The sequence below is a fragment of the Adiantum capillus-veneris genome, chromosome 12 (genome assembly GCF_014529385.1).
Source record: "Adiantum capillus-veneris isolate H3 chromosome 12, ASM1452938v2, whole genome shotgun sequence".
In the NCBI taxonomy this organism is placed as follows: domain Eukaryota; kingdom Viridiplantae; phylum Streptophyta; class Polypodiopsida; order Polypodiales; family Pteridaceae; genus Adiantum; species Adiantum capillus-veneris.
The window spans coordinates 60,973,009-61,117,187 of NC_140942.1; positions in this window are offsets into that span (position 1 = coordinate 60,973,009).

The following is a 144,179-nucleotide window of genomic DNA, read 5'->3' on the forward strand; positions in this document are numbered from 1 at the left end:
AGGAGAAACTTGGGGTACACTTGTGTTGTCATTGATTGCATTGAAAGAGGAAGTGGGTTCTGTGGATTCTTTAGATTCATTAGAGTCAAGCTTAGGACATGTTATTTTTATGTGACCCTTAATGTGACAATGAAAACAACGACCTTCCTTAAAGTAAGTGCTTTGCTCTTCCGACGTGATGTATCCTCCTAAAATTCCTTGTGCTACCTTTTCATCTAGAGTGAGCTTAGGTTTAGAAATTGTATTAGCCTTACCCTTAGGTTCATTGGAAGAGTTCTTTTCTGGGAGACTGTTGGAAGATTGGTTAGAAGAGTTACCGTTCTTACCATTCTTACGGTTCTTACCATTCTGAGGGTTCTGAGAAGTCTAAGAGGTACTTGTGGAAGTCTTGTTCTCCTTAGGCTTTTCCTTGTTGTGCTTCATCTCCGGTGGGAAAGAATGGCTAGTATGAAAAACGCTAGGATGATTTGCTGTTCTAATGTTGTCGGGAATCTGCAACTACAAAAACGCCAGGGACTGATCTTGTCCAAAAACGCTAAGCCTTGCGAGAGCAAAAACTCCAGGTCTGCTGATGGAGTGAGTCTTGTTGAGAAGTTGCCAGTTGAGCAAAGATGCTCCTGCTGCCTCTTCTGCCAGAAAGTGCTAGCACTAGGTTTTTATTTATACAAACTTAGAAAAATTACCCTACCTACTTTCCAACAAAAGTCACTTAAAAATAATAAGTGAAAAATGTCAAAAATAGGAAAAATAGGTCTATGCACTTAAAAATACTCTTGATGGGATCTGATGGTCATGCTGTGTGCAACCAGAGGATATGCAGCTAATCTAAGTGTCTAGATATGCACGGTCTGCGAACAGACTCACAAAAGTGCGAGATCACTTCCTATTCTAGACTGACTTGACTGAACTGAACCCTGATCATGCTGTAGCTTGTCCACGCACACATAGGGTTGGATGTGTCACGTGACATCCCCTCCTTTTCAAAGTGATGTACAGGTACTGAATTGTATGGCGTCGAGGGAGTTCGCCAATAACATCCAGAATCCTAGAAAGGACTCTTCACTTGCCCACTCTGATGTGTGGGTCGTGCGGTACTCGAACTTCATAAAGGTCTGCCACGCTTGCTTCTTTGGGCCGCGCCAAAAGCGACACAAATTCTTCTGAGTCTCCTTCAATGCTTCCACTTCTTATATGGACATAGGTCCACCTTCTTCAAGAATCTGTGAGGCTGAAAATTCCTGAAATCACTTCCAACACAAAACCATGAACATACCTATTATATGTAAAGTGATTGGAAAAATTCTTGTCTTCCTAAAAGACTGTGCATGCAATGTAGATGAACAAATAGACGGAGTGCCAAACTGTTCACCACACACACACAAACAGTGAGATTGAATCTTTCTCTTTTGATCTAAAGCAATCAACTGTGGCAATTTAGAGCGGAAATGCCCATGCTTGGTGCTCATACTTTCATGTGCTCTTTCTACGACTGTGTCATGCCAAGGAAGAGACATGGAATATGACGTCCTTGAATGCATACTTTTCAGCTTTTCATGAGAAATCCGCATACATCCGTGCTCATTCATGAGTGGAACTTGCTCAACGTACAATATGTCATGCCTAGGAAAAGGGCTCAGATAAATACGCTTACTAAATTACAGGAAACAATCACGAATGAAACACGTACAATGCGTGCTGACTAATCATACGAACACATAGTACTTCCTGGGAGGGTTCTTGAGACCTAGGCTAGAGAGCCAAGATCAGTTCGTCGTGTTTGATCAAATCTGCGTTGGGAGGTGCTGTGGATCTCGACTTGAAAGCCAAGATCGATTCTTCGTGATTGATCAAATCTGCAACGAGGTTAGATGCGCTAGAAAAAGCATCAACTAAACCATCATCCTTGTAAACAATCACGTCATCTTCATGCAAATCATCATGCTTGTCAGTGTCATCCAAATCATCATGCTCATCATTATCATGCTTATCATCATGCAAATCTTGTGTGTCACGCTTGGGAGAAGAAGAGACTAAGAGAGTCTCCTTTTCCTGATTCTGTGCAAACTGTGTCTGCACAATAGAAAAAAGTCGCCACAACTCAAGTCATGTGTTGGTCACCCTACTTACGGAAGGGAGAGCCTTCCGGTCCTTTAATGAGAGAGTGCAAGTGATCACAAATAAGTGAATGGACACTGTGAATGGAAGTGAATGAGACTGAGAGATAGAGAAGAGAATACGACACCAAACTGTTGTCAACCCTCCCCCCAAGGCCCCACTGTCTATGGCAAGATCAGTCTACTTATGATTGCACAAATCTCTACAATGCTTGGACTCAATGTAAAGGTGCAACGGAATGAATGTTTGAACTTTGCTAAAGATGAGTGTACTGAACGGTGCTCAAGGGTTCCTTTTACTTATGGAAGGGAGAGCCTTCCATTCCTTTAGTGAGAGGAACCCTTGAGCACAGTTCGGAGCACTCATCTTGAGCAAAGTTCAAACATTCATTCCGCTGCACCTTACATTGGTATCAGAGCTTTGGAAGTGTTTTGTATCACTCAGGAAAGAACCACAAGAACCACATATTTATTTGCTTATTGCGGTCACACGTAACCCAAGTCCTCGTGGGCATGTCGATTCCTAATCGGGTTTTTGAAGAGTGACAAGAAACCCAAGACAAAAGGGCTTGTCCAGCCTCCCCTTGTGCCTCTTTTATTCATTGAGTGCGGACCATGCACTTAGCGGCCGGCCAATTGACGTGAGGTGGGAAAAAGCAACCTTGGTGTGAGCGCAAGGCCGCCAAGGGGTGCGCCCGCGAAAAAGAGCAAAACTCGGGTGAAGAGAAGATCCTTCTCTAACACAAATTGCAAGTGAAAGAAGAACCTCAAGAACCTCAAGACCCTCAAGAACCCCAAGAACTAAGACCCCCAATAACCTAATTTCCTTGTGAACTTAAGAACCCAAGACCACAAGAACCCACGACTTCAATAGATGGTCATCACTCGAAGCGGAATGGATACTTCACTTGGAGGTGATGAGCATGAGAGAGGCGAAGAAGAATTTTTCCCATCAGAAGATTTTTTCGACCCTCCCCCTTCCCCATCTACGCCAAGGATTGTACTAACTCCTATGGAGGAGTTGAAGCAGTTGTTTATGGAAAGAAAGTTAGAACGTGAAGAAAGAAAAGCAGAAAGAAAGGCCTACGAAGAAAGCATGGAAGCCATAGATCCTGACTACGAAAAAAGCGTGGCAGCCATAGAGGGTAAGTACGACTTGGAAGCCAAATAAAGTCAAGCCAAATTGGATCGCGAGAACAAAGAAAGACAAGCAACATTTGATCGCGAGAACAAAGCAAGACAAGCAATGAACGACTGACACATGAAAGAGATGTTGCGACTCTTTTATCAAGTTCAGGCACAGATGCAAGAGATTCGGGGAAAGGAGACTCTCTCAGTCTCTTCTTCTCCAAAGCATGACACACAGAATTTGCATGATGATTTGAATGATAATTATGAGCATGATGATTTGGATAGCAATGACAAGCATGATGATTTGCATGATCAAGATTGTGATTTCTCACGAGCATGATGATTTGCATGAATATAATGTGATTGTTCACAAGGATGATGTGTTAGTAGATACTTTCTCTAGTGAAGCTAATTTCATTGCAAATTTGATCAATCACGAAAAACCGATTTTGGCTCTATGTGTTCACATGATTAGTCAACACGCATTGTTCGAGTGTTTCATTTGTGATCGTTTCCTATATTTTAGTCAGTGTCTTTATGTAATCCCTTTTCCTAGGCATGACATATTGTACGTTGAGCACATTTCAGTCATGAATGAGCACGAATGTGTGCGGATTGTTCATGAAAAGCTAAAAAGTATGTATGTAAGGAAGTCACATTCCATGTCTCTTCCTTGGCATGACACAGTCGTAGAACGAGCACAAGAAAGTATGAGCACCAAGCACGGACATTTCCGTTGTGAATTGCCACAGTTGATTGCTTTAGATCCGCAGAGAAAGATTCCATCTCATGGTTTGCGTATGTGTGATGAACGGTTTAGCACTCCGTCTCTTTCATCGTCTACATTGCATGCACAGTCTTTGAGGAAGACAAGATTTTTTCCACTAACTTTATATGGAATGGGTATGTTCATGTTTTTGTGTTGAAAGTGGTTTTAGGAATTTTCAGCCGTGGAGATTCTTGAAGACGGAAGAAGCGTGACTCTAGACAAAGTTGAAGCATCGAAAGAGCCACAGAAGACTGTGTTGCTTTCGGCGTGGCCCAAAGAAGAAGGCATTGCCGACCTTTATGAAGTTCAAGTACCACACGACCCACACATCAGAGTCCTTTCCAGGATTTCAGATGCTATTGGCAATCTCTGTTGACGCCATACAGTTCGGTACCAGTACCTCACTTTGAAAAGGAGGGGATGTCACGTGTCACATCCAACCTTATGTGTCCTTGGACAAGCTACAACATGACCAGGGTTTAGCTCAATCAGTTCAATCTAGAATAGGAAGTGGTCTGGCACTTTTGTGAGTCTGTTCGTAGACCTTGCATGTCCAGACACTTAGATTAGATGCATATCCTCTGGTTGCTCACAACATAACCATCTGATTCTAGTCAAATCCCATCAGTAGCATTTTTACAGTGCATTGGCCTATATTCCCTATTTTTGACATTTTTCACTTATTATTTTTAAGTAACTTTTGTTGGAAAGTAGGTAGGGCAATTTTGCTAAAATTGTATAAATAAAAACCTAGCGCTAACACTTTCTGGCAGAAGAGGCAGCAAGAGCACCTTGCTCGACAGACAACTTCTTAGCAAGACCAAACCCCGCGACAACTCTGTCGTTTTCTCTCACCGGAATGGCCTAGCGGTTTTGCACCAGATTAGCCAGCGTTTTTTCACTTGCAGGTTCCGGCGATAGTAGAACATCATATCAGCGTAGCGTTTTGCATTTGCAGGACAACCGACAACAATAGAGAAGAATTCAGCCCAAGCGTTTTTGCATCTGCAGGACAACTCAGCATTTTTGCAGATCATCGTGACAGATTCAGCCCTAGGACTAGCGTTTTCAGTTTTCAGCCCTTAACACTCGTAGAAGGTCCCGAACCTCGCAGATCTCACCTTCCCGCAGCAGATCCTCGTCTCACGGTCAGATCCCACGAAGAGTTGTGGTTCTTTCTTCCATAAGAATAAAAGAAACCTTGAGCACAGTACGGCGCACTCATCTTGAGCAAAGTTCAGCATTCATCCTGCTGCACCTTACGTTGGTATCAGAGCTTTGGCAATGTTCTGTATCACTCAAGGAAAGAACCACAAGAACCACTGAATTTTTTTGCTTGTTAAGGTCGCACGTAACCCAAGATCTCTTGGGAGTGTCGATTCCTAATCGTGTTTTTGAAGAGTGACAGGAAACCCAAGAAAAAAGGGCTTGCCCAGCCTCCCCTTGTGGCTCTTTTCACTCATTGAGAGCGGACCGTGCACTTAGCGGCCGGCCAATCGACGTGAGGTGGGAAAAAGCAACCTTGGTGTGAGCGCAAGGCCGCCAAGGGATGCGTCCGCGGAAAAGAGTAGAACTCGAGTGAAGAGAAGATCCTTCTCGAGCACAGATTGCAAGCGAAATAAGAACCTCAAGAACTCAAGACCCCCAAGAACCCCAAGATCCAAGACCCACAAGAACCCAAGCTCCTGGTGAACTTAAGAACCCACAAGAACCCACGACTTCAGAATGGTCAGCACTCGAAGCGGAATGGATACTTCGCTTGGAGGTGATGAGTATGAGAGAGGCGAAGAAGAATTTTCCCCAAAACCCACCAGGAGGTTTTTCCGACCCTTCCCCATCTACGCCAAGGATTGCACTAACTCCTATGGAGGCTTTCGATAAGAGGATGATGAAGAGGAAGTTAGAAAGAGAAGAAAGAATAGCAGCCATAGAGCACAAATACCAAGCAAGAATGGCTGCCATACCCCATGAGAGCGAGCAAGCATGCTTGGAAGCCAAAGAAAGACAAGACAAATTTGATCGGCGAGAACAACGAAAGACAAGCAGAATATGACCGCGAGAACAAAGCAAGACAAGAGAAGAGCGATCAACACATGAAAGCGTTGTGGCGACTTTTTTCTCAAGTGCAGCTGCACTTTGCACAGAATCAGAAAAAGGAGACTCTCTCAGTCTCTACTTCTCCAAAGCAAGACACACATGATTTACATGACGATTTGAATGATCAACAATGAAAAAGAATGACTATGGGAAAGAATGGCAGAAATTGATTGTCAGTACCAAGCTACAGCATGACTAGGGTTCAGTCAGCCAAGTCAATCTAGCTTAGGAAGTGTTCTGGCACTTTTGTGAGTCTGTTTGCAGAGCGTGCATGCCCAAGCACTTGAGTAGATGCATATTCTCTGGTTGCATTGTTGAGTTGGGGGGCTCTGATACCATTGTAAGATGCAACGAAATGAATGTTTGCAATTTGCTCAAGATGAGTGCTCCAAACTGTGCTCAAGGTTCCTTTTTGTTCTTATGGAAGGAAGAACATTCCGTTCTTAATGAGAGTGTACAATGAACACAAACAAAGTGAATGGACACTGTGCGTGAAAGTGTATGAGACTGAGAGATAGAGAGAGAATACGACACTATAAATGTAAAACCCCTCCTTTGAAGGTCCCACTCTCTATGGTGAGAGCGGTCTACTTATGATTGCGCAAATCTCTACAATGCTTGGACTTTTCGACGATGTACGACGATGAGTATGAGGACGAGATAGGTTGATAACTGAAATTGCTAAGGGCTGAAATCGGCAAATCTTTATCTGCTGAATTCTGACTCTATGTCGATGGCGACGATGCGACGATGATGTGCTAAAAACGCAAATGTTGAAATATGCGCTTTTTGGGCTGAAACTGTAAACTCAAGTAGGCCTTATTGGGACCCTCCTCTCAGGTACGACTCTCTCTTGGTTTGCTCTCTTACTTGAAAAAGAATCTCCTCTCCTTCATGAATTTGAAGCTTTTGTGCAAGAGTTCTCTGCAACCTTCAGGGATATTGATAGAGCAAGGGTTGCTGAAACCAAACTTATAAATCTCTACCAAGGATCAAGACCTGCATCCGTCTATGCATCCGAATTTCAACAGCTCACTTCTGATCTGACTTGGCATGAGAAATATTTCATTAGCCAATTTTGGTGGGGATTAAAGGATGATGTAGAAGATCTTTTATTGACTATGCCGTTCACACACTAAGCGAGTTCATCTCTCAAGCAATAGAATGTGATAGTCGACTATTTGAGAGGAGACAAAAGAGGCCTCTTGGGGCACCATTGCGACCCCAAACAAAAGTGACACATAATTGGCTACACACCTCAACAGGACCATGAATCAAACATTGAGCCCATGCAAATTGATTTAGCACGGTTTCAACCTCTCTCAGCCCAGGAGAAGCAAAGGCGACGCATTAATGGCTTATGTATCTATTGCGGAGAGCAGGGACACATAGTTCAACTGTGTCCACGGAAGAGAAGGATGAAGGCTCATGGTGCAATGGCCTCAACGTGTTCGGAAAACATGGACATCCAACCCCAATAGAGACCGACCGGTTGGACAAAAGACAAGCAAAAAAGGTATCTTTCTTCCCGCTGATTCCACTTCAAGTTTTATGCTGCCAGTCAAGATCCATATGCCAGATAGGCACATGGATTGTGAAGCATTAAGTAGATTCAAGTGCAACGGCATGCTTCATGGACAAAGAATTTTCAAAAGAACAAGGCATACCACTTGTGGAGAAGTCTAATCCAACAACTGTAGAAGTCATTGATGGTCGTCCCCTTGTTGGGTTCAAGCCCTTTTGGGTCAGCTCGTGGAAAAAGCCTCTTATAGGCATGCAGTAGAGACTCAGTTAAGGTTGAGTTTGCATGGCCTTTTTGTGGCTTTATATACATTGTAAGCTCTCAATCAAAAATATAGTGTATGATTTGTTTTTTCTACTGTGTCGAGTTTCTCTCTCTCTCTCTCTCTCTTTTTTGCTGCACCATGCCATGGTAGTCCTTTGGCTTCATCCTTCCTAGCCGCAGTCCTAACAACTGGTATCAGAGCCTTGGCAGCCTCAGATCGACCTAGCTTTCGAGAACCGTCGCCTGTAGAAGCAAGGAGAAGCTTGACGCTAGCAAGGCAAGATAGGCAGGCAAGGACTACAGCCCAAGGTGCTCCATGCAAGGCAGTTTGCAGTGCTAACGACGTCACGCTACAGGGCCTCCTAATTTCCCATCTGCACGATTTCTCAGCCCGTCAAGAGCATTGCAGAGGGCGCCGCCTTGAGGTTGAAGAAGGCCATGAACATCAGCGCCATCATCAACACTTTCAATTCCGCCTCGTCTGATCAGGTTGTTATCAGCTACGCTGGAGCAAAGCGTTTTCAGCGCTGTTGTCTGAGCTACAGTATTGTGATTTTCACGTTGAAAACAAAATTTTGGTCTTGAACTTTCTATCCAAGCTGTTATTCACACATAGTGTGTTGATTCACACCCCATAGCCGCAGTCCGGGCATATCGGTCAAAAGAGAGTGGCTATCGGCAAAAGAAGCTCTGTGCATCGAGCATTTTGAACGGCCATCATATGGCAAGGAAAGCAAGTATGCACTTTCCTACAACATTTCAGCGTCTTAATTTACATGCAGCACCTCTCTCGAACGCGTATGCCAAGTATACCAGTTTAGTGGTTCAGATACAGCTAGCAATGCGGCAATGATGCAGACCATGATGATTTTCTTCAAAGCACTCGGCATATGAACAGATGCAACACATGGAATCTGCTTCGAGACTATAGTACAAGTTTTTCTTTTCACCAACTATTTCTTACCAGTTTAGTGTCATAGTTTTGTCAGCTTTTGTTTATTGTCAAAACCGTCATAAACTTTCAATCAAAGTCTCCGTTTACATTATTTGTTGTCAGTCATTGTCATGTCCCTTTCGTACCTGTTATAGACAGTGCCACATAGATAAGTGATAAGACCTCCCAATTTTTGTCAGTTCTCAGCCTATTTTTTACCGCTTCTCGTGAGGTTATTAGGTAAACCTTAAACCCAAGGTTTGGTAGTGAACCAAAAACTCCATCTATTGGTAGCTAATTTTTTGACACACACCCTATTTGTTCAAGGGGGGTTTTATCATAGCACCAGGTTATGGATACACAAGAAATCCTTGGGTGTGAGAAAACCTAAAACTCATAGTTGATGAGTACACCAAAAACGAGAGGTATCATGAGTTGCTTGTCCAGTTCGGGCTTGAGGGGGGGAATGTTGGGTTTAAGCCATTTTCGGTCAGCCATGGGAAAAGCCTCTTATAGGCATGCAGTAGAGACTGAGTTAAGGTTAAGTTTGCATGGCCTTTTTGTAGCGTTATATACATTGTAATCTCTCAATCAAAAATATAGCGTGTGATTTGTTTTTTCTAATGTCTCGAGTTTCTCTCTCTCTCTCTCTCTCTCTCTCTCTCTCTCTCTCTCTCTCTCTCTCTCTCTCTTTTCTGCTGCACCACGCCATGGTAGTCCTTCGGCTTCATCCTCCCTAGCCGCAGTCCTAACACCCCTCGCTTCAGGGGATGTCAGGTATAAAAATTATGGAGGCATTGCCACGTCAATATCAAGATTACAATGATGTTTTTGAGAAGAAGAGTGCAGACCTCTTACCGGAGCATCGACCCTATGAGTGTGCTATAGAGCTTCAGGAGGGAACCCAACCCCTTTTTGGCCCAATATACAAGCTATCTCAAGATGAATTGGTAAAATTACAAAAAAATATTGATGAGAATCTTGCTAAGGGGTTCATACAACATTCAAAGTCCCTAGTAGGAGCTCCAATACTCTTTGTAAAAAAGAAGGACGGAACTCTCTGGATGTACGTGAATTATAGGGGCCTGAACAAGATCGCCATCAAGAATCGCTACCCCCTTCCCTTGATCCCAGAGCTTCTTGAGTGCCTTGGCAACGCAAGAATATTTACAAAAATAGTCCTTTGTGGTGCTTACAACCTAGTCAGAATCAAAAAGGTGATGAATGGAAGACAACCCTTCGGACAACGTATGGCCACTTTGAATATACCGTCATACCATTTGGTCTCACAAATGCCACAGCTGCTTTTTAACATTTAATGAACGATATCTTTTGGGAGTATTTGGATTATTTTGTGGTAATATATTTGGATGATATCTTGATGTTTTCCAAGGATCAAGAAGAGCATGAGGACCATGTACAATTAGTGCTTGAAAAGCTTCGTGCATCAGGGTTCTATGCAAAGTTGGAGAAGTGCTCTTTCCATCAATCTAAGGTGGAACAGGCTTGGTTATGTAATTTCTAACAAGGGAATCTCCATGGATCCAAAGAAGGTTCAAACCATCCTTGATTGGGAGACACCCACCTTGGTAAGAGATGTTCAATGTTTCCTTGGATTTGCAAATTTTTATCGTATCTTTATACATGGATACTCCAAGGTGGTTACAACACTCACAAGGTTGACATGCCATACTAAGTGACTCAGAGGCCGCGAAAGCATTTCAGACTCTCAAGCAAGCTTTCATGATTGCACACATTCTTATTCACGCAGATCCTACAAAGCCTTTCATCCTAGAAACAGACGCTTTAGATTTTACCCTTGGCGCTATTCTATCCCAAGTAGGAGAGATGGTCGAGTACATCCAGTGGCTTTTCATTCCTGCAAGTTCTTAGCTGCAGAAATCAATTATGAAATCCATGACAAAGAACTTTTAGCAATCATCGACTCCTTCGACACTTGGCATTGTCAGGAGTTTTTTGGAGCAAGGGATTGCGCATATGTACATACACATGCATGGTGCATCGAATAAAGGATTGCCCATTTTCCAAAGCCAGGTGGTTACGTGGGGCCTACATGTGTACAAGTAGAGCAAGGTGTACATAGTTTATCATTTTTCACTATCACCAGTACTAGTGTGTTTTTTTTATAATAATGAGAAGTTGGTAGCGCGTAAAACTTATCGAGGAAGCTATCCGCGGGCCGACGACATGACGTAAGCAGGTGCATCAGATGGCATCTAGTGGCGTCTAGAGGTCAAATGGGGTCAATAGTTGCACGTGGATGAGTACGGACACAACGTGGATGTTTTCTTGTGATAATTATGCAAAAAGGTCATCATGAGGACCTTTTTTTGGGGCCACTTCATGTGGTGGTGAGATGCATTATTGAAAAAAGCTGAGTGCCAGGTGTGCAAATGATGCAAAAGGGTGATAACTATGCACTGCGAGGTCAGGTTTTGGCCTGTTCGGGGTCCGTTTGAGGTCAACTAAAAGTCCAAGGGTTCCCAAGTAATAAAGCTAAGTGTGGGAACTAAAAATTTTGGCCGTAAACTGCTCATCCGAGGTCGGATTTGAGCACTTTGACATTGTAGACTGGGGTTTTGGGCCGTTCCGGACGCGATGGAGCTGTCCATTTTTCCAAATTCCTCACTATTTTTTTGCTATTTTGGTTGTGTAAGTTTCTCCTATGAGCGAAGCTTCTGCTCCAGTTTGTGATTGTATCTGGCTTATTTACTCATACTATGTGAGCTATTTGCCACATTGGTGTTGGTCCAAGCTCATTTGTATCTAAATATCAGAAGTTCTCCTCTTTTGCGCCGAGTTTTTTGGGTGTGTGTGTGTGTGTGTGTGTGTGGAGTGGGCAAGTGGATAGTCTCTCTCCTCTCACTCCATCGGTGTGTTCCCTGTCTCGGCAAGGTGGGTTGTGTAAGCCGAGTGGTGCCATATAGTGTGTGTGTATATCATTCCAAGAGTGTGTGTCGGGTCATTATAGAGGCGTTCTGTGTGTTTCAATCCCGCTCACAGCGTCACCTACTTGAAGGAGCTCCTCATAAGATCACTATCTATACAGATCACAAGAATTTGGAATACTTTATGGCATCCCATGTCTTGAATTGTCGCCAAGCCAGGTGGAGTGGTATCCTATCAAGGTTTGATTTTCTTATCTCTTATAGACCTGGCTGTCAACAAGGTAAGCCAAATGCCTTATCAAGAAGATCCTACCTTGCACCTCGAGAAGGCGACGCAGCATTTGATCAACAAGAGTCAATGATTTTGAAACCTGAGTAGCTTAAGATAAACGCCACCATGAGCCAAGATCCTGAAGATTCTACCTTTCTTTCTAAGGTGAAGATGCAAATTGCCAAAGACCCACTTGCTCAGAATATTAGACAACAACTACAAGGATAAGAGGTTAATGAGGACTTTCAAGAAATTGATGGACTAATTTACTATAAGGGTCTTCTCTATATTCCGCCAGGACCAACACGCTTGGAGGTACTTCAACAAAGGCATGATCTTCCATCAGCAGGGAATTTTGGGGTTAATAAGACAATTGAGCTTCTCTCTCGTGGCTTTTGGTGGCCTCAAATGTGGAAACTTGTCAAGGAGTATGTAGGCACTTGTGACACTTGCAATAGATCAAAGCCCCCTCGTCATGGGTTACTCCATCCCTTGCCCATTCCAAGAAAACCATGGTCATCCATCTCCATGGATTTCATTGTAGAGCTACCCCTGTCACACAAGAATTTGACTCTATTTTAGTAGTCGTGGATTGGTTTACAAAAATGGCACACTTCATTCCAACCACTAAAACCATCACCGGCAAAGGTAGGGCCAAACTCTTTCTACAACATATCTATCGTTATCATGGATTACTTGATGACATAGTTTCTGATCGAGGCCCATAATTCATCTCTAGCTTTTGGGAAATCTTATTCAAGTTACTCGGAGTACAAATCGACCTCTCCTCAGCCAATCAGCCACAAAGTGATGGACAAACAGAGAGAGTAAATCAAGTTTTGGAACAGTATCTCCTTTGTACTATCAATTATCACCAGAATAATTGGGTCGAGCTTCTACCGCTAGCAAAATTCTCCTATGATAACAGTTTTCATGCCTCCACCCGTCACACTCCATTCTTTGCTAATTATGGTCAACATCCCAAACACGATATCCACAGATACCATCAAGTCAAGAATCCAGCTGCTATTCATCTTACAAAACAATTATCTACAATTCACAAAGAACTTACAATTCATATCAAAGAATCTCAATCCAAGTATAAGGAAAGTGCAGATTTCCATCAAAGAACGAGATAAAGTGTGGCTCCTTCGGGGTGATCTGCGTTCATCTCGACCCTGTCAAAAGCTTGATTATCAAAGGCTTGGCCTGTTTAAAATTTTCCGTCAAGTCAATCTAGTCACCTATCGACTCCAATTGCCCTCATCCATGAAAATCCATCCGGTCTTTCATGCCTCAGTCCTAGAACCTTGTCACACATCTAAGATCCCAAGAAGATCCCTACAACCACCTCCTCCGGTTGAGATTTAAGGACATGACGGATATGAGGTCAAGAAAGTCCTAGATTCTCGAGTTTCATGTGGCAGGTTACAGTACTTGGTGCATTGGAAAGGCTATGATGTCAGTAAAAGAATCTGGGAACTAGCACATAATCTCAACATGTATCTTTCAAAGTCCAAGAGTTCCATCAACAGCATCTATGGAAACTCCAATCAAGGAACACCACTGCTCCTCGTGGAACTCGTCGCTAGAGGAGGGGGTAATGTCATGGATGCTTGAGATTCAGTCGCTGCCTGCATCATCACCTGTGATATCGCCTACATCATCACTAGAAGGCTCTAGAAGGATCTAGAAGATTCTAGAAGGTTTTAAAAGTATCAAGGAGATTCTAGAAGTTTCTAGAAGCATGGAGAAGATTCCGAAAGAATCTAGAAGTTTCTGGAAAGCTCTTGAAAGTTGAAAAAGGATCTAGAAGGTTCTAGAAAAACTAGAAGGATGAAGAAGTTTCTAGAAGCTTGGAGAAGATTCCAAAAGAATCTAGAAGTTTTTGGAAAGCTCTAGAAAGTTGAAGAAGGATCCAGAAGGTTCTAGAAGAACTAGAAGGATCAAGAACGTTCTAGAAGATTCTAACATCCTCAAGAAGAACCTAGAAAGTCCTAACCTCTTCAAGTAACCTCCTCAAGCACTAGTATAAATAGGGGTCTTGGGCCACAAGCCCCTCAGTATTTCCAGCACCAGTTGTGAGGCTCCCATGAGGAAGTCCCTCTTCTAGTTATTATGTTTAAGTGTTATCCTTGCAATCAAGACTTGTCTTGTACTCAAGTCATGTAATCTAAATCTTGTATCTAGCTCTCTTAATAAAGTATTAAGTCTTATAATCAATATTAAGCTTATCATCAAGTCCAAGTTCTTGTACAGTGTGAGTGCTTCCTCTTGCTCTCTTCTAGATCTATACGTGCTCATAACAAAAGATATAGAAATGTTAAAGAACATAGAGTGTGCAATAAAAAAAGTATCAAATGCAATACCATGAATGCTTTGTAATGGTGGGAGATGTCCCATAAATGCTGTCAGGCATCATGGCACCTTCATTGCAGAGGAGCACCAAAAGTTCATGCAATGGTGTGTACCACATATCTTTAATAGTGTGCCACGCATTGACCAGAAACATGCTGGAATGATTTTGGTTGACTTATCACATGCCCTTTATAACTACATTTGCCTTCATGGATGGTCAAGAGAGAGCATCAATGCTACTAGGAAACTATTTTCACCATGGAGAATTATCATGGAGGGGAAAGAGGGTGAGAACGTTTCACCACTTGAGCATGTTGCAGGTATCTATTGGATTGAGCTATGTTGGTTTTGCAATGCAAAAAAGAATAGACGTGTCTTCTATGTTCTTGTCATGTCCCTTTGTAATTTACTCTTGCATGTTTTACTTGTAGGTTGTGAAGAAATACTTGATGATATTATACTGCATGGTAGTCATGATGGAGCTTGGTGCTACCGATTTGAGCAAAATATGTTCGGATTTGTGGAGATACCAACGAACAATAGATTTAATGAGTTGACATACACTAACTATCATATTGAATCTTGCTATCTAGAACTCTACAACAACTAGAGATAAAAAAGGATGGCATATCTCCTATCAAACGTATGCTCTCACACATACACAAGAACCTTCTACTACCACAAGGATTCTTGAGAGAGAGCATGGATGTCACTATTTTTGAGGAATGGCATGCAAGATGTTTAGTACTACCACCTCAAAAGATCTAGAAAAATTGATACACGAGAAGGTGCACAGACTACACCCAAATTTTTGTCTGGAGGTGGTTATCGAAAAGGCTATTGCTCTCAGTCCTTTGAAGAAAAATATAAAGTGTTGCACCCTTGGAAGTTCTCAAGCTTGCAAACCTATTGGCGTAGTGGTCATCTTCAACGACAATCCATTTATTACACAAGAATCTACTTACATGATGAAAAATATGAATATGGTGACAATGTGATTATCAATATAAATAATACTCCAAACCGAAGTCTTGAGCGCATGATGAGGGCCGTGTGCACCGTTGAGGATTTTGTATCATATGAGTACAAAATGGGAACATTCAACTCTTTGTAGTTGGATAGTTTATGAATGGAGGTTGTGGAATAGAAGGTTTGGAAGATTACAAGGGAACATGGATGAAAATAATATATAATAGAATATTTATGCATCGAAAGTTGTGTCTAATCCCAACAAGTCGTATCTTGCATAAGTGTTTTTTCTTACCTTTGAAACCTACTAAGAAACAAGTGATCTATGAAATGAGTCACATTATTTTTAGAAAGCGTTTGCTACAGTCTCCCGGCTACCCAGGATGTGCTCGATTGTGGATGGAAAAGGGGGATGTAGTTTTAACTATAAGTCACTCTCTTGATGTTGGTCCTTCCTCTAGAATTGTTGTAGTGATCGTTGTCGATAAAAAACAATGTGCTATCAAAATTGGGATCTTAAAGAAGGAACCATTCTTGGGAGTTTCAAAAAGAAGATAACTTTTGTCACGAGTGGAACATATGTTTAAAAGTGTTGCAAGGATGGTCTCCAGTGTCTAGTGTTGGACGGGAGGACGATATTTTTACTTGTTGGCTTTCGGGAGACGAAATGGTTTCTTTTGAAGAAGATTTATAAAGAGATTTGGATAATGAATTGTACCTTTTTGTAGAATGTTGTAGACTTATTTGGATGTACATGGTAGAACTTAATTAAAAAAATTTATACTCGGCTTAATCTTATAAATATGGTCCTCTGTATTGCAATATTTCATTCACATTTATGTCTATCTTCATTTTCACGTGATCTCATATTATTAAGTGTATGAAAAATGATAGAAACATGTGTGAAACCATGACGAATTTTTTTTTAAAAAAGAATTCTTTGCTTTTAAATGAAAATGTGTGATACATCATTCAAAGCTTTGCATTCCTACTATTTTTGAAGCTGGTTCTCTAGCTTGATTTGCTTTCCATCTTTAAAATTTGTATGTCAAAAGTGCACCTTTGAGAGTGGCCTTGTAATAGCTAAAACATATCTTATAGTAAATATAGCGTGTTTTACAGGCTAAAAATTTTAAGGCTTCAATCTTACTACCAATTCTACACTTCTAAAACATGTATCATATTCTTCGTACTTGCCATTTAAATTTAAAAGGTAAAGAAATGTCAAATTCTAGTTCATTATTTTCATTGCACTTCCACACAAAGGCCACAACCACTGACAATATTATTGTAGATGCTTAACCACATTAGTCCATCTCTACTTTTCCACCACACCCACCATCAATTTCAACTATTGATATGTAGAGAGAAAGAGAGAGAGGAGACAAGAGACACATCATGTACGCTCCCAAAGACTGATAGAGAGAAAGAGAGAGACGGCACAAGAGATACACCATGTACGCTCCCAAAGACTTATTCATATTGAGGACATGATACAAATATATAAGTGAGACCGAGTTGAGTAGAGTGAGCCATATATAGCTCCAACACCCCCAGTCAAACAAAGGTCTCTAGCTTTGGATGAAAAAACCCTTGGGGAGTTCAAGGGAAAAACCCAAGCCCCTATACAATGTGAAAATATGAACCAATAATGATGATGTGAAAGTAAATTGTGTATCTATGTACAAATATACAAGTGACTCAGAGATCACAGTGTGCAAGTGTGGATTGTGCATAGTGCATTGCACCTATAGGATTACAATGTCATATATACAAAGCTATCACAATAGCAGAGAAGCTAATCTAAAAAGAGTGAGGCCTAAGAAACTCCGAGCTCCAAGCACAAGAGGATGAAACGTGACTCGTTGAGGCCTTTGGTAAGAATGTATGTAATCATCTGGTCACTTGGATAGTGTTCATTCATTATGGTGCCTTTACGTACTTCATGCCTGACATAATGATAATGGACAACAATGTGCTTTGACTTATTATGTTGAACATAGTCTTTTGCAAGACTAATAGCACTCTAGTTGTCACAATATAAGGGTGTGCTAGAAAGAGGAGAGTGACCAATATCAAACAGGATTTGTTGAAGCCAGATTAGCTCATGAGCTGCAAGTAATGCCGCAACATATTCTGACTCAGTCGTAGAAAATGCAATACATAGTTGTTTCTTGATGGTCCAAGAAACAAGAGAACCATTTATAAAGAAGCAATTCCACTAGTAGGTCTCATAGATAAATGTGAGCTTTTCCAGTTTGCATCTGTGTAACCCAAAAGAGAAAGAGATTGCATGGAATTCTATGTCAATTATCATCGATAGACCAAACAAAAATTTATAGTGCCTTTTAAGTATTTTAGTACATGCTTTGCTGCAGACCAATGCGTAAGAGAAGGACGTGAAAGATGTTGTCCAAGATAATTCGCAACAAAAAAACTATCAGTACAATTGTTCATGCCAACAAACTGAAGACATACAATTAAGTTAGCATAAGCTTGATTTGTGACAAGTTGACCGCCACTATCAAAAGTTTTCTTTGTAGAACACACAAAACAAGGAGTGTTGGCCAAATGTGCTGATTCTATACCAAATTTTTGAATAGTATCTGCAATAAACTTTGATTGTCGTGGTTCCTTTGGATCTAAATACCAAGACACAAGTGAATCTCTGTCAGATTCACCATATCAAATGCAGAAGACGATAACTTTTTGACTTGCTGAAGAAATCCCAAATCCTTGGAAACAAGGATGGTATCATCCACATAAAGAGCAAGAATCACAAAACTGCTACCTTGGCACTTATAAGTTAGGGTCAGAAGAGCAAGAGATGAATGTTTTGGAGGTGAGAAAAAGATCATATTTTGTATATCAGGCTCGTGAAGCTTGTTTGAGACCATATAGTGCCTTGTGGAGTTGAGCAACAAGGTCTTCTTTACCTGGAATAACAAACCCTTCTGAATATTCCATATAAATTTCCTTCCAAGTCACCATTAAGAAAAGTAATTCTCACATCCATTTGATGAGCTTTTAAATCAAATTGAATAGCAAATGCCAATAAAACTTGAACACTTGTAATGCGAACAACTGGTGAAAAGGTCTCTTGATAATCAAAACCAGCAACTTGGGAGTAACCTTTTGCAACTAAACGTGCTTTGAACTTGTCAAAAGATCCATCTGCTTTTACCTTTGTCTTATACACCCACTTACACTTAATAGTTGTACGACCAAGAGGTAATTAAGTTAGTATCCATGTATCTTTAGAGATAAGAGAATTGTACTCTTCTTCCATAGCCTCTTGCCATTGATCCTTTTGTGGTGAGGAGATAGCTTCATTATAAGTAACAAGAGCTTCAGAAGTAGAGAAAGTATTATCAACAATATTGTCATTATAAACATGACACAAGCCATACTCAAAATCAATAGGCAGATCATCAAAAATATCAATATCATCATTGGAAATTCGGAATGGATGGTTGTGAAGAGGTCCAAAGAAGCTCTACAAGAAGATTTTCATCATCTGCAAGAAATAGAAAATCTTGAAGCAATGATTTAGTATCATCATAATCATCCATGGACCATGAGCCTCCCATGAGCTGTTCGTTAAAAGTAGCATCACGATTCACAATTACTTTCTTGGAGGAAGGGTACTCATAGAATTTGTAGCCTTTGGAAGTGTCAGAATATCCAATAAAAATAACTTTAAGACTAGGAATATCAAGCTTTGTTTGGGTTTCTTTGGGAACATGAATATAAGTAATATATCCAAAGGTTCGAAAATGAGACACAGAAGGAATGTCATATGTCCATGCTGCGATGGGTATCTTACCAGAGGGTGGAGTATTAGGAAGATGATTATGAATAAATACTGCTGCCAAAGTAGCTTCAACCTAGAAAACACGAGATAACCCAAAATGAGTCAGCATACATCTTACAGCATTGAGAATAGTGCGATTCTTTTGTTCAGCAATGCCATTTTGTTGAGGTGAATATGAAATAGTGTGTTCATGGTGAATTCCACTGTCAGCACAGTAGCTCACAAACTCTTGAGAAACATATTTGCCTCCATTGTCACTACGAAGCTTCTTGAGGCGACGACCAATTTGAAGTTCCGCAGCCTTGTGGAATTGTTTGAAAACAGATAAGGCCTCAAATTTTTATCTAAATAGAAATACAGCCGTATATTGTGAGAAACCATCAATGAAGATAATGAAGTAGCGATATTGTGATCTTGAAGAAGGTAGAGGTACACATATATCAGTATGAACAAGATCCAATATGTCATGAGAATGAGTTGTATTTAAAAGAGGAAAGGGGTTACGATTATGTTTTCCAAGAGCATAAAACTCACAAATTTCCATCTGGGGATGAGCTTTAAGATCCATGCCATGAACAAGATCACGATACTGAAGATCAAGGAGTTTTGAGAAATCAGCATGAACAAATTGGTGATGCCATACTTTGCAATCATGATCACCAGGAGCAATGAAAACATTTGCTACAGCATCATTGAGAGAGAGTTCAAACAAGTTACCCTCTCCAAGAGCAGTGGCTATAGTTTGTCCATATTTCTCAATTCGGCATTTGGTATGGTCAAATCCAACAAAGAGACCAAGATCGACAAGTCTAGTAACTAAAAAAAGATTACTTGAAGATCTGGTACATGTAATACTCCTCGCAATATTCACAATATTCACAAGAAGAAGAAAAATCTCTAGATAAACATGGGTTATTTAGTGGTAATATTGTGTTCTTCATGATACTGACATGCCCAACAATCATCCTCAATATGGCCATTTTTGTTGCAGTGAGAACATTGCTTATTAAGGAATTTGAGTCGAGAGTAAATATTACCACGATGGCCACCTCTATGGTTTTCTCGTTGAAATGGACGCCTTCAAGCATAAAAAGCATGTTCTATCTGTTGTAACTCATTCTCCTCTTGTGAAATCATAGCTGTATCATGACCAGCATTATGTCATTTTTGACGTTGAGAGTATTCAATTAACGACATGCATGCTTAGTCAAAAACAAGACCATCTTTATTAGAAAGAATGGTAACAATGTTATCATAAAAAGAGTCCTTCACCATGTCAAGGAGAACTGTAATCAGTTGTTTTTGTGGAACAGGATCATTGGCAGCATCAAGTTGATTAATAATGGATTTGAAAGACTCAATATGTCCTGCTATGATAGTACCAACTTCATATTGTAATTTGTTAAGCAAACCTCTCAAATAAAGTATTTATGTAGCAGATTTCTTTTGAAAGTTTGCAATAAGGTACTTCCATACCTCGTGGGAAGTAGATAGTTCATAGACATCAAGCAAAAGGGAATTAGTAAGAGCAAAAAGAATATACTGACGAGCTGCTTCATCACATCGTTGCCAATCCGTATACGCAACATGCCAATCTTCGAATACTGGTCCTTTAGTGATAAGCACGTTGTCATGATCCGTATCAACAGGTTGAGGCGGACATACACAATTTCCAAGGATAATATCAAAGAGTTCATCACCTTCAAGAATTTACAACATCTTTGGTTTCCAGCCTGAAAATCCTTGGCCTTGGAAAGGAGGAACAAAACGTTGGCCAAAAGGAAAACCGTTGACGAGAATAGTCATAGCCATATCTGGTTGTGAGAAGGCGTATGAGATAAGATCGTAGAATCTACACACCATATATGGTGAAGGCTACAATTGAGGACGAGAAAAATATGACAATTGTGTACTATCAATGATAAATGCAAGAAGGATGCTCAATAAATGTCAAAATATGTGATCGGTGTCACCCAAAAACTTAAACAGGGAAAAGGAGACGTTAATAATAAAAGAGTCCTCAAAATAGAGTGACATGAGACGCGACATGAGACTCAAGATTGATGGCTGCAATTTAAATAGAAAAAAGATAAATTTTCTTGAAAAAGTTGACGCCAAAATTAGAAAAACTATCGTGGATGCTTCACGAAGACCCACAAGGACGAAACCTACGACAAGCTCGATTGTAGTAAAACAACATAACTTTCTGCTGCGAACTCCGAGTGATGCAAACCTACAGCTCAAATCAAATATCTCAAGGTGATGAACAAGTTTTGGATGAAAAGTGCCATAGCGCTACGCTGCATTGCACTTTTTCCCGTTTCTTCAAATTTTGAGTAGAAGACCCCAAAAATTGTGACGAAGTTCAAGATGTCAAAAGACAAATCAACAAGAAAACGTAATCAACGATTCATTATATAGATTAGCAATAAAAACCACACAAAATACTAATCATATTCTTCTTAACACAAAACAATCACAATTAACAAGAATCAATCATAAAGAATAAGATTTGTAGTAATTCTGAATCTTACATACAAATCACATACACATACTCTAATTTGTGACCATGAATTGAATCATCGCGTGGACGTTACCACTCTGATACCATGTTGAGATGTAGAGAGAAAGAGAGAGACAAGACAAGAGACACACCATGTACGCTCTCAAAGACTTATTCATATTAAGGACAAGATACAAATATATAGGTGAGACCAAGTTGATTAGAGTGAGCCATATATAGCTCCAACATCAACTTGGTTATTTATTGGCACCCTCAATGTAGAGCTCTTTTTTCTTAGTAAAGCTTTGAGCTGGTTGTGAATTAAGCTAATCAGGCTTTAAAAGATCAATCCCCTTCCCCCCTCCCTCTCTCTCCGATCTCCCCCTTGGATCGCACACCCACTCCCAATTATGTTTTCTAAAGAGGGCTTCCTTTTATTGTCAATATTTTATTGGTAGAAATGTTTTCTATATGGATCTTTATACTTTTGTAAAAAGGATAAATTTACCATACTGAAAAATCTATTTTCATAGAAATATTTATCAATTAGAACTATGGTGTAAAAGATAGGCACTAGAACTACATGTAAGAATGTTTTTCATTGTGAAAAGCTTGCACTAAGTAACTTGGAACAACAATGTGCAAATAATTCATTATAGTAACTTGAAAGTAGAAATAATTTTGATGTATGAAATAGAGAATAACACTTAAAGATTCTTTCTTTTTTACTTACGATTGTGATGCATTTTTTTAGTACTACAAAATGGGGGTGTGACAATAATTAACATGTGAAAAATAGAAGATTCAGATCATAAATTGTACTTTGATAGTGAGAAAATTTTTATTCACACATTAAAGTGTGAATGTCAGAATTGACACCATGTTTTTCTAGGTGAGAAAAAGTCTAAAACTTGTTGTGGGCCCATCATCAACGGAGCTTACACCGCCTGGCAAATCAATATGAATGACTTCAACGTCAACTTTGATGCTTCCATGTTGAAAGCTCAATACAACTTTTGAAAGATGTTAGCATCGATTTTTACAGGAATTAACGAGACGACCTTGACTCGTGCACGCAAGATAACCTTGTTCTGCAGCATGAGCTAGTGTTCAACAGTAATATTCGCTACATCTTCTACCAACGTAACTTCGACCTTGCATATTTGATCAAGGCCGTATCAAGGGAGCATTTGCCAAGCACTCTCGTGGAATTAAAGGAGATTGTGGAAATCTATTTTGGTACCGTTCATGATATTTGACTTGTGTAGCTCAAGCACTTTGGAACTCGTTTTGGGCTTCGGTAATTTTGTGATCAATTGCAAGTCCTGCCCATATGCGGCCAAGCCCAATATCAAGCAGGCTCTAAAATCCGTTTGAAGTCTGCAGCTTACCATAGAATCAAAGAGAGACATATTCAAGGTCATCTATCCCTCAATGTCGTCCCAAGCCAAGTGTTTAATTGATCAATATATGGCTATCCTCTTGAACCTTCAACAACAGGTTCATCTCGTGCACACTCGGTATATAGCCAGCTTCTTTCCCACCATGATCAATAGTTGTTCAACAACAAAATTTTCTACGTCTGTTCCTGAGGTGGCCATATCAAGGGAGCATCCTAAGTTTGGTTTGAGCACGTGGGAACTCATTTTGTGCTTTAGGTATTTTGTGAAAAAAAACTCAAAGTTTGGTGCACTGCTGAACCTTATCAAGCATGCTCTAAGAGCCTTATAATGTCCTCAACTTATCATACAATCAAAGACATCCCATTGACAACTTTTGTAAATATCCCAAACCCAATTCCTACATTGATTATGTAGCTATCATGTTGAGTTGCTCATCAAGGTCATGTGTGTACAGAACTCCCTTAGTCCCATCGATGTACCCTTAATCTTCAAGTCACGAGCTCCTCTCGTAGAGTCTATAGTTTCCCTAATTCATAAGAGGACGGTACCCTGAATATTCTTATCATAACAGAATGTAATTTATGGGTGTGCATGAAACTCATCTATAACACTGTGAAGAGCCCTAAATATAAAATTCTAGCTTCACTAGGGCTTATGCGCCAACACAATCACACAACTTTGTGAAAGAGGTCTTAATTATTGATTTTATCGACTCATGACATATCACATTTGTGCATCAATACTATGTAGCATAATTTTGAGTCCCAATCTTTAGCTTTCCTCTTCCTCCAAGATTTTGGCTCAACCATAAGCGACCATTAGGCTGCACAATAAGCTTTGGATCTGAATACATTCTATAATTAAGTATCCTTCAATCTTGCATCCTGGCCTCTACATGGCTTAAAATTCACTGTGCAAGCTCTTTTTTCCTTTTGATCAAAACATATCATCAGCTCATTTTAACAAACACAATTTCCTTCAAGTCGGCGTTCATTCGTGCATGCTAGAAGGTCAACATCAACATCCTCTACATCTGCTACCAAGGCAATTTCAATCTCACATATTTGATCAAGGCCCTACAAGGGGAGCGTTTGCTTATTACTCTCTTGGAATTCAAGGAGATTGTGGATATCTATTTTGGTATCGTTCATGATCTTTGACTTTGCAATTTAAGTACTTTGGAACTCATTTTCGGCTTCAAAAACTTTGTGATCAAGTGCAAGTCCGGCCCATATGCGGCCAAGTCCACTATTATCAAGCAGGCTCTTAAAGTAGTTTGACATATGCAGCCTATCATCAAATCAAAGAGAGACATATTCAAGATCACCGTCCACAATGATCGACATCTCCTCTCAACGTCCTTACTAGCAAAGTGCTTAACTGATCATATGGCTATCAGGTGGGGTTCTTCTTGAATCTTTAGCAATAGGTCCATCTCATGCGTGCTTGGTATGGTACCCCTTTTTCCAACTATCAGTTGCCATTTAACAACAAAACATGCTACAGTATCGAGAAATTTGCGGTCTTGCCAGGAACGCACCGGGCTTATGGCTGTGAGAGTTTGTGAGAGAACTCCAAAAAACTATATGAAGGGGTTAAACCATAGATGCCATGAAGACTAGGGTTTGGAAAGCAGTGCAATCAAAGAAGCCCCACTCTTTCTCTCTTGCACTCACACACACATAGAAAGAACACAAAAGAGAATGTCAAAATAACACAAAGATGAAAACATCAAGGCTATGGTCATATCGTATCATGGGTAGTATGAAAGGGTTAATAGATGAGTTAATGGCATTCAATCTTGGCTGACCAAATAGGCTACGAATTGTTCTTTGGAATTGTAGTTTTGTGCTTACCATAATATATATATTTTGTCTAGTGATTGGGATTAATTGTGTGTACAAAACCTCTTGGTTCATAGCAAGATAACTACGCTTACGTCAAAAGAAAAGTTATAGTCTATGAGAGGTAGTATAATGGGATCCGGTGATAGAAGTATTTCATTGAGCCTTTCTGGGCCAAAGAGAAACACTATACGTTGTTGAAAGTGTATTTTACGGCTAATCCATACGTTAATTCTAATAGATTGTACAGAGTGAAAGCGATAGAAATTATCATCATGTGGATTATTCATCTAGGATAACTCTAGTATGTGTAAAATGTAGATATGAGAGAAGAGAAGGGAAGAGAAGAGAAGAGAGTTTCCCTCCCAAGCCCTATTCTTGCCCGTAGGCAATAAGGATACTGCGGGGAGAGATGTACCTGTAGCAAGAAGAACCTAAAATTTGTAGAGAGGATAAATTACTAAGAGTGAGAGAGATAGATTTGGTTAAGGAGATGATATTAGATATATATATATGTTGGATTAGAGATGAAAAAGAAAACAACAAGAAATCAAGAAAACATCAATGTAGAACACATCTTACTTGACAAACCCTTTAGCACCATTATTGATGGAGAGAGAAGAAGAGGGAAGAACTCCACTTTGATTGATGCGCCAAGTGCAAGACCTTCTTTGATTAGAGTTGATCTTCCAAGGATAGCGTACAAGAATGGCTAGTCCTCCTCTAGAAGAAAGTGTAGGCTTGGGCTTATGTTAATGGCTAAGTACAATTAGGCATTACTACTCACTCCCTCAAGAATTCCTCTCATCAATGGCTTGAATGCTTGAGTTCTTTTCAAGGAAGAAGAGGTCCCCTTTTATAGGTGAAGGGAAACCCCAAGGGTTTACACAAGAAGAGAAGAGCCAGTGTGAACAAGAATTGGAAAAGCTAGAAATGAGCTGTCCCTGCATGATGTGGGCAGACTGGGGTCCAGTATTTTGATTATATCTCCTCAATCGTGGCTCCAAATAAAAAAGTAAAAATATGGACAGAAAATTCAGCTCATTAGCTACAATTTTGCATTTTAAAATCGTTTACCAATTCGGATTGGAACCTTGTGTAAAAAAATCATCAAAATAGGGTCCATTTTTGGCAGCAAAAGTCTTCCTGTGGTCCCCTTAGCCTAGACTTTCATTTGATTCCAAAGGACACCTCATGCCATATGAAAGCATGACATTGCTCCTTGACAAAGTTTTGTAATCATGCTTGCAATAATGCATTAAAATAAGTGTATCTTTGAAATCATGCCACCTAGTGTCCCACTAGGATTTGATTCCCTCCTAGTAGCTATTTAAAAATAAATATAAGAAAAATACATAGAATATATATATTGGAGTTTACCCTAGATATAGGATCTAGCTAAGGTGTGAGATGATAATGAGATAGTAGAAATAAAGAATCAATGCTTTTTGCCCCAAGTTAAAGAGGTGGAGCTATTGACGCTTTTTCCATAGTATTTTCTGATGGTAAAGTAAGAATAGGTTACCCTTGAGATAAATAATAGGATGAGATAGAAAGCATATTATTATACTTAAATATGCATATGTACATTATAGAAAATATAACTATGTATCTAAAAAGTTACAAGATAACTCTTGTAGAATGCGTTCCCACTATATACGTGTCACAGCACGACAACGGCTGATCTCAAGGCGGCTTCCTCCTAGCATATACTATTAAAGCCATACCAGAAGAGCATTCCACCAAGCACTCAATTTCAATTCATGGAGATTGTGGGAGCTACATTTTGTTGGAGCACCTGAGAGCTCATTTTGTGCTTAAGGTATTTTGATGTGTGATCAACTTCTTTAAGAGTATAATCACTACCAAATAGAAAAGAGAAAGTTGTAAGTAGATATTTCATGCCATCACCATCTATACTAGAACATGTACCTCCTATTGATTTCTTGTCAAATAAGGCATCTTGACTCATACTTAGTTTTGACAAGACTTAGAGGAAACTTTGTCGTTGAATTTGTACTCCTAGTCCATAGCCATTTATTTGATAAATAAAACACATAAAAAAACATCCTTCATATGTTCTGGTAATAGACTAAAACTATGTGCAAATTAAAATGTTCTAAGTAGAGTAGACACCAACAATGTATTCTTCACTCAAGTGCTGAGACCTTCTTTATATAGGCATTGAATGTTCCAATCTCTAAGCAAAATTTTTTCAAAACTTTTACTTGGAATTATCAAATATCGACAAAACATCGAAGACAAACCAATTTGCCAATTACAAAGGGCATGAAATTTTTAGACATCTTCTCACATCTCCAAAATCACACATCAAAAGGATAGTCAAGAGGAATATGATTTGTATTTTGCCTTTCAAACAAGCACTATCATGATGTATTGAATATTTATGCTTCAAATATAGGTTTTCTCTTTGGAAATGCGTATACACTCAACATCACAAGCTATCTACATTTGTGCATCAACACTCTACAACAAGATTTTTCTTTACCTTTTTCATAAGTTTCTCTTGAATGTTTAGAATTAGGGTAATGTAGGACTTTGAACATCAAGTTCATTTTGTGCACAATCAATAGCATTCTTGCCCAACATGAACTGCTGTTCAATTGAAAAATTTGTTATGTCTATTATTGAGGTGACTTCCATCTTGCATATTTCCAAGGACTCACTTTGAATTCAAGAAAATTGTGGAGACTAAATTGGTCCCATCTATGGCATTAGAATTTTGCTACTTGAGCACTTTGGAACTCATACTAGGCTTTAGGAATCTTGTGATAAACTTTTCCAGTGCATCAAATCCTATCACACAAGCTCTGAGAGCCTTGTGGCATCCTCAGCTTATCATACAATCAAAGAGAGATGTCTAGATCATCACAATGAAGAAAAAGAATTTTAAGTTCTTATATAGCTATCATGATGAGTTCATCTTGAAGTTTTAGCATTGATGTCATGTGTGTGTAGTTGTACCTATACTATTTTTTCAATATAATTGATAAGCTAATTAGTGATAAGTTAGTATTGAATCATATATAGTATGTTGGATCCATGATGAGGACTTGTTAACAAAAGATGTAATGATCCAGTTGGGGCGGTCATGCACGCAGAGCTCCGTATATCACATGCCCAAGAGAAACTTGTTATTATTGATCCTTTCGAGGATTTCGGGCCATAGAATCTAGGGTTCAGTTCTACTTTGGGATGTTTTTCCACTCTTTTCAAACATCATTTTTCTAATCTAAGCTAGATGAGATCATTTTCTTTAAAAGTTGGAGGCATTCTTTTTTGCTAGCTTGTGTTGTGTATCTTTTTCGTGCTCTTTTAATGTAGTCAATGGCTTCTTGGAAGGTGTTTGTGTGGTCTATTTTTTGTGCTCTTTTAATATGGTCAATGGCTTCTTGGAAGGTGTTTGTGTGATCTATTTTTTGTGCTCTTTTAATGTGGTCAATGGCTTCTTGGAAGGTGTTTGTGTGGTCTCTTTTTCTAGCTTGTGTTGTGTATCTTTTTTGTGCTCTTTTAACATAGTCAATGGCTTCTTGGAAGGTGTTTGTGTGGTCTCTTGCTAAAGTGTCTATTGTTGAGGCATCAATGCTAGTAGTAGATATAGGGATAGGAAGTCTTTTACAATAGACAATTTCAAAGGGTGCTCAGTTTGTGGCCAAGTGGGTTGTGTTACTATAAGCAAATCTTAGCATGGAGAGGTGATGGTCCCAATACGTGGTATTTTCAATCATGTATGATCCAATAAATCTATGATGGTGCTATTTGTTGATTCTATTTGGCCATTACTTTCAGGGTGAAAGACAGATGCAAAGTCCATTGTAGATCATAGATTTGTGGCTAATGCAATCCATAAGTGATTACAAAAGAGTCCATCTTAATGAGGAAGGATGAATTTGAGAAAGCTATGGTTAGGGAAGATGAGTTTAAAGAAGAATTTTCCAGCCAACGGTGCGAACTGGGTCTTCTTGCAAGGTACAAAATATGCTTTCTTGTTGAAACATATAATTGTAGTTAAGATCATATTGTTTTGAGAGGAGGTAGTGGATATTCAATGTAATCTTCTTTCAATTGCTAGACTTATCGATCTTGGTCTCTTTGTTGGATTCGATCATACCAAATGCCGAATTGAGAAAGATGGACATACTATAGCCACTTCTCTTAGAAATGGTAATTTGTTTGAACTCTCTCTCAATGATGTTGTAGCAAATGTTATCACTGCTCTAAGTGATCATTATTGCAAAGTATGGCATCACCGTTTTGTTCATGCCAATTTCTCAAAACTCCTTAATCTTCGACGTCATGATGTTGTTCATGGCATGGTTTTTAGAGCTCATCCCTATATGGGAATTTGTGAGTTTTGTGCTCTTGGGAAACATAATCGTAAACCCTTTCCTCTCTCAAATACAGCTCATTCTCATGACATATTGGATCATGTTCATACTGATAAATGTGGACCTCTACCTTCTTTGAGATCACAATATCTCTACTTCATTACCTTCATTGATGATTTCTCACGGTATATGACTGTATTTCTACTTATACAAAAAAATTGAGGCCTTATCTGTTTTCAAACAATTCCACAAGGCTGCGGAACTTCAAACTGGTCGTTGGCTCAAGAAGCTTTGTAGTGACAATGGAGGAGAATATGTTTCTTGAGAGTTTGTGAGTTACTATGTTGACAATGAAATTCATCATGAACACACTATTCCATATTCACCTTAACAGAACGGCATTTTTGAACGAAAGAATCACACTATTCTCAATGTTGTAAGATGTATGATAATTCATTCTAGATTCTCATGTTTTTTGGGCAAAAGCTACTTTGACAACAATATTTACTTAAAATCATCTTCCTACTACTGCACCCTCTAGTAAGATACCCATCACAACATGGACAGGTGACATTCCTTATGTATCTCATTTTTAAACCTTTGGATGTATTGCTTATATCCATGTTCCCAAAGAAACACAAACAAAGCTTGATTCTTCCGGTCTTAAACTTCCAAAGGCTAAAAATTATATGGACCTTCCTCCAAAAAAGTAATTGTGAATCGTGATACTACTTTTAACAAACAGCTTATGGGATGCTCATGGTCCATGGATGATTTTGATGATACTTAATCATTGTTTCAGACTTTTCATTTCTTGCAGATGATGAAACTCCTCCTATAGAGCATCTTTCCTCCTCAGAACCATCCATTCCAGATGTTGTCAATGATGATATTGATATTTTTGCTGATTTGACTATTGATTTTGAACATGGTTCAAGTCATGTTTATGATGACGATATTGATAATTCTTTCTCCACTTTTGAGGATCGTGTTACTTATAATGAAGGTATCTCTTCACCACAAAAGGATCAATTGGAAAGAGGCTATGGAAGCAAAGTATGATTCTCTTATCTCTAAAGGTACATGGATACCAATTGAACTACCTCCTCCTCGTAGAACTATTGTGTAAGTGGGTGTGTAAGACAAAGGTAAAAGGGGATGGATCTTTTGACAAGTTCAAGGCACGTTTAGTTGCAAAAGGTTACTCCCAAGTTGCTGGTGTTGATTATCAAGAGACATTTTCACCAATTTTTTACCATTACAAGTGTTGGAGGTTTATTGGCATTTGTTGTTCAATTTGATTTAGAAGCTCATCAAATAGATGTGAGACCTGATTTTCTTAATGGTGACTTGGAAGAGGAAATTTATATGGAACAGCCAGAAGGGTTTGTTATTCTAGGTAAAGAAGACCTTGTTGCTCAACACCATAAGTCACTGTATGTTCCAAGGTAGCAGTCTTGTGATTCTTGCTTTTTATGTGCCAATGATTTGGGATTTCTTCAGCAAGTGAAAAAGTATTGTCTTTTGCAGTTGATATGTGGATTTTGGAGAAATTCACTTGTGTCTTGGCATTCTCAAATTCAATGAAACCATACAAAAGGTATTTTATTCCTTTGACAATCAACGTTTATTGCAGATACTATTCAAAAATTTGGTACGAAATCTGCACATTCGGCCCAGACACCTTGTCTTGCAAGTTCTACGAAGAACACTTCTGATAGTGGTGGTCAACTTGTCACATATCAACCTTATGCTAATTTGATTGGATGTCATCAATTAGCTGGCATAAACAATCTTCTTGATATTTTGTTTGTTGCTAATTATCTTGGATAACATTTTGCACGTGCTTCTCTTAAGCATTGGTTTGCAAGAAAGCGTGCATTGAAATACTTAAAGGCACTTAAGATTTTGGTTTGATCTATTGAGACAACAATTGACATCGCATTTTATGCAATCTCTTTCTCTTTTGGGTTACACAGATGCAGACTGGGCAAGCTCACATTTATCTATGCAATCTACTAGTGGAAATTTAATCTTGCAATTTCTACGATTGAGTCAGAATATGTTGCGACATCACTTGTAGCTCATGAGTTGATCTGGCTTCGACAAATGCTGGTTGATACTGGCCACTCTCCTCTTTCTATCACACCCTTGCAGTGTGATAATCAAAGTGCTAGTAGTCTTGCAAAAGACTATGTTGAACATAATAAGTCAAAGCACATTGATGTCCAATATCATTATGTCAAGTATAAAGTACGCAAAGGCACCATAATGGTTGAACACTGTCCAAGTGACTAGATGATTGTAGACATTCTTACCAAAGGACTCAACGAGTCACATTTCATCCTCTTGTGCTCGGACCTTGGAGTTGCTTCGGCCTCACTCTTTATAGATTGGCTTCTCGGCTATTGTGATAGATTTGTACATATGACATTGTAGTCCCATAAGTACCATGCACTATGCACACTCCACACTTGCACACTCTGATCTTTGAGTCACTTGTATATTTATACATAGAAAAATAATTCACTTTCACATCATCATCATTGATTCATATTTTCACATTGTATAGGGGCTTGGATGTTTTCCTTGAACTCGCCAAGGGTTTTTTCATCCAAAGTGAGAGACGTTTGTTTGAGTGGGAGTGTTGAAGCTATATATGGCTCACTCTACTCGACTTGGTCTCACCTATATATTTGCATCTTATCCTCAATATGAATTAGTTTTTGAGCTGGGATTTCTCTTTTAGTTTAAGATTTTACGTTGCAGATTTGATTTTTTCGTTTGTTCATTTTCAACATTTCAATTTTGTAACTTTGGGGGGCCATATGACACTGTTACCCTCACTAGGCTCATCACACTAGTAAAATTCCTTTATTATACTTAAGTTAAAGGTCAATAGGGACTAAGAACACTAGAAAGCCCTTGTACATAGCACACAATGATTCTTAGATCAGATCAAGAACTTAAAGTAACCATTGATTATTAGGAAGGCATTTTCCATGGTATTAATAGAAGATCTCTAACGCCTGACTTGGTCAAACTAGCTTAATCAGATTGCTTGATTCTTTATTGGCTACCTTATTTATATATGCAACACGAAGCTAGATATTTAGTTTACAATCTCACAGGTCAACAGATTTATGCATAGCCCAGGGTCTAAGCATTGGTAGGTAGTCAATAGGATTTTTTGCTACTTGAGTGGCACTTTGCATCTTGGATTGTTTTATCCGAAGGGGGGATCATTGCCGCCAGATTTACATGCTTTTTTGGACTCAAATTGGGCTGGTTGCTATATGACACGCGAGTGTCCACATGTGGTTTTTGTTTCATGCTTGCAATTCTTGTATTTCATAGTTGAGAAAGAAGGAGCCTAATGTGAACGTTTCCAATGATGAAGCTGAGAACATGGCAGTCTTCACAGCTATGGCTGAGTGTGTATGGCTCAGACGCCTTATGGATGATTTGAGTGTTGGACAAGACATTGCCAACATCATCTACACTGGCAATTAGAGCATAGTGGTAGTTGCGAGGAACCCAATTTTTCATGCTCCCACAAATCACATTGACGTGCATTACCACTTTGTCAAGGAGAGGATCTCAACAGGAGAGATGAGCTTGGCTTATTTGCTAACAGAGGACAACCTTGTAGATCTTTTCACAAATGCATTGTATCGAAAGAAGTTTGAAGATTTACTCAAAGCTTTGGGTTTGCTCCTCTTTGTGGATGATCGTGTCCTCATGGCATGGCACTTCCCTTTACTCTTCAAGTCTCATCCACCATTGCTGCATCACTCCGAGGGGGAATTTGTTACCATATACATGTGGTAGAGATGTGTGTGAACACACTAGAACCTCCACGGTATTTTTTTCCTCTTTAAGAGGTTGTTTCCTCCGTGCATTGTATATACACCCATCGCTCTAGGGCTATGTATCTTTCCATTGCACACTAAGTAGCAACTCTCTATTGTGTGCCTTGAGGTTCCTTCGTCTTCTCCAAGCTGTATGCATTTACCTGCAACATTATTCCAACAATATGCTACAAATTGGGTGTGCCATTGGAAGTAATTTCTGATAGAGGGACGGGATTTAGAGAACGACTATTTGATTTCCTGTGCAAACATCTTAATACACAGCACAAGTACAGTTCTCCTTATTATCCACAATGCAATGGTCTCAATGCAAGGTTCAATGGAGAGTTGGTGATAATCTTGATAAATATGACTCAGACACAAACTATGTCATACATTTTTTGGATGCTCATAAAGCCAATAGATCATGACAAAAAGCTTGCTAACTAGCCTCATGTATATATGTGTACATAGTGCTTCGAGTCTTGGGAGTACCCATGTAAAAATTCATGTAAAAAGGTTTGGTTTTTCTGCGCTTGTTTACTGCAGATTTTGGTTGGTTGAGTCCCCAAAAGATGGTTTCCAATAAGTATTTTCAGTCTTGCTTTATAGCTTGTGAATCGGACTTATACATCATGAGATATGTGCATCCGAAGTGGGCGGTCTTGACTTAGAAAGTGGTTGTAGTTGCATGCGACAAAGGCAACTGAGCCAACTTGATGATATAAATTAGAAATTCTAAGATTTTAAATTTTTATAATAGCCGAAGTGATAGGCTCCTAGCGGTGCTTTATGGTGTCGCATTTGGTGGTCGGAGTGATGCACCATGCTCCTGAGAAGTTGGTCCCGAAAGGAGGTTGAGTGGATAATTTTCTATGGGGAGAGAAGGGAGTTGGAGAATTCTAGGAGGAATGTTCCATGTGGGAATGGGATAATCCCACATAGGGGAGATTGGGTTAAAAGAAAGGGGTATAAGAGGCGGAGTGGATACTCATTTGGGGTGTATCAAAGGAGATAAGAGCTCTCTCAAGCCTTGGCTATGGGGGATCGTGGACATTTGGGGGATAAGGGGGCACATTTCTTACTTCACACTAGCTTCCCAGGTGCCTGGTCTCCTTTTTGCCCCCCTGGACACAAGCCCCACCCCTTCCACTGGGCCAAAAGTCACGGACTCCCCATTTCCTACCCAAATGAGGCAAAAAATGAACCAATTAAATGGATCCTTTGAAGAAGGCCTTGTCGACTGAGGAGATAGAAAAGATCTCTTGGGATAAAAGATAAAAAAGGCCCCATTTTATAGCTGCAACACCTACAAACTTTCCAAAGAGCTCATTTTTTAGCGAGAGAGAGTACACCCCCAGCTTCGAATGGCTTTATCTCTCTTATCTCTTATTTGTTTCTAGCATATGGATGCTCTACTGACATCTACTGAAGACGAGATACATCTTTATGTCCTTGGTTTCTCCTAATTCCAAATGTGATTCATCTTAGAAGGCAATAGAACAGTCCTTCTTTTCGATGATGTGACTCGTGCAAGGCTATAGAGGCACTCTTTTTTCTTGTTGTTTGCACCCTATCAACGTCACATTAAGGAAGCCCAGAAAAAGTAAAAAGTGTATTATGACAAGCATAGGAGGCCACTATCCTTTGACGTAGGAGATCTCGTTTTCTTAAAGGTTGTTCCCAAGCATACTAATGTGATTCTTGGTAAGGATAGGCGAGTGTCTCCTAGGTTTGCTGGTCCTTTTAAGGTGTTAAAAAGGGTTGGGTCACTTGCTTATAAACTTGAATTGCTTGCGCATGTGAAAGTACATCCAATTTCCATCTGGTTTTTCATGTAAGTTTGTTGAATAAGTATGTGGCTAATCCTCGGCATGTTTTGCAGGAGAGATATAATCTTCGAGATGACGGATCATTGAAAATAGAACAAGAACAATTCTTGATCGTAGAGTTAAGCAACTTAGGAGTCTCTTGTTGATGTTTTGGTTAAGTGGGATATGTATCCCGTAGAAGATGCCTACTGGGTTTATTTAGATGGTTTGCATGCTGATACCCCTTCTTCCCACTCTGAGGACAAAGTTAATTTTGACAAGGGGAGAATGTAATAGGACTAACTTTGCAAAAATTCTGATGTATATTTTGTTTGGAGAAAAGTTTGTTTTATTTTATTTTGATCGTTTTTGTGAAGTTTCAATGTTTGACCCGGGACACCTCTCGAGAGCTAGTTTTGAGGGTGCTAAGGTCAAAATTTGAAAAAGTTTTGTATGTACGAATTATATTCCTCAATTCGAGGAAAAATATTGCCTCTTTGAGTTACTTCAGATTCCTTCATTTTGATGCTCGTTTTAGCCCATAGATTAAGAAAAAAGTGAGAAAATACTGTTTTACGTTGTTTTTTTAGAATTTGACAACTTGCAGGAAACTTTTTGACCAAACTCAGTAGGATATGGATTTTTTGCTGCACCAGGACTATTGAAGAACTTGAGAGATGGACAAATTCATATGAGACGGCCTCGGGAAGCTTATGACCTGTTGGGAGCTACGGGTCGTTGAAAATGGTCGAGAATTGTGGACTTTATAAAAAATAAAAAAAATAATTTTATAAAAGTTTTTGAATTGGCTAACTCACGTGTGTGTGATGTGTTTTGGCGGTTCTTATGCATTTGTGTGCAAGACGCCTCTTTTCGAGCCTATATTGGGCCGCTTTGTTAAGGACGAGAGCTGAGGTAAAAAATAGCCACTTTTCGTGAAGAAGATAGCCCCCATACTTAGAAAGAGGCTATTCGACTTTGATGGCGTTTTGTTCACATACACAAGAGTTTTGAGTTGATCATTGTTCTTTTCCAAAGTGAAGCTTTCATTGCTGGAGTTTTGTTCTTTTTGAGTTTGTTTTTAGCTTCAAATCTTTTGTGACTTGCTCAACATTAGTGCGAACTCTCACAGGTAGAGGCCTGCCGCTTTCTTAGCCACAATGCGCACTTCTTGGAAACGTAGCAAATCTTATTGTTGACAAACACGGGATGGTGGGCAAGAAGGGGACCGTACCAAGAATGCAAGAGATGAACCTGTTGTTGAAGGCTCAAGAGGAACTTGACGTGATAGCTATATGATCAATTAAGCACTTGGCTTGGGATGACATTGAGGGGAGCTATCGATCATTGTTGACAGTGATCTTGAATTTGTCTCTCTCTAATTCTATGGCTAGTTTTCGACATCAAACAACTTCAAGAGACTTCTTGAGAATACTGAGCTTGCCGCATATGGGCCGCAGACTTGCAATTGATCACAAAACTTTTGAAGCCCAAAACGAGTTCCAAAGTGCTTGAGCTGCACAAGTTGAATATCATGACGGTACCGAAATAGATCTCCACAATCTCCTTGAATTCTAAGAGTGTGCTTGGAAAACCGAAGCATGAAAAAATTATATAAAGAGTTGTGATTATCACTGACGCTCTATTAATTGATAAGAGTTGTGATGTGTTTTGGCAGTTCTTATGCGTTTGTGTGCCTTGATCAAATATGCAAGACCGAAGCCGCCTCGGTAGCATATGTAGTGAATGTCATTGTGAAACACAAGCTAATAATAGATAAGAAGGCTACCAAGCATGCATGAGTCCACACCATCTCATTCATTGGCTTAAAATAGAAAAATGACATCTGTATAGAGTGGAAAAACATCCCAAAGTAGAATTGACCCCTAGATTCTATGGCCCATTCAAAATCCTTGAAATGATCAATGATAACAAGTTTCTCTTGGATATGTATTATACAGAGCTTTGCACGCATGACCACCCAAAATGGATCATTAAGTCTTTTGTAAACAAGTCCTCATCATGGATCATCCATACTATATATGATTCAATACTAACTTATCACCAATTAGCGTATCAATTATATGAAAAAATTGTGTAGATAACAACTACACACACATGAAATAGATGCTAAAAGTTCAAGATGAACGCGACATGATAGCCATATAGGCACCTAAAATTCTTTTTCTTCATTATGATGATCTAGATACCTCTCTTTGATGGTATGGTAAGCTGAGGATGACACAAGGCTCTCACAACTTGTGTGATCTGTGATAAACTTGTTGGGGTATAAAGCCCAATGTGGTCGCCCAGGTAAGTGGGCGGGCCGCCAGGTATGTACACATATTCTTTTGTTAAAACCTAATAAGAACTCACTATGCTCTACACATTACAGTAGAGCGAGTTCACCATATCTTCGTGCTCTTCTTCTCGCACTCTCTCTCGCGTCGCACTTCCGCTCGTACTCCTTCAACTGGTATCAGAGCTCAGATCGAGGCTCGGGGCAGCACTGCAAGAGGCTAGAGTCACCAGCTTAGATTGGAGTGAAATCCGACAGGCGAAGACACGGCCCCAAATCCTGTGGGAGTGGCCAAAGGGCTCGGTGTTCTCAGAATTTCATTCAAAGGTCATCTCGGCCACCGTTCAGCTTCGACAAAGGTCTGCGCAGGCCATTTTTGACTACGTGGTCTCGGCGCGTGCAGATCCGACTCTGCAAATTTGGGGTTTTCGGCCTACGACTGCAGGTGCTGAGGATATCGACACTCCCAGAGTGTTGATTTGTGGCTGTCTACACATCAAAGGACGGCTCACAGTTCTTGGAGGCGTGTCACATACGAAACGGGCGCATCTACACACAGACTGTAGGCGACATCCACTAGTTCATCAGGTAGCTTGTGTTTGTTGCTTGATATTCCAGATTTCATCCTGACATTGCAGGTACTTCCACATGGGATGTATTGTCAGAGATGATGTATGTTTGTTGAGGGTTTGCTGGCTGTGAGTCACGCAGCAAACAACCGCCGCAGCGGTTACAGCATATAGTGGGAAATTTGTGGATGTATGACTTTGTGGGAAGTCTATGTACTGTCAGATTTACTGCAGCCTTTGCTGAGGGTCGAGTGAGTTTTTATTGAGCTGGGGAATTCTCGAATGCTGAGATCCTTTCGGTGATACAGGTCTTGGAGCGATCCCTCGAGCACCCTTAGATAGGAAGCTAGGATGTATTGACTGTGAGTTAGACACTTGGGATTGCATAGTTGCTTTACTGCCGTTGAGGCATTGTCACAGTCTATGCTTACAGGACAATGACAGGATAGTGAGAGACAGTACAGGTGCAGGACAGGATTACCCGCAGCTTACAGTGTCAGAGAGACAGTGTTTTTTGAGCTGTTTTTTGAGTACACCTGAGCCATTTTACAAAGGAGACTCTGCCAAAATTTATGCAGAATCTGAAGCTTTCTTGGTTCATTTGACAGGTTGATATTGGTTCAGAGGTCAGTTTACAGGGGAAACTCTGCCGAATTTTTCCCAGGAAAGTAAACCACTGTGAAGCGTAGCTATGGCTGGATCACAGGACACTGCTCTTTACAATATCAATAAGCTGGATGGAACGAATTTCCCATTGTGGAAGAAGCAGATTTGGCACGTGTTGGTACAAAAGAAGCAGATAAAACCTATAAAGCTCAAGGGGATAAAACCAGAAGATATGGACGAAGATGAATGGAGCGAAATGGATGAATTGGCACTTTCTACCATTATGCTGACTTTGGCAGAAAGCGTTTACTTCAATGTAGCAGACGAGATGTCGGCTTATCAAGCATGGTTAAAGCTGAGTGATCTTTATGAGAAGCAGAGTGCAGCTTCATAGGTATACTGGCTTAAGAAGCTTGTTGACTTGAAGATGAAAGAAGGGACACCTATGTCCAATCATCTGAATGAATTCAACACAATCTACAGTCCGTTGTCAGCTCAAGGTGTCAAGTTTGATGAACCTGTTAGAGCTATGTTCCTGTTGATCACATTGCCGGAAAGTTGGGACACTTTTCGCACAGCTTTGAGTAATTCTGCACCTCCAGATGGTTTGAACATAGCAGGTGTAGAAGGAAGTCTGCTTACTGAAGAAACCAATAGAAAGACAATGGACAAAGGCAAAGGAACAACCTTAGTTGTCAGGGGAAGGACCAAAGAAAAGTACAAAGGTGGAAAGAGGAATCAGTCTCGTAGCAAGTCCGGCAGTGCTAAAGGCAAGAGTGACATAGAATGCTACCATTGTGGCAAGAAGGGTCACATGAAAAGAGACTGCAGAGAATGGAAAGCAGAAAAAGGCAAAGAGAAAGCTGAAGACCATTGTGAGAAGAACAAGTCCTCAGTGAAGATTCAAGAAATAAATGTGACAAACACTGTTGCAGAGGATGACAGTCTAGTGTCAGGAGACATCTACTTCTTGAAGAATACAATGGACTCAGCTCTTCTTATAGCATCTGATGGAAATGCACTGAGTGATTGGATTATAGTCTCAGGGGCATCACTTCATGTGTCTCCAAACAAGGAGTGGTTTACTTCTTATGTGACCACTAAAGATCATGTTCGGCTAGGCAATGGGCAGACATGTGAGATCTTACGTGTTGGAGATGTTCAATTGAAGTTTCAGAATGGCTCTTCTTTCACACTGAAGAATGTGAGACATGTTCCCGCAATTACAAAGAGCTTGATCAGCACAGGTTTACTTGATGATGCTGGCTACGTCACCACTTTTGGACAGAACATGTGGAAGGAAGGGAATGGAAATCTTGTCTCGTTCTGGTTATTTGCCTAGCTTTTCATTTAATGATTTTGAATTCTGTGAACATTGTCTGTATGGTAAGCAAACACAGCAGCCACATAAGCATAGAAGCAATAGAAGAGATACACAGTTGGCACTTGTTCATAGTGATTTGTTTGGACCTATGCCTAACCTATCTCTAGGGGGAGCTTGGGGAGCTTCTTACTTTATGACATTTATAGATGATTACTCGAGGAAAGTATGGGTTTACTTTCTCAAGCACAAGGATGAAGCATTGAGTGTTTTCAAAACGGTTGTGACACTTGTGGAGAATCAGAGTGGCAAGAAGCTTAAATGCTTACGCACTGACAATGGTGGAGAGTGTGTTTCAAAGGCCTTTCAGGACTTTTGTGAGTCAAAAGGTATAAAACGTGAACTTACTGCTCCTTACAATCCTCCTCAAAATGGTGTTGCTGAGAGGATGAATAGGACCATACAAGAGAAGTTCAGAAGTATGTTGTCTAATGCACAACTGTCAAATGGGTTTTGGGCTGAAGCTGTATCAACAGCTGTTCATCTTGTAAATAGATCTCCTAGCAAGGTTTTGCAGAAGGATTCAGTGCCAGAGATGGTATGGTCAGGCAAAATGCCCTCATACAAGCATCTCAGAGTCTTTGGCTGTGAGGCATATACTCACGTTCCAAAGGAATTTAGGAACAAACTTGAGCCAAAGAGTAGAAAGTGCATCTTTCTAGGCTATGGTAATTCTGGTGAGATGGGGTACAGACTTTGGGATCCCGAATCCAGAAAGGTTGTCCACAGCAATGATGTTCACTTTAATGAATCCAAATATCATTCTAAACCAGAGAGAATTGGGGAGATTAGAAGAGTTGTCTTCCAAGAAGATGGACCTGCACGTGCAAGACAAAATGTCAGGGCTCAAGAGGAGCAAGGACAGGATAGAGTGGAACCACAGGCTGTGGCTGAGCCTGAGCCACCTATTGTGCGTAGATCTGGACGTGTCACGCGGCCTCCTGATAGGTTTGTTCCATCTATGAACTATGTCATGTTGACTGATTGCAATGAGCCTTCATGTTACAAGGAAGCAGTGCAAATGAAGGACTCCGGGAATTGGCAATTGGCCATGTAGTCAGAGATGACAGCTCTGCATAAAAACAAGTCTTGGAAGCTAGTTAAATTACCACAGGGCAAAAAGGCTCTACCTTGTAAATGGGTTTACAGGTATAAGATCACCGCTCATGATAGTCAGCCAAAGTACAAAGCAAGGCTTGTTGCCAAGGGCTTTAAGCAAGAACAAGGCATTGACTTTGATGAAGTCTTCTCTCCGGTGGTCAAGATGACTACATTGAGATGCTTTCTTGCATTAGTTTCCATATTAGATTTGGTGTTGCACCAAATGGATGTCAAGACAGCATTCTTGCATGGTGATTTAGATGTGGAAATTTACATGCAGCAGCCAGAAGGGTTTGTTGAGAAAGGCAAGGAAGATTGGGTATGCCAGCTGTTAAAGAGTCTTTATGGCTTAAAACAATCACCGAGGGCATGGTACCATAAATTTCACTAGTTTATGCTTTCTCAAGGCTACAAACGTAGTGAGTTTGATCACTGTCTATATACAAAGAAGGCTAAGGATGGTAGTTGGTTGATCCCTATTTTGTATGTGGATGACATGTTGATTGCTGGCAAGCACTTGGAAGAAATTTTAGCTTTGAAGTCAAAGATGGCAAAATCGTTTGACATGAAAGACATGGGTGAGGCAATTCATATACTTGGTATGCGCATTGAGAGAGACAGATCAAAGAAGTTGATTTGGTTATCTCAAATAGAGATATATTGACAAGGTTTTGCAACGTTTCAATATGGAGAAGGGAAAGGCACTGAGTGTTCCATTGCCACCATATGTGAAACTTAGCAAACAAGATTGTCCTGTGTCTGAGGAAGAACGGGCTGAAATGGATAAGATTCTATATGCGTCTGCGGTGGGTAGTTTGATGTATGCAATGATTGCTATTCGCCCAGACATTGCATTTGCAGCGGGAGTACTAAGTCGATACATGTCAAACCCAGGCAAGAAACATTGGGAGGCAGTGAAAGGAATATTGAGATACCTGAAAGCTACAAAGAGTATGCGTATATGCTATGGGAGTCAGGAGCTAAGTGTAAAGGGTTTTACAGACTCAGATTATGTAGGTGACTTAGACAACCGAAGGTCTACGTCAGGGTATGTCTTTACATTGGCTGGTGGAGCAGTATCATGGCGTTCTAGATTACAAGATTGTGTTACTTAGTCTACTACAGAGGCTGAATATGTTGCAGCATCAGAGGCATGCAAAGAATCAATTTGGCTTAATCGACTAGTAACAGATTTGGGAATCAAAGAAGAGATGCTTGTGTTATATTGTGATAGTCAAAGTGCTATACAATTGGCTCGCAATCCAGTTTATCACTCAAAGACAAAGCATGTGGATGTGAAGTATCATTTCATCAGGGAAATGCTCAAGGATAAGCAACTTCAGCTTGTCAAAGTTCACACCACAGAAAATGTTGTTGATCTACTTACAAAAGGACTTCCCTCAGAGAGCTTTGCGCATTTTCGCAAGCAGTTAGGTGTAGGGTAGTACATCACTTCTCTACATCTCTTGTATATTAGCTTGTATAGTAGCTTCTCTCACACTTAAAGTACCACATTGGACTTTAAGTGGGAGGTTGTTGGGGTATAAAGCCCAATGTGGTCGCCCAGGTAAGTGGGCGGGCCACCAGGTATGTACACATATTCTTTTGTTAAAACCTAATAAGAACTCACTATGCTCTACACATTACACTAGAGCGAGTTCACCATATCGTCGTGCTCTTCTTCTCGCACTCTCTCTCGCGTCGCACTTCCGCTCGTACTCCTTCAAAACTTAAATTCCAATGCAAAAAATCCAAAGTCCTAAAGTCGAGTATGAGTACCAAAGTGCTCAAGTAGCATAAGTCTAATGCCATAGACGGGACCCATTTTAGTCTCCACAACTTTCTTGAATTCAAAGTGAGTCCTTGGCAAATGCTCCTATGGTACAACCTTAATAGTAAATGTGAGATGGAAGTCACCTCAGTAATAAGCATAAATTTTTTTTCTATTCAACATCAGCTCATGTTGGGCAAGAATGCTATCGATTGTGCACAAAATGAACTTGATGCTCAAAGTCCTAGATCAATCTAATGCTAAACATTCAAGAGAAACTTATGAAAAAGGTAAAGGAAAATTCTATTGTAAAGTGTTGATGCACAAAGGAAGAGAGCTTGCAATGTTGAGTGTATATGCATTTCCAAAGAGAAAACCTATATTTGGTGCATAAATATGCAATACTTCATGATAGTGCTTCTCTACAAGGGGAAATACAAATCACTTTCAACTTGATTATCCTTTTGATGTGTAAGTTTGGAGATATGAGAAGATGACTAAAAATTTTATGTCCTTTTGTAATTGGCAAATTGGTTTGTTCTTCAATGTTTTGTCTATGTTTGATACTTCCAAGTAAAAGTTTTGGCAAAATTTCATTTAGAGATTGAAACATGCAATGCCAATGTCAAGAAGGTCTCGGCACTTGAGTGAAGAATACATTGCTGGTGTCTATTCTACTTAGAAAATTGGTATTTGCACACATTATAGTCCATTACCAGAACATATGAAGGAAATGTTTTGATGTGCTTTATTGATAAAATAAATTGCGATGGACTAGGCTTACGAACTCAATGACAAAGATTCTTATAAGTATTGTCAAAACTAAGTGTGAGTCAAGATTCCTTATTTGAAAAGAAATCAATAGGAGGTACATGTTCTAGTATAGATGGTGATGACATGAAATCTCTACTTACAACTTTCTCTTTTCTATTTGGTAGTGATTCTACTCTTGAGAAGTTGAACACACGTCAAAACACCTAGAGCACAAAATCTGTTCTTAGGTACTCCAACAAAATGTAGTCCTCAAAATCTCCGTGAACTCAAAGTGAGTTCTTGGCACGTGCTTTCTTGATATGGACTTACTAGTATATGCTAGAAGGAAGCCACCTAGAGAACATACGTTACAAATTTTGTTATTGAATAGTAGCTCATGGTGGGCAAGAGGGGTATCGTACCAAGCACGCATGATTGCTAAAGGTTCAAGAAGGACCCCACTTGATAGCCATATGATAAATTAAGCACTTGGCTAGGATGGACATTGAGAGGAGTTGTCGATCATTGCAGATGGTGATCTTAAATATGTCTCTCTTTGATTGGATGGTAGGCTGCTGTCGTCAAATGACTTTAAGAGCATAATGTCTACGTTGGCTACATGTAAAGATCACTTCATTCTTGCCAACATGAAGCAGGATGTAATTCAATTCATTCTTGAATGTTTAATATGTCAAATTATAATTAGATGTTGTTAGCGTGTAAACGAGAAGGAAAACGAATGCCCCTATAGCCTTTCATGAGCTACACCGTCGGAATGAAGAACTATTGCACGACCAAAAACACCTGTGGTGGTAACCACTTGTAGAGATTTATAAAAAACCCTCCAAGCATGGAACACACTCAAAATTAGGAGAAACAAAGGACATCATGAAAAATCTTGTCTCATGAATATGCCCATAGAGTATCCATAGGCAAAAAACAGAGAAGAAACAAAGAAGTTATGGCTGCTCGAACATGGAGGTGTCCTTTTTCTTGCTAAAAAATGAACTCTCTGGAAGTTATGCAGGTCTACAGAGAATTGAAGATCTTAAAAAGGGGGATTTCTTTTTTCTCTTATTCCATAGGATTTTCTCTTACCTCTTAGCCGACATGATTGGTTCAACCTTGGCTTTCTTTGGGTGAAAAATGAGCTCTCAGTGACCTTTCGACCAAGGAATGAGGTGGGGGCAAGTGTCCGGGGACCAAAAAAGTGTCCAGGTGCCTCCGCAGGTAGTGGGAACTCAAAAAATGCACCATCTCCCTCCCCATGAGCCCATGAGCCCCCATAGCCAAGCCTTGAGAGATCTCCTCTCACCTTTGATACACCATAATGGGCACCCAAAGTACCCTATATACCCCCACTTTCCCCTTTCTTTTTCTCATGTGGGATTACTCCCATTCCACATGGAAACTCTCCGCAAGCTCCCCAACTTTCCCAAAAATTTCCATCTTCTCACAAAGTATGAGAGGACTTCTCAGACAATTTTCCTCGAGGCATGCCTTGCTACTCCAGTCACCGAATGACGCGTCGTAAAACACGGCTCAAATCCCATCACCTCAGCTGTGTCCAAAATGTAAAAATTTGGCATTTCTAATATTAGATCCCCAAGTTGGCCGAGTTGCCCTTGCCGCACCTGTTCTAAGGTGAGACCGCCCGTTTTGAATGCTCATAATTAATGATGTACAAGTGAGATTCACAAGCTATAAAGCATGGCTGAAAATAATTATTAAAAACCATGTTTTGGAGTCTCAAACAACTCAAAACATCAGCATTCAAGCTTGGAAAATCACACCTTTCTACATGGATTTCTACAAGGCCACTTCCAAAACTTGCAGGACTATGTACACATATATACATGAAGCTAGTGGGCAAGCTTTTTGGCATGACTAAGTGACTTCATGCTTATCCAACGAATGCTTGACATAGCTTGTCAACCCCCCCTTACCTACTTGATCGTTCATGACAAGCAAAGGTTCCTAGGGTGAATAACAGTTGCTTCTCATCCCCAGAAACCTCACTTACATTCTCAAATGTCTCCACATTGTCTTCCTCTATTGATAGCATCTCATATGTCACAATTTTCATCAAACATGCCAATTATCTCTTTAGTCTATATCCATTAACACGATATTTATGTTGTGCACCGCTCAAATCAGCTAGTTGATACGTGCCATTATCAAACTTCTTAACGACAGTAAAAGGACCTTCCAATTTAATTTGAAACTTCTTTTGAAAGGTATTGTCCAGCTTACTATTGTATCGCAACAACAAACACCCTTTTCAATTTTCTTGTCCTCCACACATTCATTGGCTTTTAATTGAGCCTTCTTCGATACTTTCTCATAGTAGCTTAAAGATAATACTCTGTCCAACTGCAAACATTGTAAATTCAATATGCTTTTCTGCCAAGCATTTGTTTGCTCTTCATCTCCCAATGACAATAACTTGAGTGCAGGAATATCCATCTCAATTGGCAATAAAGCTTCCGTGCCATAAACCAAGTGATAAGGACAAAATCATGTGCTCATTTTGATAGCAGTTTTGTAGGCCCATAATGCACATGGAAACTTTGAATCCCAAGTTTTCTCATGTGTCTGGGCCATCTTTGTCAAGATCTTTACCAACTCTCCATTGAATCTCTCATTGAGACCATTGCATTGTGGATAATAAGGAGAACTGTACATGTGCTATATTTTGAGCTTTTTGCATAAGAAATCAAACATCTCTCCTCTAAATCTTGGTCCTCTATCAAAAAGTAGCTCTAGGGGCACACCAAATTTACAGCATATATGCTCATAAATAAATTTCCCCATCTCCTTATTGGTAATTTGCTTGATAGCCTTGGATTCTGCCCATCGTGAGAAATAATCTACTACTGTCAAAACGTAAGCATTTCTTTTGCTAGTCATCGGTAAGGGTCCAATAGCATCAAGACCCCATTTTTCAAACACATCAAAAGCTAGAATTTTTTGTTGCAATTTGGGCTTTAAAATTCTCTTTCTCATATTTTGGCAAGGCAAACACAACTTGCACCAATGATTAAAATCCCACTGAATGCTTGGACATACATAGCCCTCTTGCAAAATCTTATGGAACATGATCTTCATGGCAAAATGGCCTCCACAAGATCCCTCATGATTTTATTCCAAAATCTTGTAGATATCCTGTTTCTAGGGCACACGATGCAAAACCAAATCACTTCCTTTCATGTAAAGCACATCATAAAGAATCTTGTATTTCCTGGATTTTCTTATAAATGCATACTTTTTGGAGGACGGTAAACCTTCAGGTAGGATACCTGTTAACAGAAAATCCATCTCCTTTGATAAGACTTCTCTTCCATGATATGAAGGGGAATTTTCCTTTAGTACAAACACACAAGTAATCATTTCTTGGGTAGCATCATAAGCTGCTTCACTTTGAGACCTCTCAATATGCTGCAAACTCCATGCTTCAAACTTTTTGAGCAATGATTTCACTATGAAGCATAAATTCTTTAGTTTGGGATTCTTATTCTTCCATACTCCCAATACTTGTTTTATGACCAATTAACAAGGATTCTTTTGTAAGCGTCTAATTCTCAAACTGTAAGCAAATGTGCAAACCACCTTCAAGGGCCATTTACTCTGCTTCATTGTTACTCTTTGTATCAAGTTTTAGCCCTTGTTTTCTTACAAGCTTCCCTTGTGCATTATATATGACAATGCCTCCTGAAGCAGCATCACAACTTCTTAAATAAGAACCATATTCAAAGTATAACAATGAAGCATTAGAGATGGCAAGAGTCTCGAATTGTTTTTCCACACCACCTCATCTTTAACCAAACCAGGAGTGTATTTATAAGTGAGAAGACCTACCAGGGTAGCCCAAGTACTTTCCTCCACCAAAAAAGTGAACTGAAACTCTTGAAGCTCATAACCCATTTCATCACTGTTTTTGTCATATTTGAATTATTGAACAGCTGGGGAAGTAATGAATAATTGGTGAGAAAGGTGAATGAACTTTGCAGCAAGTAGTGTCTAAATCCTCTGCAAGCATAAAAAATACTGGTCATTACCAATTCAATTTATAAAAAATCTCTTTCATGAGGAGTCTTCACTCTGCTAGCATAATGAATAGGCTTCATATACTGAGATTCTTTTCCTTTTTGCAACAACATGGCCCCAATGGCATCATCTCCCACTGATGGGTTAACATAAAACTCCTTTTTTCCAGTCAAGATCTTGCATAATAGATAACGTACTCAAAACCTCTTTAACTTTGTTAAGAACATCATCACAATCACGAGACCATTCAAAGTGATCATTCTTAACTGTTTGTTGCAATGGATACAATCGCTATGATGCCAAAAGTATGAAACAAGATAGATATTTAACCTTTTCTATGAAAGTGGCCATATGTTTGGTATGTTTTGGAGATGACAGTAACTTTCTCCGGATCTACTTCAATCCCATTTTCTAAAATCACATGCCCAAGAAGATTCACTCGTGGTTGTTCCAAATGAAATTTCTTAGGATTGAGCTGACCACTGCATTCATCATACCTTGCAAAATTCATTTCAAGATTTTGAACATGCTCTTTCCTTGAACTGTATACAAAAAAATCATCTCCCTTTGACAAACTTCCCAAAGGACGGGGTAAGGACCCAATACACTTTCCTTTCAAAATCTCCAAGCCCATTTGTCAACCCAAAAGGAAGGCAACAAAATCATAAACAACCCCATGGCGTGATAAAACTAGCCTTTTTCTGGTCTTCAGGAGCAAGGATAAGCTGAAAATATCGTATGAATAACCATCACAGGAACTGTATCTTTCAAAACCAGCCACTGCATCTAGAATTTGATCAATGAAAGGCAAAGGGTAAGGATCTTTCTTGGTCACTGCATTCAATGGCTTGTTATCAACACAAACTCTCCAACGCCCATCTTTCTTCGAAGTGACCACTACAGGGCTCACCCATTCAACATTATCAAATTGCACAATGAACCTTGTATCCAGTAGTTTATCCACTTCTTCTTTTAAAGCATTCATATGTTCCTTACCCATCCTTCTTAATTTGTGTCCTATTGGCTTTGCCCCTTCAACTAGCTCAATCTTCACAGGATCCCCAACAAAACCCCTTATTTCCTGGTATTAAGTATTTGGAAACCTGTCCAAAATTGCTACGTACTCCCTTCTTTCTCCTTGCGCCAAATCAGTACTACTTCAACATATTTTGAATCAACTCTTTCTTCACTAGCAATTCCTGTTTTGGTTGCATCAACTCTTCCTGTTTCTCTAAACAGTTTGAAGCATTTGTATTCCTTGATAATTGTAGCACTTCACTAACTTCTCTCTGTTCCTCATCCAACAACAAAAATGACATTTCATCCTCATCATCAAAACTTGAAGGAGTGCTACTTTTTGAGTATTCAGAACTATCATCACTAGTAGTTTCAAATTCATCATTCTCACTCACATTTTCAAGTGCCATAGGTTGTTTGGTTCATATCAAACACTCTCTTTTCACCCTTCTTGCCATACACATAGATTGCACATTTGCCCCAATCTTGCACGGCACCAGCAACTCTCAACCAAGGTCGTCCTAAAATGAGAGGAAAAGATCCTAGACCAGCTGGCATAACATGAAAGTTTACTACGTTAAAGACTTCAACTTCCAAATTCTTAATCATCCCCAAATATTTCACCTTGGCATGGTTTGCTAGTCAAATCCAAAACCCAGAGCTTCTGCATTTAATGAGACCCATTCTCTTGACAAATGAGTGTGTGATCACACAAACTTGAGCACCTCCATCAATGTAGGCTTCTCCCATGCCCACACCTTTGTGCCAAGCATTCACCACAGGACAAATGTCAAGTAACACTCCCACAGACAACACTATGACTTGTCCAAGCTTTGGCTCTTTCTCTGGATTCATTAACGACTTCCACTGCCTTTTCAGTTTGGGAAACATATTCATCAACTGTCCAAAAGTACAATCTACTTTCCTCCCAATCAGGTCTTCCTTTAAATTGTAAGCTATTTGGCCTTCTCCCAAAGGAAAATCTACCCCTTCAATTTGTCTACGAGTTTTTATCTTCCTCTTGGATTTTGCATCTTCACCCTCCTTGTTCTTCCCTTTCTTTCTGTTAGGCCCTGGCCCAGCATAGCCTTCCCTCTCTCTTTCGCCCACTGGCAGCACATCTGCTTCTTTCTTTTCAACCCGCACAATACCCACATGACCACTAGAGGTCGAGACTTGATTTTTGTTCTCATCACCTTGATCTCCCCGTATATCCAATGCATAATCATTAGACCTGTTGGGAATCTGCTGGGGAAGTAGAAACATATCACCTCCCATCCTTGTTGGCTTTGAACAATAAGTGCTGATGTGATCGAGCTTGTCGCAATTATAACAAGTAGGAATGAGCCTCCTGTGCAGCTTAAAAACACCTTGTCCACGGCCCCGCATTAGTATTAGGCCGAGCTTCACATGCTTGAGCCATCCCTCTACCACGACCGCGATTACGATCGCCTCCACCTCCAAGAACACTAAGTCTCAATTCTTGCATCATGGTCATCATGTCTTGCATATTTCACTGTAACTGTTCAGTATTAACAGCCCATTGAACAGGTTGGCCTCTAGTCTCTGCTTGATTTTCCTCCTTTTGGCCACCATTATTTTGCACAGGGACGGATTTCCCATACTCATTAAGTCTTTGAGCCTTCCATTCTTTCTCTTTGGCAATAACGATTGCCTCTTCCAAGGTGGTGGGCCTTTTCAGCTAAAATTTGAACTTCAGACTTTCTTTTAAGTTTGCTACAAAACGGTCTTTCTTTAACATGGATGGAGGGATCCCATTTCCCAAAGCCCGAGCCCATTTGTCCCATAAATGGGTGAACTGCATGACAAAATCATCAACACTCTGATTACCCTTTTGAGTGTACCCCAAAATTTCATTCCAAACTTCATCAGGTACTTCAATGGATCTATACTATGCCACGAAAGCTTGGTTTACACAATTGCAGTCCAAAACTACCCCTCGAGTTTGTGCTTGCACCAACTCTTCATGATTGTGTAACCAAACTTTTGCTTCATCCTTTAAACTATATTGCAGCAGCCCCAACAATATAGCTTGGTCTAGTATATTTCGTAGAAAGAAATTGACTTCCAATTTTGCAATAAAATTATGTGCATTCTCATTAGGCAATTCATGAAAATGTGGGGATTCGTCCGCCATGTTTGAATTCCACAAAAAACACTTACATGTGACATCGAAAGCTCAAGGGATGACGATGGATCGCTCCAGTACCTAATCCACCTCACACTGGGTAACCCGGCCCCCAGTGCTTGGCTTCACAAAACCTCATGACCCTCCAAAGGCTGCAATCCAATTCTACGACCGCCTCATGTGTTGTTCACAATTTGCACATATATAGGCGGTTGTCCTTAAGGACCCACATCCCTTTTACGTTCACTATCTGCAGAATAGACATATTTCACAAGAATAGGAGCATGGGAGCCCTTGCTCCTCCGTGGGGGCACCAAAGCGATGTTAGCGTGAAAACAAGAAGGAAAATGAATGCCCCTATAGGCTTGCAGAACCTACACCATCGGAACCAAGAACTATTGCACGACCAAAAACACCTGTGGTATTCACCTGTAGAGATTTATGAAAAACCCTCCAAGCATGGAACACACTCAAAATGAGGAGAAACAAAGGACATCATGAAAAATTTGTCCTGTGAAGATGTATTAGAGTATCCATAGGCAAAAAACAGAGAAGAAATGAAGAACTTATGGCCACTCGAACATGGAGGTGTCCTTTTTCTTGCTCAAAAAAGAGCTCTTTGGAAGTTCTGCAGGTCTGCAAAGAATTGCAGCTCTTAAAAAGGGAGATTTTTTTGGCTCTTATGCCAAAGGATTTTCTCTCTCCTCTTAGCCGACATGTTTCTCTTTGTAGGCCCCTTTTGATTGGTTCGATTTAGGTCTTTTTTGGGTGAAAAATGAGCTGTTGGTGACCTTTTGACCAAGAAATGAGGTGGGGGCAAGTGTCCGGGGACCAAAAAAGTGACGAGGCGCCTGTCCAGGCAGTGGGAGCTCAAACAATGCACCATCTCCCTCCCCATGAGCCCCCATAGCCAAGCCTTGAGAGAGCACCTCTCACCTTTGATACAACATAATGGGCACCCAAAGTACCCTATATACCCCCCACTTTCCCCTTTCCTCTTCTCATGTGGGATTGCTTCCATGCCACATGGCAACTCTCCCCAAGCTTCCCAACTTCCCCAAAAATTCCGAGGTTCTCCCAAAGCATGAAAGGACTTATTAGACAAACACAAAAACCTTCCAAGAAGCCATCGACTGCATTAAAAGAGCACAAAAAGATACACAACACAAGCTAGCAAAAAAGAAGGCACGCGCTTTGAATGCTCATAAGTCATGATGTGCAAGTCCGATTCACAAGCTACAAAAGCACGACTGAAAATACTTATTACAAACCATGTTTTGGAGTCTTGAACAACCCAAAACCTCAGCATTCAAGCTTGGATAAATCACACCTTTGTACATGGATATTTACAAGGCCACGTCCAAAACTTGCAGGGCTATGTACACCTATATACATGAGGCTAGTGGGACGCTTTTTGGCATGACTTAGTGACTTCACGCTTATCCAAGAAATACCTGACAACGTCATCACGGTAAGTCATATGGTATTTTAATGCCCTTATCCATTCCTAGCGGACTACCCACTACCTCCTCTCAAAACAATATGATCTGAATTATAGCTATTTGTTTAAACAAGCAAGCGTATTTTGTACCTTGCAAGAAGACCCACTTTGCATCGTTGACTGCAAAAGTCTTCTTTAAAATCATCTTCCCTAACCATACCTTTCTCAAAGTCATCCTTTCTGATTAAGATGGACTCTTTTGTAATCACTTAACGGTTGCATTAGCCACAAATCTATGATCTACAATTGACTTGGCATCTGTCTTTCACCGTAAAAGTAATTGCCAAATAGAAGCAACAAATAGCACCATAATAAATTTATTGGATTATACACGATTGAAAATACCACGTATTGGGACCATCATCTCTCCATGCTAAGATTTTCTTACAATAACACAACGCCTTCGCCACAAACTGAGCACCCTTTGTAATTGTCTATGGTAAGGAACTTCCTATCCCTATATCTACTATTAGCATTGATGCCCCAACAATAGACACTTTAGCAACAGACCACAAAAACACCTTCCAAGAAGCCATCGACTACATTAAAGGAGCACGAAAAAGATACAGAACACAAGCTGGCAAAAAAGAAGGCCTCTACTTTTTAAAGATAATGATCTCATCTAGCTTAGATTAGAAAAATGATGTTTGAAAAGAGTGGAAAACATCCCAAAGTAGTACTAAACCCTAGATTCTATGGCCCATTGAAAATCCTTGAAAGGATCAATAACAAGTTTCTCTTGGGCATGTGATATACAAAGCTTTGCGTGCAAGACCGCTTAAACTGAATCTTTTGTAAACAAGTCCTCAATTAAGGATCAAACATACTATATATGAATAAATACTAATTGATCACTAATTATATTTTTAATTATATTTAATAAATCATATAGATAAAAACTATACACACATGCCATCAATGCTAAAACTTCAAAACTCAACTGGTCATGATAGCTATAAAAGCACTTAAAATTATTTTTCTTCATTGTGGTGATCCATATATCTCTCTTTGATTGTAGCCGGATAACCTGAGGATGTCACAAGGCTCTCAGAGCTTGTGTGATAGGATTTGTTGCACTAGAGTTTAGGTTTATCACAAGATTCCTAAAGCCAAGTATGAATTCCAAAGTGCTCAAGTACTAGAAGTCTAATGCCATAGTAGACGGGACCAATTTTAGTCTCCATAATTTTCCTGAATTCAAAGTGAGTCCTTGGAAAATGCTCCTCTGATATAACATTAATAGTATATGCAAGATGGAAGTCACCTCAGTAATAGATATAAGAATTTTTTTAGCTCATGATGGGCAAGAGGGGTACCATACCAAGCACACATGATATGAACCTATTGCTAAAGGTTCGAAGAACCCAACATGATACCCATATGATCAATTAAGCACTTAGCTAGGAAGGAAGTTGAGAGGAGCTTTCGACCATTGTGGACGATGATCTTGAATACTTTGATTTGATGATAGGCTGCGGATGAGCTTGCTTGATAATAGAGTACTTGGCCACATATGGGTCGGAATTGCAATTGATCACAAAATTTTTGAAGCCCAAACTGATTTTTGGAGTTCTTGAACTGTACAAGTGAAATATAATGAATGATACCAACATAGATATCCACAATCTCCTTTAATTCCAAGAGAGCTCTAAGCAAACTCTCCCCTGGTACATCCTTGTAGTTTCCTTGGTGGTAGATGTAGCGGATGTTGTTGTTGAACTTTGAGGATGCCCAAGTGATCTTCAACTTCTAAAATCAAGACCTTTGGCAAGGAACACATCCAAGTGGCATAGGCATCAACACATTGGTGAGACCTCTATATATCTCTAGTACATCATGACTCTTGTAATACTTTGCATTCACTGCTCTAGTAGTAGCATTGATCAAGCTACATAAGGTATAGTTGGATACAAGAAAACATTATGCTTCACATATTTCTATACTTAGTTTCATTCAATGTTTTGTTGCATCTTTCTATAAGAGAAAACTTTATGCTTCACATATTTCTATACCTAGTTTCATTCTCTGTTTTTTGTGCATCTATTGCCCGTGCAAAAGCTTCTCCAAGCTTAGGGCTATTAGCAACTATATCTACTTGTGTCACCAATAGATTTTGGAGGCTATGGGTTGTAGGATTCTATCATCAATGAATCATCTATGATGATAGGATGGCGTGCGCAATACCCATTACTTTATAAACCAACTCTAAACCTCCTATTGAACCAATCAAAATTGTTTTCAATTCATGTGTGTCTACTTTGAGCCAAGTTCCAACAACCTTGGTTGAGAGATCCAACAACCTTACATATGCTAGTTAGTCAGGTGGTGGCTTAATGTAACTTGATTTCAATTCAAGTCTACATGGACTAAATTATCCAACTGGTTCAACATTTCGACCCACCTTATCGTTTTGTGTGTGGGCCTCTACCATATTCAATGATGGAGCTCTACTATGCAATTTAACTCTTTTCCAATGTGGTTTCTATTTTGTTGGGGGTCATGTTAAAGGACAAGAGTCCCAAGAGGGTCTTATGTGGTAAAGGGAGTTTGGTATCAGCAATGTAAGGGAAATCCCCATGAATGTAAGTTGTTGTAGACAAAGACAAAAGTGTACACGCATTCTTGTGTTGTGAGAGCTATCAAGTTTTCCATGGACAAAATTGAACATGGTTTGTTTAAGGTGTCCCATGACGTATATGAATCTATTTAAAATAGCATCCTTGCTAGTATGTTATTGTTAGAGAACCCCTAATTTATGTGATGTGCTCTATTTCTTGTGTTTTGTTATCAAATACAAGTGTGCAATGAATTTTTTAATGATGTTCTTCTGCTTTAGCTAAAACTTTGACAAATGCCCCATGAGGTCCTTTGTAATGGTAGAATCTATTTTGTGTACCTCAACTTGGTCCAAGTTTAAGCAATAGGAATTATTGACTAAAGAATAGCGAACATATCAAAAGCTACATGTCCCATTGCAATCTACACAACTAGTTGCTCACAAAGCTTTCCAAGGTCGATCGTGAATAAGCTAGATTATGGTTGAAGGAACTTGGAGAGAGTAGGCTACTATTTTATCATGTTGCAATACAGTTTATAACAAAAAGATCGGATGGTGCTACCCATAGTGTTAGAGCTAAATATGAGCTAGATATAGCCATAACCCATTTATTAGAATCTACAATTATTCTCAAAGGCTACCCTCTAATGTGTAGGAAAATTACGTGCCACCTATTAAGACCTATTTAGGAATTTTGGGAAGTATTCAAGTCCTATTTCTTAGAACGCTATTAAAAATCTTAGTATTTTTGTTTAGTTTGAGCTATCATCTATTGACGGTTACACTCTACATTTCATAAATTACCCCTTAACATAGATATAAAGGGATATGTGTATTTAAATACATACTTATATGCGTCTACTACAATGACGTCAAAAACATGAGGGAAGCATGGCACTATACTCAATTTTCATTATACAACATTCTTCATGTGAAAAACGTTCTTTGAATCAATAGCTCAAAATTGAGACATTAACATTAGAGAATTGGCTATACCAACAATCATGAAAAGAATCTGCAATAATCAAAAACAAATTTTAGAATTGAAGGGACCTCAAAATAGTGTGGTGTTTACAAACACCGAGATAGAAAATAAAATCCAATTCACATATTTACATGGATCCAAGTATTTTACAACTCATCCTTGGAAATGATACCATGTCAAGAGGCTCAATGACTATAAATACATCATTTACATTGCGTTTTCTCATGTATTGCTCCAATACATGCATGGTTTGTCTATCACAATCTTCTTCATTTATCAACGTATTGCAAGTATACTCTCGTTTTTCCCTTGCATAGATCCAACCAAGTAGCCATGGAGTGATTGTTCTCTCCATAAAACTTTCAAGCTCTTCTATTTATTAATTACACATCTTTGGAGAAATCAAGTAGGATCCGGGCATATTCCACATTACACTGTAAAGGGCCTCGTCAAAAATCAAGGTATTATTTCCATTCAAATCATGAAAAATTCTCCATGCTACATCCAAGTTCCTGTGGTATACAAATTGATATCCAATTAGAGATCTGTCTTTTGGCATGCTGCCTGTCCTGGTATGACATTATATTTTTTGATGGTGTTGTGGAAAGCATAACTCAAGAATATGACAAGTCCTTTGCAATTTATTACTGCTCCAAATCCACACCTCAAACCATTGCATGAAAAAATCAAGGAAAGTAAATGCATCTATGCGAATAAAATTCCATACATTTGTACTCTCTTCAAAAAGATGCATATGTTTTCCCCAATCTAGGCATACATCGCCATGTTGCATTTCAATGGTCTTAAGTAAAACACCATTGAGTTCAAGGATTAATACTCTTCTTTGTTTTTGTATAATCTAAGGGTGGTCTGCTAGTGAAATGACCACGACCATACCCCAAGCTATTAGCGTAAGTAATAGCATGGTAATCACTCAAAGTTTTTGTTTTGTGAGAAAATTTTAACAAGCTCAGTTGGTTTGAAGATAATAGTGGCACATCAAACTTGGATGCCAACATAGCTGGATCCTTGCTTCACGAGTTTACTACTTTCTTGCCCCTAATTTTTGCTTTTGGCCACCAATATTTTGCAGAGGGACGGCTTTCCCATACTCATTAAGTCTCTGAGCCTTCCATTCTTTCTCTCTGGCAATAGCGACTGCCTCGTCCAAGGTGGTGGGAAATTTCAGCTCAACTTTGAACTTCAGACTTTCTTTTAAGTTTGCCACAAAATGGTCCTTCTTTAACATGGATGGAGGGATCTCATTTCCCAAAGCCCGAGCCCATTTATCCCATAAATGGGTGAACTGCATGACAAATTCATCAACACTTTGATTACCCTTTTGAGTGTACCCCAAAATTTCATGCCAAACGTCATCAGGTACTTCAATGGATCTATACTATGCGAGGAAAGATTGATTTACAAGATTGCAGTCCAAAACTATCCCTGGAGTTTGTACTTGCACCAACTCTTCATAATTGTGTAACCAAACGTTTGCTTCATCCTCTAAACTATATTGCAACAGCCACAACAATATAGCTTGGTCTAGTATATTTTGCAGAAAGCAATTGACTTCCAAGTTCTCAATAAAATTATGTGCATTCTCATTAGGCAGTTCATGAAACTGTAGGAATTCGTCCGCCATGTTTGATTTCCACAAAAACACTTACATGTGACGTCGAAAGCTCAAGGGATGTCGATGGATCGCTCCAGCACCTAATCCACCTAACACTAGGTAACCCGGCCCCCAGTGCTTGGCTTCACAAAACCTCAAGACCCTCCAAAGGATAAAATCCAATTATACGACCGCCTCAAGTGTTGTCCACAATTTGCACATACATAGGCGGTTGTCCATAAGGACCCACATCCCTTTTACATTCACTATCTGCAGAATAGACATATTTCACAAGAATTGGAGCATGGGAGCCCTTGCTCCTCCGTGGGGGCACCAAAGCAAAGTTAGCATGAAAATGAGAAGGAAAATGAATGCCCCTATAGCCTTGCACAACCTACACCGTCGGAACAAAAAACTATTGCACGACCAAAAACACATGTGGTAATCACCCGTAGAGATTTATGGAAAACCCTTCAAGGATGGAACACACTCAAATTTAGGAGAAACAAAGGACATCATGAAAAAGTTATCTTGTGGAGATGTTTGTAGAGTATCCATAGGCAAGAAACAGAGAAGAAATAAAGAAGTTATGGCCGCTCGAACATGGAGGTGTCCTTTTTCTTGCTAAAAAATGAGCCCTCTTGAAGTTGTGCAGGGTTGCAAAGAATTGCAGCTCTCAAAAAGGGAGTTTTTTTGTTGCTTATGCTAAAGGATTTTCTCTCTCCTCTTAGCGGACATGATTCTCTTTGTAGGCCTCTTTTGATTGGTTTGATTTTGGTCTTTTTTAGGTGGAAAATGAGATGTTGGTGTCCTTTTGACCAAGGAATGAGGTGGGGGCAAGTGTCCGGGGACTAAAAAAGTGACCAGGTGCCTGTTGAGGTAGTTGGAGCTCAGAAAATGCACCATCTCCCTCCCCATGAGCCCATGAGCCCCCATGGCCAAGCCTTGAGAGAGCTCCTCTCACCTTTGATACAACATAATGGGCACCCAAAGTACCCTATATACCCCACACTTTCCCCTTTCCTCTTCTCATGTGGGATTACTTCCATGCCATATGGCAACTCTCCCCAAGATTCCCAACTTCCCCTTTTCTACATGGATATTTACAAGGCCACTTCCAAAACTTGTAGGGCTTTGTACGCATATATACACGAGGCTAGTGGGAAGATTTTTGGCATGACTTAGTGAATTCATGCTTATCCAAGAAATACCTGACAACGTCATCACGATAAGTCATATGGTATTTGAATGCCCCTATCCATTCCTAGCGGTCTCTGGGAGAAAATTTCAATATACTTCATCATAGGACTACCCACTAGCTCTCAAAACAATATGATCTGAATTACAACTATTTGTTTAAACAATCAAGCATATTTTGTACCTTGCAAGAAGACCCACTTTGCATCACTGACTCTTCTTTAAAATCATCTTCCCTAACCATACGTTTCTCAAAGTCATCCTTTCTGATTAAGATGGACTCTTTTGTAATCACTTATGCGTTGCATTCGCCAGAAATCTATGATCTACAATTGACTTCACATCTGTCTTTCACCGTAAAAGTAATTGCCAAATAGAAGCAACAAATGGCACCATCATAGATTTATTGGATTATACACGATTGAAAATACCACGTATTGGGACCATCATCTCTCCATGCTAAGATTTTCTTACAATAACACAACGCCTTTGCCACAAACTGAGCACCCTTTGAAATTGTCTATGGTAAGGAACTTCCTATCCCTATATCTACTATTAGCATTGATGCTCCAACAATAGAGACTTTAGCAAGAGACCACAAAAACACCTTCCAAGAAGCCATCGACTACATTAAAAGAGTACAAAAAAGATACAGAACACAAGCTGGCAAAAAAGAAGGCCTCTACCTTTTAAAGGTAATGATCTCATCTAGCGTAGATTAGAAGAATGATGTTTGAAAAGAGTGGAAAACATCCCAAAGAGAGTACAAAAAAGATACAGAACACAAGCTGGAAAAAAAGAAGGCCTCTACCTTTTAAAGATAATGATCTCATCTAGCGTAGATTAGAAGAATGATGTTTGAAAAGAGTGGAGAACATCCCAAAGAAGTACTAAACCCTAGATTCTATGGCCCATTGAAAATCCTTGAAAGGATCAATAATAACAAGTTTCTCTTGGGCATGTTATATACAAAGCTTTGCGTGCAAGACCACTTAAACTGGATCATTAAATCTTTTGTAAACAAGTCCTCAATTAAGGATCAAACATACTATATATGAATAAATACTAATTGATCACTAGTTATATTATTAATTATATTTAAAAATTCATATAGATAACAACTATACACACATGCCATCAATGCTAAAACTTCAAAACTCAACTGGTCAATGATAGCCATATAAGCACTTGAAATTATTTTTCTTCATTGTGGTGATTTATATATCTCTCTTTGATTGTAGGATAACCTGAGGATGCCACAATGCTCTTAGAGCTTGTGTGATAGGATTTGTTGCACTGGACTTTAAGTTTATCACAAGATTCCTAAAGCCCAATATGAATTCCAAAGTGCTCAAGTAGTAGAAGTTTAATGCCATAGTAGACGGGACCAATTTCAGTCTCCACAATTTTCCTGAATTCAAAGTGAGTCCTTGGAAAATGCTCCTCTAATATAACCTTAATAGTACATGCAAGATGGAAGTCACCTCAGTAATAGATATAGCAATTTTATTAGCTCATGTTGGGCAAGAATGGTATTGATTGTACACAAAATGAACTTGATCTTCAAAGTCCTAGATTACCCTAATTCTAAACATTAAAGACAAACTTATGAAAAAGGTAAAGGAAAATCCATTTGTAGAGTGTTAATACACAAATGTAGACAGCTTACAATGTTGAGTGTATATGCATTCCTAGACAGAAACCTATATTTGAAGCATAAATATGCAATACATCATGATAGTTCTTGTTTGAAAGGAGAAATACAAATCACATTCCTCTTGACTATCCTTTTGATGTGTGATTTTGGAGATGTGTAAAAATTTCATGCCCTTTGTAATTGGCTCGTTCTTTGATGTTTTTGTCTATATTTGATACTTCCAAGTAGAAGTCTTGGCAAAATTTTGTTTAGAGATTGGAACATTCAATGCCTATGTAAAGAAGGTCTCAGCACTTGAGTGAATAATACACTGTTCATGTCTACTCCACTTAGAAAATAAATGGCTAGGATTACAAATTCAATGACAAATATTCTTCTAATTCTTGTCAAAACTAAGTATGAGTCAAGATGCCTTATTTAGGAGGTACATGTTCTAGTATAGATGGTGATGACATGAAGTCACTACTTACAACTTTCTCTTTTCTATTTGGTAGTGATTCTACTCTTGCAGAAGTTGAACGCACATCAAAATACCTTAAGAAAAAATGATCTCTCAGGAGAATCCAACAAAATGTACTCCCCATGAACTCAAGTCAGTGCTTGGCTGCATGCTCTCCAAATATGGACTTAATAGTTTATGCTAGAAGGAAGCCGCCTTGAGATCAGACGTAGCAAATTTTGTTGTTGAATAGCAGCTGATGATGGGCAAGAGGGGTACCATACCAAGCACGCATGCTATGAACCTATTGCTAAAGGTTCAAGAAGAACCCAACGTGATATCCATATGATCAATTAAGCACTTGGCTGGGAAGGAAGTTGAGAGAAGCTTTCGATCATTGTGGACGATGATCTTGAATATGTCTCTCTTTGTTTTGATGATAGGCTGCGGATGAGCTTGCTTGATAATAGAGTACTTGGCCACATATGGGTTGGAATTGCAATTGATTACAAAATTTTTGAAGCCCAAAATGAGTTTTGGAGTTCTTGAACTGCACAAGTTGAATATCATGAACGATACCAAAATAGATATCCACAATCTCCTTTAATTCCAAGAGAGCTCTAAGCAAACTCTCCCCTGGTACATCCTTGATCAAATATGCAATTTTGAAGTCACCTTGGTAGTAGATGTAGCGGATGTTGTTGTTGAACTTTGAGCATGCACAAGTGAACTTCAACTTATAACATCAAGACCTTTGGCAAGGAAAAGATCCGAGTGGCATTGGCATCAACACATTGGTGATACCTCTATCTCTTCAAGTACATCATGACTCTTGTAATACTTTGCATTCATTGCTCTAGTAGTAGCATTGATCAAGCTACATAAGGTATAGTTGGATACAAGAAAACGTTATGCTTCACATATTTCTATACTTAGTTTCATTCAATGTTTTGCTGCATCTTTCTATACCCATTAATTTATAAACCAACTCTAACCATCCTACTAAGACAATTTTTTTTTTTTTCAATTCATGTGTGTCTACTTGGAGCAAAGTTCGAACAACCTTGGTTGGGAGATCCAACAACCTTACATATGCTAGATAGTTAGGTGGAGGCGTAATGTCATTTGATTTCATTTCAAGTCTACATGGACTAAATAATCCAACTGGTTCAACATTTTGATCCACCTTATCCTTTTGTGTGTGGGCCTCTACCATATTCAATTAACTCTTTTCCGATGCGGTTTCTATCTTCTTGGGGTCATGTTAAAGGACAAGAGTCCCAAGAGGGTCTTATGTGGTAAAGGGAGTTTGGTATCAGCAACGTAAGGGAAATCCCACTAAATGTAAGTGTAGACAAAGACAAAAGTGTACATGCATTCCTGCCTTGTGATAGCTATCAAGTTTTCCATGGACAAAATTGGACATGGTTTGTTTAAGGTGTCCCATGACGTATTATGAATCTATTTAAAATAGAATCCTTGTTAGTATGTTATTGTTAGAGAACCCCTAATTTATGTGATGTGCTCTATTTCTTGTGTTTTCTTATCAAGCACAAGTGTGCAATGATTTTTTTAATGATGTTCTTCTGCTTTAGCTAAAACTTTGACAAATGCTGCATGAGGTCCTTTGTAATGGTAGAATCTATTTTGTGTACCTCAACTTGGTCCAAGTTTAAGCAGTAAGAATTGTTGACTAAAGAATAGCGAACATATCGAAAGCTACCTGTCCCATTGCAATATACAACAAACTAGTTGCTTACAAAGCTTTCCCAAGGTAGATCCTGAATAAGCTAGATTATGGTTGAAGGAATCTAACTTGGAGAGAGTAGGCTACTATCTTATCATTTTGCAATACAGTTTATAACAAAAAGATCGGACAGTGCTACCCATAGTGTCAGAGCTAAATATGAGCTAGATATAGCCAAAATCCATTTATTAGAATCTACACTTATTCTCAAAGGCTACCCTATCTCATGTGTAGGAAAATCACAGGCCACCTATTAAGACCTATTTAGGAATTTTGGGATTTATTCAAGTCCTATTTCTTAGAACGCTATTAAAAATCTTAGTATTTTTGTTTAGTTTGAGCTATCATCTATTAACGATTACACTCTACGCTTCATATTATCAACATATTAGAGAGTTGAGACTTTAGATACAATTTGGGGGTCACCAATTTCTTGAAGATTTGGTCATATGGACAAATCTCAAATATTCTTTAAGGACAAAGCCATCCACAAGGTAGTAATTGAAAAGATATTCCAAGACACCCTCTCAAAAATCTAGCTAAGATTTGGCCATGTGGTAAAATCTTAAGTTTGTTTTGAAAGTGGGAATTGCGAAATTCACAAATATACTAATATGGTGTTTATAACCCTTAACACATATATAAAGGGATATGTGTATTTAAATACATACTTATAAGCATCAACTACCATGACATAAAAAACATGAGGGAAGCATGGCACTATACTCAATTTTCATTATACAACATTCTTCATGTGAAAAAAGTTCTTTGAATCAATAGCTCAAATTTGAGACATTAACATTAAAGAATTGGCTATACCAACACTCATGAAAAGAAGTTACAATAATTTTTAAAAAAAATTAGAATTGAAGGGACCTCAAAATAGTGTGGTGTTTAGAAACACCACAATAGAAAATAAATCCAATTCACATATTTACATGTATCCAAGTATTTTGCATCTCATCCTTGGAAATGATACCATGTCAAGAGGCTCAATGACTATAACTACATCATTAAACATTGCGTTTTCTCATGTATTGCTCCAATACATACAAGGTTTCTCTATCATAAGCTGCTTCATTTACCAACGTATTGCAAGTATACTCTCGCTTTTCCCTTGCATAAATCCAACCAAGTAACCATGCAGTGATTGTTCTCTCTAAAAAACTTTCAAGCTCTTCTATTGATTGATTCCACATCTTTGGAGAAATCAAGTAGGTTCCGAGAATATTCCACATTACACTGGAAAGGGCATCGTGAAAAATCAAGTTATTATTTCCACTCAAATCATGAAAAATTCTCCATGCTACATCCAAGTTGTTGTGGTATACAAATCAATATCCAATTAGAAGATCTATCTTTTAACATGCTGCCTGTCCTGCTATGATATTATATTTTTTATGGTGTTGTGGAAAGCATAACTCAAGAATACAACGGGTCGATTGCAATCTATTACTGCTCCAAATCCACACCTCAAACCATTGCATGAAAAAATGAAGGAAAATGAATGCATCTATGCGAATAAAATTCCAGACATTTGTACTCTCTTCAACAAGATGCATATGTTTTCCCCAATCTGGGCGTACATCACCATGTTGCATTTCAATGGTCTTAAGTAAAACACCATTGAGTTCAAGGATCAATACTCTTCTTTGTTTTCGTATAGTATCTGAGGGTGGTGGAATTAGTTTCCTTCTAGGCCTATGAGTCCTCAATGACATGTGCCACCTCAATAGTAAATGCTCTGTACATTCAAAATCAAAACTATATGCTTTAGAATATCCTGTTGAAAAAGAAGGCATAATGATCAATGGAAGAGATATTATTTTCAATTAACACATTGTGCACTAGCATTATTTATTTTATCCATGATATACATAGACTTAAACCTTGATAAGACAACAAAAGAAAATAGTTTTCTTCAATACATAGAAGAAATCTTGTACAAAGAGCTCCAATCACAAAGATAAAAGAGAGACTTCTTTTGCAAGGTTGAGTAACATTTAGTTTTTGATGAAATATAAAAGTGTACATATTTGGTTCATGTTCAAATAATTGGACCCAACACATTGTTTTGGCCGGAATACTAGAACCCAACACATTGTATTGGCCGGAATACTAGAACCCAAAACATTGTTTTGGTCAAAATCTTCTTAACAGATTTCCACCAGTCTAGATGTATGTGAACATTCCATGTGATTGAGTCAACGCACACACCAAGCCCTTACTGGTTGTTTTCTTCCACCTGCAATAACAAATATGCTAGATTAGATAACAATTTGATTTTAATTTTTATATTTTTTGATAAATCTAAAGTGAGTCCCACCCATAAGCTTAAGTAGGCCTCTTGTAGCTTTGATATGTATGCTTTTGCTGCAACTCCGCTAGTGAAATGACCACGACCACACCCCAAGCTATTAGAATAAGTAATAGCATGTTGATCACTCAAATTTTTTGTTTTGTGAGACAATTTTAAGAAGTTCAGCTGTTTGAAGATAATAGTGGCACACCAAACTTGGATGCCAACATAGCTAGATCCTTGCTTAAGGAGTTTATTAATTTCTTGCCCCTAATCTCTTGAACATAACTTAGATTTTTATTGCACAATGGTAGGTGTGAAGATGCACAAGATGAGCTTTCCACTTTGATCTCAATTGTTGTCAAGCTCTTCCCTTAGAACTTGGGCATTGAACATGCGCCATTCTTCCATTATGTATTGAAACTTTGTAAATAGGTCATGAACCTCTGTGATTGGACATTGTCCTAGCCGATTGAGTGAAATAACAGATTGAATGTCATCTGTACTATTTAGATTTTAAAGGTATGGTAGAAGTTCATTGCAAAGAAGATAGTCAGGCCCCCTTGAAAACTTTCAGGATATAAGCAATTATCTTTTGGGTTAATACATCTCTTGAAAGGGATATCATCAATGAGCAATGTATTCTTTGTACTGCATAAATTCTTGCATTGATACCAAACCCTCAACAAAGGCTTTAACATAGCCTCAACCTTAGTCTTATCTGGTCTATACACTTTTCAAAGATTATGGATGTAGCAATCTTCTTGTCCCCATACCATAAAGAATTGATATTTTTTTATGTGCATGCTTTTCAAGAGTGTTCACATAAGAACATTATTTTGTAGCATGGTGGACCAAACAACAACATGAAAGTACTGAGATATCTCATCTAAAAATTCAAAACAACGCAGATGAACAACAATTGTGGTGTGACCAAGGTTAATTTTGACACAATATGTACATGGATGCCTCTTGTCTTCTTTGCTCGATCAGTAAAACTCCATTAAGATAAAAAATGAGTGCATGTTTCTTCATGATGATTTCTTGAGCAATATTTTTTGCATACGATACAAAAAAATGATAACAATTTAAGGTTTTGCACTTATAAATCTCAGAACAAGGGACCATATATTTGCAACATACAATTGAAAATTTCACACACTTATTTATGTATCATACTCCCATACTCATCTATAATGATGTCTCCTAAAAGTGATTTCATTTCTCTATTGATGTGGGAAGACTGAAAGACTACTTTATCTCCATCTCTCTCAAAATAATATAAGCTTCCAAGTGACCTAAGTTTTCATGCATCAAGACGTAACTCCTCAATGTTGATGTATACTTGTGGCACACTGGATCCTTGATTTTGAATGTCAATTTCACTTGCAAAGACAGCATAATAGAATTTTGTATTATCTTACAAAAAGGGCCATATCTATACTAATCACATTGGAAAAATAAGTACCTTTTTTTTCTCACCAACTTCAATCCCTTGCTCCCTTTCTTGAATGCTTTGGAATTTGTTTATATTTGGTGTCGCTTTTCCTGTCCCTTTGTCAAATTTCTCTTGTACGTCCTTGGTTGCAAGAGTAGCTTGGAGCTCTTCATTGGCTTAACCCTTCTCACTACCCTGTGCATCCTCATCTCTTTGAGGCATGTTGTTAGTGTCGTGTGAAGGTTTTGGAGAATTTTGCACAACAAAATCACTTTGATGCTCTACCACCACCATCGCCTCTTCAATATTCCTAATGTTTCTTTCATGAATTTGGATCTCTCCAGTGGCAGGTAGCATGTTATCGCTCCCTTTAGTTGTGCCATTTGAAGTTTTTTGAGAGGTTTGTTCTACAAGATCACCTTTCTGAAACTGGGTCTCTCCAACAATGGTGGGTAGCACTTGTGCTTCTTGAGATATGTTATCTTTGTCTTCTATTTTGTTGTCTTCGTCTGAAAGATGAAAAGAGCTATTTCTACCTATTTAGAAAATAGTCTAGTGGATTATCAATAACCATAGAATCCATTTCATTTCCATCCATCTAACCAGACGTATTGAATACATTAACACAAAAATGCTCACCTAGAATGATACCTAAATCACATTTGAAAGTGAAGCTCAATCTTAAGCTCTAGACTAAGGCTTAAGTCTCAAAGTTTAGGCTTTTGTTTCAAGCCTAAAACTTAAGTCTCAAAGTTTATGCTTATGTTTCAAGTTTAAAATGTAAGTCCTAAGCGCTATTTAGTCTTTGTCATTCAATATGTGAAAACCTTTTATATTATGTGCACTTAAGACCTATTTATAAAACCCCTTATTGATGTATTTTTCAAGGTATGATCCATTATTCTTCATAATCTATAAGTATTTTGTTATATGTAACATTATTTTGCTACAATGCTCAGGAGATTGGACTCACATAGTAGTGCTACACTTACATATGAAGGCAAGGCTCGGACTTAAGTTCGATCCTACAAAATAAATTTCAATTTTTTGTTAGAGATTACACTTTTTGTTAGACATAAAAGTGTCCCAAGACATAAAAGTGTCCCATTACCAACCTAGTGTTAACATATGTAATTGCTACAACAGGATATGAATTTTTGAACTTCACTTGGAGCTATTGAGGTAGGATTCTATGACAAGGACTTTTGTCGTTGAAACTCATACACACGATATGTGATGCTTACATAACATGCTACCTATTTCACATTTGGAGGTGAGACTCACTTAAGTTTATGCCTAAGGCTTAAGTCTTAACCTTAGGCTTATGATTCAAGTGTAAGGTTTAAGTCTCAAGCCTTTTCTAGTCTCAACGCATTCACTATGTATCGAATTATCATATTGTGTACATCTAGGACCTATTCAGAAGACTTCTTAACTATGAATTTTTCAAGATATGATCCCTTTTACTTCATAATCCATAAGTATTGTTATTTGGAAGATTCTATTACTACAATGCTCTTGAGATTATCGTAACATGGTAGTGCTCATGAGCTTGGCCTCACATGGTAGTGCTACACTAACATGTGGATCGGGAGGCAAGGCTCAAACTTAAGTTCGAGCCTACAAACTAAATTTCAATGCCTTGTTAGGTACAAAGACATTATGAGTTTCACGTAACATATGCAGGTGCTACACTAGGATATGGAATTTCACGTCTCACTTAGAACAACTCAGCTATGACTTTTGTGAAAGAAGTTCATACACTAGTGCTTCACGAGCTCTCCTTGTTAGGCTTGGACTTAAGTTTGATCCTCATTATTGTTTGGTTATGCTATTATTGTCTCACCAAAACCAAAATTTCTTACTCTTAATACACATATGTATGTTAGCTATGATCTAAAAATTGGCACTTTAAATAAAAAACATGTGGTTTTTGTGATGGCTCAAACTCAAGTTTGATCCCAGCATGATTTTTTAATGGTAGATGTGTATAGATATCACTCAATCAACAACGATTAAATGTAGTTAAAATGACATACTTTTAGAGAAAGACACAAGATAGTATTAAGAAAATAGTGTTTAAAGGACCTAAATTATCACAATTGATCAATTCAATACATTATCCTGACTTTTTACACTTTAGGAGTCTGTTGGTACATGATAATGGCATGCATCATTAAACCTAGTATCAAAAATACTCTAAGAAGCATTCACACATTTTTCATCAGCTACAATGTCTTGAGGGGCTCTATCATCCTCTTGTGCATCCTCATTGCCTGCATCATCATCCTCATTATCTTCAGCATTCTCTTTTGCACACTCAACATCCACAACTAGACCCATTTCTCCAACATTGTCTCCCCCCCTTGATGGTCAAAATTTGTAGCTTCTTGAGCTTCACTATCACTATGTTGTCTTATACATTATCATTGTCTTCATTTCCATCAACATCCTCTCCACTGCTTTGTTTCTCCTCGATGTCAAGATTGTTAAGGTCTTGTTTTTTTGTATCATCCAGCTCCTGTTTGTCTCGCGAGTGATGCTTGAATTGCACCACAACACTCGTTCAAGGACGGATTGCTCTCCAAAATACTAGAGCATTGAGATTCTAACTCCATTGATTCAAAATCAACTTCACATAGAGCAATTACGCTTCTCTTCTTCGACAATATTTTCTCCAACACAGCTCCACCGCAAACAATTTATAAAACATAGCTTTGCTCAGGACAAAACCCTGTGATAAGGCCATCAATGAAGTTTCTATCAGAAATTCATGATCCTTGCCACAAGAGCCTGAGAAGAAGACTCTTTTTTTGTATGAACCTTGCCAATATCCTCAAACCTATCAACCTTGCCAGCAAAAAGAGAAAACATTGCAGTGTCCACAGCTCCATCTATCCATGAGTCATCTCTTGTTTCTTGGATATTTCCATATTCAATATGGACCGTAGTTGATTGGCTAGAAGCCCCGTCAACAAGCATTAAGATATTGTTGAGATTGTTGACGAGGGAGACAAGAGACTAGAGGGAAAGAGAGAGAAAGGGAGAGAGAAGGCTCCACAATTGCAAACCTGAAGAGTGTATCTACTGATCACAACGAGATGCGTTTATATAGAGGGGACCAGGGTGCTATATATAGAGATACTATATATAGCTTAACACCCTCACTCAACTGAAGGTCCCTAACTATGGATGAAAAAACCCTTGAGGGCTCAAGGGAAAAACCCACCGCTCTATATATACACACCGTTATATTAAAATAATTTAAGTATACAATTACAATGTTCAAAGGAGCTACATCACTCTTGTTTTAATATGTTCCCTTTCAAGGGTCTTTAACAACCCTATATATATAGTTAAATTGATGCAAATTCTTTAATATCTTTCGAAACCTTCAATATCTTTGAGAAGCTTCAATATCTACAACTTGACGTGAATTCTATCCTATAAACAACATCAACTCAAAAAAATATCGAGGCGTGCAGGTTAGAAATAACCACATCACATTATCCTTAGAGGCGGTTCGCGATGCCTCTCAAGAGACGAATTAGAAACAAATGTAATGCCAATGCCGAAACAAAATGAACAATATGATGGGGCCCGAATCAATTCAATTTGCGTAATCATCATGGTGTCACATACCATGGTATCAACGACAAATGTAATCATCATGGTGTCATTTACCATGGCATCATGGAACTTTCCATGGCATCAACGATAAAATGTAATCATCATGATGTCACGTACCATGGCATCAACGACAAAATGTAATCATCATGGTGTCACATACCACGGCATCATGGAACTTTCCATTGCATAAACAACAAACGTAATGTACCATGTCTTGACAAATCATTATGGCAATTGAAGAATGTAGCCATGCAACGTAAAACATACCATGTAGCATTAATAAATAAGAAAATTGACATCAAGAGATGAGAAATATTATCGTCATGGCATCAACAACAAACATATCATACCATGTCTTTAGCACCATTCTCATCAGCTAGATGATCAGATTTAAGGAGAATGAAAAGTCAACATGGTCTCATAAATAATGACCATGGCATCAAGACATCATCAATAGAATAAGAAGTGATTAGTAAAGGTTACCCTTAACCGTCTTCAAAACACGCTACGACACACCAACATTTTTCTTTTCTTGGAAACTCATCAAAGAGTCAAGAAGTTTGCTACTAGTACCACAAGGAAATAGAATACTATGGAGCACTTTCTTGGCTCAGAATAATGCAGCTGAGCTTCAAAATATTGACACTAGTTGTGTACGACCAGCAGCACTAGACAGGCTCAATGGAGGCAACACATCTCCTCCTAGGATGGGGGATGGTGCAATGTGGCTCCTATTTGCTGCTGCAAACTTCCAGTTTTTGCGGTCAACTTCTCTGCAAATCACAAACTTGAAAAGATGGTGAGTACCAAAAGACAAGAAAAACCTTCTCTCCTCCTCTATGGGCAAAGTTTTCTTGATAACTTTGATGCCTCGCGTGGATGATCAAAGTGACTGATGTCAATATGTCGATCATGCTTAGAAAGGGGCATAACAAACTGATCAATGACCAGGCAACAATAACTCTGCATGTGATTGAGCGGTCAGAGTCCTTATGACGCACTGCTGCTTTACACAGTTGTAGGTGCGCATGCTTTTGTCGGCTTGTTCACCTACGAGAGAAGTGTCAGCTCATGCTTCTTTTTGGATTATAGGGGCACTATTGTCGTGCACCACCCTAAATATAGTAGGCAGATAGAAATAACCAGACGAATACAGTACGATATGAAATAGTAGCACTCTAACCTACCTCAACCCAAAATAGGGCCAATTGTCAAAAACAGCGGCGCACACTTAAAATAGATTGAGGTTGGGCCCCAATTTTTACTCTAATTTCTTCAAGTGCCCATGAACTAGAACCAAACAAAGCTACGCCTGTAATAGATAATCAGTACCCCAGCTAGCCTCCATGCATGATGGTATACTTGCTTGGAAGTATAGGCATTAGCGTTGTTTTGATCCTACAAAAAACCTAGTTAAGTGTGCACGCCGGCCTCAGGCAGACCTTGAGCAATAAGAAAACCTAATTATAAGTTGTACGCTCAAGAAAGTAAGCAATTAAAGCTGGTAATCAAACGTAATCAGCATGGGAGGTGGAAGAGAGAGCATGCGTTCTTGGGCCTGCCAAATCAGGCGTCACCTCTTGCTTGCTTTCCTTGTCCACGCTTCTGACGGATCAGCTTTGACGATCCCTGTAGCACAGAAAAAGGTGCTCGTTTCTTTTTTCCATGATTCTTGACGCTTCTTGTAGTGCTCCATGCTGTCGGCTTAGACATCCTTTTACATATACCTTCTTTACTGAACCGTCGTCTCTCATGGGTGTTTTTTGTCAAGAAGCTCACGTCTACTTTTTAGTTTTTAGATCCTTGCATGAAGTTGAAGCTCCGATACCATGTTGACGAGGGGAACGAGAGATGAGACGGAAAGAGAGAGAAAGGTAGAGAGACAACTTCACAATTGCAAACCCCAAGAGTGGTATGTACTGATCACATGAGATGCATTTATATAGAGGGGACCAGGGTGCTATATATAGTAGAGATACTATATATAGCTCAACATAAATCAATGAAACACACTAGCACATATTCATATTGTGCATTCAATGTGTTTAGATTGAATGCCAAATTTGCAAAAAAATCTATGAGAGTTGTTCTTTAGAACCATGAACATCCAAGACAACCAATTGAAATGGTACATGTTTTGTATTGCAAAAGTATTTGCTCTTTCCCATATCAAAGCCCACCCACTTGATTCCCCATGGAATCAACTCATCTTGAAGCATTATGCCCATATTAGCTCTATAAAGATAATTGAGGAGAGTTACTACAATTTTTGGAAGTGAGGGCGGAGTCTTCTTTGCTCTGTTGAGGGATTCCTTGACATAGTACTGGCTATATCTCGTCATTTGATTAGACTCATGCTCTCCTAGCTTGTACTTCTCACAAACTTGCTCCCAAGATAAATTTTTCCTTGTCAAGTCAAAGAAGAATGATATTATTTCTTCTTTCAGCACTCAATTTGTTTTTAGCTTCCAAGCCATCTCATCCATGTCCATTCTATGAGGGGGATGTTTGCCCTCCTTTAGCAAGATAGTTTTGTTCAGGATTGCATTTTGTAGTTCAAGAACTTCTCTACTCTCGAGGCCTAAAATGCACCTTAACAATGTAGGTGTCAGCGTTGCTGTGCCAGGTGCTTGTCAAATCTGACCACCCTTCATAGTTAAAAATTTAGGATTTTTGTCAAAATCTTCGTTGATCGTTTCTCCCTTTGTATCGGCCTCACTTTTCATGTCATCATAGATAAGCCTTTCTGAATCCATGATTGTCTCAATCATTTCATTGATCTCGTGCTTAAGCATTGCCTTGTTGAGACGATGGTCTCCATGATCACCCTCCGAGCTATCAGAGGCTGCATCTTGTGGCCTCATGTATGCTGCTTGACCAAAGTGCCTGCGAACACGTCTATTGGTTTGCAAGATTGTTGCCTGTTGGCCAGCGTTAGAGTCTGATGAGTTGTAATTAGCAACAACTTGATCTATAATAGAAGTGTCAAACTCGCCAAATTCACGAACGTGCTGCAAAGAAACTCATCTTGTCCGTCGCACAACATGTTTGTATTGATTACAATGACATAAGATCCTTGTTGAGAGATAGGTGTTTTGGTTGGACTACCCCACATTGTCATCACTACTCATAATGAATGTAAAAAAATTATAACACCTGGACATAAATTAAATCTTCTCTTATATATATATATATATATATATATATATATATCAGATCACACTGTAAACTACCTCACATTCTCTAGTCATGTCCAATCCCCGCACACCTCTGTCTAGAGGTGCATGGAGATCAGAACCACCGGGTTATAATATTGTCTTTGTTGGTCAATGCCTATATTTGTGGGTACGAGAAATCTACACACCCACGTCTATACGAAAATGCATGTAGTGGACAAAACCCCTTTGCCTCTTCTTTACATGTAGCAATTCACAGCAGCTTAACATCTCTTCACAACAGCTCCTTTACACTTGTTCAAGGGACATGCCCTAAAAGCTCTAATACATAAGTACAGGTAGCATGTATAAGATTACTCCAAGTGTCCGCATCCATGGGGAGGAAGAGAGAGATCACCATTCGCCTAACTCTAAATTTAAACCGTAATCTTAAAGGTAAACTAGATCTAACCTTAAATCTAACCTAATTTTAAATCTAACATAGATCTAATCTTAAATCTAACCTAAACCTAAATCTAACGTAAACCTAAACCTAATCTAATCTTAAGTCTAACCTAATCTTACATCTTAATCTTAAATATAACATAAGTCTAGATCTAATATAATTTTAAATCTGACATAAACTTAAATCTAATCTAATCTTAAATCTAACCTAAACCTAAATGTAATCTTACCTAAATCAAATTTAAATATAATCTAACTTAAATATTAACCTAATCTTAAATCTAGCATAAACCTAAATCTAACCTAATCTTAAATCTAACATAATCTTAAGTCTAACCTAACCTTAAATCTAACATAAACGTAAATCTAACCTAATCTTAAATCTAACTTATATATAACCCAACCCTAAATCTAAATATAACATTTTATTTCATATTTTCTCTACTTTTTTTATTTACCTGTGTGTGTGTGTGTGTGTGTGTGTTCTAACTCTCTCTCTCTCTCTCTCTCTCTCTCTCTCTCTCTCTCTCTCTCTCTCTTCCTCTCTCAATGTGTGCGAGTATCCATTCTTTGTTTATGCATGTGTGTACATTTCAATGTGTGTGTGTGTGTGTATGTGTTGTTTGTTTACGCATGTATCTACTCTCTCTCTCTCTCTCTCTCTCTCTCTCTCTTTCTCTCTCTCTCCCTCCCTTGAAGACACAATGTGTGTGTGTGTGTGTGTGTGTGTGAGAGAGAGAGAGAGAGAGAGAGAGAGAGAAAGATCCTGGAAAGGGAACATGAGAGGGAGGAGAGGGAAGGAGCATACATGGCTCTCCTTCCTCTCCTCGCGCGTGTGTGTGTGTGTGGAGGGGGGGGGAGAGAGAGAGAGAGAGAGAGAGAGAGAGAGAGAGAGAGAGAGACGCGGGCGTATACCTATTTCGCTAGAGAGTTGAAACTCAAATCTGAGATTTGAGTTTTTGGCGCTCTCGATTTATTTTTTTACCCCTATGGGCATCGCTATTTGGCAAATATAGCGACGACCATAGCAACGCTCTAAATTTACAGATTTGAGCGTCACACTCCTAGAGTTGCTAGTATGAAGAAACTCTTGTAGTGTACAATTACTCGCTAGTGCTACAATAGCTTATTCAGTTGAGGCTCAAACTTAAGCTCGAGCCTCAAAGTGTTTTCCTTTTCTTTTGGTATCCATAAGGATGTCATGAAGCTAGACATGTATCGTAGTGCTATACTGACATATGTAGGCAGGGTGTGTACTTAAGTGTAAGCCTGTTCCCATTGTTTTCCACAAGGATGTTTTTCTATGCCCTTGGTAGCTACAAGGATTTCACAAGGCTAACCTTTCACCCTAGTGCTACAGTACAAAATACTCAAACTTGAGCTTGAGCCTAAAGATATTTCTCCATGTCCTTGATAGCCACAAGGATGTCATGAGGTTGTGCCCTTGCATGGCTACATTGCAAGCAAGGCTCTTGCCATTGGTAGCTACAAGGATGTGAGGAGGATAGGCTTGTATAGTAGTGCTTTGCTATACAAGCATAGAAAGTTAAGGCTCGCACTTAAGTTCGAGCCTAAATGTGTTATTCCATGCCTTTGGTAGTATCCTCAACGATGTCATGCGGGTAGCATTGCACACTAGCATAGAAATGAATGGCTCTAACTTAAGAACGGATAAAACTTAAGTTTGAGCCTCTTGCCATTGGTAGCCAAGGATCTGATGAGGCTACCTTCGAGCCCTCGTGGTACATTGGCACATTAAGTTTGATCCTAGAGCTATTATTCTCTGGCCATGGTTAAGTCTCAAGCACTTGCATGAGGCAGCACTATCATGCTAAAATATCCACAATAAGCTCATGAGGACACACTAGAGTGGAATATGCTAATGCTTTGATAGCATTATAAGGTGAGATTTAAGCTACATCACTTTATTGTTCTAGTTTCTCAATAAAGAAAGAAGGCACAGAAAACGAGCTAAATATCAAAAGCAAAGAATCTACGTCAAGTGGAAATGTCACACTTAGTACCCAACCAAGTAAGTGTTGTTATCTCTCTTTTTCTTTAAGTGGTTACTGATTAAGTACTTAATTAGATCTTTAAAAAAAGTTAATTAGATTACTTATTGATTAAGTACTCTAATTAGAGAATAGTCACTTACTTTCAATTTATTGTTGGGGTATAAAGCCCAATGTGGTCGCCCAGGTAAGTGGGCGGGCCGCCAGGTATGTACACATATTCTTTTGTAAAAACCTAATAAGAACTCACTATGCTCTACACATTACAGTAGAGCGAGTTCACCATATCATCGTGCTCTTCTTCTCTCTCTTGCGTCGCACTTCCGCTAGTACTCCTTCAACTGGTATCAGAGCTCAGATCGAGGCTCGGGGCAGCACTGCAGGAGGCTAGAGTCACCAACTCAGATTGGAGTGAAATTCGACAGGCAAAGACACGGACCCAAATCTTGTGGGAGAACCCTTAGGGCTCGGTGTGCTCATAATTTCATTCTGAGGTCATCTCGGTCACCGTTCGGCTTCAACAAAGTTCTGCGCAGGCCATTTTCGACGGATCCTTTCGGTGATACAGGTCTTGGAGCAATCCCTCGAGCACCCTTAGATAGGCCACTAGGATGTATTGACTGTGAGTTAGACAGTTGGGATTTCATCTTTGCTTTATTGCCGTTGAGGCATTGTCGTAGTCTATGCTTACAGGACAGTGACAGGACAGTCAGAGACAGTACAGGTGCAGGACAGGTTTACCCAGAGCTTACAGTGTTAGAGAGACAGTGGTTTTTTTATCTTTTTTTTTTTTGTCTGTTTTTAGTACACCAGAGCCATTTTACAAAGGAGACTCTGCCAAAATTTCTACAGAATTTGAAGCTTTCTTGGTTCATTTGACAGGTTGATATTGGTTCAGAGATCAATTTACAGGGGAAACTCTGCCGAATTTTTCCCAGGAAAGTAAACTACTGTGAAGCGTAGCTATGGCTGGATCACAGGACACTGCTCTTTACAATATCAAGAAGCTGGATGGAACCAATTTCCCATTGTGGAAGAAGCAGATTTGGCACGTGTTGGTACAAAAGAAGCAGATAAAACCTATAAAGCTCAAGGGGATAAAACCAGAAGATATGGACGAAGATGAATGGAGCGAAATGGATGAATTGGCACTTTCTACCATTATGCTGACTTTGGCAGAAAGCGTTTACTTCAATGTAGCAGACGAGATGTCGGCTTATCAAGCATGGTTAAATCTGAGTGATCTTTATGAGAAGCAGAGTGCAGCTTCACAGGTATACTGGCTTAAGAAGCTTGTTGAATTGAAGATGAAAGAAGGGACACCTATGTCCAATCATTTGAATGAATTCAACACAATCTATAGTCCGTTGTCAGCTCAAGGTATCAAGTTTGATGAACCTGTTAGAGCTATGTTCCTGTTGATCACATTGCCGAAAAGTTGGGACACTTTTCACACAGCTTTGATTAATTCTGCACCTCCAGATGGTTTGAACATAGCAGGTGTAGAAGGAAGTCTGCTTACTAAAGAAACCAATAGAAAGACAATGGACAAAGGCAAAGGAACAGCCTTAGTTGTCAAGGGAAGGACCAAAGAAAAGTACAAAGGTGGAAAGAGGAATCATTCTCGTAGCAAGTCCCGCAGTGCTAAAGGCAAGAGTGACATAGAATGCTACCATTGTGGCAAGAAGGGTCACATGAAAAGAGACTGCAGAGAATGGAAAGCAGAAAAAGGCAAAGAGAAAGCTGAAGACCATGGTGAGAAGAACAAGTCCTCAGTGAAGATTCAAGAAATAAATGTGACAAACACTGCTGCAGAGGATGACAATCTAGTGTCAGGAGACATCTACTTCTTGAAGAATACAATGGACTCAGCTCTTCTTCCAGCATCTGATGGAAATGCACTGAGTGACTGGATTATAGACTCAGGGGCATCACTTCATGTGTCTCCAAACAAGGAGTGGTTTACCTCTTATGTGACCACTAAAGATCATGTTCGGCTAGGCAATGGGCAGACATGTGAGATCTTAGGTGTTGGAGATGTTCAATTGAAGTTTCAGAATGGCTCTTCTTTCACGCTGAAGAATGTGAGACATGTTCCCTCAATTACAAAGAGCTTGATCAGCACATGTTTACTTGATGATGCTGGCTACGTCACCACTTTTGGACAGAACATGTGGAAGATATCCAAGGGTTCTATGATAGTAGCACATGGAGTAAAGTCTGGAGGACTTTACATGATTTATGTATCAAATGTCTCTAAAAATGTAATCAATGTAACCGAGCAGCCGAACGTTTCTTTGTGGCATAGCCGGTTAGGACATATGTCCAAGAAGGGAATGGAAATCTTGTCTCGTTCTGGTTATTTGCGTGGCTTTTCATTTAATAATTTTGAATTCTGTGAACATTGTCTGTATGGTAAGCAAACACAGCAGCCACATAAGCATAGAAGCAGTAGAAGAGATACATAGTTGGCACTTGTTCATAGTGATTTGTGTGGACCTATGCCTAACCTATCTCTAGGGGGAGCTTCTTACTTTATGACATTTATAGATGATTACTCAAGGAAAGTATGCGTTTACTTTCTCAAGCACAAGGATGAAGCGTTTAGTGTTTTCAAAACGTTTGTGACACTTGTGGAGAATCAGAGTGGCAAGAAGCTTAAATGCTTACGCACTGACAATGGTGGAGAGTATGTTTCAAAGGCCTTTCAGGACTTTTGTGAGTCAAAAGGTATAAAACGTGAACTTACTGCTCCTTACAATCCTCCTCAAAATGGTGTTGCTAAGAGGATGAATAGGACCATACAAGAGAAGGTCAGAAGTAGGTTGTCTAATACACAGCTGCCAAATGGGTTTTGGGCTGAAGCTGTATCAACAGTTGTTTATCTTGTAAATAGATCTCCTAGCAAGGTTTTGCAGAAGGATTCAGTGCAAAAGATTGTATGGTCAGGCAAAATGCCCTCATACAAGCATCTCAGAGTCTTTGGCTGTGAGGCATATACTCACGTTCCAAAGGAATTTAGGAACAAACTTGAGCCAAAGAGTAGAAAGTGCATCTTTCTAGGCTATGGTAATTCTGGTGAGATGGGGTACAGACTTTGGGATCCCGAATCCAGAAAGGTTGTCCGCAGCAATGATTTTCACTTTAATGAATCCAAATATCATTCTAAACCAGAGAGAGTTGAGAAGATTAGAAGAGTTTTCTTCGAAGAAGATGGACCTGCACGTGCAAGACAAAATGTCAGGGCTCAAGAGGAGCAAGGACAGGATAGAGTGGAACCACAAGTTGTGGCTGAGCCTGAGCCACCTATTGTGCGTAGATCTGGACGTGTCACGCGACCTCCTGATAGGTTTGTTCCATCTATGAACTATGTCATGTTGACTGATTGCAATGATCCTTCATGTTACAAGGAAGCAGTGCAAATGAAGGACTCCGGGAATTGGCAATTGGCCATGCAGTCAGAGATGACAGCTCTGCATAAAAACAAGACATGGAAGCTAGTTAAATTACCATAGGGCAAAAAGGCTCTACCTTGTAAATGGGTTTACAGGTATAAGATCACCGCTCATGATAGTCAGCCAAAGTACAAAGCAAGGCTTGTTGCCAAGGGCTTTAAGCAAGAACAAGGCATTGACTTTGATGAAGTCTTCTCTCCGGTGGTCAAGATGACTACATTGAGATGCTTTCTTGCATTGGTTTCCATATTAGATTTGGTGTTGCACCAAATGGATGTCAAGACAGCGTTCTTGCATGGTGATTTAGATGTGGAAATTTACATGCAGCAACCAGAAGGGTTTGTTGAGAAAGGCAAGGAAGATTGGGTATGGCAGTTGTTAAAGAGTCTTTATGGCTTAAAACAATCACCGAGGGCATGGTACCATAAATTCCACAAGTTTATGCTTTCTCAAGGCTACAAACGTAGTGAGTTCGATCACTGTCTATATACAAAGAAGGCTAAGGATGGTAATTGGCTGATCCTTATTTTGTATGTGGATGACATGTTGATTGCTGGCAAGCACTTGGAAGAAATTTCAGCTTTGAAGTCAAAGATGGAAAAATCGTTTGACATGAAAGACATGGGTGAGGCAAGTCATATAATTGGTATGCGCATTGAGAGAGACAGATCAAAGAAGTTGATTTGGTTATCTCAAACAGAGTATATTGACAAGGTTTTGCAACGTTTCAATATGGAGAAGGGAAAGGCACTGAGTGTTCCATTGCCACCATATGTGAAACTTAGCAAACAAGATTGTCCTGTGTCTGAGGAAACACAGGCTGAAATGGATAATATTCCATATGCGTCTGCAGTGGGTAGTTTGATGTATGAAATGATTGCTACTCTCCCAGACATTGCATTTGCAGTGGGAGTAGTAAGTCAATACATGTCAAACCCAGGCAAGAAACATTGGTAGGCAGTGAAAGGAATATTGAGATACCTGAAAGCTACAAAGAGTATGCGTATATGGTATGGGAGTCAGGAGCTAAGTGTAAAGGGTTTTACAGACTCAGATTATGCAGGTGACTTAGACAACCGAAGGTCTACGTCAGGGTATGTCTTTACATTGGCTGGTGGAGCAGTATCATGGCGTTCTAGATTACAAGATTGTGTTACTTAGTCTACTACAGAGGCTGAATATGTTGCAGCATCAGAGGCATGCAAAGAATCAATTTGGCTTAATCGACTAGTAACAGATTTGGGAATCAAAGAAGAGATGCCTGTGTTATATTGTGATAGTCAAAGTGCTATACAATTGGCTCGCAATCTAGTTTATCACTCAAAGACAAAGCATGTGGATGTGAAGTATCATTTCATCAGGGAAATGCTCGAGGATAAGCAACTTCAGCTTGTCAAAGTTCACACCACAGAAAATCCTGCTGATCTACTTACAAAAGGACTTCCCTTAGAGAGCTTTGTGCATTTTCGCAAGCAGTTAGGTGTAGGGTAGTACATCACTTCTCTACATCTCTTGTATATTAGCTTGTATAGTAGCTTCTGTCACACTTAAAGTACCACATTGGACTTTAAGTGGGAGGTGGTTGGGGTATAAAGCCCAATGTGGTCGCTCAGGTAAGTGGGCGGGCCGCCAGGTATGTACACATATTCTTTTGTAAAAACCTAATAAGAACTAACTATGCTCTACACATTACAGTAGAGCGAGTTCACCATATCGTCGTGCTCTTCTTCTCGCACTCTCTCTCGCGTCGCACTTCCGCTCGTACTCCTTCATTTATAGAGCGTGATTTTAGACGTGGTTGTAGTTTGATTAACTGAGTGAAAGAGTTTAAAAGGAAGTTTAGGACCTGTGAATGTAATCTCAGAAGACAAGTTACAATGGTTAGTAGAATGAAATTTTGATTAGTGCAGGTTTAGTTGAGATTAAGAACAAGGGAGGGAGTGATTAAGAGAAGGCAAGGGAGATTACACAAAGAGGCTAGAAGAGATTAGGGAGTGGTTAAGAGGAGATGAGGATAATTACACAAAAACATTAGAAGAAGATGCCTCACACACACACACACACACAAGAGAGAGACAGAGACAAAGAGGTGCACCTGGATGAGCCTTTCAAAAGAGAAAGACACACACACAAACACACACACACACACACACACACACACACACACACACACACACACACATGTAGAGCTTTTTGGGACTGCCAATAGATACAAGAGGAGAGGGAGATGCTGAAGTAAAGAACCTTACCTGTGACGTCGTCGTCATCGATTTTCTCAGAGTCTGCAAGAAAATCCTTACCTTATTTTAATGTAGAAGAGCGAGAGAGAGAGAATTAATGTAGACGTGTGAGAAAGAGACTTGGGGGGCCGCGAGCAGATGCGCAGAGGGCAAGGAGACATGGGAGTAAAGAATCTCACCTGTTGCGCGGTCATCGAATTCGTCACCGTCTATAGAAAAATGCAAACCTATTATAATATAGAAGGTTTCAAAAGCATTACAAAGGTTTTAATAGCTTTTTCCACCAACCCTACTAAGGTTAGATTAGTGAACGCACATGTGTGGACCAAAACTAATGGGTTTTCATAATGGTTAAAAGAAGTGGAAAAAAAAACTTTTCACAAAAATCAACATAACTTTTACATACGGAGTCCGATTGCAAAACTTTTTTAATGAGCCTGTAGCTTGAAAGCAGCTCTATGTTTTTGTGAACAAACCCTATATAATAAAAAGTTTCAAAAAAATGACGTTTAAGGGGTCAAAAAATTCAATGAAGCTAGGGGTGTCTAGAACTAGTTTTTTTAGAGTTTTTGGAAAATAATACTCACAAGTTGGACATAGTTTTGACTCCTCTTGGCTAAAACCTCTTAGCATCAATGTGAGAGGGACCCACCTCCACCAACCCTCTTGCTTAACCAATTTTTTCACACCTTTTTGCATGTAAAATTGTCCTGCTACAACACGTAAAACACCATGATGATAATCACCAAGACTCGATTTACACATAAACAACTAAGAAAAATACCTCATTAATTTTGAATGTCCGTCAAGGCTCAGTTGTCATAGCATAATCTCCAAGGCCACCTATACTCAAACTAATGTTCTATCCTAAAAGAAAACTATATGACTAACTAGGCTAGAACTTAAGTTTGAGCCACTCATGCAACTACTTTGAAGCCTCACCTTCTTGTAAGGTCCTATTCTTTAGATAGGTCATTCAAGGAAACTGAGGTTTGATGTAAAGATCATCATTACCTTGGCTCCACCTCACAACTCTTTAAATGTATAATGCAGGTCAAACTTCAATTTGAGTTTCCTAAAAAATCAAGGCTACTTCATCATAGCTTGGGTTTTTTCTCACACCTCTTGTTGCTTGTAGATTTCTAACACTTGAATGTTCATCTATGCTCAAACTTGAGTTTCAGTCTTCTACCAAATTCCATGGGTGCCTCCGTGTAACTTGGGCTCCATCTTGCAACCCGTGTGACAAGTATAGATTTCTAATACTTGGATGTACATTTAGGCTCAAACTTGAGATCGAGCCACCTAAAAAATTTCATGCTTGCCTCTATGAAACTTTGGCTTTGTAAAAATCTTTTCAGCTAGATAATCCTAAGCTAAACCTCCCTAGAGATTAGAATCTCATTAAAGCCCAATAATCCTAAACCGATTCATCTTAAACCTAAACCGATTCATCTTAATCCTAAGCTGATTCATCGCAATTCTAAGGCGATTCATCCTAATCCTGAGCCGATTCATCTGAATTCTAAGCTGATTCATCCTAATCTTAAGCCGATTCATCTCAATCCTACGCTGATCTATCATAATCCTAATCCAAAGCTTGATAGTTATGGTAATTCTAAGACACTCTTATGCAAAAAACTCCCAAAGCCATAGCTGAAGAGAAGATCAGGCTCTCTCTCTCTCTCTCGACCTTGAAGCAGTAGGAGGGAGCGAAGCAGGTAATTATTGTTTTTCTTGATTAACACCTGGATTAAGCTAGGTTCCACCTTGTAAGGATCATTAAGCCTCCATTACGATTGATTAATGATGGTTAGTGTTGATTAATTGGTATTAAGCGAACTGTGTGTTTTGAGCTCTGTTTTGTTAATTGTATCTGTTGCACCTCTTTTCCCCACACCTCTCACAACAAGGGGCTCGGTGCCTTCCTGGCTCACCTTTCGCACACTTATCCCCCAACACTGTAGGGGCCCACCGCGAAAATGGGAAAGCCCACCGAGCCCCGCCGGGAAAATGAAAAAGCCCGGCAGGATTACCGGCTCTATTGGTTTCTGCACGTCACCATCAAGATCACATTAACAATTAACGTGATCACGTGATTTTCTTGTGTAAATACTAGAGTTATTAACGTAATCACACGATTGTGATTACGTCAATGAAATCCCTATACATGCCACCAATAGCTCTCAACCAAGGTCGTCCTAGAATGAGAGGGAAGGCTCCTAGACCAGCTGGCATAACATGAAAGATTACCATAACCTTCACGTTAAAGACTTCAACTTCCAAATTCTTGATCATTCCCAAAAATTTCACTTTGGCATGGTTTGCTAGTCAAATCTGAAACCCAGAGCTTCTGCATGTAATGAGACCCAGTCTCTCAACACATGACTGTGTGATCACACAAACTTGAGCACCTCCATCAATGTAGGCTTCTCCCATACCCACACCTTTGTGGCAAGCATTCACCATAGGATAGATGCCAGGTAACTCTCCCACAAACAACACTTTGACTTGTCCATGCTTTGGCTCTTTCTCTGGATTCACTAATGACTTCCACTGCCTTTTAAGTTTGGGCACCATATTCATCAACTGTCCAAAAGTACAATCTACTTGCCTCCCAATCAGGTCTTCCTTTAAACTATAAGTTATTTGGCCTTCTCCCAAAGGCAAATCTGCCACTTCAAAATGTCTACGAGGTTTTCTCTTCCTTTTGGCTTTCGCGTCTTCACCCTCCTTCTCCTTCCCTTTCTTTCTGTTAGGCCCTTGTGCGGCATAGCCTTTCCTCTCTCTGACTCTGGGCTTGGGAGAGCTCTCCACTGACACAATTGCACTGGGATCCTAGAGAGTGGCTTTGGAGGGACCCTTTCTCCTTTGGAGACCACCCAGGTGTTCCTTTCTTTCAGTACACTATTTGATTGGGACCTCACATACTAGCAGCACAAAGAGAGGCTCGTCCTCCTGCAACACCTCATTTGGCAGGAGGAGGGTCTCACAACTAAGTTCTTGTCAGCTTTTTGGGAGAGGTTGTGGGACTCCAGATAGCCGAGGCAAGTCACTTTGTTTCAAACTTCAGTGGCTAGTTGCAAACAGAGCTACAGCAGTTGGGAGCTGGCTTGTACATAGTGGTCTCTCGACCGTATGTGCAACTTGTGACCATCTTGTGGAGAGTCAGCATCACTGTCTTTGGGACTCTCCTTTGGCACATCAAGTGTGGATTCATGTTCTTTGGCTGATGCCAGCTCTTTCCACAGCTTGGTAGTACACTTGGGGGCAGTTGCTTGGTCCATTCTCATGGGCTCGGCACTTCAATTTAATCTATCTTCCATTAGCAGGATGATAGTGATGCAGGGGGGGCAACCTACTCTTCAGCCTACCACAGAGCTTACTCCATAAGAGTGGTGCAGTGAGAGAGAGAAGTGTTGGGAGCTCATCAATGGCCTGACACTCTAGTTCATCTGGCAAGCCTGCTGCTTCTGCATCTTCAAGTCTCGCCCTATACCACTAGTAGAGACTATTTGGGATCTTTGGCTTGAGTTGATCCATACTCTTAGAGGACAGCTCAAGAGGCTCTAGGGCAGCTCCGACCGCATGAGGGAGCGCCGAGAGGCTTTCCTTCGACAACTCTGGCGTCGTGGGCCTTTTTTCACCATGGACCAGGGTGTACTCAGATGGCATTACCGTCCACCTATTTGGATTTTCCCCCTCCCATTTCTTGATTTAGCCTCATTGTACATATGTTGTTTTTTCATTAGGAGAGTCTCCCCATCATGATTGTTGTAGCCCTCTCTTGTAGAGGTGGTTGTAGCCCTAGGGGCAGTTTCATTAACTAATAGAAGGATATTTTTCTCGAAAAAATTTCATCTTCAAAGTGATAATACATCACTTTCATCGCATGTCAGAGCTTGAGCTTGATCGTTACCTAAAACCCTTGACTCCAGAACAGTATTACCAGTTCACAAAGGCTTTATCAAAGTCTATCTTTGAGCATCTTTAGCACGCATTGATGCCCCATAATGCATTTGACATAATGTTAATGACCTCACATTCATTATCAAACATGGTCAAGGAGTCTATTGGACAGATTGTAAAGATTTTTCAGGATCTAAAAGACCCTGAAATAATTACTTTGCGAGGCGTAGCTACTCGCATACAACTTGTGCTATAGTTGTCTATTGAGTTCAAGAGCAAGGGAAAGGTGGAAAGAGCAGCAAAGCATGCGAGAGTGGAAGTCAACTCTTCCAATGCTACTGTAGAGACAGAGACTACGGTCAGAGTAGATACTCCTACTAGTGCCACTCTTGCACTCAATCAGTCTCAGCTCCCCCCTGTGTTATATGTTTTTCCAAAAACTACAGTCTTCAACATACAGGCTCCGCAACTGGGAGAAGGGAGATGGGAAGACGTTGTCATGATTTTTTTGTATAAGAATGAAGTCACTTAGTCATGCCAAAAATCTTTCCCACTAGCCTCATATATATGTGTGTCCATACCCTGAAAGATTTGGAAGTAGCCTTGTAAAAATCCATGTACAAAGGTGTAATTTTTCCAAGCTTGAATGCTGATGTTCTGGGTTGTTGGAAACTCCAAAACATGGTTTTTAATAATTATTTTTAGCCCTGCTCTATGAAATATGTTTATTCTACAGCTAGTGAATGTAAAAGGGATGTGGGTGTTTACGGACAACCACCTATGTATGTGCAAATTGTGGACAACCCTTGAGGTGGTTGTATAGTTAGATTGCAAAATTTGGAGGGCCGTCATATTTTGTGAAGCCAAGCGCTTGGGGCCGATTCCCAGTGTGAGGTGGATTAGGTACTGGAGCGATCCATCAACATCCCTTGAGTTTTCGACGTCGCATGTAAGTGTTTTTTTGGCAATCAAACATGGCAGACGAATTCCCACAGTTTCATCGATTGCCTAATGATAATGCAAAGAATTTTATTGAAAAGTTGGAAGTCAATTGCTTACTGCAAAATATACTAGACCAAGCTATATTGGTGTGGTTGCTGCAATATAATTCACAGGATGAGGCAAAAGTTTCATTACACAATCATGAAGAGTTGGTGCAAGCACAAACTCCAGGGGTAGTTTTTGGACTATAATTGTGTGAAGAAAGCTTTCCTGGCATAGTATAGATGCATTGAAGTACCTAATGAAGTTTGACATAAAATTTTGGGGTACACTCAAAAGGGTAATCAGAGTGTTGATGATTTTGCATGCAGTTCACTCGTTTATGGGATAAATGTGCCCGGGCTTTGGGAAATGAGATCCCGCCATCCATATTAAAGAAGGACCATTTTGTGGAAAACTTAAAAGAAAGTTTGAAGTTCAAAGTTGAGTTGAAAAGGCCCGCCGCCCTCGAGGAGGTAGTCGCTATCGCCAGAGAGAAAGCATGGAAGGCTCAAATACTTAATGAATATGGAAAAGCAATCCCTGTACAAAATAATTATGGCCAAAAGGAGGAGAATCAGGCAGAAGTTGGAGGCCAACCTATTCAAAGGGCTGCTAATAGTGAAGAGTTACAAAAAACTATGCAAGACATGATGACCATGGTGCAATAATTGCAACTTAGTTTTCTTGGATGTGGTAGAGGAATGGCTCACGAATATGAACCTTAGCCTAATGCGAATGCTGGTCGTGCACAAGGAGGTTTTGCACCATAGAGGAGGTTCATCCCCACTTGGTATAATTGTGGTGAACTTGGTCATATTAGCATTTATTGTTCAAAGCCAGCAAGGATGGGAGGTGATATGTTTCCACTTCCTCAAGAGATTCCTAACAAGACTAATGATTATGTGTTGGATATATGGGGATGTCAAGGTATAGGACAGGAAAATCAAGCCTCAACCTCTTGTCGTCATGTGGGTATTGTGCGGGTTGCAAAGAAAAACGCAGATGTGTTGCCAGAGAAAGTCGTACGGAGCTCTAACAACTTCCTCCTGAAAGACAGGAGGAGGGGAGCAATCTCTTGCTCGGGACACAAGTCCAAACAAACCTGAGAACCCAAGTACCGAACTGCAATCCCTAGGGGAATCCACCTGAAACCCTCACTTGGCATCCAATTGAGCACATGAGCACTACCAACCAAGAAAGCCACTGTCTTTCTTCACTTGATCAGTGCGCCAGATGCACAATAGAAGGTCTCTAGAGCCTGCTCACACTTGTGAAGTTTGGTCTCCAAGACATCCTAGTACAAGGCTAAGTCGTCTTCAAACTCATCCTCCAGTAGATCATCTCCTAAATAGAAAGTGGTAAGCCCCGTAAACCAACCTGCTACGACACCAAAAACCTTCTCATCACCTCAGCATAGAACAGAAAGAGGAAGGGGGAAAGAGGGCAGCCCTATTTGATCAAACATGTGAGCATGAAACGATCACCTCTACCTCCTGATGACAAAATAACTTGACTGTGTGCCCGCCTGTACAAAGCTGAGACCCCTCTGATCCAAGCGTTTGAGAAGCCCATCCTGCGTAGATTTCCCTCCGAAAAGTCCTAGTCAACTCTGTCGTTGTCCTTCTCAAAATCGAGAAGAAGAATCACCAGCTCGTTGCCACGAAGCCGCGCTAGGGGAGAAGCCTCCCAAAAAGTAAAGATGTTGTCAAGGATACTACACTCCTTGACAAAACCTATCCGAGTCCCATGTAAAAGGATCTCTAGAAGTGGCTAAATCCTCAAACTCAAAGCCTTGGCAAGAATTTTGTAGGTTGAGTTGAGGATGGTGATGGAGTGTCACTGTCGAATCTTATCCAAGAAGCCACCCTCCTTGGGATTGAGGTAGATCAGTCCCTCACTCATGCTGTCAGGCATCTTTCTTGTGTAAAAGATGTACTAAAAAGCACTACACAGATTTGGGCCAAGAAAGTCCTATTACTCTAAGAGAAACCTGGGAGTCAATCCACCCTCACCTGGACAACTACCACGGGGGAGTGCACTCAGAGCCATGTGAAACTCCTCAAGTTGAAGTGGTAGCTCAAGCCTCTGATGCATCTCCTCAGTCATTAGACAAGGCATCTGTGCCCACACCTGCTCTATGTATGCATCTTGACGCGCTGACTGAGGTTCTGCACACAGTAAGTCACAGTAAAAGTTAGTAGCAATTGCACGCAAGTCCTCTGGCTCAGAAGCAACTGACCCTTCTGGCCTCCTGAACTCGTTGACCTTGGCATGTGCATGCCGAGGTCTCACTACCTCAAAGAAAGCACCAGTCACTCTGTCACCCACCTGTTTCCACTAAGATGCCTGCTGATGGAAAGCAAACTCATGGTGCCGCTCCTCTATGCTAACAAGTTCCTAGAGAGCCTGTTGTAATTGCTCCTCCAACCAAGGACTATCTGGATGCTGCTCTTGCATCCTCTACAAGGAAGCAACACCCCGTGGGAGATGATGCTCCTCCTCTCTCACTACAGCGAGGCAAGCCATAGAGTCCTAGAGAAAGAAATGACTAAGCTAAGCTAGTCCTGAGGCCACTCTGTCAGCAAGAGAATCCTACATGTCTAAGCTTTCTGTCCACAGAGCCTCCACTTGCTCTCTGAGTGTAGAGTCCAGCAAGACTCGCTCAGGGATGTGAAGCATCATTCTCCCCCTCCTCTGCCTGTTTGTCACTGTGAGGATCACCAGTGCATGATGCAAGAAGGAAGTCCGTGCAAGAATGCCAATTGTCCCACCCAAGTCACATAAATGGTCACTAATGTAGAAGCAATTTATCTGCAATAGATTTAATCCTCCCACTCTGCGGTCCAAACGAGAGAAGGCCAAGCTGTCTAGGGGCCTCACAAAGCTAGAATGCTTCCACACATCCAAAACCCTCAGAGTCATACAAAACCTGTCCCAAGCTACCAACTCAACTCCATGTACAATAGCTTGGCTACCACCAATCCTATCAGAGGGTTCCTCCAACATGTTGAAGTCACCCCCTATGCACCACTACTCTACATGTGGCAAAGACTCAACAATCTGTGACCAAAACTCTGCTCAGGCACTCGCCACGTTGGGCACATAGATTTTCAGAAAGCCCATAAGAGAACCCCGAACCTGCATAGTGATCCACTGGCACAATAATCCATCCGCAATAGGCATACATACCCCACTCTGGATGCCTCCACGTCCAAAAACAGCTGACCAAAAAGTATCATATCGTCCACGCAAAAGCTGACCACAAAGTTTGATGCGGCTCTCACACAGATGATGCTCCTGTAGCATAACAAGGTCAATCTCTCCTCCCACAAGCCATTACTGAAGGTCCTGATGCAGTCACCCCCTATGAAGATGAAACTAGGGGCCACCTAATCCATGTACCTTACCAGAGATGATTCTCATCGGGAGCAAGAGAGAACAGATACTGCTGCAGCAGCTAAATGTGCTTTATTCAAGGCTCGCTTGGATGGGGAGTAATTTGCATCCGAGCGTCCTCTAGATAGGTGTGAATGCAAAAGAGTGCTTGGCCCAAGCCCAAGTAGACCGAGCCGTGCGTAAAGAAACCTTCTCTGTCTAGGAATCCTCTTGAATGTGTACATAGCATGGTGGACACAGGGTATCAGCAAAGAAGTGAACCACAATGTGTCTACATCCTGCTGCATCTAGAGGTGTCACAATAAACTTGGCCAATGGCCAAAGAGTCTGAAGCATGTCTGTAACTCCTATGTCTCCCATGTGATGAGAGATCTCTAGGGCCTATGTCTGAAGCCACTCCAAAAGTGACTCAAGAGTCCACTCAGTCTGGTCCCTGTCGCAAAGGGAAAAAGAGAATCCAACCATTGAGTCCAAGGCCTCTATCCTCCTAGCTATAAGAAACATAACATGAACCCTAAGAAGGCTACCTCAAGGTCGGGTGAGGAGTCACCGAGAAAGCGCGTAAAGTCGTAGGCAAAGAATTCCCATTGGCGCCTAATTTTGAAGCTCGTAAGACAACGAGGGACTGTTGCAAAGGGAGACCTTTGTACTTGAAGAGTAAGTCACAAGAAAGGCTGTGCCTCTCTCGCCAAGCAACTCTTAGCAAAGGCACTTCTAAGAGATCTCCTAGTAGTTGAGGATGGACCTGCCCCCTAGGTCAACTATGGGAGTGGAGCGGGAGCGGGGGTGAGGGAGCACGGGAAGGGGGGGGGAGAAGAGGGACGAGGGGGATCGACTTGGGTAGGGGGGCGAGGAGGAGAGGCGGAGGGAGGCTGAAGAGGAGGAAGGGAACTCGGATGGGGGGTGGGAGGGGCTGGGTTGTCGAGGGTGAAGCTAAGGTGGAGGCTGGGGTAGGGATCTCGTCCTATTGAAGAGGACCAAATTGGTTCCTGATGGCAACCCATTGCTGCTGGGCACGCTCTTGAGGACCACTTTGAGTGCTAGGCTCCCGCTATGGCCCCTGTCGTCGTTGACCAAGAACCTACTGTCAACCCTACTCCGCTAGATCCCCAGGCTCGGAGGGTGGCTCTATTTGTGTGTTGTGTGTCTCTGCCTGTTGTTGCTGCTGGCCAGCCTTTGAAGGCTTGGGCTAGGCCTATGGTGTAGGTTGGGGCCTCCTCCGTGGACAGGCCTTCGTAAGTTGGCCCATATCTAGACAAATGAAGCACTGATTTGGGAGGCTAGAATACTCCACGCTCTATCTAAACTGTGGGACGCATGTCTAACCTCACCATCCTATCTTATTGCAATATTAGCGAGAACCACGATTAATTTGTCAAACCATGGGACAAAGCTGACTCGACTAGTGCATAGAGGCTACAAGAGGTTGTCAATCTCTTGAAAAACAACTAACAACTTTCATCTAACTCAATCTACACTCAAGTGACTGAAATCACCAAAAGCCAATCGCTCATCGGCAAGCAAATCACATCCGTTACAGCATCAAATGACATCCAAATGTAGCGAAACTTCTAGGACAAGTATAAGACCTAAGGACACATGTCTATGGCCTCAAACCCCACTTTAGGTCAAGTTCCAAAATCGTGATTATTAACAGCAGTGGATGTTTGACCTAGTCGTTTTCGATCCAAAATGCATCTAAATGCTTAGCAATGATGCCCCAATACCCCGCCTATGCTTAGTTTTTGTTTTAAAAGTGTAAATTCCTAGTTATGATGAAATTAGGCCACGGGTCGGCGACGCCAAAAGCTACGAAATACTGTGAATGGCTTACGTCAATGCGTAGAGCTCTTACTTGCGGTTGCAATGCAACAAACGCATTCGCAATGTGACAACCAGGGAGGGATTAGGAAGCACGAGAAGGAAAGCTTGAGCGTCGTTAGCTCACGCTGTGTATATCTTATTCAAAAACTTATAAAAAACTTACAAAAATTGGCTTTTATACCTTACCCAAGGTTTTTGGTGGTCAAAAGTAATAATCTGGAGTTCTACAAAAGCTGGGAATTGACTTGCTGATACAATCTGGAAGCTTGTAGCCCCGGCTCATTAATTACAAAGTTTACTAAGAAAATAGGAGTTACAATATTCCCGATTTATCAAAATAATAATTGTTTTACAAGAACTCCGAAAAATGGTGTCTGCGTTAGCTTGCTACTAACATTTCCCCCCTCCTTGCCTGTTTCGTCCCTTGAAAACTCTATGGGCTGAATTAATCTTCGGGTTGACGGCAGGCAAGGCAGTCCTTCAGTGCTTCCAGTGCCTTTTTCAAATCTCCCTCTACAATTACTGTAGATGGACTAGGCTTTGCATAGGGTGTAATAGGCACTAATGCTTTTTCATCTATGACTGCTTTTGAGTGCATGTACTTTACAGGCACCGCATTATGTCCTGGATAAGGAGGTTGTTGTCCCAACACAGGTTGAGGTCTCTCCATACCCATTGGTGGTCTTTGAACTTGAGCCACATTAGGCTGATATCTGTACATGGGTTGTCCTTCGGGCCTCATGGGCACGTACTGAACATTCCCATCATACTTTGGTCTGAAGTAGCACTCGTGGGTCTCGTGGTTGGTCCATTTACCCTCGATTGCACACCATTTTTGTGGTCTAATTGGTTTTCCTTGTGGGGATATCCCTTGTCCTGGTCCTCTCATAGGTGCTTGTCCTGGTCCTTGTCCTTGACCTCTCATAGGTGCTTTTTGCATATTGTTCATCATGTCATTCATATTTTTTAGTATATCTTCTATGGCCGAGAGTGGTGCCGCAACAGCCGTTCCCACTTGTGCTGGTTTTGTGGATGCAGTCTTCTCGCTTTGGTTATCCTTAGGGACATCCTCTTCATTAAAGATCTCACAATTGTCTCCTAGGTCGATAGCATCAGACACACATGCCTCTAGGGTTGTATGCTTTTTACTATAGAGTATAGCATGAAGTTCTTTGTTTAGCAATCCCTCTTGAAACAATGATACAAGTCGCTCTTCTACAGGTACCTCTATCTCTGGGCATCTGGCAATGTATTGTTTCATTCGAGTTGCACAATCCCTAACAGACTCACCATATTTTTGTTTAAAGCTGTAGATTTCGGCTACTGTATTATGTTTAATCCCCGTTTTAGAACAAGTAGCTAGAAATCCTTGAGCTAATGTATTCAAATCCATGATTGACCTTGGTGGAAGTTGGAACCATGTCAAAGCTTTTTCTTCTAATGTTATTCTGAAACCCTCGAATTGAGTATGAAAATCGAATATACGCTCTGCTCTTAGCACTTGCTTGAAGCTTGCTAAGTGGTCATATGGATCCTCTGATCCCCTGTATTTTCTCACCCATTTTTGAAAATCAGCTGGTCTGACACGTCTATTTGGTTCAACTCCAGGTCTTCTAGGAGTTGGTCCTGTTCCGAGTCCTTCAAACCAGTCTGTCGGAAATAGTGACTCATGTAGCCCTAGAGTGGCCTTAGTATCACCCGTTTTTCTACGTGATGAAGTGGTTTCTGGTTTCTTCACATTATTCTCAGATGATCTCTCAGGATGTTCATCTCTTGGAGTGGTTTATGGTCCTTAACCCAATATCCAATCTTGTATGGAATACCCTTGGTATTTGGTTTGTTCTACCTCCTCAGGAGTCATCGTAACAAAATTGTTGTTATAGAAATCCCTAAACAAGTAAGTTGGTAGATCCGCGGATCCCTTATATTTGATTTTGAAGATATAGATGATCTTCATGGCCGTTAATTGTCCTGGTCTAGCATGAGAAGTCCACAAAAGATCTTTATGTTTCTATATAGACTCCGATCCTAGGATTATCCGTACTAAGCCGTTTCAAAGGCTTCAAGTCTACTTGATTGTATCCCTTGAATTCCAAAGTTGGTGGTCCTTCTTTTGCTGACATATCCAGCATTATAGTGTTTACTTATAATCCCCATTTGTCTACCACGTCAGGGTTTTCGACTTGTACATAATGAGTTCCGTTTCGATCCATGTACATTTTTCCTTGTTTGTTTTCCCTAACCTCTTCTTCGAACTCAATACCATGATCATCAATGCGAATAGCATACTCTTCGTTAGGATCCAAGTAAACCTGGGCTCCATGACGATTAGTCTTGTAAAAAGAGAGTATATTCTTATAGCGCATTGTCGTTCTGGTTTTCGAGTGAGTTCAGTAAGAAGACATTTCGGATGTTGAATCTGAAAAAGTGTCGAGACTTCTTCAGGAATTGTGTGCAAGGAGTTGCCTTGATTTATGCTTTCTTTAGTGGATACTCTACACATGTTTTTTTCCGAATAGGCCTTGATTTTCTATTACACTACCGGATTTATGGTTCATATAGACTTATGAAGCCCTGGATAGAGTACTCACCTTAGATTGACTTGTAGTCAATTTCCACTTGATTCAATTGTAACTTTTTGTCAAGCCAGTGATTCCTCGTCTGCAACCTGATTCCTGTACAAAATTAATCAAATTAGCTATTTTTCTATAAGGACAGTAGAGCTCTTGAGAAATTTAGTGATTAGTCTCTGTATTTCACTTCATTCATGCTATGGAAGTCAAAATTTTGACTTTCAGATTCAGCTTAGCGAAATCAAAGGTCCAATCTGCAATTTGTAAACTGAGTGTATCTGTACCAATTTTGATCCAATTGAACCGAAAATTTCCCTATGGCCTTATATTATGCTGGTCTAACCACTGTATAAGCCCAAAAGTCAAAAACGAAGTCTCTGGATAGCAAAAGTAAATAATCGTGATTATTTACTTTTGTCACTTTTTTGCACTTTTTGGATTGGTTTGGCAAGTACACAACTTGTTAAAGCCCTTGGGCAAGTTTCAACATGTTTTGATAAAATTTGATCAAGTTTACCCACTGTTCCGTGTCCATGAACTGTGATTTTGAGAATCTGGCTTAAGTTTCACTTTTGTGGTCCAAATTTCACCAAAATTGATTTGTGGGGTCCAATTGATGTGCTTGACCTTTTGGTATACTCAAATTTGCAAAATCACCAAGCTTTGAAGCAGATATAAATAATCGCGATTATTTACTCCTGACAATTTCTTACAAATTTTGTCCCAACTTTGACACAGATGTATTAAGCACCCTATGTTAAGGTCACTAGACAATTCTCATCAAGTTTGGACAAATTTTGGTCAAATGGTCATCAATTATTTGTCCACATACTAACTTTGCAAATTTTTATCACGGTTTTGACTCCAGTGATCCAAATCTTACCAAATTTGGTTTGTGGGCTTATTACAAGATGGTAAAGCTATTGGTATGCCAATTTGGTCAAAAAAGTTAAAAAACTGGGCAGATGTAAATAATCACGATTATTTACTTTTGCCAAAATTTTGCAAGTTTTTGGTCAACTGAGCATATACACATGTTTATCACATCAATATAAGCCTATGAATCAAGTTTCAACAAGTTTGGATAAAATTTTCCTCAATTCACACTCAAGATTCAAAAAGTCAGTACAAACTTTATTTTTCACCCAGTTTTTTGTCAGTTTGGTGATCCAGGTCTCTTGGGCCTTTACAAAAGTTGTTTGTACACATGCAATGAATCAATGGTATGAGTCTTGGTCAATTTAGAGCAAAAAGTTAATAATCGCGATTATTAACTTGAGGCTTGAAATGAGCACTTTTTTGCAATTTTCTCAAAGAAAGTCCTTTTGTGATGTTTTTATAGCCTATAAATCAAGTCAAAACTTAATTTGACCTAAAATGTCAAGAAAAAGTAAATAATCTGAGTTTTGATCAACTTCTTGAAATTTTTACCTCGAAGTGTCCTTGAGCTTACCCACTGGTTCCGACAACTCTTAGGCTTACTCCCTAGTTGCATTGACTGAATTTGAGTCTTTTCGTGCTATTTCTAGCCGTAGACCTGAAATTCTACAACTTTACATAACAACTCACACTTGATTCTTTCAGAGAGAGCAATGCTATGAAATCCACCTCGGATCCTACTTACCCTACTCCTAGTTTCTCATGCAATGGGGTTGTGGAAAGTGTCCACAAACACTCGCTTTCTTGTGTTTTTTATTTTTTTCAGAGTCTTGATCTTAAGACTTGTCTCGTCTACCAATCATTCTCCAAATCCTAATCTAAATTTACAATCCTACAGTCCTAAAGTTACTCAGCAAGTACGATTACTTCCAAGCTACCTCTACACAGCAAAAGACGACAATCTTAAGCTATGCGATTTCTAAAAGAGAATTTTGAACTCTAGGCGAACCTAGAGGAAGTTAAAGGACAATAACACAAGACGCTCATGTTTTTTCCTAGTTTAGGTCTCTTCGATCCCCGGCAGTGGTGCCAAATGTGGGACGCATGTCTAACCTCACGATCCTATCTTATTGCAGTATTAGCGAGAACCACGAATAATTTGTCAAACCATGGGACGAAGCTGACTCGACTAGTGTATAGAGGCTACAAGAGGTTGTCAATCTCTCAGAAAACAACTAACAACTCGCATCTAACTCAAGCTATACTCAAGTGACTGAAATAACCAAAAGCCAATCGCTCATCGGCAAGCAAATCACATCCGTTACAACATCAAATGACATCCAAATGTAACGAAACTTCTAGGACAAGTTTATAAGACCTAAGCACACATGCCTATGGCCTCAAACCCCACTTTAGGTCAAGTTCCAAAATCGCGATTATTAACAGCAGTGGATTTTTGACCTAGTCGTTTTCGACCTAGAATGCATCTAAATTCTTAGCAATGATGTCCCAATACCCCGCCTATGCTTAGTTTTCGTTTTGAAAGTGTAAATTCCTAGTTATGATGAAATTAGGCCGCGGGTCGGCGACGCCAAAAGCTACAAAATACTGTGAATGGCTTACGCATTTGCAATGACTAGCTGATACAATCTGGAATCTTGTAGCCCCGGCTCATTAATTACAAAGTTTACCAAGAAAATAGAAGTTACAATATTCTCGATTTATCACAATAATAATTGTTTTACAAGGAGAACTTCAAAAAATGGTGTTTGCGTTAGCTTGCTGCTAACATAACCTAACTGCCACTCACCCGAGGAACAAGGATGACCTTCGAGAGAGTGTGGGTTTCCCTAACCAAAATGCAAACTGAGGGAATGCCGGCCGCCTTGGCAGCTATTGAGGCTGCTATGCGAGGTGTCTCCAGGATAGTCCCAATCGCTGAGCCTATCCTGGACAAAAGTTGTAGGTACTCCCTTCGCAAACCAACAAAACAGACGGAGATGGGAAGGTCTATCTCCTCTACCAAAACATTTGAAGTAGGGTCAAAACCATGTCCCCACTGTTGAAAGTGGGCTTGAACCTCGGATGGTCAAGGGGCCCATGGAGATGACCTTGGACGCCATCTCGGAGGTCTCAAACTCGATCTGATAGTAGCCACTCCGAGGAAATGAACGTTCAAGATCTTGCCCACCTCTGCAAGAAGGCGGGCCTGGAGAAGGTCATGTAGATCTCCTCTACTAGGTCAGCTATCAAGAATCTTGCAGATGATGGAGGTCGCTTGGAGGCGATCCACCTCTGTTGTGAGGCTCGCTTGCTTTGTTGATGAAAGAGAAAGTCAGATGGTGGGCACTGTAGGGTTGGGCGAGGGGGCTTCTGAGGAGTCCCTCTGGGGCGGAGCATGAGCCTCCATCTGTGTCCACTACCTCGGAGAAGAGAAAAATGGCGATGACAAGATATGGCCCTCGTTTGGACGAGCACGCCGAAAACTCCAAAACTGTTGACGACTCTAGCTGAGCAAGACCCAAGGGGAGGGGGTGGGGGTAGCAAAGTGGATGAAATGAGAGTGCAAAGCTGGGGCGGCGCGGGCTGAGGTTGAGGCAAGCGAGCGGGCGGGCTGAGACACTACGACAACAGAAGCTGGGGTGGGTTCGCTGCACGCTGTTTGAAGACAAAATTTTGGTTATGTTTCGCCAGCTTAATATCTGCCATATCTGCAAGATATAATTTGATAACATAAATGTTCTCAGAGAAGAGAAAAAACTATTAAATTCATGTCATGTCTGTTAATCCAAATATCATACTCAATTTTACTTAGTTCATAGCAAACGACGATATATTATGATTTCAATACATACATTGTACAATACACAAAGAGAGAAATGGAGAGAGTTGAACATGCCAAGAGTATGAGGTACATGATCATCACAAGAAATGGACCCTGTTATATGCGCTACATAATGCATGTTGTTGAGGAACAAGAAAACTAGAACACCTCTACAGCGATGTCACCCAAGAGCGTTGAAATATAACTACAAGAACACGAAAAGCTTTGTAAAATCCCTTTGAAACACCACAAGTCCAACAAGAGTAGTCCCCTTGAGAATTTACTGGTTGTCGCCTACCCAAGAGACTATGTCACATAGGAGCAAAACACTGCCAAAGCATGGATTTACAGCATACGCCGACCAATGCATATGAAGACAAGGGCCTCCCCTTTCACCATTGAACACCACAAACCCACCACTTCAATATCAATTCCACAATTCATAGATACGTGCCCTCCCAATCTGCCTGTACACAATTTGCCACTAGGCTGCCATAGCCATAACCCTGCAGAGAACTAGTCATAACCTGAAGAGCACAACTCCAATTCTGGCACTTTAAAGCTTGAGAGAAAGCTTGAAAATTGATTGGTGAGAAATCTGAAGATGAAAAAATTTGAATCTGCACGCCGCTACATGCAAAATTGATGCGAACAAGGAGCTGTCTCAACACGACTACACGTAGAGTAAGCAAGGAGAGGGCAAAACTTGCAACAGAAACCATCACGGAGGAACAACGAGCTCAAACTTAAAAAATTCTGGAGTTTGGATGAACTTTTTAAAGTTTGTACATGAGTTTGGTTATATACAAGTCTCACTTCAAAAAACTCACTCATGGGCAGCACTTACAGTAGCCCGACAACTGTCACTAGACTAGGGACTTGCAGTGCATCTACATGTGCTTGCTAAAGCAAGCTAAAAAACCCACAAAAATAAATCCCCACACGCCCTTTTGACATCGGGCATCATGTCCGTATGTACAAATTTACAAAAAATGGGGTGTCAAAAATGCGCCCAACATAGTTTGCCACACCCTAGCCTGCTAGATCATTCATGATCAGCACCGCAAAAGTGATCCTGTAAACCACATGAGGGAGTACTCACTTCATCTTCATCATTAGCCACATGATGTTTGCGGGTCGCCGCGATGGATGTCCATAGCATAGCTCTCACGCATCAACATCAAATATCAATACAAGGGAAGCGACCAAGATGAGGCATGGAAACTCACTAGGGTGTCATTCCTAATTAAGTGAACTCGATGACATACAACTACTAACTCTGCAATCAAATCATACGCACTAAAGCCAAGTGATCTGCCTATGTTCTTCTACACAGCTCTACAGTTATCATGCCCGTTTACCGTGCAAATCATGTCGGATTCGCACGAAACTTAAAGGGAAGCTACAAGGGACTATCATGAGCATATCCTATGATTGTCACACAGCATTCTGGAGAGGTACAAAGATCACGATCGTTCATCCCAAATTGAGCAAAAACAGCGAACAAGTGATCCCAAAGGGTCGTTTTTGGGTCCCTAAAGCCTCTCCTAGGGTCAAAACAACATAAAATACGCATATAAGCACTCAAAATAGCAATTTATGGTGTCAAACTCGTAGTTAAAAACCTACAACTCCAATTGGGGCACATTAAATCTTGAGAGAAAGCTTGAAAAATGAATGGCAAGAAATCTGAAGATGAACAAATTTGAATCTACATGCCACTACATGAAAAATTGATGCGAAAAGGGAGCTATCCCAACACAATGATAAATCACTTTTGGCATGTACAAAGTAGCATTTATATGCATGTTCATATGTTGAAAAAGATGTAAATACATGAATTTGGGAGCTTTGCAAAGTGGTTTCAAGTTTGAAGAAAGGTGCAACGTGTGCACATTGTAAATATGCGTGCTTGCATGTCGACAATCGAGCATACGTACATGCCTGGATAGGGTATCGGGCCCTTGAATATGGTTCTAGGTGGCTTATTTTGGCTCTAGATAATGTGTTTGAGCTTTCTATAATGTAAATAATGCAAGTGACAAGTGTGGGTACTCTCATCCCGCTCGAGAAGTTTGACACATGCTGTAACTGTCTATTTGCGGCACCTCATCTGCGATGATGCGTGCACCGCCCTAAAAGTGGTTAAAAATAGAATGTGGAGATGTGGCAAAGTGATTTGGGTATCAAGTATCAAGTGTGAGAAATTTGGTGAATTTTGGAGCCCGTTAGGGGTTTTTCCCGCGAAAAACGCCCTGCCGGGGGTCAAAACTGGCCAAAACTGGACAAAAAAAGGTCAAGAAAGGTGTGAAATGGCTTAAAATTTCCACATCACTCATGGTGGCATGAGTGTTCCAGATGAGGGAGAACTTTTGAACAACAATATCAGCACTTTCACCTCTCTGTGTGTGGGAGGAAGCAGGGTTCCTACAGGTGGTCTAGTGCAGTCCCGTTGCGTTCCTGTCGTGTTTTCGAGTGTAGGGAGGAGTGAATGAGAGCTTTCTCTCTTCAATTTTGCACTTGGGAGAGTCTATGTAAGTTCTGAGGTTTCCATGGATGTGTGTATGCAAGGATTTGAGGGAAGAAGGTGCGGCTTTCTGCAAGACTATGTGACCCTGTATCGGTGCCATTAGGGTTGGCGCTACTCCAAACAGTCCAACAGAGTGGAATTTGGTGAAGATTTTGCAATGGTTTGAGAGTGGCCTTTTGTGGCTGGAGTTTTTGGTTTTTTTATGTTTTTTCTTGTATATTTTGTTCATCATCAAGCATGATTTCAAGTGTTGATCACCTCAACTCACCTTGTAGTGTCTGCGGGCAGGCAAGGGCTTGTAGGTCGAGGCTTTTGGAGTGTGAATTGAGCTTTTGGGTAGCGTTTTCAGGGAGATTTTGAGTGGTGGTGTGTGTGGGTTGGAATTCAAGTAAATTTCTTGTGTGGTGTTGAGTTGTCTGGGTGTGTGAGTGTGCGCACGACATCTTTTGCTCCATCAACGACTACACGTAGAGTAGGCAAGGTGGGGGCAAAAATTGCAACAGAAACCATCAAGGAGGCAAAACGAGCTCAAACCTAAAAAATTCTGGAGTTTAGCTGAACTTTTTAAAGTTTGTACATGAGTTTGAGTTATATACAAGTCTCACTTCAAAAAACTCACTCACGGGCAGCACTTACAGTAGCCCGACAGCTGTCACTAGACTAGGGACTTGCAGTGCATCTACATATGCTTGCTAAAGAAAGCTAAAAAACCCACAAAAACAAATCCCCACACGCCCTTTTGACATCGGGCATCATGTTCGTATGTACAAATTTATGAAAAACGGGGTGTCAAAAGTGCGCCCAACATAGTTTGCCACATCCTAGCCTGCTAGATCATTCATGATCAGCACCACAAAAGTGATCCTGTAAACCACATGAGGGAGTACTCACTTCATCTTCAACATTAGCCACATGATGTTTGCGGGTCACCGCGATGGATGTCCATAGCATAGCTCTCACGCATCAACATCAAATATCAATACAAGGGAAGCGACCAGGATGAGGCATGGAAACTCACTAGGGTGTCATTCCTAATGAAGTGAACTCGATGAGATACAACTACTAACTCTGCAATCAAATCATACGCACTAAAGCCAAGTGATCTGCCTATGTTCTTCTACACAGCTCTACAGTTATCATGCCCGTTTACCATGCAAATCATGTCGGATTCGCACGAAACTTAAAGGGAAGCTACAAGGGACTATCATGAGCATATCCTATGATTGTCACACAGCATTCTGGAGAGGTACAAAGATCACGATTGTTCATCCCAAAGTCAATAAAAACAGCGAAAAGGTGATCCTAAAGGGTCGTTTTTGGGTCCCTAAAGCCTCTCCTAGGGTCAAAACAACATAAAATACGCATATAAACACTCAAAACAGCGATTTATGGTGTCAAACTCATAGTTAAAAACCTACACCGAATCTTGAATGATTATACTTGAATGGAAGAGCAAAGTAAGAGGAACACAATGCAATAAACGAATCTGATTTGGATTACCCTAGCCACAGTAGCAAAGATTACAAGTTGGAGCAAGAAGAAGCTCTCAAACATACGCTGTCTTCTCATTTTCTCATGAAAAAGATGATGTTCAAACTTACAAAGTTGACCTTTATAGTTTAGGTCTTTACAAATGGCTTATCCGGCCAAAATCTCCTAAACTTCTACCTGGCTTTCTAATATACAATTGCTTTCAAGAAAATAATCATAAATTCTTTTACAAGTTCTCGGCTTAGAGATGCTCTCTTACAAAATAATTTTAGAAGGGTTTCCCATAAAAATGTGACTCCTTCTTTGGAAACCGCCGCTTTGTCCGCCAAACACTCCCCCCTTCCTTATCCTTGCACGCCCTCGTGCATGTTCAGAGCTTTGGTCGTTGATGGGGCTCCAAGGAAGCAAGTGTTGCTCAAAAGCTCCGTGTTTGAAGGACAGCTTCCAGAGCTTCTTGATGCTGTCTGAAAGGATTTTCACTTAATGTGTGTTGGTATGCTACGTATCGTGCCTTGAGGTCCTTTGCCATAGGATGGAAGATCCTTGAGTCGATTTCAAAGAAACCCGTGATGAATATCTCTTCAAACGTCTGCAAGTAATGTGAAGGCAAGTACATTAGTCTTGCGAACATTGCCATCAGAATATGTCGTGGCGGTGAATCTTGGAGATTCCAGCAGATCCCTTGATGCCCTTCCAAGAACAGATTCCACGGTTGATCGTCGCCTTCAGTGTCTTTGAACACCTGGATGCAGGTGATGATCATCCGGGCTATCTTTACTAACATCTGACAAGCCACGTCGGGGACATCCCGCAGCAAGGTGATTGTCGAATTCAGGGTGCTGACTACATAGACTATTGTAGGTGGATTTTGCGCTGTCAGGACTCGGTAGTTCAGTTTTTGCTGCCTTGAGCCTTTCCATGTGGCAAACTCCTTCCATGTGCATCTTCTAGGGACTGGACAGAAAGTAGGATCTATTTGAATGTGCTGAGGAGCGTTGTGGTAGTTGGTTAGATCCTGTGGCCGCTTGTCTAGTCACTTCTGCCTCCAATTAGGGTGATCTTCGATGAGAGCCTGAGCTTCTTTGTAATGGAATTGATATTTTGATGACATATTTGTGAAATATTTGATATTCTGATGAAGCATTGCAATGTTGATTTGAATTGATTGGCACGTGCTGGACAATAAGGTGATAGCAGTTATTCGGAATAAAACTACCACCATTGGATTTTCTGTGGCAAGCCTTAGTATTTATGGTTTAGTTATAAGTTGAGATGTAGACAGCTATTAATTGACTATTTTATGCCCAAGTGTGAATTGGATGTAACTCAATTTTGAGCATGAACTTCTCTATAAATTAAATACGTGCAAGAGGGATATTTATCCATTTATTGCAGTTGACAGGTGGAAAAAGCATTAGTAGATAATGGATTATGCAGAAGGATATTATATTTTATGTATACTTGAATAATCAAGTATACATAAAATATAATATCCTTCTGCATAATCCATTATCTACTAATGCTTTTTCCACCTGTCAACTGCAATAAATGGATAAATATCAATTCTATGTTATGGAATTGATATGTTATTATTTATTATAGCTGAGAGGTTGAAAAGGCTTGACCGAGCTAGGCTATTGCAAAAGGATATTACATTTTATGTATATTTATTCAAGTGCTCTTTTATGAGCTTTGGCCATTTATGACCGTCCGGCCAGTTTGTACTCACATTTGACAATTCAAGAAATCTATAAAACAAATACGTGCAAGAGGAAAATGGTCACTCTTGCACGGGGGGATATTACACCCAGAGCTTGTGTCTTTCTTCTCTCTTCTCCCCTCTTCTCTCTCGTCGTGCCGGCGTAGCGCTCCGCTCTAGGAGGTGCGCATGTACGTACCCTCTTGCTCTATCTCACTCTCTCTTCTTCTTTGTTCGATTTGATTATATGCTCACAGGATTCGTCAGGTATGCATATTTGTGGTGTTTTATTGTTTCTATCATGCTATTCGAGATATTTTGCAGGGACGCCGTGCATTCCGGCTGTAGCACTTCATGGACCATAGAGTTGATTTCTTTCTCAGCATCTTAGGCCAAGGATATAACTTCATAAAGAGACGCTGGTTTAAGGGAATTGAGTTTTGATTGTATACCATTGGGAAGACCGTCTTCATATTTGCGTTGGAGAGACTCTGCAGGCACTTCTTCTACCATATGTAGGAGTAGAAGACGTTCCCAGAAGCGGTCAGTGTAACGAGAAATGTTGTCTTGTTGCATCCAAGAGAATTTGGCCCAAGCACAATGAGCGTCAAGACCAAACTGAGGGGGTAGGAATGAATCTTTGACCCGCTGTTGAAAACTGTCCCAAGTTTATGGTCATTCTGCCGTTTCGTGAAGCACGCTCCACCACAGTGAAGCTTGACCAGAAAGGTGATTAGTAGCACACTTAATTTTTCTTGTTTAGAATTAGAGGTACGTGATTATTACGAACCTCCTCGCATCATAAGTATTTTAAAAATTTTACAGATACTAGACTTTTTTGTGATTAATCAAAAGGTAAGGATAATTGGTTGTATGATAAGTACATTCTAGAGCATAATATCCGTTAATATGATGCATGCAATCGAATTCATGTACAAACAAAAAGAGATTCGGCTATCATATTGTTTATGTAGGTTAAACCTAAGATGGTCGAGTTATAAGTAATGGAGGTTTGATTAGTTTCTTCTGAGCTACGAGAAGAAGACATTGACAAAGAATTTAAGGTAGATTGTTGTAGGAATAAACCCGAGAGAACTTGGGGAGTGTCCGAGTGAAGACGTACAAGGGAGGAGACCCGAAACTCGATTGCCAGCTCTCCACTTAGTGGGAATGACCCTCAAGTCATCTTTGCGGGAATTGTTGAATGCCCTAATCATGTTTGATTTTAATTAAAGCACATAGTGGACCAGAGAAGGTGGCGCAAGACGGCATGGAAAATGTTCGACCAGGTATGCAGGTGCCGCCCAGCTTCACCCATCACAAAGCAGGGGCAGCGACGAGAGTGCCGTCAGAACTGGGCAACATTTACAGCGCCGTCAGTGCATGCCTTGTCAAACTAGGGGCTCAACCACCACCGGCATGTCGAAGTGTTGGCTGGTGTGCCGCCCACATCTCCCCAACTGTTTCCCCCCCCTTTGACATGCAGAGTTAGACTTGTTTTTTCTTTATCTCTCATTATCTCTTACAGTCTCCCTCTCGATGCCCATGCAGCGGCACCCCAACCACCCAATCTTTTTCTCTCTTTCTCTGTCTCTCTCTAGTCACCAACCGCCCTCGGACTCTCTCTTTCTTACCAGGGCTACCACCCACTCTCCATGCAAGCTGGTTGAGACCACTTCCAAACTCACCAACTCCTCGCCATGCAGACTCCAGCGCCCGAGTAGTTAGCATCTACCTCTCTCGTTCAGTGGTGCCCAACGTGCAGCCATCACCCACCTACACCTGCGGCCACCACTCCACCAACCAACTCCCTAACTCTCTACAGTCGCCATGCACACTAATGAAGGAGAAGACGCCGTTGCATGCAGCAGAAAGGGTCGCCACTCTCTCTCTCTCTCTCTCTTTCTCGCATGCCGACCACACCTTCATTGTCTCTCTCTCTGGCCCTCTCGTATTCAACAACCCCACCCCACGTCTCATCGAGTGTAAGACTCCTCCTTTTGGATTGCCATGCAGTGGTTTTGGAAAAAAAATTTAAAAAAAGAGAGGAACACTTCCAGTAACTGACTCGATTGATCCTCTCTCTCCCTTCGCTCTTGGACGAGACCCACGGATGATGATGGCTCTGTATATATAAATTTTTTTTTGTGGGATATATTTTACTTTTACTCCCGACTACCTTCAAAAAAGAAAGAAAGAGGGATTACCACAGGGAAATCTATCTCGCAGAGAGCTTTTTTCACCATCTCTAAGCAAGAATACACACACACACACACACACCCATAAACATCGTCATCCTCTTTGACATGTCGATGGTACGGACTACATCTCCCTAACCAAGCAGATACACTCAGGACATGTCGATATCTTTTGCAAAATAGGCCGCAACGATAGCCATCACCGTTCTTCGCCTAGACAGAGCTTGTCAAACCTATCAAGCAGGGTGGTAATTCTCGTTGCTCTTCTCTAATCTATGCCTCCTCTGCTATGTCGCATTCACAACTAGCGACACGTTGATTGCGCACCGCTACATCATCAGCAACCCACTCGTCTGCATCGCTTCTATGTCAAAAACCTCGCAACCGCTCTGCACCATCGTGAGCTTCGCACTACCTGGCGTTGGGCTTATGAACTATTTTACTCTATTCAACAGCATGGAATAAAATTAGGTGAAATTTTTCGCCGCAAACCTTCTACCCTGGATAGGGATTTGCAGCAAATCAACGTAATTACCAATTTTCCCAATCATCATGGAGACAAACGACGCCAATACCCCCTCCGACTGGACCAGTGATTCACCTCTCCCGGCACCGACCTTGGAGCAACAAGTATCCTTACTGCAACAGGAATTACACATTGCGAATCAACGCCTCATCGCAAATGATAAAAAATGAGCACGCGAAGACGACAACGAAGATGAACGTATGATCAAAATTGAAGGCTGCATTCGAATCTCAACAATCCAGCAAAGAGGCAAAGATAAGTCAAAAATCTTTCACGTTTTTCAAGTTTGATGGTCGCAAAATTGTTAAAACGGTGCTGTCTTGGTTAACTCAATTCGATAATTATTTTGCTGGCAAATCTTTCACTGAAAAAGATAAAATTTAATGTGCTACTAATCACCTTTCTGGTCAAGCTTCACTCTGGTGGAGCGTGCTTTGCAAAACGGCAGAACGACCATCAACTTGCGACAGTTTTCAACAGCAGGTCAAAGATTCATTCATACCCCCTCAGTTTAGTCTTGATGCTTGTCGTGCTTGGGCGAAATTCTCTTGGATGCAAGAAGACAACATTTCTCGTTACACTGACTTGTAACAAGACTTGATTTTGAGGTGTTTTAGTAATAAATTTTGTTTTCTAGGAAGTTTTTGTCGTTTTAAAGTTAGTCCACTGTGTAGAAGGATGTGTGGATTGTTTTCGTCTGATAAAATTTTTTGATCCGGAAGGCACTTTCTGGGGCATTTTTGAAGGCGTTAACGTGGGATTTTGAAAAAGTGATGTATGAAGCGATTGAAGCCTGCGTTATAAGGAACAACTTTGGTTCTTTGAGTCTTTAGAGATTTTGATGTTTTGATGCTCGTTGAGGGCCAAAGATTAAGAAAAAAGTTGGATTTGCTGTTTTTGGATCGTTTTTGTAGAAAATGTTGTTTTGTAGGTTGATTTTCAGCAAATCAAAGCAGGCTATGGAAATTTTTTATCACATAGCCGTCGAAGAGCGCAGCGAGGGCAACAAGATTGTGTGAGATGGACTTGGGTTGTTTTGGCTCAAAAAATCTAACCTCTACGGATCACTTCGCGATCACGTTTTTACCTTGTTCTCGCAGGTATATTGGCGCGCAAGTCGAGTCGACCGAACGCCAAAAATAGAAAAGCGGCTATTTTAAGAGGTCGCAGGCTTTTGGGAGGAGAAAAGGAGAATAGAAGGACGGGTGGTGCGTTTTTGGGGGGATTCACCGATTTCTCTTCTGCGAGTGCGAGTGCGTGTGCGAGTGAGACGCTGCATGCAAGCGAATTGAAGCTCGGGGGTGGTCGGGAGGTTCGAGCTTCGTACAACGGAGTGCGCCCATATATTTTGCTCCTCTGTGGTATCAAACACTATCAATACAAAGATTTCTTCCTGTGTTTTGCTGTCTATCTCTATTATTCGGTTCCCGTGACAATTGGTATCAAAGCAAGCGGTTGATTCTGGACATGGACGGATACGAGAAGAAGATAAAGGAGCAAGAAGACCTGATTCGACGACTACAAGAGGATCTGGAAATTTCAAATCGGGGGCGTGTTGAGGCTCTGCGAGGCAAAGCAACACGAGACCCTGATATCTATGTGGAAATTAATGGTGAACAGGAAGACGGAAATCATGCTATTCCACCTAGGATACAAGAATCAACGTGTGGGCGCTGGGGCACCTGGCGGTGGTGATGGTGGTGATGATGAAGATGATGATGATGGGAACGGTGGTGATGGACGTTGCGGTCGTCCACACGAAAGAGAGCGGAATGACGGCGAAACGGAAACTAAGGAAAGGAGAGGACGAAGAAGGGAACGTGATGAAGAAGATGCAGATAAAGATTCTGAAAGGGCAGCTTTGCAGCAAGTCTTCAAGAAGGCAAAGATTAACGAGTTTAATGGCATCGAGAAAACTGGTGAAGATCTCGAAGCATGGATTGAAGAGTTAGAAGATTATTTTGCATTGAAGAAGTTCTTTGAAGAGGCAAAAGCAAAGGTTGCAGTTGTTCATCTTCGACAAACCGCAAAGCTTTGGTGGAAAGCATACCTTAAACAGCGAACAAAGGTTACTCCAATCACTTGGGAGGAATTTAAAACGCAAGCGTATAAAAGGTACTGTTCTCCACACTATGAGATGCATAAAAAGATGGAGTTTTACAAGTTTCAGCAGCAACCTGAGGATGAGCGAAGTCTTACTGTACATGAGTATAAGGAGAAGTTTTTGCGACTTCACAAGTATGCACCGGAAGTAGAAGGAGAGGCGTTCACAAACAAATTTATCGAAGGACTGCGTAAAGATCTGTATTATCAAGTAAAGGGTGCAGGGGCTACCGATTTTCTGGATGCTATTGCGAAGGCCGAAAATTATGAGAAGAAGGTGAAGTATGAGCCGCAACCCTACTCCAAGCAGAATTATACCTACCGGGCATAGAATGCAGAATAGGCCTGTTCAGACAAACACTGAGTTTCCCCGAAGGAATTTTACAAATAATCAGAGAAGACCACCCAATAATTTTTCAAATCAGAATCAGAATTTCAATCGAAATCAGAGTACAAATCAGAATGCTGTAAACAACCGCAATCAAAATTTGGGTCAGAATGATGCAAATCAGAATCAAAGAAGACGACAACCGCTGCGGTGGCAACATGATCCTGCTTTTCTAGAACGAGCAAGGAGATTTGGGTTATGTTTTCGTTGCGGTGAGCAAGGTCACAAGACGTTCGAATGCCCAAATAAGGAGATCGATCAGGCAGTTCTTGCACGAATGGAAGCCAATATGAATGCGATGGACACCACGATTGAGGAAGCGAGCGAGGAAGGTAAGTGCTCTGAAATTCTATGAAATGTATGACAACGTCTGTCCATCATTTAAGGGCATCCGTTATAAGAATTCGGGGTAAGATAGGAACTGAAATTGTGAATTTTCTCATTGATTCAGGTAGTACGCATTGTTTTATGTCTAACAAGCTTGCGTAGACTTTGAAATTGAATTCTGATTCCCAGATTAGGAGACCTGTAGAATTGGCCAATGGGAAGAAACATTATACACAGGGTCATATTCAAAACTTACCTTTTTTGTTGAACAAAGAGAAACATTCGGGAGAATTTCATGTTATTAGCATGGGTGAACGGGATGTAATTTTGGGAATGGATTGGTTGGCTGCGAACCATGCATTGATTGATTGTGAGAGGGGTGAGTTGTTTTTTAAAAACAAAGATGGTCATGCGATTAAAGCTGAGGAGAGAAATACTAAATCACTTCTGATTTCTGCCATGAAACTATTGAGGGGGGTGAGACAAGGGTGTGAGACGTTTCTTGTGTTTGCTAACGAGATTAAAGAGGATTCTGGGAATAAACAGAAAGGGGAAAATCCATAATTTGTAGAGGATCTCTTACATGAATTTAAGGATGTGTTCCCGGACGATCTTCCTGGTATGCCTCCGCCTAGAGCGGTAGACCACGCCATAGATCTATATCTAGGAGCAACACCTTATTCAAGGGCTCCATACAGGTTCAATATTGATGAGCTTAAAGAGCTCAAGATACAACTTGATGACCTTTTGAAAAAGGGTTTCATTAAACCTAGTGTATCTCCTTGGGGCAGTCCTGTGTTATTCCAAAAGAAAAAGGATGGTACATATAGGTTATGCATTGACTACAGGGGGTTAAACAAACAGACCATTAAGAACAAATATTCTCTTCCTCACATAGATGAATTGCTTAGCCATTTGAGTGGTGCCACAATATTTTCAAAGGTTGATCTTCGTTCTGGCTACCATCAAATCCGCATTAAGGTCGAGGACATTCCAAAGACTGCTTTTCGTACACGTTATGGGCATTATGAATTTACAGTTCTTGCTTTTGGTTTGACTAATGCGCCAGCAACTTTCATGTGCTTAATGAATAATATTTTTCACCCGTATCTTGATGACTTCATTCTGGTATTCTTGGATGATATTTTTGTGTATTCTAAGAATGAAGAAGACCATGCATTGCACTTAAAGAAAACATTTGAGGTTTTGCGTGAACATAAATTGTATGCCAAAGCAAGTAAGTGTACTTTTGCAAAGGATCAGATTGTGTATTTGGGAAGAGTGATTTCTAAAGAGGGGATTCACATTGACCTTGACAAAGTTAAGACTATTGTGGAGTGGCCAACACCAAAGTCATTAAGGGATGTGAGAAGCTTTATGGGTCTAGCACAATATGAGAGAGCACACATTAAAGATTTCTCTAAGATAGCAAGTCCTTTGACCGAATTGACCAAGAAAGACAAGGGTTTTGTGTGGACTTCTACCTGTGAGACTGCTTTTGAGACCTTGAAGGCTAAAATAGCAGAAAATTGTGTTTTGAAAGTTCCTGAGATGGGCAAACCATTTGTTGTGTCATGTGATGCTAGTGGTGAACAACTAGGGTGTGTTTTGACACAAGAAGGAAGAGTGGTTGCATATGAGTCTAGAAAATTAAGACGACATGAATTGAACTATGCAACACATGATCTAGAATTGCTTGCTGTTGTTCATGCATTGAAACATTGGCGTCATCTTTTGCTTGGTGTCAAATTTGAATTGCGTACTGATTATCAAAGTTTGAAGTATATTTTCACTCAGCCATTGTTAAACAACAGACAAAGGAGATGGATTGAATTGTTAGCTGAGTATGATTTTGACTTGAAGTATTTGTGTGGGAAAGAAAATAAAGTTGCAGATGCATTGAGTCGTAGGCCCATGTGTAATTTTTTGATTGTTGTGCGATCCAATTTGGTTGATGAGATACATGCCGAAGTTGAAAATGATTCTTTTTACATGCCTATTTTGAAATTCTTGCGTGAGAATATTGGTGAGATGTATGAGAACAGATATCACTTGTATAAGGGAAATCTGTATTATTATGACCGCTTGTGTATTCCTGCAAATTCTGCTTTTAAGAGTCAAATTCTATATGAGTGTCATAACTCACCTTTTTCTGGTCATCCTGGATTGAGTAAGACATATGAAAAGATTAAAAGTTCATTCTTTTGGCCACGTATGAAATTGGATGTTAAGAATTATGTGCGTGAATGCTTTCAATGTCAACAAGTTAAAATTGAACATAAGAGGATGCCTGGTGACCTTCAACCCTTAGACATTCCTTTACAGAAGTGGGATTCTATATCCATGGACTTTATTATTAGACTTCCTACTACTCGTGGAGGATATGACTCAATCTTTGTGGTAGTAGATAGACTCACAAAACAGGCTCACTTCTTTCCCGTGAAAATAAATGATACTGCTTTGACCATTGCACGCTTGTTTGTGAAAGAGATATTTCGTTTGCATGGCATGCCCAAGAGCATAGTGTCTGACAGAGATTCTAAGTTCACTTCATATTTCTGGAGAGCGACTTTTGACTCTACAGGTACCCAAACCGATGGGGAAACGGAGAGAGTGAATCGTATTTTAGAAGATATGTTACGAATGTATGTCAATGAAAACCAATCTAATTGGAATGAATATTTGCCTTTGGTGGAATTTGCATACAACAGTTCATATCATTCATCTATTAGGATGACCCCGTTTGAAGCAATGTATGGCTATAACGGTCCCACACCTATAAATTTTCTTAGCTCAAGGAATAAGGTAGAACTGTCACGTGAGATGCTTGAGAAAATGGATAACGAGTTGGCCAAAATCAGGGGAAATATTAGAGAAGCCCAAAAGAGACCTAAATTGTATTATGACAAGAAACATCGGGTTGTGGAGTATGAAACTGGGGATATGGTTTTCTTAAAGGTTATTCCCGAGATATCTCATTTGATTCTTGGGAAGGATAAGCGATTGTCTCCACGATTTGCTGGGCCCTTTAAAATTTTGAAGTGCATTGGTTCATTAGCTTACAAATTGGAATTGCCTTCTCATGTCAAAGTGCATCCTGTATTTCATGTAAGTTTATTGAAAAAGTATGTTCCTAACGTGCATCATGTTTTACAGGACAACTCTAAGTTGAAAGATGACGGAACATTGACAGTAGAACCAGACTTAGTGCTAGATAGGCGTGTCAAACATTTGAGAAATAGATACATTGTGGAAGTTTTGGTTAAGTGGTAGAACTATCCAGTAGAGGATGCATCTTGGGTCGATCTTAGTGTTTTGCGAAGCGAATTTCCCTCCTTCCAACTCTGAGGACAGAGTTAATTTTGAAAAGGGGAGATTGTAACAAGACTTGATTTTGAGGTGTTTTAGTAATAAATTTTGTTTTCTAGGAAGTTTTTTTCGTTTTAAAATTAGTCCACTGTGTAGAAGGATGTGTGGATTGTTTTCGTCCGATAAAATTTTTTGATCCGGAAGGCACTTTCTGGGGCATTTTTGAAGGCGTTAACGTGGGATTTTGAAAAAGTGATGTATGAAGCGATTGAAGCCTGCGTTATAAGGAACAACTTTGGTTCTTTGAGTCTTTAGAGATTTTGATGTTTTGATGCTCGTTAAGGGCCAAAGATTAAGAAAAAAGTTGGATTTGCTGTTTTTGGATCGTTTTTGTAGAAAATGCTGTTTTGCAGGTTGATTTTCAGCAAATCAAAGCAAGCTATGGAAATTTTTCATCACATAGCCATCGAAGAGCGCAACGAGGGCAACAAGATTGTGTGAGATGGACTTGGGCTGTTTTGGCGCAAAAAAATCTAACCTCTACGGATCGCTTCGCGATCACGTTTTTACCTTGTTCTCGCAGGTATATTGGCGCGCAAGTCGAGTCGACCGAACGCCAAAAATAGAAAAGCGGCTATTTTAAGAGGTCGCAGGCTTTTGGGAGGAGAAAAGGAGAATAGAAGGACGGGTGGTGCGTTTTTGGGGGGATTCACCGATTTCTCTTCTGCGAGTGCGAGTGCGAGTGCGAGTGCGAGTGAGACGCTGCATGCAAGCGAATTGAAGCTCGAGGGTGGTCGGGAGGTTCGAGCTCCGTACAACGGAGTGCGCCCATATATTTTGCTCCTCTGTTGTATCAAACACTATCAATACAAAGATTTCTTCCTCTGTTTTGCTGTCTATCTCTATTATTCGGTTCCCGTGACATGACTGCTTCTGGAAATGTCTTCTACTCCTCCGTATGGTAGAAGAAGCGCTTGCAGAGTCTCTCCAACACAAATATGAAGACGGTCTTCCCAATGGTATACAGTCAAAACTCAATTCCCTTAAACCGGCGTCTCTTTATGAATCTATATCCTTGGCCTACGATGCTGAGAAAGAAATCAACTCTATCGTCCATGAAGTGCGCAACAGCCACAACCCCAACCGTCCCAATTTTCAACCTCGCAATCAGTGGAGTAACAACAACCACAACCGCAATCGCAACGGTAATAATTTCAACAGGTATACTTCAAACCTTCGCACAAATAATTACATACAAAACCGCCCACCCCCTTTTCCTCGTCGTCACCAAAACAATCATCGCACACAACACAATCCCACCACTCCACCCACACACACTGCACCTCAAATTTCAAACACACATTATCACCCCAACCCCCCGCACGCCACAATGGTGTTTGGTGCTTCAAATGCTGCCAATACGACCATGTTGAAGCCAACTGCACCAACAACCGTCCACCCGGTCCTCGCCAACCCACACCTCGCCTACACAACATCGAAGATGAATCAAAACCCCTAGACAACGCCATGGCTGATTGGACAGCCGCAACCCCACCTTACGTACGAGGTACGCCAATTTCAATTCATGCTTTTATCCGTCAGAAAGGCAAAATTCAAACTTCAAGTGTGTCTATCTTAAATGATGATGGTAGTTCACACGATTTCATTTCTGAAAAATTGGTACGAAAATTGAATTTAACCACCACACCATCTGCATACAAAGTTAAATGTGCTTTTCAAGGTACTAGGTACAATGGCACACGTGAAATTAAATCTCTCACAATTACCATTGGTGATTACACAGAACAGAGTGATTTTTTAATTGCACCATTGGAATCCACCGATATCATTTTGGGCATGCCTTTTCCACACCAACATAATCCACACATTGAATATCACACACACAATGAATTTCACTTTCAATTGTTGAGATGTAGAGAGAAAGAGAGAGAGACGAGACAAGAGACACACCATATACACTCCCAAAGACTGATTCATATTGAGGACAAAATAGAAATATATAGGTGAGACCAAGTTCAGTAGAGTGAGCCATATATAGCTCCAACATCAATGGAAAATCTATCTCACTTTCTGCTGATGCATCACTTGCTATGTTTCCCTTGATATCACACACACAAGATCCACCATATTAAATGCAGAAGACCATAACTTTTTCACTTGCTGAAGAAATCCCAAATCATTGGAAACAAGGATGGTATCATCCACATAAAGAGCAAGAATCAAAAAACTGCTACCTTGGCGTTTTATGTATAAGTTGGGGTCTGACGAGCAAGAGATGAATCCTTTAGAGGTGAGAAAAAGATCAAATTTTGTATACCAGGCTCGTGAAGCTTGTTTGAGACCATATAGTGCCTTATGGAGTTGAGCAACAAGGTTTTCTTTACCTGGAATAACAAACCCTTCTGGTTGTTCCATATAAATTTCCTCTTCCAAGTCACCATTAAGAAAAGCAGTTCGCACATCCATTTGATGAGCTTCTAAATCAAATTGAACAACAAATGCCAATAAAACTCGAACACTTGTAATGCGAACAACTGGTGAAAAAGTCTCTTGATAATCAACACCAGCTACTTGGGAGTAACCTTTTGCAACTAAACGTGCCTTGAACTTGTCAAAAGATCCATCTGCTTTTACTTTTGTCTTATACACCCACTTACATTTAATAGCTGTATGACCAGGAGGTAATTCAGTTAGTATCCATGTACCTTTAGAGATAAGAGAATCGTACTCTACTTCCAAAGCCTCTTGCCATTGATCCTTTTGTGGTGAAGAGATAGCTTCATCATAAGTAACGGGATCTTCAGAAGTAGAAAAAGCATTATCAGCAATATCGTAATCATAAACATGACATGAGCCATGTTCAAAATCAATAGGCAGATCAACAAAAATATCAATATCATCATTGGAAACATTTGGAATGGATGGTTGTGAAGAGGAAAGTTGCTCTATAGGAAGAGTTTCATCTTCTGAAAGAAATGGAAAAGCCTGAAGCAATGATTTAGTATCATCAAAATCATCCATGGACCATGAGCCTCCCATAAGCTGTTCGTTAAAAGTAGCATCACGATTCACAATTACTTTCTTGGAGGAAGGGTCATAGAATTTGTAGCCTTTGGAAGTGTTAGAATACCCAATAAAAATAACTTTAAGACCAGGAGCATCAAGCTTTGTTCGTGTTTCTTTGGGAACATGAATATAAGCAATACATCCAAAGGTTCGAAAATGTGATATAGAAGGAATGTCACTTGTCCATGCTGTGATGGGTATCTTACCAGAGGGTGCAGTAGTAGGAAGATGATTCTGAATAAATGTTGCTGTCAAAGTAGCTTCAGCCCAGAAAACAGAAGATAAGCTAGAATGAATCAGCATACATTTTACAACATTGAGAATAGTGCGATTCTTTCGTTCAACAACACCGTTCTGTTGAGGCGAATATGGAATAGTGTGTTCATGATGAATTCCACTGTCAGCATGTACAGTAACTCACAAACTCTCGAGAAACATATTTGCCTCCATTTTCACTACGAAGCTTCTTAAGGCGACGACCAGTTTGAAGTTCCGCAGCCTTGTGGAATTGTTTGAAAACAGATAAGGCTTCAGATTTTTGTCTAAGTAGAAATACAATCGTATACCTTGAGAAATCATCAATGAAAGTAATGAAGTAGCGATATTGTGATCTCGAAGAAGGTAGAGGTCCACATATATCAGTATGAACAAGATCCAATATGTCATGAGAATGAGTTGTATTTGAAAGAGGAAAGGGTTTACGATTGTGTTTCCTAAGAGCACAAAATTCACAAATTCCCATATGGGGATGGGCTTTAAGATCCATGCCATGAACAAGATCATGACGTTGAAGATCAAGGAGTTTTGAGAAATCAGCATGAACAAAACGGTGATGCCATACTTTGCAATCATGATCACCTAGAGCAGTGACAATATTTGCTACAGCATCGTTGAGAGAGAGTTCAAACAAATTACCGTTTCGAGGAGCAGTGGCTATAGTCTGTCCATCTTTCTCAATTCGGCATTTGGTATGATCAAATCCAACAAACAGACCAAGATCAACAAGTCTAGCAACTGAAAGAAGATTACGTTGAAGATCTGGTACATGTAATACTCCTCGCAAAGTTCGAGTGGAAGAAGATAAGGTACCAAGATATAAGTCTCCAATACCCTTTACTTGACAAGTAGTATCATCAGCAAGATAAACAACACGTTGAACTGGTAGTGGATGATAGTTATGGAGCCACTTAGATTGAAATGTCATATTTCCTGTAGCACCATAATCGACAATAAAAAGTGATCCATCACGTACATGAAGTATTCTGTCTGGAGCAACTGAACATAGGACGCAGCTTGTTTCTGGTACAATGTTGTTTCGATGTTCAGTAGCATATGCTCTATTCCAATCTGTGTCGAATCAACGCTTATAGCACATATGAGTGGGATGATCATATCGTCCACAATATTCACAAGAAGAAGAAGAAGAGTCTCTAGATAAACGTGGTTGTTTTGTGGTAATATTGTGTTCTCCATCATATTGACGTGCCCAACAATCATCATTAGTATGGCCATTTCTGTTACAGTAAGAACATTGCTTATTAGGAAATTTGAGACGAGAGAAAATATTACTGCGACAGCCATCTCTGCGGTTTCCTCATTGAAATGGACGCCTTCGAGCATAAAAAGCACGTTCCATCTGTTGTGACTCAGTCTCCTGTTGTGAAATCATAGCTGTATCGTGACCAGCATTCCGACGTTCTTTACGTTGAGAGTATTCAATTAAAGACATGCAGGCTTGGTCGAAATCAAGACCATCTTTATTAGAGAGAATAGTAACAATGTTATCATAAGAAGAGTCCTTCACCGTATCAAGAAGAAGTGTAAGTAGTTGCTTTTGTGGAACAGGATCACTGGCAGCAACAAGTTGATTAATAATAGATTTGAAAGATTCAATATGTCCCGTCATGGCAGTACCAACTTCATATTGTAACTTGTTAAGAAACCCTCTCAAAAAAAGTATTTCTGTAACAAATTTCTTCTGAAAGTTTGCAATAAGGTACTTCCATACGTCGTGGGAAGTAGGCAGTTCATACATATCTAGCAAAAGGGAATCAGTAAGAGCAGAAAGAATATATCGACGAGCTGCTTTATCACGTCGTTGCCAATCCGTATAGGCAACATTCCAATCTTCAAATATAGGTCCTTCAGTGATAAGCACGTTATCATTATCCGTATCAACAGGCTGAGGCGGACAAACATGATTTCCAAGAACAACATCGGAGAGTTCATCGCCTTCAAGAATTAACAACATCTTTGCTTTCCATCCTGGAAATCCTTGACCTTGGAAAGGAGGAACAGAACGCTGGCCAGAAGGAAAGCCGTTGACGAGAATATTCATAGCCATATCTTGTTACGAGAAGACGTATAAGATAAGATCGTAGAATCTGCACACCATATATGGTGAAGTCCGCAATTGAGAATGAGAGAAATATGAGTACTGCGTTCTGTCAACGATAAACGTAAGAAGGATGCTCAAGGAACGTCCAAAGATGTGAGAGACGTCACCCAAAAAAGGCAGGGTAAAGGAGACGTTAATAATAAACGAGTCCTCAAAATAGAGTGGCATGAGACGCAAGATTGACGGCCACAATACAAATAGAAAAAAGCTAAACCTTCTCGAAAAAGTTAACGCCAAAATAAGAAAAACGATCGCCGACGCTTCACGAAGAAGTAGGACGAAGAAAGCTGCGTCAAGCTCAATTGCAGTAAAAACAACATAACTTTCTGCTGCAAACTCCGATTGACGCAAACCTAGAACCCAAATCGAAGAGCTCAAGGAGACGAACAAGTTTTGGATGAAAAGTTCCATTGCGCTATGCTCCATTGCGCTTTTCCCGTTTCTCCAAATTTTGAGCAGAACAGCAAGAAAAATTGAGATGAATTTCAGGGTGTCATCAACAAGAAAACGTAATCAACGACTAGATTGATTAGAAATAAACGCCACATAAAACACTAATCATATTCTTCTTAACACAAAACAACCACAGTTAACAAGAATCAACGCTCAAAAATAAAATTTGTAGCAATTTTGAATCTTATATGCGAATCGCATACACATACTGTTGTGTCACCATGAATTGAATCGACGCGTGATCGTTACCTCTCTGATACCATGTTGAGATGTAGAGAGAAACAGAGAGAGACGAGACAAGAGACACACCATATACGCTCCCAAAGACTGATTCATATTGAGGACAAGATACAAATATATAGGTGAGACCAAGTTCAGTAGAGTGAGCCATATATAGCTCCAACATCAATGGAAAATCTATCTCACTTTCTGCTGATGCATCACTTGCTATGTTTCCCTTGATATCACACACACAAGAAAAACGTGCACTACGAAAGGATGACAAAGCATACATGATATTTGTTACTGAAGTGGAGCACACACAATCATCCATTAGGAGATTTCGGAGGTCTTTTGGAGGGCCTTTTGGTAGAGAGAGGAAAATAAGCTCCTCCAATGAGAGAAGAGCCTACGTTACGTAGAAAAAAAGATTGATATTAACAAAAATATAAAAGGTGTCCCTCTCCTCATTTAATAATCTAGTGGTCCTTGAAGACGAGCACTCTCTTTTATTTAATGCGAGCACCTTTTTCAGAAGGTAGATGCGGTGCATTTGATACGGGATACGTCATCACTAGAACTCAAAAAGTCACAAAACTATCAAGTGGTGGAAGATTTTGAAACTTTTGATACTGCCAATGCGTCCGGAACACACATATCTCCTAGAAATGAATGTCCAATTGCCTCGCTTAGACATCCAAAGAGGCCAAAAATGTCAAACACCCCTAAAAGAACATTTTACTAACGGCGCGCGAGGGGGCATTTCAAAATTTTGGAATGCCTCCTCGCGCGTCGTTAGTAAAAAGGCCCTTTTTCCATCTTTTTAGGGAGCTTTTTGAGAGGAAAATGTCCAAAAACCTCTAAAAAGGGGCTTTTTGGAAAGATAAGTGTCCAAAAATCACTAAAAAGAGCTTTGTACTAACGGCGCGCGAGGGGGCATTCCAAAATTTTAAAATGCCTCCTCGCGCGCCGTTAGTAAAAAGGCCCTTTTTTCCTCTTGTTAGGGAGCTTTTTGAGAGGAAAATGTCCAAAAACCTGTAAATAGGGGCTTTTTGGAAAGATAAGTGTCCAAAAATCACTAAAAAAAGCTTTGTACTAACGGCGCGCGAGGGGGCATTCCAAAATTTTGGAATGTCTCCTCGCGCGCCGTTAGTAAAAAGGCCCTTTTTTCTTTTTTTTAGGGAGCTTTTTGAGAGGAAAATGTCCAAAAACCTCTAAAAAGGGGCTTTTTGAAAGATAAGTGTCAAAAAACCCCCAAAAATGGGCTTTGTACTACCGGCGCGCAGAGGGGCATTCTAAAATTTTAGAATGCCTCCTCGCGCGCCTTTAGTAAAAAGCCCATTTTTGGGGGTTTTTTGACATTTTTTACCTCTCCGGATGTCGGAATGAGACAAGTAGACATTCGTTTTTAAGGTATTTTGGCGTTCCGGATGCATTGGTGGTGTCAAAATCCTCAAAATCTATCACTATTTTACAGTTTGTGACTTTTCAACTTTCAGTGATGACGTAAGCTGCATTGAATGCGCCGCACCTGCCTCCTGAAAAAGACGCTCGCATTAAATAAAAAAGTGACCGTTTTCAAGGACGATTGGGAATATAAATCTACTTTTCAGAGTGTCTGGTTGTCTTTTTGGACGTACTCACAAGGTGCAAGTGCATTTTAAAAAAAGTTTCTAGAGAGAGAAATACAATTTCTTACAAGGCCCTCCAAATGACCTCCGAAATTTTATAATGTCTCTCTCACACACATAATGATTTCCTCTCACATTATAATGATTGCTTTGTGGATGATTACCCCCCTCACCTCCCACCCTCTCGTGGTGAATTAGATCATAAAATTGAAATTTTTCGAGGCTCACAACCTCCACACAGAGAACCATATAGACATAGTCCCTTGCACCAACAAGAAATCCAAAAACAAATCATTGAACTCCTAGATAAGGGCCTCATCCGTCTTAGTGCATCCCCTTTTGGTGCCCCAGTTCTCCTAGTCCAAAAGAAAAACAAAACTTTTCGCATGTGCATAGACTATCGTGCATTAAACAAGGTTACTGTCCAAAACCGCTATCCCATCCCACGTATAGACGATCTCCTAGATCGCTTACGAGGAGCGAAACTGTTTAGCAAAATTGACTTGAAATCAGGATACCATCAGATCCGTATGCACCCTAATGATATTTTGAAAACTGCATTTTGTACCCAGTCTGGTCATTATGAGTTTATTGTATTACCGTTTGGTCTGACAAATGCACCTGCTACATTTGCTAGGATGATGAACAAAATATTTCTTGATTATCAAGACTTTGTTATTGTGTTCTTTGATGACATTTTGATTTTCAGTCGTGATGAGCACGAACACAAAAATCACCTGTATATTGTCTTTGACTTATTGCGTGACCAGCAGTTGTTTGCAAATCCAGACAAAAGTACATTTTTTCAAACACACATTGACTATTTAGGCCACATAGTCTCGAAAAAAGGAATATCTATTGACCCTCAAAAGATTGACACTATTAAAACATGGCCTACCCCCAAATCCGTGCATGACATAAAATCCTTTTTAGGTTTAGCAGGCTTTTATCAAAAATTTGTCAAAAACTTCTGACACATGGCGTCACTGATGACCACTTTACTTCGTCAAAAAGTACCATTCAATTGGGGTCCCACACAACAAAGATCATTTGACACTCTCAAATATCTCCTTACACATGCCCCCATCTTGCAATTACCCGACTTCACACAACCCTTCTTTGTAGTTGTTACAGATGCGAGTGGCTCAGGCATAGGCGCAGTCTTAATGCAAAATGATCACCCACTTGCCTACGAAAGTCGAAAACTCAAACCATCTAAAACCAAATACAACACATACGATAAAGAATTGCTAGGCGTGGTCCACGCTCTGGACATGTGGAAACGCTATCTAATGGGCTCCGAAGTTCTAATCAAGACTGACCAACAGGCCATTAAACATCTTTTGACTCAATTCACCATTTCTGACCGTCATATCCAATGGGCCGGTTTCATTCAAAATTTCCATCCTATGATTCAATACCAACCAGGAAAGCAAATGTAGTAGCAGACGCGTTAAGTAGAAAACCTGAAGTAAATGCACTCTCTGTTACTTGTTCATGTGTCTTCGATAAAATCAAGCATGTCTATTTGAATCACATTTCTGTGAGTGATGTGCAATCTTTTCATTCTATGACTAACACATATGCTCACGATCCACATTTTTCACGTACTTGGTTTGAAATAACTCACAATAATGGTCTTCCCTATGAACACTACACATTGGCAAACAGTTATCTTTATTTTCAGCAAAAGCTATGCATCACAACACCCTTCAAGGAACTAGCAATGACTGAAATGCATACACCACCATATATGGGTCACCGAGGAATTCAATCCACACTCGCTGCATGTCAAGATCATTTTTTTTGGCCTGGAATGAAGAACGATATCACAAAATTTGTTTCAGAATGTTTGATATGTCAAAGAGTTAAACATCATCATGGTAAGTCTTATGGTCTTTTAATGCCTCTCCCTATCCTTGCTAGCCCTTGGAAACAAATCTCCATGGATTTTATCACAGGACTTCCCACAACATCCTCACACAATGATATGATATGGACCATAATTGACCGTTTTAGCAAACAAGCATACTTTGTACCCTGCAAAAAGACATTGTCTGCACCACAGGCTGCAAACCTTTTCCTCAAAACCATCTTTCCCTACCATGGCTTCCCCAAAGTCATTCTCTCTGACCATGATGGACGCTTTTGCAATCATTTTGGGTCGCCCTAGCCAAAAACTTAGGCTCTAAAATGGATTTCACATCTGCATTTCACCCTGAAAGTAATGGTCAAACAGAAGCCACAAACAGTACTATTATGGATCTTCTTCGATCTTATACCACTAAAAATACTGCAAACTGGGACCAACACCTCCCTATGCTTCAATTTTCTTACAACAACAACACACCCCACTCATCCACAAACCGTGCACCTTTTGAAATTGACTATGGAAAAAACTCCCTGTCCCTGTCTCCACTATTAGCATTAATGTCCCTGCGGGCTGACACTTTAGCAAGAGATCACACACACATTTTACAAGAATCCACAGCTTGCATTAAACGAGCACAAGAACGATACACTGCACAAGCCAATAAGAAACGAAGACCTGCACCTTTTAAATAAAATGACCTTGTTTGGCTTAGAATAGAAAAACGACTCTTAAAAAGTGTAGAAAAACATCCTAAAATGAAATTGGCCCCTAGATTTTATGGCCCATTCAAAATTCTTCATAAAATAAATGAAAATGCGTTCCGCTTGGGCATTTTCTCACATTGGAAAATAGACAACTCCTTCCATGTTAGTTTGTTGAGACCACACAAGGGACCTATTCCCAACACCCCTACCACAGTTGAACCCCCCCCCCCCCCTTCATTGAGGATGATGAAGAAATTCTGACTCCCGAAATAATTTTAGTTCATGACATGACCACTATCTGCAGAGGAAACCAGTACAAAAGATATTTGGTAAAATACAAAAACCATTGTTTGGAAGAGTGTCAATGGATTTCTGAACAATCTCGCTAAGTCCGCACTACCATCACTTGATACTTGCATACCACACACCTAGAGACACAGATTCACCGATTTAGAGAGTGCCTCTCTTCTAGTGTAGATTCGCCGATTTAGGCAACACGAATTTTAAAAGTGCAGATCCGCCGATTTAGGTAGCAGTAGTGTAGATTCAACACGAATTCAAAATGAAGATCCGCCGATTTAGGCAGCACGACCATTGGTGTAGATCCGCCGATCTAGGAAACACCAAATTACTAGACCACTCTACTAGTGGGTGGCCACCACTGTCGCTAGTTTGGTTTTGGTAATAATTGAGGACAATTTTCTTTACCCCGGGGTATGTAATGGAATTGATATTTTGATGATATATTTGTGAAATATTTGATATTTTGATGAATCATTGCAATGTTGATTTGAATTGTGGAATATGATCACTTGTTGGGTGTTGTGTGAGCAAATTAGTGATTGGCATGTGCTGGACAATAAGGCGATAGCAGTTATTCGGAATAAAACTGCCACCATTGGATTTTCTGTGGCAAGCCTTAGTATTTATGGTTTAGTTATAAGTTGAGATGTAGACAACTATTAATTGACTATTTTATGTCCAAGTGTGAATTGGATGTAACTCAATTTTGAGCATGAACTTCTCTATAAATTAAATACGTGCAAGAGGGACATGCTCACTCTTGCACGGGGGGAGATTGCACCCAGTGTATGCATTGCTCTTCTCATCTCTCCTCTCTTCTCTCTCGCCGTGTCGGTGTAGCACTCCGCTCTAGGAGATGCGCCTGCACGTGCTTTCTCAATCTCTCTCGCTCTCTGTCTCTCTCTGTTCGTGTATCTTGCGATCATGCGACCACGTGATTGTGCCAGGTATGTCGATTAGTCTATTTTATGCTGTTTATTGTGTTATTACAGTATTTCCCAGGGCAGCCACCCTTCCGACTGTAGCATTCTTCAGCTGTCAGTGCTACACCTTCATAATCGCCATCTTTGTTTCATGGCAGGGTCTGTCGTATCTTCTTCTTCTAGAGGATTGCTTTGTGGCATATCAAGGGAAAAGGTAGGTACTCATGGCCAAACCCCTCCACCTGCTCTTCTGGCTGTAAGATCGCCAGGGCCGCTGACTCCATTATATTCTTTTCGTAAATCATGTAATCTTTTGCTTCTCCCTCTGGCATGTCCTTGATACTTTCAGTGAGCTCATCTCTAATATCTAGGTGTGCCTCGGCCGATCCCTGTCCCTATTCTCCTTCATGTGAAGTTTTAGGCAAATCAGGCATTTCTTGTCCTGATAGCAGTTCCAGTTGCACTTGGGCTTCCACTGTTCTGATTTGCGGTTGAGAACTCAATGCTTCTTTTCTTTCAGCAATGTGTCCATGATCTGTTTGTGAGTCTCTAACTCGCCCTTGCTTGTGCGAGTTGCTGCTCCAGCTCTTTTACCTTTTGCTCGTTGGCCGCCGTCTGGGCCATCATTCCCGATAAGAGCAGCTTCCTCTGAAGTCTTTCTTACTCTAGCTTCCCTTTCAGCGTTGCTAGGGTGTTCACTATTGTGGCATTGTCTGATGTGAAGACCAATGCTCCAGCAGGTTCCTGGTTTTCCATCAAGGTTGTCAGAGTACTTTTGACAGTGAGGTATGAACTGTTAACTCTCTGAAACCTTGCGCTTTCGTAAGCAAGCTGCTTCGTTGCTTTCTGTACCTTTGCTGTCAATTCTTGGCATTCTTTTTCCTTGGTGGTCAACTCCGTCCTAACGTCCACCAGATCTCTGATCAGAGACTGAGCCTGTTGTCGCTCAATGTCTCCATTGTGCCCGTAGGCTCTCTAACTCCTCTTGCCCAGTTTTTTGCTTTTGTTGGGCCTCTTGTACCTGCTTTACTTTTTCTCTCAGCACCACGTACTGGCATTGGAATTGTCTTTCTAATTCCTGTAAGGTTTTCCTGTAGTCAAAATCAACAATAGCCTGACAGGCTTCTTGGTATCCTATTGCTTCCGTAGGAGGCATAGACTCTTTTTGTGAGGATGAAGGAGGAGGAGGTGGTGGTTTTTGGGTTGATGGAGAAGGAGGAGGAGGAGGTGATTTAGGCGAGGGAGGAGGTGGTGATTTAGGCGAGGGAGGAGGTGGTGATTTCTCCGCTTCTTGTACATGGCTCTTTTTTGATGCATCTTCCCTTCGTTGCGAAGCAGACGCGTCCGCTTTTCTTTTCTTTAAAATCTTTATGATTCTTTGGCGAGTCAAATCTGCCGCCCGTCGTGCTTCCACATTTCTCTCTCTTTGAGCTTTCTTTAGCTGCTTTGCTTGGTTCGTATCATCAGCCGCTTCTTTCTCCTTTGTTCCTTCAGTGGACTGACAAGATACGTCCACTTCTGCAGCCTTTTGTTCCGCGGATATCCTTTGTTTTTTAGCCTGTATTTGAGCTGCCTCTTCTATTCTTGCCTGTCTTTCCCTCTCAAATCTTCGTTTTTATGTTTGTTGTGTTGCAGCAGCTCTCGCTTTTCTGTCAGCCCGCAACTTGGTCCTTCTTTCCTCAACTCTTTGTTGGGCCTCTGCATATGCTTTTTCAAGGTCGGACTGCGGCACTGTACTTTTTTCCCTCTTTCTTTTCTCAAGTGGTGTGCTGGTGTCTTCCTCCTCGCTTTCTTCAAATTCCGATGGTCCTTTGTCTTTAGACCCTTGAGAGTTTCCCTCGTCTTCAGTCTGCGTCGCTTCTTCATCACTCGAGATTTTGTTGGATGCCTTGGCCGAGCACGATGATGTTGCGCTAGTGATCATCCTTACTGAATGAGCAACCAACTTTGCTTTCTGAATCAAGGCCGTTTGAGAACTGGCCATGGGCAGATCTTCAATCATTCCCAAAGCTTGGTATGCTATTATTGTTAGCATTGGCCCTGCACTCATGTAGCTTTTGTTCTTTGCCGAGCCTTTCAAATTGACTTCGACCAAGTTCTCCAAGATGTAAGAACCATAATCGCAGCGGATGGTTCTGTTTTCAGTTGTTGCTAGAGCCATGACCACTACGATGTGCAGGATCGGCTTGGTGTAGCGAGGAGGCTTTTGTACTCTGAAATGCTGAGAGATCAATCTCATCGATAATTCCAGCTCATCGTATATCATGTCACTGTATTTGTACATGTTTCCTTTTGCTTTGATAAATGCCTTCTCGTTATCCAGTGACTTGGTCTTTGCCAGCAAGTTGTGTTGCCCTGGAAGGAAATGCAAAGCTTCATTGATGGTTTCTTTTGTGATCTTTACTTTTACCTTTGATCCATCCTTGTCAGTGAGCATTGCTTGCCCATCATACTGTATCAAGCTCATGAGCTCGTGGGCCCTCATGTAGTCTGTTCCCCATGGATGCAATCTGAAAACTGCTCCAAATGCACAGCCCGCACGGCTTCTGTGACCTCCAATCTTCGGTGGAGATTCCATGTTTCCTGTGGCATGATAGTCGTCTTTACCATATCACCATCAACATCCCCAAACTTCGCTTTAAAAATGTGAGCAGGGATCTGAGCTAGTGTTTCATCCGAGATGTGAGCTTTTTCGCTTGTAGAGAGCTCATCCATTTCACATGGTGCTGTTGTCCACTGCCTTGCTTGCTTTTGGTGAGGCATTTTGTGTCATTAGAATCACAAGCTGTCAGAATTTTTCTTTTGCAACAAGTAGCATTTAGACTTTTAGTAAAAAGCAGTTCAAAAGTTAAAACTCATCATAACTTGAAAAAATCTCATCCATTCTTGTCCATATTTCACCAGTGGGACTACAAAGACTAGAGCTATGACTGATTGAAATCTGAGCCAAATCTGGGCCTAGGGTACACCGATCGTGATCGTAGTACAGAGGCCAAAATGAGATTTGATCACATGAGTGGTTTGCTGATGGCTAGAGGGTCATTTTGGTCCACTCTGTCTTTTATTTGAACCACTTTTGAGTTTAGAAGTCCCAATTTTGGGTTATAAGGGAGTTTTGGACTAGACTTTGATTTTTCATGGGTTTTTGATGTCCAATTGGCTTGAAACTTGATGGGTGACTTGAACATGATGTGTACAAGAGATCTGTTAGGTTTTGGTCAAAATCTGATGCTGAGGTACACCGATCGCGATCGTAGTACCTGGCCTTTTTTGGGTGAAAACTGGATGGCTTTGGTCCCCTATGCCTGCCTAGCCCACTGATGATTTATTTTCAAGTTTGGACTTAAAATGAACAAATTAGAGCAATTTTTCACTGTTTGACCTTATTTTACTAAGTGTAACCATATTTGGTTTTCCTGATGAATTCTAGTTGGAGCCTAGAGTTAGTTGATGTTAGTTTTTGAGCTTTTATTGCTTCCATATTGATGTGTTGCTACCATCAACCTCCTCCACTGTCTGATTCTGACTTGATCAAGCACTTTTTACCCCATCTTGGGAGATTTTCCTTACTTGTGCATTTTTCAGGCATTCTTTGGATACCAATGGGATATTTGGGTATCTCTAAGTCCCCTTTTAGTCTTTGGCATTAGTTTGGCCAAATTCTTCCCTTGTGTGATCACTCGAGACTAAAATGGTCATCTCCATCCTTGTAGGAGATTCTAAGCTCCATTCAGGGTTTTCTACTACTGTGCTGACTCCTAGTCGAACAGGTATGCCTTTCAAACCACCCGTCATAATTTTCAATCGAATTTTGGTAGTTGTAGGTCAAATTGTCCCGATTGGGTTGTGTTTGAAAAATTTGGCCCATTCCATGAGCAAAATTGTGCATTTTCCATGAAAATTCAAGAGAGTGTATCCCTCACTGAGTTCTAAGCCTAGCCCAAGCCAAAAGTTCTAAAACTTGCATCTAGGGGCACCTATTGCGATCGTACCATAATTACCAAATTCATTTTTTACACTTGCAGATTGTTGGCGAAGCTGAGAGGAGGCCTTTTGCAATTTCTGTGCCAAATTTGGTTAGTGGGTACACTGATCGCGATCGTTGTACTGAGATTTGATCACATGTCTTTGTTCCTGACATTGTGGGGAGCACATTGATGTGTTCTGTGCTTGAAAAAAGTTTTGTTTTGATGCCTCTAAGGACCCTTGACCTATTTGACTCAATCCGACTTTGATTTGATCCATTCGCCCGTTTGTGCAATGATTCGCGCTTGCATGCGTAATAGACTTGATCTTTACTTCATAAGGAACATACCTGTGAAATCTGGTATGAAATGTTTGCTCCGATCGTCCGTACGGGGTAGAAATGTGGCAGCTCGCTCTAGGTCAAGAAGCTCTCTTCTTGACTCTCAAAATCTGAAAATAAACAATGACCTAGAATTTGGCCTACCTGACCTATATCTTTCGGAGGTTTCGTGACATAGGGATGATTTTCCTTACCTTTGATCCTCATATAATCTCATACCATCTGTGGGTCGAACCGTTCGTCATTCTGGTGTCGTATGACCATTTGATGCGATTCTGGCGAAATGTGGTCATGATCATTAAGGTTGAAAATCGACATCTTCAGATTAGCTTCATATCTTCCATGCTTGATAACCCTATCATGATACTTTGGCATTTGCTTCCAGAACTTGATTCCGACACTGTGGGCGATATTTTTTAATTTTTGGAAGATTATTAACGAAAATCAAACAAAATAAATTGAAAATACTTATTAACTGAAAAAAATTAGCCAAAAATTATTATACTCACCCCTAAGCATATATTTTCACTAGAAGCATCCCAATACTCCGGATTTTGTCATTATAGCTCATCATTATGCTGGTTGGATGATAAAAACGCTAAAAAATACCAGATTTTGATCAAATTTGTTCGGAATTGAACTCTAAAAATGAAAAAAAACAAACACACACATTATGTACATATATACATGTTGGACCCTCAATGGTCCTGACTGCTGCTAGATTCAGCACTTACTCCCCCCTTCCTACATCGAGTCGTCCCGGACGAAGGTTGTGTGCATGTGCATGGGTTTTGAAATCCGTGTCTATGCACGGCCGTGTAATGTGGCCCTATCCTCATGTTTGAGACAATGCATTCGGTTACAAAGTGTTGTGCAAGATGCAGGGACTGGATGTAATTTTTAGTGGCTTTTGATGGCGAGGCTAGCTGTTTATGGAACAACAGAGCTTGCAGTTTAATTGCTCTCTCCTTGATTGTTGGTGTTTTGATGGCAACTATTTTTGGAACCCATTTCTATTCACTGTTTTTGATAGTTGCAGATGTTGATGTAGGTTCCTGAATTTTCTTAGGTTTCCATTGCCATTTTGTTAGTTCAGGCTTCTTGTGTTGACTATTTGGTCGCCGTTCGATCTTTGTCCCTGAATTTTTGGTTGTTTCTAGCTTTGGTTGCCATTTCCATTCTGGATTAGCTCCTAAAGGTCTTTGATATGGTGTTGCTTTCGTCGGAAGTTGTGCCTTGGGTAGCCATATCTGTCTCTGTTTGTTCTGCATGACGGTTTTCTTTATCCATACCTTCCGATCATCCGTTTTCTCTGTTTTTGGTCGATGAGCTGATTGCTTTTTGTCGATGGGGATAATCGTCCACGAGTGATCTGTTTTGGTGAATGGAGTCATGTACGTGTTAGAGTTGTGTGTGTACATCAGCGCATGTTCTGACGATTCGGTAACTGCATTGTACGTTCTTATCCATGGAACTCCCAAACATAGTGATTCTCTGATTTCTCCGTCTTTCATTACGAAAAATTGATGAGGACAACTATTTCCATCAATATTGATAGGTAAGTTTACTATCCCCGATGTTGGCATTGTTCCCCCGTTTTCGGCTTGTAAATCTCGTATGGATTGCACTAGAGGTTCGTCGGTAAGCATCTTGTAAGTGAAGAAGTTGACCACATTGACTTTGGCCCCTCTGTCGATCAATGCTCGTTGATATCTGCCATTCGGAAGTCTGACATTGATGCGAACATTGATTCCCATTTCCCATTGCTCGTCAGTGTGAATTATAGAAAGAGGAATTTGAGCATTATCTGCTAGTTGAGAAAGTCTTTGTTGTTGTAACTTCTGTTTCCACTTTAAAATCCTGATTCTGGCCTCCTCCTGTGCTTGAGCTTTTGTCTCATTTGCTTTGTTCTTGCGCTCCTTCGCAGCATGGATTTTTGCAAGGATCTCTGAGGTTAGTGGTAGGTTGTACTTCTTTAATCTGCAGCCACTAATCCAATTAGCCATCGCCTCTCCCTCTAATGTCGCAAGCTTAATGGCACCGCTAGATGATATGTCATGAATCACATAGGGTCCATTGCCTCACTTTTTGAGTTTCTGGGAATGTTGTTCCAGGGTATACATTAAGATGTAATCCCCCGTAGAAAATTCCTTGCTAATAACATGTTGGTCAAAGAATGATTTCATGTTTCGTTTTTGCACGTAGATTGATGCAAGTGCTCTCAATCTAGTTTCATCCACTTTTTCCAAGTTATCTGTTTGATCGGATAATTCATGGACCGTCCATTCTAATTCCTTAGCTACCTGAAGTGTGGGGATAAGAAATTCAAGTGGCAAAATCGCTTGAATTCCATAAACCATGTGGAACAGAGTCGTTACGATTGAGGTTTTGTATGCTACTCTATATGACCATAAAGCTGAATGCAGCTTATGATCCTAGTCGGCTCTCGTTTCACTAACAATTTTCAAGAGAATTGTCACCAAAATCTTGTTCGTACTTTTTGCTTGGCCGTTAGCTTGTGGATGATAGGGAGCTAACTTCTTGTGAATTACCATGAATTCATCCAATAGGAATTCAATTACTTCATTGACGAAATGAGTCCCTCTATCGCTCACTATCTCTATTGGTAAGCCATACCTGGTGAAAATGTACTCGTACAAAAACTGTGTTGTCGTTTTTGCATCATTTTTGGTTGTTGCTTTTGCTTCAACCCACTTTGTTAGATAATATGTTGCCACAATAATGTATTGAGCATGTGTTTTATATCCAGGAGGCGCAATTGGTCCTACAAAATCTATTTCCCATTTCGCAAACGCTCTTGCCCCCATCATTGGCCTCAAGGGCATGTCATCTCCTACTCTAGCAATCTTTGTCCTTTGGCAATCGTCACATCGTTTCACAAACTCTTCGGCGTCCATGAATAGTGTAGGCCACCATATGCCAGTAATAAGAATTGCTTTGGCCATTTTGTCAGCTGAGAAATGTCCTCCAGCTTGTCTGCCATGTGCTTGCTCTATGATAGGAACGTATTACTCTTCCGTCACGCACATTCTCAATTGATTGTCTTTTCCCCTCTTGTAAAGATTTCCCTCAATCAATGCATAGTTTTCTGCCTCTTTCGTGATCGTTTTGATACGTGATCTACTCATCCCTTCAGGCAGTATCCCGGTGGTGAGGTATTCTACAATGTAGTTACTCCATCTAGGTGCTACAGACAATTTAAATAGAGTCGCGTATTCTATAGGCTTTTGAAAAGTGCAGATAAGACATGATTTGATATGCTTATGAACACTTTGTTGCATTTTCGGCCAATATACACCCATTCTCATCAATCTTTCATACGTCTATGCATGCCCATTGTGAATCCCCGTTGTTTGTACATGAGCCTGGTTTAGATACAAGTCCTGTTCACTTGATTCAACACAAAGCCTAAGAATTGGATCCGATCCCTGTTTATATAGCCTTCCAGCTAGCATTACCAATGATCTAGATGCTACAATGGTAGATGGTTGTCTTGTCAAATTCAATGACCCAATAGTCAACAAAGGAATTACATCCTAGCTCCATCTTGGAACCATTTCTATGTTGAAGAGATATGCATCTGGAAAATCATCATCAACTCCTAGAGGGTTTTCTCCATGCACCATTCTAGATAAATGATCTTCTCATTGGTGTGTAGTTCCTTTTTTTACTACAACCATGAAGTCAAACTCAAGCAGTATGATGAACCATCGTACAATCCGCCCCGTACTGCAAGGTTTGTTTACCAAGTACAGCAGTGCTTGGTGATCAACAAAGAATACAAATTTATTGGAAAGTAGGTAATGTCTAAACTTTTTCACAGCATAGATCATACGCAAACCCTCCCTTTCAGTTGTTGTGTAATTCTTCTCTGCACGGTTTAGCTATCTACTAGAGTAACTAATTGGAAAATCCATATTGTTTTCTCCAGGTTGTACAAGTATGCATCCTATACCATATGCCAATTCATCTACGTGGACATGGAATATCTTTTCCCAATCCGGACCCTTCAAAATTGGAGCGTATATCAATCTTTGCTTCAAAGTTTGAAAAGATTTCTTGCACTCATCCGTCCACTCAAATTTAGTTATCAACGCGTAAAGTGGTTTTGCAATTATAGCGTATGAGTAGGTAAATCTGCAATAATATCCATAGTGGCCCATAAATGCCTGTACTACCTGCTTTACCTTTACTGGTTGTGGTAGATCAATAATTACGTTGATCTTCTCCATGTTTGTCGAAATACCATTTTTGGACACTATATGTCCCAATATTTTGCCTTGTCTTACCATGAAGACATATTTCTTCGAATTCAAGAAAATTCAATATAGTCTGCATTTGTTGAACACTTTGATTAAGTGCTCTATGTGCTCCAATCTTACTAGAGAGTGAACGCACAAGTCATCCATGTAAATTTCTAAGAACTGTCTTAGATATTCTTTAAAAGCATGACCCATCAGCCTCTGAAACGTGGTTGGTGCATTTGTTAAGCCAAAAGCCATTACCCTGAATGCAAAAATGTCCCATTCAGTTGTAAAAGCCGTCGTGTGCTAATCCTCTCGCTTTATTGCGAGTTGGTTGTAGCCTGAAAAGACATCTAAGAAACTGTAGGCTTCTTTTCCTGCCACTCTTTCTATTACATGATCAGTAATGGGGAGGGGATAGTTGTCCCGAATCCTAGCAGCGTTTACCTTCTTGAGATTAACGCACACTCTCAACTTTCTATTTTTCTTCGGGACCACCACAATCAGTGAAACCCAGTCAGTGTGCTCAATTTCGTAGATAAACTCTGTCTCTCTCAGCTTATCTATCTCCTCCTTGATCTTCCTTGCAAATGTCTCATTGTAAGTATAAGGACATTGTTTGCTTGGTTTGGCGTCATTGCTAAGGGGTATTGTGTGTTGACAGATACTTGGATCCACCCCCTTAATATCTTTGTATGAACATGCAAACACATCTCTATACTGTTTTAGAGTAGCTATCAAAATCTCTTCCTCTTCTTCAGTAAGATCCGTGACAATATATGCAGGTTTTGAATCTTCTCCTGGCTCCGCTAAATCTATTTGTTTGGCCTTTTCAGGACCGTCATATGATGTACCAGGTTCCTTCAATTCCCTCATCGGTTGTTGCACTATGATTTTTCTATCTTGTATGGTATACTTTTTATAATGGGACGGCACATCCATCTTGTCAGAATTCGTGTCCTCATCTGTTTCCATTTCAATTGTCCATATGTCTTTGAGGGTCTGTTTGAGCTTATCGTACGATGTTTTCCTCTTTGTTTTGGTCATTCTAGACCCTATTTCCCCCTCCTTATGTGTCTCAGTTGTTTGCTTTTCGCACTTGTTGTTTTTCCATGGTTTGGTTTTGATAAACCGGCCAATGACCTTCTCTTTGACACAGTCATCAGATTTTACAAGACTTAGATATCCCGTTCTGTCATTGACAAGAGACATGGGTTTATGCTTATTCGCTCTTGATTTCCTTGTTCTCTTTGATCTATACCTCTCTTGTCGACTATGTTTTTGGTTAGGAAACTCGTAAAACCTGTCTGGTCTCGACATATACTTCCTATTCGTCTCCGATCCACTTGATCTTTCGTCGTCAGTATCTATCATTTGAACTTCATCACCCAGTGATGGAAGGTCATCGCTTAGTAAGTCTGTGAATTCCTCCTCTATCCGATTCCTATCGTTCACTATAGACATCTCATCAACTATTCTTTTACACTCAGTCTCACGTAGTGGTTCTTCGCGTTCCTTGCTCTCTGATCCTGACTCAAGGATGACACTAGCCATTTGCAACGTTACTAGGTTGTATCCTTCATCATCACAAAATTTTGTAAGCATGCATTCGTTAACACATACATCCAAAGGTTGACAATATTTGTGTCCACCCAAATGGCTCAAATAAATGTTCAGGGAAAGGTTTTGAGAGATAAGCCTAATCTTCTACTGACTTTTCCAATACACATTCCTCTTTTATTAAGTGTCCACAATCAGATTCTCCACACATCCAGAGATGTGCTTTCGTTTGTAACCACGCAGGTATTTCTTTTCCAATCACTGTGGTTGAATCAAATTCTTGCACTGGTGTTTTTGCAACGTCTCTATAGCTGTGATCCTTCATGTTGATTTTCGTTATTAGCTCCTCATGCCTTAGGTAAATTTGGTCGTACCCCCAATCTTGTATCATTTTGAGTTGACGCATAAAAGGTTGCCCCAAAATAATGTCAAAGTTGTTCGTTTTCCCGAAATCTACCATGGCAAAGGTGTGCTCATAGTTAATTCCACACGAAGTTACAACTATTTGGTCTAGGATTCCCAATGGTCTCTCTACATACCCATCGACGAGTTGCAGTTTCATTCTCGTCTTTCTGAGAGCTGGAGGGTCCCATTTCTCCCAGATTTTCTTTGTAGCAATCGCAACTCCCGCTCCAGTGTCTAGGATAGCTATCGTCTTTATTTTCTAATACTTGATAGGTAAGGTTGTATTACCTTCCTCACCTTCACAATGATCTCCGATCTTGTTTATGGGCACAGGTTGGGCTTTAGGTTGACCTTGTCGTTTGTTTTCTTCTACCGTAGGGTTTGTCTAAAGAGGAATCTTTATTCCTTTGTTCTCCAAATGTTTTCCCATGTCTTCCCATAAGTGTGGTCTGACTCTCAAGAGTTGAGACAGTGTGATTGTGCATGTTACAGATGACGACAACATCTCTTGAAGACTTCTTGAGTCAAGAGTTTGTGGAATAGCTCTCATCTCGGATGGAACTAATCTTATCTCCGATTGTGCCTCGTGTTTGCCTATAAATGAAGGCAGGGTTTTCAAGGATTGATCTTTGCTTTCCATCGAAACCTCCATTCGTGCATCTCCATACAACGATTGTATATCTCCTGGATAAAATTCGTTGTCCATGTTAACCTCAGGAATTGGTGCAAACTGTAATGTCGTGCTTCCGTTCTTTCTATTTCTAATGGTTTTCCATAAGTGTTGTGGCCATGGTTCTTCCACTTCTGGAATTGGCATTAAGGTCATTGACTTAGCATCATCAGTGGTGCTCGAAACCACTCGGTGATCCAATGACAATATCGTTTTAGGCCTGGGTCCGTTTACTTGTTCTGATTCATCGATCTTTAGTTTTTCTCGCTCTTTGTGAATCAGCACTTCTTGTTCTGGGATTCTAATCACATTAGGTTCCATCAATGCCTGGGTTGTTTCAATGAGGTGTTTACACATTTCCAAACGCTTCGTTTCCACTTCTGGTTGAGGATAAGTCAACCATCTCTGCTCTAAGGTTTGGTTTGTTTTTAGCCTTGCTTTATACGTTTGTAATAGAGCATCTAAAGGCTCTAGCACTTTCTCGACCAAGACTAATCCCCCTGAGGATGCTTTCCTCGGCTTGTTGTTGTCCTCAGCAGTTTTACTATCTCTCTCTTGTTTCAGTTGCTCTTTCGTTTCATGTAATTCATTCTGCATGGAAATTTGGGTTTTAATCCTTCTTGCTTTCATTTTTTCTCGTTTCGCCTTCTAGGATTTCTGTTGTGTTCTCACTGATAAACTCTCGTTTTCTGTGGGTATTGGCAACTCGATCTTTTCTTCCAATGGCTTGTTTTTCTCTAAGTCCTTGGCTTAGGCTCTAGTTACCGCATTGATCTGGATCATGGGTTTGGTTTCTGATCCACTGCTTGCACTTGGTAACACCCCCACAATATTAATAGTTGCTTTTTCCTTGTCGTCCGGATTCCTTGGGCAATCTGGTAGTATGTGATTCACACCACACCCGTCACAAAACCCAAAACTTTTTACTCTTTTGCCTTTGAATGGACAACTACGCTCCCAATGATCTGAAATTCCACAGTTATAGCACGGTCCAATTGGTGGTTGATTTTGAGGAGGTGGTCCCATAGGTTGTCCGGCCCTATTAGGATATCCTCTTGGTTTGTAGTTCTGGTTCGCAATGGACATTAGCGTTCTTTCGTCCACCAAATATTGATCCCTCGAAGGTTGTGCTACATACGTTGGTGGTGCCATATCCTTGTTATTTCCCCAGGTTTGATAGGCTTTGCCTGCGTACATATATGGTTCAGGTTCTGTTACGTAAGGCTCATTCTGTTCCTCGTAATAAGAAATTTTAGGTGTATTATTTGTTCCTAGTGATGCTTCGTAAGGTTGCGCATACCTAATCATGGTCCTATTTTCCTGTGGTAATGGAGGTTGTTGACCCAACACAGGTTGAGGTCTGTCTGCTCCTGCTACCATATTCACATTTGGCTCAACTTGATATCTTGGAGGAGGTGGCTAGGGTAGTCCTGCTCTGGAGGTCCATATGGTCCTTCCCTCACATAGTTTTTGTTGTAAAAACACTCCCCCGTGCCATGGTTTGTCCATTTTGGTTCTATTGCGCACCATTTCAGTACTCGTCCATTTGCAACTGGTGCTCTCGACTGTTGTGTGCACCACAGCATCGGGTGATCCCCCCCACATATATCACATTTCCTCATCTGAGACTGTCTCATCCCCGGATTTGATCTTATGTGTTGTTGCATTCTCTTCGTTACTTCCTCTATCATTTGGTCAGCTGTCGGCATCAAAGAAGCCTCAGCACCTTCTTGGTAAAGGTTTCACTCTTAATAGATGAAGAGCCACTGGTTATTGAATCAGTATCCTCTGACACTTCCACATATGCTTTGAATTATCAACAAGATATAACGCTTCCCTTGTAGCCTGTTCAAATGTGCTACAGGCTTTCAACTGAAGGTCCTTTTTCAAGGTTTCGTTTCTAAGTCCTTCAATGAAGAGGACAGACAATCTCTCGTCCTACGGTAATTCTCTCCCTGGGCACCTCTCGATGTATTGCTTGAATCTCAAGGATGCTTCCTTCACTTTTTCGTTCTCCTTTTGTTTAAAAGCGTATATCTGTGATACAGTATTATGCTTTATATCCCGTTTTGAGAATTCTTTCGCGAACTCTCGCAATACATGTTCAATATTTGGACAAGTTTCAGGGTTGAAAGGTTGAAACCACATTAAGGCCGGCCCTTCCAAGGTCAGCCCGAATCCCTCATATTGAGCATGGAAATCAGTGATCTGCTCTGCTCTTAAGACTTGCTTGAAGAGCGACACATGGGCATATGGATCCCCTGATCCGCTATACTTCTTTGGCATGCACTTCGCTACCTGGGATGGCCTCATCCATCTCTAGTCAGCAACCAATATCAATGCTCCAGCGTCTCGACTTAATCGTTCTCGTACATCATGGATGTCCTGGGTTGCTCTTGGTGGCTCCCCTGCCTCGAATCTACTACTAGGAGGCAAACGTGATGGTGCGGCTAAAAATGTCGGACCTACTGTAGTATGTGTAGAGATAGGAACCGCACTACCCCAATTTGTAGCCATTGATTCTCTGGAACGTAATGTTCCCATGGGGCTTGGCATAGAATACTGAGGTTGACTGAAAGAATCATCTACATGAGTCCTCTCTCCACCTGTTCCATCGGGTCTAGCATGACATGTGTAGGTGCTAGTCTCAGTATGCTTGGAGTGATATAATAATGGTGGAGTGGTCCCCCAAATTACGTATATCCTTACAACTCCTTTTTATTGATTGTTGTGTATCGTCTTCCATATTTGTCGTATGCGATGATTTTCGTTTTTGATCCCTCTGTGTAGGTGAAGACATAAAGTCTTTTCCGCTCTGTCAACTCATCGATGTAGGGTTCCTCGTATTTGTAATAGAGATCTTCCTCTCCATTATTATACTTGTATAACCCCACGTAGACATTGTCTGTGTTGATTCTCAAAGTTTCGTTTTCTCGCCTTAACCTCGCATTAGGGAAGCTCATTGTTGGTGCTTTCTCCGCAGGTTCCTCATCTACTTTGGCTTTCGTGTCCATCAATCCCCACTTGTCCATAATGTTAGGATTCAGGATTACCAAGTACATGATACCTTCATCATCTATGTACCTATCTCCGCTATAGCTCACAGGCACTAAGTCCTTGAACTCACTTGATCTATCTTCTATTTTCACACAGTAGCGGTCCATACCAGCTTTGTAGATCTTGGCACCTTGCTTGTTGTCATACTGATACTTGATGAACAATAGTTTCATTGTGGCGGAAGGGTTTGATGGTCCTGCTGCCATGTTTTCTCTTTCTTTTAGGTTTAAATGTCCCAAGTGTTCCGTGAAATACTTGTAAGATCTCTCTGAAGAAGTATCGGAAATACTTTCTTTAGGGATCGTCTCTAATGGTCGTACTACACCTTGGTTTACACTCTCCTCCATTGATAAAACACTTGCTTGATCTGCTAAACCTCAGTGTTGGTTGTTGATTAGTTTTCCCGATCTCAAAAACATGTGCTTAACATCTTTGGCTTCGGCCCACCTGGATAGATAGTAATCAACCCAATAAGTACGTAACATTTGCCTCTAGTTGTCATAGGTAGAGGACATATTGCATCAATACCCCACTTCTCAAACACATCATAAGCCACAATGGTGCCTCTAATTTCTGATTTGAGAACCCTATTTGTCATGCTTTGACACTCTTTACAAGACTTTCACCAATGATGAACATCATGTTGAATGCTTGGCCACACATACCCCTCCTGCAAGACTTTATGCAAAGTGATCTTTGAAGCAAAGTGACCACCACAACAACCCTCATGATTCTCCTCTAAAATTTTGTAAATTTCATGTACAATAGATAGGCTTCATGTAGTGGGAGTTGTTACCTCTTTGAAGACGCATAGCTTCAATGGCATCCTCACCTACTGATGGATTCACATAAAACTCCTTATCCCAATTATGAGCTTGCATAGCAGGAAGAGAACCAAGAACCTCTTTGATACCTTGAAAAACCTCTTCACATTCATTTGTCCATTGTAGATGATCCAACCTTGCTTCACATTTTGAATGAAAATAGAAAGTTTCTTTGTGTCTTTAGGTGATGGGAGGAGCACCAAAGCCTTCACTTTGTCAAATTTTGCTTCAATCCCATTCTCTGAGATCATATGCCCCAAAAACTTCACTCTTGGTTGAGAAAGATGACACTTCTTTGGGCTGAGTTGACCTCCACTTTCATCATATTGCTTCAATACCATCCCAATCTTTACACAATGAACCTTTCTAGAGCTATGAAGACAAAAGTCATCAATAAGATCCTTCACAAACTTGCCAAGAAAGGGAGAGAACACCTTATTGACGCGCTTTTGATACCACGCACAACCATTAATAAGAACAAAAGGAAGCACACAATAACAAAAGCATCCCCATGGTGTGATAACTGTGGTCTTCTTCAGATCTTCTAAAGTCAAGGTGAGTTGAAAATATCCAGAGAATCCATCACATAGACTATACCTCTCATGCCCTGCAATAGAATCAAGTATGTTATCCATGAAAAGAAGAGGGTATGGATCCCTCTTCATGGCTTCATTTAGAGGCTTAAAATCAACACATATCCTCCACTTTCCATCCTTCTTGGGTGTGACAACAATAGGACTCACCCATTCTGCAGTACTCACAGGACATATAAAACCTGCTTAAAGAAGCTTGTCTACTTCTTTCTTTCAATCATTAAGTTGTACCTGTGCCATTCTTCTTAGCTTTTTGCGTACGGGCTGAGCTCCTTGATTGATTGGAATGTGGATTTCCTCTCCTTAAAGCCTCTAATTTCCTCATAAGAAGTGATAAATAAATGGGGAAATTGTTGTATCATATGTAGGTACTCACCCTTCTCATGACTATCGAGTCGGGAGAAAACATACCTTGTATCATCTCCTCTTTGACATTAGGTTGAACTCTGGGTTGCATCAGCTCTTCAATTTTCTCATAAGGACCAGAGATATCCTCTTTCTCCATAAGGCCAAGAAATCTTCGTTTCTCATCATGCTCTTCTTCAAGAAACAAGGAGGAAACATCTAGATCGCTATCGCTGCTATCTTCCACTTCACTGCCATCATCCCCATTGTCTTCTTCTTCACTCGAGTACTCTTCTTACCACTTTTCTCATCAAAATCAGTATCCAATTATTGCTTGCTATCCATGTCAAACCTCTTCTTATCACCCCTTCTATTGTAGAGAGTGATGGTACCATGTCCCCAATCTTGTACAGCTTTGGTTGCCTATAACCATGGTCTTCCAAGGATGAGGGGGAAAGCACCAATACCCGCGGGCATAACATGGCAATTGGCCAGCACTTTAACATCAAATACATCCACCTCCAATTCCTTTACAACTCGCAAGCACCTCACCCTTGATTGGTTGGCAAGCTTTATGCGAAAACTTGATTTCTTCACCATGTTGAGTCCCAACTTTGATACACAAGCTTGAGTAATAACACATACCTGTGCACCTCCATCAATATAAGCCTCGCCAATGCAATTCCTCTTATGCCATGCATCCATAGTAGGGCATATATCAGGTAGCTCATTCAAAGATAGAACTCTCACTGACCCCCTTGCAGGCTCCTTCTTCATGGGGTTGACTATGTGCTTCCATTGCCTCTTTAACTTGGGACACATCTCAATGAGTTTCCCAAAGGTAACATCAGCCTTTCTACTCACCAAATTAGCTCGTAAACTATAATTTGATTTCCCTTCTCCCAAAGTAAAGTCGGATGCATTATAATGTTGCCTGGGTTTTCTCTTCTTCTTCTCTTTACCTGTACTTGTTTCAACCTGTTTCCCTCTTTTATGGTTGGGACTTGCATCACTTATATCATGGTCTCTCATAACCCTCTTACCTACAGGCAAGACAATAGCTTGCGAATTATCCTCTTTCTTCTCCAAACCGATTATGCTTACCACTTTTGTTTTACCCTTATCTTCTGCTGTCAAACCGCTTGCCCTGCTTCCCCTTTAATCTCAATACCATAATTCTGAGCTCGAGAAGGAATTTGTGGAGGAAGAGGAAACATGTCACCACCCATTCTCTTTGGCGTGTCACATTGAGGGCTTTTATGATCCCATTCACCACAATTGTAACATTCAAACATATCCCCTCTTCTAGGCATGCCTCTTCCTCTACCACCTGTAAAACCATCATTGCTTCCATAACCACGTCCATATCCATAGCTTTGACATCTTCAACCTCCCATCATATGCACACTAAGATTCTTCATAAGACCTATAACCTCTTGCATCTCCTTGCGAAAAGCATTCACATCATGAGAAGCTTGTTGATCATAACTTGGCTCCCTAATGAGGACCCTTGGTTGCTCTATCGCTTTCACTTCAACCTTTGGCTCAACATTGTTTCCAAGTTGATGAAGACGCTCTGCTTTCCACTCTTTATTCTTTGCATTTTCAACTGCCTCCTCAAAGGTCCTTGGTTGCTTGAGCTCTACCTTCAAGTGTAGGTTACTCTTCAAACTTGCAAGAAACCTATCCTTCTTCAACATGGCTGGAGGAATTTCAGCCCCCAAAGATATAAAACACTTTGTCCATAATGCATCAAATGCCTTCACAAAGTCTTCTATGGTTTGGCCTTCACCCTGTACCAGGCCTTGAATAGACTGCCATACCTTTTGTGGGTCTTCCACCTATTGAAAGTGTAAGAAAATCATGCCTTACCATTTCATAAGTCATAACTTGAGGAGTTTGGGCTGATTGTAGCTCCTTTTTGTAGCCTTCTAACCATTCCCTAGCATCTCCCTTCAAACAGAAGTAGAAGATTCGTAGCACCAACGCTGGGTCTTGCTTGTCAGCAAGAAGGCAAGCAAACTCTATCCTCTCAATGAAACCTTTGTAATTTTCATTTTATTTCCCTCTAACCTCTGGAAAATTAAACACCATGTCTTCTAAAACCTGTAAACTGAAGGTAACTTGAAGCGATTCCTTGGTGGTGGGCACCAAAACACTGTTGGGAAACAAGAAAACAGGAACACCTTTATAGCGATGTGACCCAAGAGCGTTGAAAGAGAACTACAAGAACACCAAAAGATTTGGAAAATCCCTTTGAAACATCACAAGTCCAACAAGAGTAGTCCCCTTGGGAATTTACCGGCCATCACCCACCCAAGAGACTATGTCACATAGGAGGAAAACCCTGCCAACTCATGGATTTACAGCACACACCGACCAATGAATATAAAGAGGAGGGCCTCCCCTTTCACCATTGAACAAAACAAACCCACCACTTCAACATCAATTCTACAATTCATAGATACATGCCCTCCCAATCTGTCTGTACACAATTTACCATTAGGCTGCCATAGCCATAATCCTGCAGAGAACTAGTTGTAACCTGAAGAGAACAAGTCCAATTGGAGCACTTTAAAGGTTGAGAGAAATCTTGAAAAATGAATGCAAGAAAGATGAAGATGACCAAATTTGAATCTACACGCCGCTACATGCAAAATGGGTGCGAACAGGGAGCTGTCCCAACACGACTACACGTAGAGTAGGCAAGGCGAGGGCAAAATTTGCAACAGAAACCATCAAGGAGGCAGAACGAGTTCAGAACTGCCAAAATTTTGGAGTTTGTACAACTTCAAGTTGTTGGGCGCATTTTTGACACCCCGTTTTTTTAAGTTTGTACATGAGTTTAAGTTATATACGAGTCTCACTTCAAAAAACTCACTCACGGGCACTTATAGTAGCTCGATAGCTGTCACTAGACTAGCGACTTGCAGTGCATGTACGTGTGCTTGCTAAAGAAAGCTAAAAAACCCACAAAAAGAAAGCCCACACGCCCTTTTGACATCAGGCATCATGTCCGTATGTACAAATTTACAAAAAACGGGGTATCAAAAATGCGCCCAACAACGTAAATGATTGGAGCGTGAATGTGAACAACCCAGTTGGTGTGATGTACACTCAATATAAGTCTTGGAAGTTGTTGTAATGTTGATTGATAGTTTAATCAATCTAATCCTTGATGAAGTGTATGGAGCACACAACACAACCATCAACACTAGACAATTTAGAAATCTTGGATTGTGGTTAAACATCGTACATATGTACATCCACGAAAACACCAATTCACCTACTGATAAGCGGGGTATCTAAAAATCAGAAAATACAAGGCGTGTCATACTAAGATGAAGAGGGCATAGGTATGCATCTCTTCAATATTAGGTAGAAAAACGTATCCCTCATATCTCTATGTAGTAAGAATGATGATGTGACTTAATGCAATCCCCGATGAAGTGTGTGGAACTCACAACGCAAACATCGGTGGACAACTTAACAATCTCAGATACAGGCTAAATATCATATGTATTTACATCCAAGACAACACCAAGTCATCTAATGATGAACAATGACGTGTCTTTGGAGTTTGAAGCACAAGAGTAACAAGTGCATCACACAAAGATGAAGAGGGTATAAACTATGCATCTCTCCACTCTCTATTTGACGAACAAAAACTCTTGTGTGTACGTGAAACAAACAATAATTTAAGGTGATCTAAAATTGAGCAACATATAGGCCACTCTGGAGTGAGTTGTGTAGCATCATGCCTACTGCACACCATGAGTTGACCATTAAACCCTAAACTTAGCCCTGTGATGAGAGATAGACAGCTACACCACACGAGCGGTAATTTAAGTCTGTCCTAAAACCCTTCTTTTGCAGTGAGCCAAGTGGCTGCATAACACGAGAAAAGTGACTAATTTCTACACGCTTTTGGAGTGAGACGAATGGTTGCACACCACAAAGTGGCCTATAACCTGAAAGATAACTCTGTGGTGAGAGTAAAACAACTGTACCACACAAGTCTGGCATAACAGAGCAATATAAGTTGAACATTTTACCTCAAGCTCTAGTTGTCCCAAAATCCTCCTCAAACTCTAGTAATCTCAAGCTAAGCTTTGTCTATTTCAACAATCCCATGAAGCTCTACAAATGCTTTCGGTGGAAATCGGCGATGATTTCTTATATAAGATATTTTTCGATTGAAAAGACTTATGAAAAAAAAATGCAACATTGTTATTATACAAGGCTTCTGTGTATAATACCATTTTATACGTATAATTATTTTGGTATGGTGTCATGCGGTGGCACCTACATAATGTGAAACTAAAATATTACCTCACTCTCAATGCTTTTATGTGGGACGAAATGCTGTGATGTACATAGTGTGATACATGCGAAAATAGATGCCACGGTTGCAACTCTGTATATACCTTGCTGGGACAGCGAGGACCTGGACGTGGAATTGACATGTATTTTATCACATTAAAATATGCTTCTTTTGCTTTTGAAATGTAATAATGTCAAGTGTACCAAAGTGGCACGCACGTTTTGCCTAGAAAGTTCAATGCGGGCGATCTTGGCAAAAAATAGTAGGTTTCATGTGCGAAC